This window comes from Amia ocellicauda, chromosome 12 (genome assembly GCF_036373705.1).
Source record: "Amia ocellicauda isolate fAmiCal2 chromosome 12, fAmiCal2.hap1, whole genome shotgun sequence".
Taxonomy (NCBI): Eukaryota; Metazoa; Chordata; class Actinopteri; order Amiiformes; family Amiidae; genus Amia; species Amia ocellicauda.
In genome coordinates this window covers 39,669,549-39,804,230 of record NC_089861.1, presented here as the reverse complement: position 1 = coordinate 39,804,230, position 134,682 = coordinate 39,669,549, and the positions used below count along the sequence as shown (strand labels likewise).

Sequence of the window (134,682 nt, the reverse complement as noted above, 5' to 3'; positions counted from 1 at the left end):
TTACATCTCCACACCAGCAGGGTGAGGTGCACTTGGACACTCACCATGATGGATGTCACCCTAACAAAATGGCTACCATCTTACCAGATGACCTATGACCTTACAAATGGCCGATATCATCCAAGATGGCTGACAAGGGAGGGTCAAATGGTAACCCAAGGGGGGTGCTGGGAAGGAGAGAGGAGTTCCCGTTCAAAGGTTCATAGGGAGGGCGGGACTTCCAGCTGTCAAAATAAGTCATGCCGCCATCTATACTACTTCTGTGGCTGTCTGTGGCTGGACCGGAGGGTTGGACCTGGGTTTCTCTTCATTACGAATACATCTTTCGCTGCCCAGGTGCCCACATGCCTGACCTGCTTTTCAGCTGGATCACAGCTCCGCCCCAGCAGGGTAGAGCATCCAAAAATGGTACAAACTCATCCACGTATTGCAGTGTTTCCGGGAGAGCTGGCATACTGAGCGAGAAAGTCAACACTGACAGTGTGGCGAGAGACATAATGTATGTGCTCTGTAATGTCATTGCTGTCAGGTGAGAGATTTCTATGATGTCATCGCTGATATAGCAGTGAAGTGAGAGGAAGAGGAAGGGATAGCACGTGTGTGGGCTCACTGGCTGCCTCAGCTAGAATGGGTGAATGAGAGAGTGCAGGAACGGAACGCAGGAAATATACAATTGTATGTGACAGGCCGCTGTCTGTCACGGCACGGCTGCTGCTGACGTCTGCTGATGAGGTGCTCATGTGCCACAGCTGTGTTGTCACTCCCTCGCTAACAGGCTGTGGACTCACGGTTGCGGGCAATGAGCACCGAGGCGATTGTGACGTCAGTGGCAGCTGTGCCTTCTCTATTTAATCCCTCTCCTTCCCAGATGGAGGCAGCTAACCCGCTGAGAAGGAGGACTGACACTCCCAACCCTGACTGCCCGGAGCACCCTGTTTTGTGTGGATGTTTCGTTTTGGTTGTTTTTACCCCTTGTATTTTGTCCCGTTTACCCTGTGAACCACAATAAAGCCCGGACACCAACGGAACCAGAGATTCTCTCCATCCCTGTGTCTGGCTTTTACATTGTATTATGCATATTCTGAATCGATTTGTAATGTATATTCATGATTTATTGATTGAAAGAGTTCTGTTTCTTCTGGCTAAACTTGTTTGCACATTGAATATTGAATTGTAGTGTCTGTGTGTGTGTGTGTGTGTGTGTGTGTGTGTGTCACTAGAAGTCCAGCACACTATCCATTGTGGCACAGAACCACAAAACTGTACGACGAAGATACTCTTCTGCATGCCTGCAGATGACTGGGCGTCTCAGCGTGATTTGACAAGTAGCATTTACAGTTGTGTTTTTTAAATCCCTGTCTCGCTGATTTTGAGACGGATGGAAATGATGGGTTCTTCTATTTGGTAAAATGGCTTTGCTCACTCGAGAGGCAGCCAGGTTAAGCGGGCAATAATGCACAAGTAGCTCTGTCTTGCGAATCTTGGAACTGTCCATTGGACGTACACGGCGTCAGTCGTCAAGAAATGTCAAACAAGGAATGCCCACAACGATGGTGGGATAGAAAGCCACGGGTGCAAAATACAACGGCTTAGTAGTCCATGGCCTTAAGTACAAGGCCACCTGATCCAGCTGTTCCCGGAGATGCAACTGACACGTTGCATGACTGACAGTGGCTAGGAAAAGAAGCAGCGTATGAGGTCTTGATAGTCAAGCAAGGATTTGGGACAAAGTTGGCATTCCAGAAAAGTAAGAAGTGAAGGCATCAGCGAGGCACTTGACTGCAAGATACCTCTGGCTGTCACGAGGAAGCCCAGCAAGCTCTAAGTTTCATGAAGTGAGCACTGACTCTGGTGGGACTCGAACCCACAACCTTTGAATGACCACTGCCCTTTTCACTAGAAGTCCAACGCGCTATCCATTGCGCCACAGAGTTGTCACCATACTGTTCTGCACACCTACTGATGACGGGGCATCTCAGCGTGCTTGTACAAGTAGCATTTTCAGATGTGTTTTTTAATCCCTGTCTCGCTGATATTGACACAAAAGGAAATGATGGGTTCTTCTTTTAGATAATGCGGCTCATGTTGACTTGACTGTGAGGGGAAGTATTTGTCAAGCACACTGTCTGTGTCTGTCTGGCTGTCTGTGTGTGTCTGTGCTTGTGTGTGTGTGTCTCTGTGTGTGATGTGGGACAGTGCCCTGTCTGAGTGCCAAATATATTATATTCCCACCATTGTTGCAGCAAGATTGTGTAACCCATATATGAATTTAAGCTTTGTGTATGGCTCCGGAGAGGACAGGTACAGTAGTTCTGTGCAGGTGATTTTTAGAAAAACATTTTCATCCAAGGACATAGAAAGAACATAATGTAAGACACAGGAGACGTGTGTGTTAAAGTTTGAGGTACCTCATTACCATCATCTAGTTGCCCAGAAACCAAAGGGAGTCCTCTTGTATATGATAGCAAGTTCTTTAGAAAAACTTTAGATGTGTCTTGCCCAGTGACCATCTCCGGAGCGCTTCGTTGTAGCTCAATAAACTTTTTTGGTATTATTTCAGTTAAATCAGGTCCTGATTATTCCTTGTCCGCCTGTTTATTGAGGGAGTAAAATTTGTCCCTATTAGTGCGTCTGTGTCTGTGTCTCTGTGTGTGTGTGTCTGTGGAGGGTTGACATTTTTGATATCCATAACATCAGAGCAGATGAGCTGAACATGTTTCTCATTATGCACACTGGGCACACTATATTGAATAGCGATAACACTACACACATATGAACACCAAATTATTGCTGAATCTATAGTTATGTTAACTCTGAAAATGATAAAATGATCATCTGAAACACACAACAATAAAGCAACGAACATCATTCCACAAAGCAAAGCGAGCACATACAAGGATACTGTAAATTGTAACTGTACGCATACACTAATGTACAAGCACAATGACCATGAACTCAGACCCAATTCTTGGTGGGGGGGGTTTAAGACTAGAAAAGTCACTGGTGCCATCACTGGTATACATTGATTACAGATCGGGCCCTGTGTTCAGTGTGGCCACTGCTACCTACCTACATACCAGAGGAGGCTGGTGCATAGAGGTGCGAGAGAGCAGTTCTGGATCAAACACACCTGCTGCTGCGCTCTGCTCTCCAATGCGCACTGCAGGTCAGTCTCAGGACCAGACAGTGCGCAGTAAGTTGACCATTGAAATACTCTTGCTGTGCTGGATTTTATTTCTGCTATGACACTGACAATTTGATGAATGGTGATAGCTAGTTTAGGGTTACCATACATCAGAGGAGGCTGGTCCACAGAGGCAGAGGAGGTTGCTCCTCCTCTATCTTTGAGTGTTTAGCTGTTACTGTTTCTTCAGTTATATTTGTACTATATTACCTTGTTATAGTGTTAAAATGTATTTTCATTTAATAGTGTGGTTTTTCAAAGTAAATATTTTTTATATACATTAATCATATTAACTAAAACAAATATGATTTTCTTTTTAGTAAAAATAATACTAATCGTTAATGTTATTTATTGTTTGTTATTGATTGTTAAAAAAATATGTTTTAGCTCACAAGTTTTTGTGTTCTTTTCTTGGTAAATCATTTTAGCACCTTTTTGCCATGTATTGAACAAATAAGTGCTGTTTTTTATTTGACCTATTTGTATATATTTGCACAGTATATAATGTTACATAAGGGTCCAGGGATTGAATGTTACACTCATAACTTATTGTTCAGACATTAATACATAGATTTTGTTTTGCATGTAAATACTTGTTTGACGTCATAACACTTTGTTGTAAAAGGTACTTCTTAACATACAGTGTTAAAGATGCATTCTAGTGATGTTGGGGGGAGTTGTGTACCCATTCTCTCCAGTCAGGCATTTTCTTTATTTTTGCATATTAAGGGGACCCTATTTTGTTCACTAATACCATTCCCTCTTGCACTGAACACATGCTCAAGGAATGTGTCCATATTGAAGCACTTTTGGGGGTGAGGCAGGTGGAAAAGTTGTCTGTATTGTCTTGTGTTCATGGCAAGAAGGCATCACCGTTGTCTATTGTGTTCATTTTAAAATACATTTGTCACTAGCAAATGGTAGCAAATATGGTGGTACATTAATGCTGGATTGTTATGAATAGCCCAGCTTATCCTTGTAATTTGCTTCAATCTTGACTTACAAACTGAGTTTTTAAAACCAATTTTAAAAGCATGCCCCCAGACCCCCCTAGCAGACCTCTCTGTAATAATCATGGCCTCCTTATGGCCCCCGCCCCATTTTCAAAATCCTAGAATCAGTGAAATGATTTTTGTCCTGTTTTTCATGTTGTACAGAATTGATTTCTTATTATCATGGTTGTACAGTAAACTGTCCAATTTATTAATTCGGGACCGTTTAGCCTGGAGCTTAGGCTCACTCATATCTTCCTCTTGAAAGTGGCGACTGCAGACGATAGTATGAGGGGTTATGCTGAACTGCTCACACCAAATATTTTGTATCCACTTTTTGAGAGTATCTTCCATGGTAGGGAAAGTATGAAAAGAAAGCTCAACACGCAGTTGAACTAGAGGAAGCCTCACGCAGTGGGACATCTGATACCCCACTCCCCCGCTGTTATTGTGAAAATGGTGCGGTCGAAACACTTGGCCAGTCAGATGTGCGGAACACACTGATGTGCATTTTGCAGCTCAGCAAAGCGGAAACTGACTAGCGAGTCAAAATGCCTCACCAAAGGCAAAAATCAGGGGACAGAGAGGAAAAGGAATCGAAAGAAGCAGAGAGGCAATGGCCACATTTCTTGCAAGGCATGAACACCAGGTATGATAGGCGAAGCTGAACATGGCAAAAGTGAGGAGCTGGTAGACTCGCAAATAAAACGTCAGCTAGAAAGCTTAACCTTTAAGTAACGTTAGCACATTCACTTCACTAGATAAGAAAAAAAAACACTGCTTCACTGGCCATGAGAAGGGCTGTGTACCAACCCGGTATTAAACGGGCCCCGGTGCTAAATGATTAAAGACTGTAGTATTGATGAGCTCCGACGTTACGGTTCTTTTGAATGTGTCGGTGTCATTGGAAATCACGCAGCTGCAGCCGCTGCTCTGCTCTGTCGGACTGACACACACACACACACACACACACACACACACACACACTATGGCAGGGATGGCGAACCCGTAATGCAACGTCTGAATTTCAGTGTGAATACATACACAATAAAATAGCACCCTTCCCAGTAGCTAGAAATACCACGCATTAGGCTGCTATGGGTTAGATCATGGGTTTTCAAACCGGTCCTGGAGTACCCCCTGCCCTGCTGGTTTTTGTTCCAATTTAGGTTTTAATTACTTAATTGAATGGTATATTGCTTTGTTAGGTCAATTAAGGATTCAATTAAGCAATTTAAGACCTCAGTTGCAGTGAACATTTTGTCAGGGTTCACATCGCAAAATGTGAGACAAATTCACCTCCATTTGCGATGTATTTTCTTCATCGATTCGCTGATTCTGCGATGCATTAAAATACGTTTTTCCGTCCCAAATCAAGCATCGAAAATGCGTATAAGCAATGCTGAGGTACCTCCCCTTTAAGATACGCGTATTTTTTTTATTTTATTGTGACGCCCGAGAGGCGGCCCGCACTCCGTGCCCTGTTACCCGAATCCCGTCCCTCATTGGCCAGCGGGTCTGTCACTCATACAGGGCAGGGCTGTAGCTTTCCAATTACACCAGACACGCCCATATCCGAGTACTTGGCTGCGCTGCGGGTTTGTGTGAGAACAAATAATCACCACTTTTGATAATTGGTAGACCAATTTAAGTTGCTAATCAAGCAACTCGTGTTGCTAAGCAAAATTATATTTGATTAGCATAACTACTATGCAAATTTGAGACAACAAAATGTACGCTGCAGTTGGAACAAAAACCAGCAGGGCAGGGGGTACTCCAGGACCGGTTTGAAAACCACTGGGTTAGACGATTGCACTGACTCCTTTTTTCACACGCAAAATTACATCGAGAGCAACAGACATGGACGGTCACTACTACTGAGTTCAGGCAATAATTATTATGCATGCTATTTAAAGTCGTTCACATTGTCTGGCAAACCCAGCGGATTGTACATCACGCATCACACTCCCCTCACACAGACGCACACAAAGAAAGATATAGAGAGACACAGAGAGAGACAGATAGAGAGAGAGAGAGCGCTACAGTAATTAACGGAGCACAAGAGGTGGCCGCCGAGGCCACACAAAACACGACAAAGTCAGCACAGTTTCCAAATCGACCCTATTATTTAAAATATATTCAAACTCGGCATTTACGTTTTCAAAGGAGCACAATCTGCCGGTTGTCGTGGTTGGATCGATCCATAATAATGCTAACAATGTTCCAATTTACCAACTTACATAGCTAGCTAGCGTTAACTAATTTTACTCAGATCAGTGTAATGTGTGATGCGCTGCATCACTACACTGCATGCTAACGTCCGCAGTTTCACGCAGCAATGACGCAGTGACACAAATGGAACTGGCTGGCACTTATTCTGCTCGGTGATATTCTTGGTTGTTCCATGGTGGTGCTAAAGTGGGGCTGTAGCCTAACCAAGCCATACCCCGCCGCCACCCCTGACGCTGTGCAAGATTTCTATGAGGGCAATTATTGCTGTGAGTGACCTAGACAGATGTCATCATGGGCAGACTCTCTCTATATATTTTTTTTTTCACAATAATTCATATTGTCTTGTGCATCATAATAATTGTAACCAGGTGGCTGATGTGTACACTCTACCCTTGGCTAAATTACTGACCATGCCACTCGTTTCGCCCAAATAGTTTTAGATATAATGCGCACAACTCAGGTTTCCCCCTACAAGATCTTTTTAATCAAATAAAAGTAAGCAGAGACCGGAATAAATTGTACAAAATGTTTAACAGTTTATTACAAGCAAAAATCCAAGAATAAAAGCAGGATATGCAATAAACGATTCAATAATTATTCATCTTAAATGCCACAGGCGAACTGGGGTTAGTGAAGTAAAATAAACAAATAAACCACACTACAAACCAAACTCTAAATGTGAAAACAAATCGTGATCATTGTAACAACTCAACTCCAAAAAAGAAACCATTCAAATAAGAAACCCCAACTACCCGTTCACCAAGTGGCAATTAGACAGATGACTTTTAAAACTATTGTACGTTACAAATCATAATATAACAATAGTTTAAAGATGGATAAAAACAAAGAAAAAAATACATAAAATCCATTGTCAGCATGATTAAACAAAAGTTACCTAAAATGCAGTTTAAATCCAGTTACCTCGGGGAGGACAGGTATGCAGAGCAGCTTCCTTCATCCAAATCCTGTCACAGAAAGTTAGATGAGTTGGGAGCTGTGAACACAGGTGGGACTTGATAGGGGTGGGACACTTTCCTGGTTTTCTTCTATTTTTACCCCTGTCAGAGATCCCAGTTTAATACTAATGTCTAATCAGATTAATCTGTGTCCCAGTCTCCCTCTTTCATATGATATGCAAGTATTACTGATGTAACAAATATCATTTTATTTTCTAGAAAGGGGTGAGGTGACACATTAGCTGACTAAAGTAGGTAGAAACTTTTTTTTTTTAATCTATGTACTATTTGTCAATAGTGAAGTCATGCTGGATTCCAAGACGTGTCTCAGGCTGCCCTCTGACAGAGAAGGAGCTTATTAAGGGCATGTGTTGTGTGCAGGGTATTGTTATTGTTGTATTGCTATGACCAGCAGTACATATTGTGATATTGTGGAGCAGTGTAGCACAGTCACTCAGAGATGGCTCACACTCTGGGCCCTCATTCACCACAGCCCAACACTATAATGGGGATCCCAGACTGACGGGTAGTGGCAAAATAAATCAGTTTTCTGTTGGTCTCAGTGTAGGATGTTGTTAATATACACTGCACTGCTGGGTTTACAGGTCACAGTGAATGTCTCTCCTGGCTGAACAGATTTCACTGATGGAGTCTGAGTCACAGTATACTGTCCGCTGGATTCTGGAAACGAAGAATAAAAATAATGCTTACATATATATGTAATATACATGAAAACAATCTGATTTGGTCTATGAGTTTGATGTGTGCCTGTTTAGATATTACAAAGAAATACATACAAAATGGAAATAATAAAATCAAAATAATTCCCACCCTGAGTGCATAGTGTCCAGATGAACATGGTGATGAAAGTCATTGTTGATGTGTATTGTGTTGGCATGAAGGGCAGCTGTCGGTCATGAAGTGTTAAACTCACAGGCTGTAAACACTCCCAGAGCACTAAAGCATGTGCTGCCAGTGCCAAGTGTCTCGTTGTCGGACCTGCTGCATGGATTCCCCAGATCACCGCTACCTGTCACCCCTGTCTCAAGTTTTGTGGTTTCCCTTCTAATAATTTCATTCTTTTCTTTCTTCAAATGTACTTAAACCAAGGAGTACAGTTTTTGAACCATTCAAGACGATTTTATTAATTTTCCTTTTTAAAAAAAAACTGGTGGTTCAGTTAATTTGCTACAGAAATTCGATACCCTCTCAGTAATGTTGTGTAGATTGCTAAATGGAGAGTCTTTGACAGCATAAACATATTAACTGTGTAGTGGTGCACCTCAACAGCTTAACAAGCTTTCCATTTCCATTTTCAAAATAAGAAGCAGAATGTGCTCACAGGGCTCCCCAATTATTGACATTTGAGGCCAGAGGAGTAAATTGATGCACATTGAATGTCATATTTTTTTCTCCATAAAGGATCTGAACACGAATTACAAATTCTACAAGGATAAGGGCAGCAAAATGAGTATCCCGCGTATCAATTTCACTTTCTAACAATATATGCATTGGTTGCACAAGCAGAGCAAATTGAGCATTATTTAAGAAGCATCTTTCAATCACAAAGGCAACATGTTCCCTATGACCCACTGGGCTTTGGAAAGCTGTTCCTCTGCTCTATATCGGACCTCCGGATCATTTGTTTGTTGCTAATTGATTGGTATAAGCCCCAGGTGTGTACAATCCCCCAGGAAATTATATACTAGGCTGCAATTTAGTGCGTATCCTGCACTTGTGTTGCAATCTGACCCAAAGGGCAACACCTTTGAGTTACTAACTTAATCCTGTACCAATGTTTACATATTAGATAACTTTCACCATCTGCTGTCAGAGAAACAATGCACTATGTTTGGCAAAGCACTACGCTATGTACAGAACACACTTATTCCTGGGTAGCTGCTGCCATGCTGGAACAGGCTGGCACACAAAATCAGGCGCCTGCAAAACAGTTTATATGTTATTGCTCAACTGTCATAAATTGTAGAATACATGATCTCGATAAAAGCTCAGACATTTATCACACAGGGCAAGCCAGCTAAGCGATGAAAGGAACCATAACCATTTAATGTGCCTTTTCACAATTGCTGGCGCTCTGTGCCACGATCAGCCGTGTTCAGCCAGCATTAATGACACAGGCCGCTTGTCTAGAACGGCAACATGAATTGAGCACCATCAGAGTAAACAGACAGTCGCAGTGCGGGGGCTTCTGTAGACTTTCACAATTATCCGAATTTACTTTTCTCACTTGAATTCTGTGCTCTCTATATTATCGCTGGATCCAGGGGACTGGGGACAGTGCTGGCTCAGTACCGGTACACTGTGTGTGTGTGTGTGTGTGTGTGTGTGTATGTGTGTGTGTGGGGTGGCGGGGGGGGCGTGCTGGGCATCCCAGGTGCTGCTGTCTTAGACCGAGGTGGAGCCCGAGTGGTAGTCTGACGTCACCTTCTCTGTGGCACTCGTCACTTCCTTAGTTATTGTCATCATCGCCGCTGCTGGGGAAACTCTCCACTTTAAAAGTGTCATTGTCCTCACCATACCTGGAGAAATAAAATAAAACGGTTCAGAATGGTTACTGGAAATCAGGGTGTGTGCCCTGCGCTGAAACCAAACACAAGAAAGGACGAGAGTGAAAAGGAAGAAAGGGAAATAAGGAGAGAGAAACGCTCACCTGCACCACAGCTCTCCAGGGTCGACCCATAGTGAGCGCCCAACAAACCAAATGGCCCATCCCTAGCTCCATAATATCACTATCTATATCATATATGTTTGCTTATATATTGACTTAAATACGGTGTTGCTTATTTATGGTGTATGCAACTGTGTTAAAGGATTTATGTACAAGGTTTCTTCAGTTTAATCCAGTACCCCCCCCCCAATACCAAATGGCCCATCCCTAACTGCACAATATCACTCTATACGTTTACTTGTATTTTAACGTAGCTTATTTATGGTCTATGCAACTGTATTTAAGGATTGATACACACGTTTTCTTGTCTTTTGGCTTTGTTTTAGGGTTATACTCACGTTTAATGATGCTCTGGTCACTCCACAGACTGCCTCTGTTGTCTGCTGCAAGTGGTACATTCGATTACATCTTGACGTGCGCTAGTAGCGATCGTTTCCAGTACATTTCTATATAAAATACTACCGGAGTTAGGCTGGAGGACACAAACCGAACGCAACCGCTGGCACATTGTCAGTTGCACGCATTCGTGAAACTAGCGCACCGAATAGCGCACCGAGGAAAAATCTGAGGATTTAAATCGTAACAGCTGTAAAACGTAAGATAATATGCACTAGCCACACGGACTAGTTCTAGAGAATCTGTACTGGCCCGCAGCGAGCTGCACTAGCCATTGGCAAGCGGGCTCGCGTTAAGATCGACCCCTGTAGTAGAACAGTGTGTCTCTATGGTTACCTATGTAGAAGCCCCAGTATAGACCAGTGTGTCTCTGGTCTATTAGATGGACTGTATTATAGAGTTAGACTTATAATTGTCACATTGTGCCAAATGTTGTGTCAAACGTAGTGAGAAGTCTGTTAATTATACAGTAGTCAAGCTGGCTTGCATTAGTCAGTCACTAGTCAGTGGGAACTGTTTCTCTTTGGGTCTAGTCCAGTATGGTCCTGCCTATGACTTTTGATTTTAAAATTTACTTTTCACGTTGTGCCTCAGAATGCTCAGGAGTATATGAATCAGATGTGAATTGATAATGAAACAATGATTGGTAAAAATCGATGAAGATCGATGGTTCCATGTTTATGAAATGTTTTGATTCTTGAAGGCAATGTCACTCAATGTGTGTGACTTCTTAATAATGAGTATTACAGTTCAGGCCAAATGGCAGCTGGAATTTGAATACTCTGTATTTCATGTGTTTTAAGTGGTATTGTTCAAATACAGCACATTTAGAAGCCTGAATGATGCAGCAAATTGACAAAACATTGAGTGACAGTGAGTGCAAATTAAATAAGAAATAACAAAGTTTGTTACAGTTTTAAATAATACAAATTGACAATATTTTCAACAATTTTCTTTTCCTGACACACTGGTCTATACTGGGTCTACTACATAGGTAACCATGGAGACACACTGGTCTATACTGGGGCTACTACATAGGTAAACATAGAGACACACTGGTCTATACTGGGGCTACTACATAGGTAACTATAGAGACACACTAGTCTATACTGGGGCTACTACATAGGTAACCATGGAGACACACTGGTCTATACTGGGGCCACTACATAGGTAACCATAGAGACACACTGGTCTATATGGGGCTACTACATAGGTAACCCAGGGCTCTACAGTGTGAGCGTTATGCTCGAATTTGTGAGTGAAAATAATGTTGTGCGAGTGTGAAATACAATTTGGGCGCACAGTGCATATACAATATTTGAACTCTATAAGTAAACACTACATTGACAGGATTTTGATAATAATTATATTTTACACTAATCATTATTACGTTAGAAAATGTGGGAAATGTAGTTCGGTTGTGGATTGTCGCAATTAACCGAGAAGGCAATGAAAACTACAAGAACCGTGAATGACGTTCATGACCCAGTGCTGCAGCGGTACATTTGGTACGACATCCAATCACCTACCATCTGGCGTTAGCCGCCTCGTCATTAAAACACACTTACAGATACAGTAGTACTCAGCGACAGCGGGGCTGCCAACGACTTAGCGATAAAGTTGATTAAAATCGAATAAAATCTTAAAATGTAATTAATCGTCGATTACTTGGGTCTACCTGGGGCGCAGCTACTAGAAAAAACCTTGAGAGAGGCAACAGCTTCACCCGTGGAAAGTAAAGGAGCACTTTACATTGAATTTACACTGGAGAGTTTGCTGCAACATGTGCACGGGTGAACTCACACGGTGCGGGCACAATGACACAGAAAACTGAAGAGACGCACTGGAGCCGATGGCAGGATGGAGACATTCAGCTGGTACATTTCTGGACCGAAAACTTGTCCATTAAGGATGGCACAGTGGACCCGTTTAAACCATACAAGTACTCAACCTTTCTGTTACTTGAGTTACACCTAGTTTCTTTCTTACGGTGGCCCTGAAGTGCAACTGCTGAAAAAATAAAACAGCAGCTGCGAGATTTGCAGTGGCTGTGAGATTTGGAAGTGCTGAAAAATTTATTTTGTAATAATTATCTGAATCTCAGCCAATGAGTTCCTCATCCACCTAACAGACACTCATACAAGACAGTGTCCTAGTCCTGCGCTCTTGTTGGGAAGGATATATCACAAGAACCATCTTAAATTACCCACTGTTCTAAAACTTACTATATAAGGACCTACCTCGCTCTCCTTGTTTGTTGGGTAGAAAGATTGTGGTGGTTTTGACTGTGTTAATATATATATATATATTTTAAGGATTGCTTGCGTTTTTGATTTGGACTCTTACTGAGAACCCTAATTTTGTGATTGAACCTGGACTGGCTGAGGACCCACTGCCTACTGATTTGGACAAACACTTTCACAATGTCAGAGAAGCCTTTGTGTTTGATCACTTTGTAAACTTAAGTGATGGTAACAAAGAAGGAAACCTGGACCCCACCGGACCTCACTTTCGCAGCCCCCCAGCTCCCCCGGACCTCACTTCATCAGCATCAGGTCTATACTGGGGCTTCTACATAGGTAACCATATGTAACGAGGAGTTAGTAAATGTCCTGCTGTTGTAGGGGTTCTAAGCTAGATATCTTGGATGGATGAGAAACTAAAGGATCTAAGTCCGCGCCCCCAACACAGTTTGTCCCTATACCCCCCAAATTTGAGGTATGTGCCCATCCTGCGTTATATATTTTTTTACATACCGAAGTATAGCTGTGACCTAATTTGGCAAAGTAGGGTTCAAGATTTAAATTCACAATGGCTACCTGAACTAACAGTAATGGGGCACACAAAAAGTAAACAGAGAGGATAACTAAACTATTCCTACCCTCCTGAATCTTACAGGACAGGCGAGACACCCCTACACCAAGATACTTATACAATAGAAAAACTATGGTCATGCTATGCTTCAAAGAAAGAAAATGCTATTGCTGCTTACTTGCGTTTTTCCCTTTTTACCTTCTCTGATCACAATGCTTTTTGACAAAAACTCAGGTGCAGGTGCACCCTGCGCTATCCTTTGCCCGAGCTTTGTCCAGGAAATCTCACTGTAGTCATCTTAGTTCAACGCGGGCTCTCCTTAACTGCGTGTCACACGGGTCCCGTTCACTTTGCACCTAGAACAGTCTCTTCTAAAAAAAAACTTGAAAAGATACACAATTCCAGGCCAGTGTTCAAAAACAAAGTTCATTGTTTTCATATAAAAAACATGTTTATTTCCTCTGCACACTACACAGCTCCAATTTGCACACTCAACTAATCATGGCGACTACTCTTCCCGAACTACAGCCCACCCTTTTTCTCGAGAAAGCTACATTCCGATTGGACAGCAGGTTAGGCGATTCAGTAATTCAGTTGGTTTGCGAAGCCATCCATTACATTAGACCTCTCTGGTGTTCTTAATGTAACAATACCGTATTCTGAACAAAGTAGTATCCCTTACAGTATCCCCCCTGTTGAAAACCTGCTGAATTAATACAGGTTATATATCAAAACATTCAAGGCAATTTCAGGATACCTTTTAAGGGGTCTGTGATCTATAATGACAATACACTGCATATTTTTTGTAAATACCCTTCTATTAAGCTTACTGGAAGTGTACCCTTGTTATATCTCTAGGAGCGTCTCACAACAGGGGAATCCTCCCTCTCTTGCTCTAGATCATCCAAGGGTTCTGGTTCCTGCCCATCTAGAATTCCCTCTGTGTGTTTGTGACTCTACACACAGAGACGCACTGTTCTGTACTGGGGCTTCTATATAGCTAACCATAGAGACACACTGGTCTATACTGGGATTAGGTAACCATAGAGACACACTGTTCTATACTGGGGCTTCTACATAGGTAACCATTAGTAATATTACGTATTAGTCCTTTTATTCCCTGGAAGATAGCACTTCACAGCATTTGATCATGCTTCTTGTGTTACTAATACTTGTATTATTGATTGATTTCCCCCTTGCTCCCTTTCCCGTAACCCTTGACTGTGACCTTACATCTTGACAGCACTTAGCTTTTACGTTCCAGGATGTATGACCTAACTTACTGTACTTACCTGTGTAAATTGGAAGTTGTAAAATGTATTATATTTTGAATTGCTTTGTACAATGTAAATTTGTATTTGTAATATTTGATGCCTTAACTGTATTCTTGCAATTTGTATAGCACTGGATAAGGGCATCTGCCAAGAAATAATAATAATAATAATAATAATAATAATAATAATAATAATAATAATAATAATAATAATAATAATAGCCATAGAGACACACTTGTCTGTACTGGGACAAGGTAACCATAGAGACACTGGTCTATACTGAACTGATGCTGGTCATGAAATGTACCCTGTGATGAGGTGTGCGTGATGGTAAAGCAGTAGCTCTTTTGGAGTATCAGGGCTCATAGTGTTGCATTTTTGCGGAGTTCTTCAACACAGGTTTGTATTTCACTATCATGTTTACTTTAAATAGCTCAGAGAAATGTCCTTTATTTAGAGCTTCTCTGAGACCCCTGATTGGAATTCACTGCTTTGTGCAGTACATCAGAATGTCAGTCACAGCTTTAATCACAATTCCTCTCAAATAAGCCTTCCTGGAATCCCGATTTAACCGATTAAAAATGTTTCTGTGTGGCTTTGTCTGTAACCTTCGGATGGACAGTACCAATTGCTTGCTTCATGTTTTGAACGGCTCTGATTCAAATGCTTAAAATCTTTAAAACCATTTTTAGTGAATGTTTCTTCGGTGTGGGAATCAGAACAAATGCCTGCATATCTACAGATAATTGCATTTCTGGCTATGCTGTATTCCATCCAGCGATACTTCTCATACCACCGCTGTGATGAAAAACTTTGGGATTTAACACAAATTAAAGCAAATGCCTGCAATTTTGGCCGTGTAGGTGACTCATCTATTCCTTATAAATCCGAGGGACAGTAAAATGTTTCCTTACCGAATTCAACACTGGCCTGTGGATGCAAAGCAGTGCTTATATTGGTTTCTTCCGATGCAGTTGGTGATTTATCAGGTTGTGTAATGTGCTGTTCTGATAGTTCTCTTCTCGTCTTTTGAAATAATTCAACAAATAATTTTGTTTCACCATTTGTAGGAACTCCGTTCACAACTACATTTGTTCAGTTGTCATGGTGTGATGCACTACGTAAAAAAACATTTACCACAGCCAGTTATAACCTGCTTGTGCATAACTTAGCCAAAATGTAACCATTAGACTTGAAAAGAACCAGCCCCCATGCTTTGGAATAAAGCCTGTGATTTTCCGAAACACGTTATTGCTTCAGAATCTTGTATTTATAATGTTTTTTTAACACGCGGGAGAAATTTTACACTCTCTGATTGGGTGGACCTGAGAGGTAAGTAGGTGGGCCATGGCCCAACCAGGCCCACCCAGGCCCACCCATGGCTACGCTCCTGTTGTGGCCCAGGTGCTTATTTGACACCCAGACTTACGGCCCACTGATTAATTTAGGTTGCCTTTATTAAAGAGTCTAAAGACGGCTGTCCGGTTCTGAACTTGGACCTGAAGTATTGTGTAGTATAAGTATCGCGTGTCTTCAAAGCATGCAGGGAAAATGTACAATGACTCGAGATCGTCACCCTTGAACTCCCTCACTACTTTTGTTCTCTGAAAGTAGCTGATAGAAACTTGCACACAACTAGTTATTCAGAGATAACATTACCACTTTAAACGATTTTTCAATTGGGCTATAGTGGCTGTTATAATGGGGTTTTAGATTTCCTAACATTGACTGGGAAAGCCCAGTTGAGACTACAGAAGCAGTAGTAGAAATGTTTTAGAGGGCAAACGACTGCTTTCTACCTCAATTAGTCAGGGAACCAACCAGAGAGAGCACATGCTATTTGATATTTTCAAACGACCAATGGTGAACTGCAGTCACAATATGGTTAGCTTTGAGGCATACTTTCACAAAACAAGGACCTACACTCAGTTGAGCCTCTTACTAAAAATGAAGCCACATTTCTTAAAATCATAAATGTAACCGCTACACTGTAAAAATTATTTGTTGACGCAACGTGACTTAGTCAAGTCATCTTGTTGCTTTGACTCAGTTTAGCAAACATGAAGTGTTAAGTTCACTCACTGTTGAAATAACATGCAGTAAATTGAGCCAACGTACTCTATCAATTAATAAGCATTTAGAATTTTTAGTTAAGTCAACTGAAAAACATATTAATTGAACTTAATTTTTCAAGTTTTCACAACTATAAACCAAGTCTAATTGACAAAATAGTCATTCTTCCTCAACTTTCATTACTTACAGTGAGGGAAAAAAGTATTTGATCCCCTGCTGATTTTGTACGTTTGCCCACTGACAAAGAAATGATCAGTCTATAATTTTAATGGTAGGTGTATTTTAACAGTGAGAGACAGAATAACAACAAAAAAATCCAGAAAAACTCATTTCAAAAAAGTTATAAATTGATTTGCATGTTAATTAGGGAAAGAAGTATTTGATCTCCTATCAATCAGCAAGATTTCTGGCTCCCAGGTGTCTTTTATACAGGTAATGAGCTGACATTAGGAGCGCTCCTAAATCTCAGCTCGTTACCTGTATAAAAGACACCTGTCCACAGAAGCAATCAATCAATCAGATTCCAAACTCTCCACCATGGCAAAGACCAAAGAGCTGTCCAAGGATGTCAGGGACAAGATTGTAGACCTACACAAGGCTGGAATGGGCTACAAGACCATCGCCAAGCAGCTTGGTGAGAAGGTGACAACAGTTGGTGCGATTATTCGCAAATGGAAGAAACACAAAATAACTGTCAGTCTTCCTCGGTCTGGGGCTCCATGCAAGATCTCACCTCGTGGAGTTTCAATGATAATGAGAACGGTGAGGAATCAGCCCAGAACTACACGGGAGGATCTTGTTAATGATCTCAAGGCAGCTGGGACCATAGTCACCAAGAAAACAATTGGTAACACACTACGCCATGAAGGACTGAAATCCTGCAGCGCCCGCAAGATCCCCCTTCTCAAGAAAGCACATGTACAGGCCCATCTAAAGTTTGCCAATGAACATCTGAATGATTCAGAGGAGAACTGGGTGAAAGTGTTGTGGTCAGATGAGACCAAAATCGAGCTCTTTGGCATCAACTCAACTCGCCGTGTTTGGAGGAGGAGCAATGCTGCCTATGACCTCAAGAACACCATCCCCACCATCAAACATGGAGGTGGAAACATTATGCTTTGGGGGTGTTTTTCTGCTAAGGGGACAGGACAACTGCACCGCATCAAAGGGATAATGGACGGGGCCATGTACCGTCAAATCTTGGGTGAGAACCTCCTTCCCTCAGCCAGGGCATTGAAAATGGGTCGTGGATGGGTATTCCAGCATGACAATGACCCAAAACACACAGGAGTGGCTCAAAAAGAAGCACATTAAGGTCAAGGAGTGGCCTAGCCAGTCTCCAGACCTTAATCCCATAGAAAATCTGTGGAGGGAGCTGAAGGTTTGAGTTGCCAAACGTCAGCCTCGAAACCTTAATGACTTGGAGAGGATCTGCAAAGAGGAGTGGGACAAAATCCCTCCTGAGATGTGTGCAAACCTGGTGGCCAACTACAAGAAACGTCTGACCTCTGTGATTGCCAACAAGGGTTTTGCCACCAAGTACTAAGTCGAAGGGGTCAAATACTTATTTCCCTCATTAACATGCAAATCAATTTATAACTTTTGAAATGCATTTTTCTGGATTTTTTTGTTGTTATTCTGTCTCTCACTGCTAAAATACACCTACCATTAAAACTATAGACTGATCATTTATTTGTCAGTGGGCAAACGTACAAAATCAGCAGGGGATCAAATACTTTTTTCCCCCACTGTAAGTAATGAAAGTTGAGGAAGAATGACTATTAATTTCATTATTTGCAATCCACAAAGTCCATCTATAATCATTCAAACGCGGGCTACTTCATCTTTTCTTGCATGATCAGCAACTTTATCCCATGCTAATTAATACAAAAAAATGTTCAACTCCGGTAAAGTAGTATGTCATCATGACGTGATGGTTTTGGCACATGCGCATTACACAAAACGTTCATAGAACATATGTTTTGTGGTTACCTGAGCACGTTATTTAAAGTTTTACGATTCTGTTCAAGTTGAGGTTGTTGTAACTCATCTTATTGTGTGGTGAGACACTGCAATTTCACAGAACATGATTTTACTTGTCCAATTTCCAAAACGAGCTCTCTTCAATCTCCGTTTCAAATCCATGTTGATTTGCGGGTAATCACTGTATCCACTCAATCTTACTACAGTTATAAGAAAACACCTGTAATGCTGTACAAATGCATGTGTTTTTCAAGCACATGAAAGATTGTAGACAGGTAGAGATCGCCACTTGAGTGCCAGACTGACTCTATTGTAAAGGGAAGGCAGGATTATGTGTTATATTTGAGTTATTATGTATTTAAATGACCAGTCAAAATAACCCGATTTTGGCTATTCTAGGTAAATGTGTTTATAACTTATTTATTTTCATGTTTATGCAGCTAAAACGCTGTAGGCATGTTTAATACATATAGTTAGGAATAGTCACGAATGGGTATATGCGCAGTGTATTTTGGAACACAGTATAATTCAAATTTGAATAACCAAAACGGTCAAATTGACCGGCTCTGCGCTTGTAGTGTTAAATGTGGGTGTCATATCGTGTGCCGCACTTCCATGTGTGACGGGCCGCAGGTCGAGAACCACTGCCCTATTCAGAACAGGTTGGTCAGATAGGACCAGAACCAGTGCAGACCCAAAGAACAGAGGACGAGCGTTCGGCAGACAAACCCCAGGGCCCCAGGGCCACAGGTTAGTGCTTTCCTGGAGGTGTTTAGCTCCCCTGTATAATGGACCATTCCAGAGAGATTCCCCTTTGCAGTCAATATCATCAGCTCAGCAGTTTGCCAATACAGATCCCTGGGGAGGTGGGGGCTCAAATCCAGGACCAGGGTTAGCCACCCCTAGCATAAAGCAAAACATTACATGTGTTTAAATGGTTGAAGTCAATACAGTGATTAATGAATTGATGTATTTATTGAGGTGGCTGTGACAGAGTGGCTATAGAGACTATTGCGCTCCTTCACAGCAGCGTCTCTGTTGCTTATATTAAGTTATACTAAGGTATGCTGAGCTGACGATATTGAGGTTTTTACTAAAGAAAAAACAGATAACATGCCACAGGTTAACAACCAGTCCAGTCAAACCCTAAGAGAGATCAGGATAAATGAGGAGGAGGTAGTAAAGGGACTAGCAGAATTAAAAACAAACAAATCACCTGGGCCAGATGGTATATTTCCAACAGTACGTAAAGAAATTATGGAAATGATTGTATTAATTATTTCTAAATAGCACTGGTTTCACTGTTTTTGAATGTTTTGATGTTTTTTTTATTTGTCAAATGCATTGACCGTTATTGTTCTTTTAAATGCCTCAGATTGTTTTGATAGTTTTTTTTGTTTGTTGTTTTTTACATTTCAGTTAATTTGACAATTTTTTCACCATTGCATAAATTAAATAATCTAAAATGTGCTTTTTATTATTTTGTCTTCCTTTTCAAAGACAAAATCAATTACAAAACTACAATTAAAAAATATGTATTTAAGACTGAACATTAAACACTGTGCCAACAAAGCACAATAAATAAAATAAAATAAAATAGATAAATTTATATCTGGCCATCTTTGAGCCCCCCTTCTTGAATAGCCTACTGTGAAAGCCGGACACAAATAACGGGGAGAGAGAGGGAGAGTCTCCGGTTTCGGTTGTGTCCGGGCTTTATTTTGTTCAGGTATGTCAAAAAAGGGCGGAGATACAAAACAAAAACAAAATCAAAAGCAAAAGCAAAAAGTGTCCACAATCGGGGTGCTCCGGGCAGACAGGGGTAATAGATTCAGTCCACCTTCTTGTCGGTTAGCTGCTTCCGTCGGGGAGGGAGAGGGATTAAATAAACAGGGCACAGCCCACTTTATAGCGAGACACTTCTTTTCAATGGTGCTATATTTACGCTCCTGGGCGATAATTGTTTGCTTAGATAGAGGACGGGGTGTTCCTGACCCCCAACACTCTGGGACAGGACCGTGCCCACTCCAACTTCTCAGGCGTCGGTCTGTAGAATGAAAGGGAGAGAGAAGTCAAGGCATTTAAAAAAAGGGTGTTGGCAGAGGCGGTCCTTAATTGCCTGGAAAGCCACCTGGCACTGCTCCGTCCACTGGACCGTATCTGGAGCACCTTTTCGCATCAGTTCGGTCAGGGGGTAAGCCAGGGTGGCAAAGTCCGGCAGAAACTGGCGATAATACCCGGAAAACCCCAAAAACTGCCGAACTTCCTTTTTGGACTTAGGAGGCGGACAGGAGGCAATAGCGGTCACCTTGTCAACGACTGGCCGTACCTGCCCCCCTCCTAAGAGGTACCCCAGATACTTGGTCTCCCTCCTCCCAACTGTTCACTTGCCCGGGTTTTCCGTGAGCAGCGCCCAGCCGATCCAGCAACTCATCCACACGGGGCATCGGATAGGCATCAAACCTAGACACTGCATTGAGCTCCCTATAATCAATGCAGAATCTAGTGCTGCCGTCAGGCTTTGGCACCAAGACTATAGGGCTACACCATTCCGATTGTGACTTTTCAATGACTCCCAGCTCCAACATCTTCTGCACCTCTTCATTGACAGCCTACTTTTTGTAATAGGGGGTGCGATAGGGTTTGACACGCACGCAGTGGTCCAGTGCTGTGTGGATGTGGTGTTCAATGAGAGGTGTGAGCACGGGTCGGTGAGAAAAGACATGCTGGAAGCGGCACAATAAAGAGCAAACGTGCTGTTTCTGGGCGTTTGTTAAATGGGCGTTTGTTAAATTGAGTTCAGTGCGAATCTCAGAAACAGCGGCTTCAGACTCTTTATTGTGGGGGGAACTAAAAGCACCCAATGCTTCCTGCTCTCGCCACTTCTTCAGGATGTTCAGATGATAGATCTGCTTTTACCTCCGACGATCTGGGCGACACACCTCATAATCAACATCCCCTAAGCGGCGTGTGACCAAAAAGGGTCCCTGCCACTTAGCCAGCAGTTTAGATGTTGAATTTGGGAATAACACCAGTACCTTGTCCTTGGGTGAACGATCGTAACCGGGCTCTCCTGTTGTACATGCGCTGTTGTCGCTCCTGGGCCTGTAAGAGATGCAACTGTGCAAGTTTCCCCAGTGCCGATAGCCGATCTCTCAGGTCCAGGATGTGCTGTACCATAGAGGTCTGGGAGGGGGCGGTCGCCTCCCAGTCCTCCTTTATTAAGTCGAGGATGCCCCTCAGCCGCCTCCCGTACAGCAGCTCGAAGGGAGAGAAGCCAGTGGACGTCTGGGGCACCTCGCGTACAGCGAACAGCAGGGGTGGCAATAACTTGTCCCAGTCCCAAGCGTCTGTGCTCACAAACTTACAGATCATGTTCTTTAGGGTTTTATTAAAGAGCTCCACTAGGGCGTCTGTCTGGGGATGATAGATTGAGGTCCTGATGGACTTTATCCCCAGCAGCCTACAGAGGTCTCGCATCACGCGTGACATGAATGGAGAGCCCTGATCTGTCAGGATTTCCTTTGGGATCCCCACCCGAGTGAAGACCTTAAACAGCTCCTCGGCGATCCTAGTCGCTGACATTGTCCGTAGACGAATTGCCTCCAGGTACCGAGTGGCATAGTCTACTATGACCAGCACAAATTGATACCCCGCGGAGCTTTTCTCCAACGGACCGATCAAATCCATCCCAATGCGCTCAAATGGTATCTCCATGAGAGGCAGCGGTACCAGCGGAGCCCACGGTACTGCACTGGCATTGGTCTTCTGGCACTCCGGACAGGCAGCACACCATCTTTCTACCTCCTTTTTGATGCCTGGCCAGAAGAATCGGTCCATTATCCAGCTTAAGGTCTTGTCATGACACAGGTGACCTGCCCCAGCCAAATCAGATGAGAGCCTATGATCCTTAATATTAGATAGATAGTTTTCACTAGCGAGCACCCGGCCGGGCGATGTCCAGGCTGCCCGCAACGTCACCGTGGTTTTTCCAGGGGACCACACACTGCCGGGGGAGAGAGAAAAAGAAGGAGCTAAGGAGGCAGATTTGTTTTTGGGACAGGCAAGGCGAGAAGGGGAAGTGGGTCGGGGAGAAACATGTTTAGGTGTGGTGTTTGGCAACATGCTGGTATCCAGGACAGTCAGGTCAGAGGGGGTCTTGGGAATGGAAGGGAGGGTGCCCGCCGTCGGGCATCAGAAGGTGGCATCGTCCCGGGCAATGATGGTTCTCTGCCAGCCTGGTGCCAGCCTTCAGGTTGGACGTGGGAGATGGCAGATGAACTGCTCCAAGGCCACCAGGTCGGCAACTTCCGTGGCTTGAGCCAGCGGTGGCAGGCACCGGGAGCCAGGTTCGAACCGGAGGCTTCTGAGCTTTCGGCGCTGGCCGTCCGACGTCAGACCGACCCGGTCCAGGACACTGTCCCTCAGACTTTTGTAGTCTAGGGCACTCGGGTGGCAGGGGAGCCAGGCGTACCGCCCACTCCGACTCCGGCCAGTCGCAACACCGGGCAGTGCGCTTGAAGATGGCAAGAAAAGCCTCCGGGTCATGAAGTGAGCACTGACTCCGGTGGTACTCGATCCCACAACCATTGAATGACCACTGCCCTTTTCACTAAAAGTCCAACGCGCTATCCATTGCGCCACAGAGCATGCCTACTGATGATGGGGCATCTCAGCGTGCTTGTACAAGTAGCATTTACAGATGTGTTTTTTTAATCGCTCTCTCTGATATAGAGATGAAAGGAAATGATGGGTTCTTCTTTTAGATAATACGACTCATGTTGACTTGACTGTGAGGGAAAGTTTTTGTCAGGCACACTGTCTGTGTGTTTGTCTGTCTATCTGTGGCTGTCTGTGTGTTTGTGGCAGTCTGTGCTTGTGGCTGTCTGTGTGTGTGTCTGTGGCTGGACCGATGGGGCTGATTGGAAACATCTTCGACCTGGGTTTCTCTTCATCACAGATACATCTTTCGCTGCCCACATGCCCGAATTGCTTTTCAGCTGGATCACAGCCTCGCCCCAGGTGGGCAAAACCTCCAAAAGTGGTACAAACTCATCCACGTATTCCAGTGTTTCCGAGAAAGCTTGGCATAGTGAGTGAGAAAGTCAACCCTGACAGTGTGGCGACAGATGAGAAGCCACGGAATTGATGCACTCTGTGATGTCATAGAAGTCAGCTGTGAGAGAGTTCTGAGATGTCATCGCTGAACTGGCAGTGAAGGGAGAGGGAGAGGAAGGCAAAGCATGTACATGGCTTCTCTCGCTGACTGGGCAAGATTGGATTAATGAGAGAGTGCAAGGACGGAAATGCAGTTGTTTTCTCGAAGAGTGTAGAAGAGTTTTCTGGTCTCCTGATGGAGGCGTAGGTTCAAATACCACTTCTGACAGACTGATTTATAGCATGACCAATGCTAGGAATTGCAAAAGTGATCTTTTATTTTCTGACACTAAGCTGTTGGTCACCTCGACTCGGTTGCATAAGTGTGGAAAGTCACGGATTCCCGCAATTCTGTGGCCTCATTCTCAAGGCTATCTTCTATAATACACCTCTCAAAAAAATAAGGGAACACGTAATCATCACAGCATAACACCAAGTCAATTACACTTCAGGCATATCAATCTGTACAGTTAAGAATCCAAAGCGGTGGTGAATCACTCTCTCCTTTTTTGGTGCAAATTAAAGTGACAGCAGGTGCACCGGAGAGAGGCAACTGCAAGACAACCCCAAAAAGGGAATGGTTTTGCAGGTGGTGGCCACAGACGATTGCTCTCTCCTTATCCTTCCTGACTGATTCTTCTCTAGTTTTGCCTTTTGCTAGTGTCCTTGTCACTACTGGTATTATGAGGCGCTCCCTGCAGCCCATTCAGGTTGCACAGGTAGTCCAGCTCCTCCAGTATGGCACATCCATACGTGCCGTCTGAAGAAAGTTTACTGTGTCTCCCAGTACAGTCTCAAAAGCATGGAGGTGGGAGAGTTACGAATTATGCAATGTACGGTGAAGATCTTGAGGTTTCCTAGACTTCGATCACGGAGATCCGATGTGTGATTTAAGAGTTCCCGCAGTTTTCTTGATCAGTATATAATCTCCCGGTGGACGTATACATCCTCTAAGAATGGCCGAGTGGTCTAATTTGCCAGACTTAAGGTGTTGTTCCCTTGAAGAGTGTAGAAGGGTTTTCTGGTCTCCTGATGGAGGTGTGTGTTCAAATCCCACTTCTGACAGATTGATTTATAGCATCACCAATGCTAGGAATTGCAAAAGTGTTCTTTTCACACTTGTGTGTAATGCATTTTGCAGCCAAATTACATAAACATGAGGAAATGCCTGGCAGAGAGACTCCTTCTGATGGCCGGTTAGCTCAGTTGGTTAGAGCGTGGTGCTAATAACGCCAAGGTCTTGGGTTCGATCCCCACATTGGCCAAGACCGATCGTAGGTGCTCATCTGTCTAGTTCGAGTCCTGTTTTTTGAATGTTTGACATGAAACTCCCTGAAGGCAAGCGTAGTAGTGCACTTAAGCAGTGGTAGGATCCACAAGACTTCATCAAGCCGTGTCAAAGTCGGCCATCTACATGCACACGGGAAAATGTCCTTTCGCCGCTTTGCTTTTCTCAGAACACTTCATTTGCATTCTGTCCTCTGATAGTTTCACCTCGTGGGCTCCTGCCAATTCCTTATTACACAGACTTGGAGAGGGAAGCAATGCCAGTGGCTTCAAGAATCAACGCAAGTTTCATGAATGGCACATCTAAGCCATGGTGCCAACCAGACATTGAGCTGTTGGTCACCTCGACTCGGTTGCATAAGTGTTGAAAGTCACGGATTCCCGCAATTCTGTGGCCGCATTCTCAAGGCTATCTTCTATAATACACCTCTCAAAAAAATAAGGGAACAAGTAATCATCACAGCATAATACCAAGTCAGTTACAGTTCAGGCATATTAATCTGTACAGTTAGGAAGCCTAAGCGGTTGTGAATCACTGTCTCTTGTTTTGGTGCAAATGAAAGTGACAGCAGGTGCACCGGAGATAGGCAACAGCAAGACAACCCCAAAAAGGGAATGGTTTTGCAGGTGGTGGCCACAGACGATTGCTCTCTCCTTATCCTTCCTGACTGATTCTTCTCTAGTTTTGCCTTTTGCTAGTGTCCTTGTCACTACTGGAATTATGAGGTGCTCCCTGCAGCCCATTCAGGTTGCACAGGTAGTCCAGCTCCTCCAGTATGGCACATCCATACGTGCCGTCTGAAGAAAGTTTGCTGTGTCTCCCAGTACAGTCTCAAAAGCATGGAGGTGGGAGAGTTACGAATTATGCAATGTACGGTGAAGATCTTGAGGTTTCCTAGATTTTGATCACGGAGATCCGATGTGTGATTTAAGTGTTCCCGCAGTTTTCTTGATCAGTATATAATCTCGCGGTGGACGTATACATCCTCTCAGAATGGCAGAGTCGTCTAATTTGCCAGACTTAAGGTGTTGTTCCCTTGAAGAGTGTAGAAGGGTTTTCTGGTCTCCTGATGGAGGCGTGGGTTCAAATCCCACTCCTGACAGATTGATTTATAGCATCACCAATGCTAGGAATTGCAAAAGTGTTCTTTTCACACTTGTGTGTAATGCATTTTGCAGCCAAATTACATAAACATGAGGAAATGCCAGTCAGAGAGACTCCTTCTGATGGCCGGTTAGCTCAGTTGGTTAGAGCGTGGTGCTAATAACGGCAAGGTCTTGGGTTCGATCCCCACATCGGCCAAGACCGATCGTAGGTGCTCATCTGTCTAGTTCGAGTCCTGTTTTTTGAATGTTTGACATGAAACTCCATGAAGGCAAGCGTAGTAGTGCACTTAAGCAGTGGTAGGATCCACAAGACTTCATCAAGCCGTGTCAAAGTCGGCAATCTACATGCACACGGGAAAATGTCCTTTCGCCGCTTTGCTTTTCTCAGAACACTTCATTTGCATTCTGTCCTCTGATAGTTTCACCTCGTGGGCTCCTGCCAATTCCTTATTACACAGACTTGGAGAGGGAAGCAATGCCAGTGGCTTCAAGAATCAACGCAAGTTTCATGAATGGCACATCTAAGCCATGGTGCCAACCAGACATTGAGCTGTTGGTCACCTCGACTCGGTTGCATAAGTGTTGAAAGTCACGGATTCCCGCAATTCTGTGGCCGCATTCTCAAGGCTATCTTCTATAATACACCTCTCAAAAAAATAAGGGAACAAGTAATCATCACAGCATAATACCAAGTCAGTTACAGTTCAGGCATATTAATCTGTACAGTTAGGAAGCCTAAGCGGTTGTGAATCACTGTCTCTTGTTTTGGTGCAAATGAAAGTGACAGCAGGTGCACCGGAGATAGGCAACAGCAAGACAACCCCAAAAAGGGAATGGTTTTGCAGGTGGTGGCCACAGACGATTGCTCTCTCCTTATCCTTCCTGACTGATTCTTCTCTAGTTTTGCCTTTTGCTAGTGTCCTTGTCACTACTGGAATTATGAGGTGCTCCCTGCAGCCCATTCAGGTTGCACAGGTAGTCCAGCTCCTCCAGTATGGCACATCCATACGTGCCGTCTGAAGAAAGTTTGCTGTGTCTCCCAGTACAGTCTCAAAAGCATGGAGGTGGGAGAGTTACGAATTATGCAATGTACGGTGAAGATCTTGAGGTTTCCTAGATTTTGATCACGGAGATCCGATGTGTGATTTAAGTGTTCCCGCAGTTTTCTTGATCAGTATATAATCTCGCGGTGGATGTATACATCCTCTCAGAATGGCCGAGTGGTCTAATTTGCCAGACTTAAGGTGTTGTTCCCTTGAAGAGTGTAGAAGGGTTTTCTGGTCTCCTGATGGAGGCGTGGGTTCAAATCCCACTCCTGACAGATTGATTTATAGCATCACCAATGCTAGGAATTGCAAAAGTGTTCTTTTCACACTTGTGTGTAATGCATTTTGTTTTTTGAATGTTTGACATGAAACTCCCTGAAGGCAAGCGTAGTAGTGCACTTAAGCAGTGGTAGGATCCACAAGACTTCATCAAGCCGTGTCAAAGTCGGCCATCTACATGCACACGGGAAAATGTCCTTTCGCCGCTTTGCTTTTCTCAGAACACTTCATTTGCATTCTGTCCTCTGATAGTTTCACCTCGTGGGCTCCTGCCAATTCCTTATTACACAGACTTGGAGAGGGAAGCAATGCCAGTGGCTTCAAGAATCAACGCAAGTTTCATGAATGGCACATCTAAGCCATGGTGCCAACCAGACATTGAGCTGTTGGTCACCTCGACTCGGTTGCATAAGTGTTGAAAGTCACGGATTCCCGCAATTCTGTGGCCGCATTCTCAAGGCTATCTTCTATAATACACCTCTCAAAAAAATAAGGGAACAAGTAATCATCACAGCATAATACCAAGTCAGTTACAGTTCAGGCATATTAATCTGTACAGTTAGGAAGCCTAAGCGGTTGTGAATCACTGTCTCTTGTTTTGGTGCAAATGAAAGTGACAGCAGGTGCACCGGAGATAGGCAACAGCAAGACAACCCCAAAAAGGGAATGGTTTTGCAGGTGGTGGCCACAGACGATTGCTCTCTCCTTATCCTTCCTGACTGATTCTTCTCTAGTTTTGCCTTTTGCTAGTGTCCTTGTCACTACTGGAATTATGAGGTGCTCCCTGCAGCCCATTCAGGTTGCACAGGTAGTCCAGCTCCTCCAGTATGGCACATCCATACGTGCCGTCTGAAGAAAGTTTGCTGTGTCTCCCAGTACAGTCTCAAAAGCATGGAGGTGGGAGAGTTACGAATTATGCAATGTACGGTGAAGATCTTGAGGTTTCCTAGATTTTGATCACGGAGATCCGATGTGTGATTTAAGTGTTCCCGCAGTTTTCTTGATCAGTATATAATCTCGCGGTGGACGTATACATCCTCTCAGAATGGCCGAGTGGTCTAATTTGCCAGACTTAAGGTGTTGTTCCCTTGAAGAGTGTAGAAGGGTTTTCTGGTCTCCTGATGGAGGCGTGGGTTCAAATCCCACTCCTGACAGATTGATTTATAGCATCACCAATGCTAGGAATTGCAAAAGTGTTCTTTTCACACTTGTGTGTAATGCATTTTGCAGCCAAATTACATAAACATGAGGAAATGCCAGTCAGAGAGACTCCTTCTGATGGCCGGTTAGCTCAGTTGGTTAGAGCGTGGTGCTAATAACGCCAAGGTCTTGGGTTCGATCCCCACATCGGCCAAGACCGATCGTAGGTGCTCATCTGTCTAGTTCGAGTCCTGTTTTTTGAATGTTTGACATGAAACTCCATGAAGGCAAGCGTAGTAGTGCACTTAAGCAGTGGTAGGATCCACAAGACTTCATCAAGCCGTGTCAAAGTCGGCCATCTACATGCACACGGGAAAATGTCCTTTCGCCGCTTTGCTTTTCTCAGAACACTTCATTTGCATTCTGTCCTCTGATAGTTTCACCTCGTGGGCTCCTGCCAATTCCTTATTACACAGACTTGGAGAGGGAAGCAATGCCAGTGGCTTCAAGAATCAACGCAAGTTTCATGAATGGCACATCTAAGCCATGGTGCCAACCAGACATTGAGCTGTTGGTCACCTCGACTCGGTTGCATAAGTGTTGAAAGTCACGGATTCCCGCAATTCTGTGGCCGCATTCTCAAGGCTATCTTCTATAATACACCTCTCAAAAAAATAAGGGAACAAGTAATCATCACAGCATAATACCAAGTCAGTTACAGTTCAGGCATATTAATCTGTACAGTTAGGAAGCCTAAGCGGTTGTGAATCACTGTCTCTTGTTTTGGTGCAAATGAAAGTGACAGCAGGTGCACCGGAGATAGGCAACAGCAAGACAACCCCAAAAAGGGAATGGTTTTGCAGGTGGTGGCCACAGACGATTGCTCTCTCCTTATCCTTCCTGACTGATTCTTCTCTAGTTTTGCCTTTTGCTAGTGTCCTTGTCACTACTGGAATTATGAGGTGCTCCCTGCAGCCCATTCAGGTTGCACAGGTAGTCCAGCTCCTCCAGTATGGCACATCCATACGTGCCGTCTGAAGAAAGTTTGCTGTGTCTCCCAGTACAGTCTCAAAAGCATGGAGGTGGGAGAGTTACGAATTATGCAATGTACGGTGAAGATCTTGAGGTTTCCTAGATTTTGATCACGGAGATCCGATGTGTGATTTAAGTGTTCCCGCAGTTTTCTTGATCAGTATATAATCTCGCGGTGGACGTATACATCCTCTCAGAATGGCCGAGTGGTCTAATTTGCCAGACTTAAGGTGTTGTTCCCTTGAAGAGTGTAGAAGGGTTTTCTGGTCTCCTGATGGAGGCGTGGGTTCAAATCCCACTCCTGACAGATTCATTTATAGCATCACCAATGCTAGGAATTGCAAAAGTGTTCTTTTCACACTTGTGTGTAATGCATTTTGCAGCCAAATTACATAAACATGAGGAAATGCCTGGCAGAGAGACTCCTTTTGATGGCCGGTTAGCTCAGTTGGTTAGAGCGTGGTGCTAATAACGCCAAGGTCTTGGGTTCGATCCCCACATCGGCCAAGACCGATCTTAGGTGCTCATCCGTCTAGTTGGAGTCCTGTTTTTTGAATGTTTGACATGAAACTCCCTGAAGGCAAGCGTAGTAGTGCACTTAAGCAGTGGTAGGATCCACAAGACTTCATCAAGCCGTGTCAAAGTCGGCCATCTACATGGACACGGGAAAATGTCCTTTCGCCGCTTTGCTTTTCTCAGAACACTTCATTTGCATTCTGTCCTCTGATAGTTTCAACTCGTGGGCTCCTGCCAATTCCTTATTACACAGACTTGGAGAGGGAAGCAATGCCAGTGGCTTCAAGAATCAACGCAAGTTTCATGAATGGCACATCTAAGCCATGGTGCCAACCAGACATTGAGCTGTTGGTCACCTCGACTCGGTTGCATAAGTGTTGAAAGTCACGGATTCCCGCAATTCTGTGGCCGCATTCTCAAGGCTATCTTCTATAATACACCTCTCAAAAAAATAAGGGAACAAGTAATCATCACAGCATAATACCAAGTCAGTTACAGTTCAGGCATATTAATCTGTACAGTTCGGAAGCCTAAGCGGTTGTGAATCACTGTCTCTTGTTTTGGTGCAAATGAAAGTGACAGCAGGTGCACCGGAGATAGGCAACAGCAAGACAACCCCAAAAAGGGAATGGTTTTGCAGGTGGTGGCCACAGACGATTGCTCTCTCCTTATCCTTCCTGACTGATTCTTCTCTAGTTTTGCCTTTTGCTAGTGTCCTTGTCACTACTGGAATTATGAGGTGCTCCCTGCAGCCCATTCAGGTTGCACAGGTAGTCCAGCTCCTCCAGTATGGCACATCCATACGTGCCGTCTGAAGAAAGTTTGCTGTGTCTCCCAGTACAGTCTCAAAAGCATGGAGGTGGGAGAGTTACGAATTATGCAATGTACGGTGAAGATCTTGAGGTTTCCTAGATTTTGATCACGGAGATCCGATGTGTGATTTAAGTGTTCCCGCAGTTTTCTTGATCAGTATATAATCTCGCGGTGGACGTATACATCCTCTCAGAATGGCCGAGTGGTCTAATTTGCCAGACTTAAGGTGTTGTTCCCTTGAAGAGTGTAGAAGGGTTTTCTGGTCTCCTGATGGAGGCGTGGGTTCAAATCCCACTCCTGACAGATTCATTTATAGCATCACCAATGCTAGGAATTGCAAAAGTGTTCTTTTCACACTTGTGTGTAATGCATTTTGCAGCCAAATTACATAAACATGAGGAAATGCCTGGCAGAGAGACTCCTTTTGATGGCCGGTTAGCTCAGTTGGTTAGAGCGTGGTGCTAATAACACCAAGGTCTTGGGTTCGATCCCCACATCGGCCAAGACCGATCTTAGGTGCTCATCCGTCTAGTTGGAGTCCTGTTTTTTGAATGTTTGACATGAAACTCCCTGAAGGCAAGCGTAGTAGTGCACTTAAGCAGTGGTAGGATCCACAAGACTTCATCAAGCCGTGTCAAAGTCGGCCATCTACATGGACACGGGAAAATGTCCTTTCGCCGCTTTGCTTTTCTCAGAACACTTCATTTGCATTCTGTCCTCTGATAGTTTCAACTCGTGGGCTCCTGCCAATTCCTTATTACACAGACTTGGAGAGGGAAGCAATGCCAGTGGCTTCAAGAATCAACGCAAGTTTCATGAATGGCACATCTAAGCCATGGTGCCAACCAGACATTGAGCTGTTGGTCACCTCGACTCGGTTGCATAAGTGTTGAAAGTCACGGATTCCCGCAATTCTGTGGCCGCATTCTCAAGGCTATCTTCTATAATACACCTCTCAAAAAAATAAGGGAACAAGTAATCATCACAGCATAATACCAAGTCAGTTACAGTTCAGGCATATTAATCTGTACAGTTCGGAAGCCTAAGCGGTTGTGAATCACTGTCTCTTGTTTTGGTGCAAATGAAAGTGACAGCAGGTGCACCGGAGATAGGCAACAGCAAGACAACCCCAAAAAGGGAATGGTTTTGCAGGTGGTGGCCACAGACGATTGCTCTCTCCTTATCCTTCCTGACTGATTCTTCTCTAGTTTTGCCTTTTGCTAGTGTCCTTGTCACTACTGGAATTATGAGGTGCTCCCTGCAGCCCATTCAGGTTGCACAGGTAGTCCAGCTCCTCCAGTATGGCACATCCATACGTGCCGTCTGAAGAAAGTTTGCTGTGTCTCCCAGTACAGTCTCAAAAGCATGGAGGTGGGAGAGTTACGAATTATGCAATGTACGGTGAAGATCTTGAGGTTTCCTAGATTTTGATCACGGAGATCCGATGTGTGATTTAAGTGTTCCCGCAGTTTTCTTGATCAGTATATAATCTCGCGGTGGACGTATACATCCTCTCAGAATGGCCGAGTGGTCTAATTTGCCAGACTTAAGGTGTTGTTCCCTTGAAGAGTGTAGAAGGGTTTTCTGGTCTCCTGATGGAGGCGTGGGTTCAAATCCCACTCCTGACAGATTCATTTATAGCATCACCAATGCTAGGAATTGCAAAAGTGTTCTTTTCACACTTGTGTGTAATGCATTTTGCAGCCAAATTACATAAACATGAGGAAATGCCTGGCAGAGAGACTCCTTTTGATGGCCGGTTAGCTCAGTTGGTTAGAGCGTGGTGCTAATAACGCCAAGGTCTTGGGTTCGATCCCCACATCGGCTAAGACCGATCGTAGGTGCTCATCCGTCTAGTTCGAGTCCTGTTTTTTGAATGTTTGACATGAAACTCCCTGAAGGCAAGCGTAGTAGTGCACTTAAGCAGTGGTAGGATCCACAAGACTTCATCAAGCCGTGTCAAAGTCGGCCATCTACATGCACACGGGAAAATGTCCTTTCGCCGCTTTGCTTTTCTCAGAACACTTCATTTGCATTCTGTCCTCTGATAGTTTCAACTCGTGGGCTCCTGCCAATTCCTTATTACACAGACTTGGAGAGGGAAGCAATGCCAGTGGCTTCAAGAATCAACGCAAGTTTCATGAATGGCACATCTAAGCCATGGTGCCAACCAGACATTGAGCTGTTGGTCACCTCGACTCGGTTGCATAAGTGTTGAAAGTCACGGATTCCCGCAATTCTGTGGCCGCATTCTCAAGGCTATCTTCTATAATACACCTCTCAAAAAAATAAGGGAACAAGTAATCATCACAGCATAATACCAAGTCAGTTACAGTTCAGGCATATTAATCTGTACAGTTCGGAAGCCTAAGCGGTTGTGAATCACTGTCTCTTGTTTTGGTGCAAATGAAAGTGACAGCAGGTGCACCGGAGATAGGCAACAGCAAGACAACCCCAAAAAGGGAATGGTTTTGCAGGTGGTGGCCACAGACGATTGCTCTCTCCTTATCCTTCCTGACTGATTCTTCTCTAGTTTTGCCTTTTGCTAGTGTCCTTGTCACTACTGGAATTATGAGGTGCTCCCTGCAGCCCATTCAGGTTGCACAGGTAGTCCAGCTCCTCCAGTATGGCACATCCATACGTGCCGTCTGAAGAAAGTTTGCTGTGTCTCCCAGTACAGTCTCAAAAGCATGGAGGTGGGAGAGTTACGAATTATGCAATGTACGGTGAAGATCTTGAGGTTTCCTAGATTTTGATCACGGAGATCCGATGTGTGATTTAAGTGTTCCCGCAGTTTTCTTGATCAGTATATAATCTCGCGGTGGACGTATACATCCTCTCAGAATGGCCGAGTGGTCTAATTTGCCAGACTTAAGGTGTTGTTCCCTTGAAGAGTGTAGAAGGGTTTTCTGGTCTCCTGATGGAGGCGTGGGTTCAAATCCCACTCCTGACAGATTCATTTATAGCATCACCAATGCTAGGAATTGCAAAAGTGTTCTTTTCACACTTGTGTGTAATGCATTTTGCAGCCAAATTACATAAACATGAGGAAATGCCTGGCAGAGAGACTCCTTTTGATGGCCGGTTAGCTCAGTTGGTTAGAGCGTGGTGCTAATAACGCCAAGGTCTTGGGTTCGATCCCCACATCGGCTAAGACCGATCGTAGGTGCTCATCCGTCTAGTTCGAGTCCTGTTTTTTGAATGTTTGACATGAAACTCCCTGAAGGCAAGCGTAGTAGTGCACTTAAGCAGTGGTAGGATCCACAAGACTTCATCAAGCCGTGTCAAAGTCGGCCATCTACATGCACACGGGAAAATGTCCTTTCGCCGCTTTGCTTTTCTCAGAACACTTCATTTGCATTCTGTCCTCTGATAGTTTCAACTCGTGGGCTCCTGCCAATTCCTTATTACACAGACTTGGAGAGGGAAGCAATGCCAGTGGCTTCAAGAATCAACGCAAGTTTCATGAATGGCACATCTAAGCCATGGTGCCAACCAGACATTGAGCTGTTGGTCACCTCGACTCGGTTGCATAAGTGTTGAAAGTCACGGATTCCCGCAATTCTGTGGCCGCATTCTCAAGGCTATCTTCTATAATACACCTCTCAAAAAAATAAGGGAACAAGTAATCATCACAGCATAATACCAAGTCAGTTACAGTTCAGGCATATTAATCTGTACAGTTCGGAAGCCTAAGCGGTTGTGAATCACTGTCTCTTGTTTTGGTGCAAATGAAAGTGACAGCAGGTGCACCGGAGATAGGCAACAGCAAGACAACCCCAAAAAGGGAATGGTTTTGCAGGTGGTGGCCACAGATGATTGCTCTCTCCTTATCCTTCCTGACTGATTCTTCTCTAGTTTTGCCTTTTGCTAGTGTCCTTGTCACTACTGGAATTATGAGGTGCTCCCTGCAGCCCATTCAGGTTGCACAGGTAGTCCAGCTCCTCCAGTATGGCACATCCATACGTGCCGTCTGAAGAAAGTTTGCTGTGTCTCCCAGTACAGTCTCAAAAGCATGGAGGTGGGAGAGTTACGAATTATGCAATGTACGGTGAAGATCTTGAGGTTTCCTAGATTTTGATCACGGAGATCCGATGTGTGATTTAAGTGTTCCCGCAGTTTTCTTGATCAGTATATAATCTCGCGGTGGACGTATACATCCTCTCAGAATGGCCGAGTGGTCTAATTTGCCAGACTTAAGGTGTTGTTCCCTTGAAGAGTGTAGAAGGGTTTTCTGGTCTCCTGATGGAGGCGTGGGTTCAAATCCCACTCCTGACAGATTGATTTATAGCATCACCAATGCTAGGAATTGCAAAAGTGTTCTTTTCACACTTGTGTGTAATGCATTTTGCAGCCAAATTACATAAACATGAGGAAATGCCTGGCAGAGAGACTACTTTTGATGGCCGGTTAGCTCAGTTGGTTAGAGCGTGGTGCTAATAACGCCAAGGTCTTGGGTTCGATCCCCACATCGGCCAAGACCGATCGTAGGTGCTCATCCGTCTAGTTCGAGTCCTTTTTTTTGAATGTTTGACATGAAACTCCCTGAAGGCAAGCGTAGTAGTGCACTTAAGCAGTGGTAGGATCCACAAGACTTCATCAAGCCGTGTCAAAGTCGGCCATCTACATGCACACGGGAAAATGTCCTTTCGCCGCTTTGCTTTTCTCAGAACACTTCATTTGCATTCTGTCCTCTGATAGTTTCACCTCGTGGGCTCCTGCCAATTCCTTATTACACAGACTTGGAGAGGGAAGCAATGCCAGTGGCTTCAAGAATCAACGCAAGTTTCATGAATGGCACATCTAAGCCATGGTGCCAACCAGACATTGAGCTGTTGGTCACCTCGACTCGGTTGCATAAGTGTTGAAAGTCACGGATTCCCGCAATTCTGTGGCCGCATTCTCAAGGCTATCTTCTATAATACACCTCTCAAAAAAATAAGGGAACAAGTAATCATCACAGCATAATACCAAGTCAGTTACAGTTCAGGCATATTAATCTGTACAGTTAGGAAGCCTAAGCGGTTGTGAATCACTGTCTCTTGTTTTGGTGCAAATGAAAGTGACAGCAGGTGCACCGGAGATAGGCAACAGCAAGACAACCCCAAAAAGGGAATGGTTTTGCAGGTGGTGGCCACAGACGATTGCTCTCTCCTTATCCTTCCTGACTGATTCTTCTCTAGTTTTGCCTTTTGCTAGTGTCCTTGTCACTACTGGAATTATGAGGTGCTCCCTGCAGCCCATTCAGGTTGCACAGGTAGTCCAGCTCCTCCAGTATGGCACATCCATACGTGCCGTCTGAAGAAAGTTTGCTGTGTCTCCCAGTACAGTCTCAAAAGCATGGAGGTGGGAGAGTTACGAATTATGCAATGTACGGTGAAGATCTTGAGGTTTCCTAGATTTTGATCACGGAGATCCGATGTGTGATTTAAGTGTTCCCGCAGTTTTCTTGATCAGTATATAATCTCGCGGTGGATGTATACATCCTCTCAGAATGGCCGAGTGGTCTAATTTGCCAGACTTAAGGTGTTGTTCCCTTGAAGAGTGTAGAAGGGTTTTCTGGTCTCCTGATGGAGGCGTGGGTTCAAATCCCACTCCTGACAGATTGATTTATAGCATCACCAATGCTAGGAATTGCAAAAGTGTTCTTTTCACACTTGTGTGTAATGCATTTTGTTTTTTGAATGTTTGACATGAAACTCCCTGAAGGCAAGCGTAGTAGTGCACTTAAGCAGTGGTAGGATCCACAAGACTTCATCAAGCCGTGTCAAAGTCGGCCATCTACATGCACACGGGAAAATGTCCTTTCGCCGCTTTGCTTTTCTCAGAACACTTCATTTGCATTCTGTCCTCTGATAGTTTCACCTCGTGGGCTCCTGCCAATTCCTTATTACACAGACTTGGAGAGGGAAGCAATGCCAGTGGCTTCAAGAATCAACGCAAGTTTCATGAATGGCACATCTAAGCCATGGTGCCAACCAGACATTGAGCTGTTGGTCACCTCGACTCGGTTGCATAAGTGTTGAAAGTCACGGATTCCCGCAATTCTGTGGCCGCATTCTCAAGGCTATCTTCTATAATACACCTCTCAAAAAAATAAGGGAACAAGTAATCATCACAGCATAATACCAAGTCAGTTACAGTTCAGGCATATTAATCTGTACAGTTAGGAAGCCTAAGCGGTTGTGAATCACTGTCTCTTGTTTTGGTGCAAATGAAAGTGACAGCAGGTGCACCGGAGATAGGCAACAGCAAGACAACCCCAAAAAGGGAATGGTTTTGCAGGTGGTGGCCACAGACGATTGCTCTCTCCTTATCCTTCCTGACTGATTTGAACTTCTAGTTTTGCCTTTTGCTAGTGTCCTTGTCACTACTGGAATTATGAGGTGCTCCCTGCAGCCCATTCAGGTTGCACAGGTAGTCCAGCTCCTCCAGTATGGCACATCCATACGTGCCGTCTGAAGAAAGTTTGCTGTGTCTCCCAGTACAGTCTCAAAAGCATGGAGGTGGGAGAGTTACGAATTATGCAATGTACGGTGAAGATCTTGAGGTTTCCTAGATTTTGATCACGGAGATCCGATGTGTGATTTAAGTGTTCCCGCAGTTTTCTTGATCAGTATATAATCTCGCGGTGGACGTATACATCCTCTCAGAATGGCCGAGTGGTCTAATTTGCCAGACTTAAGGTGTTGTTCCCTTGAAGAGTGTAGAAGGGTTTTCTGGTCTCCTGATGGAGGCGTGGGTTCAAATCCCACTCCTGACAGATTGATTTATAGCATCACCAATGCTAGGAATTGCAAAAGTGTTCTTTTCACACTTGTGTGTAATGCATTTTGCAGCCAAATTACATAAACATGAGGAAATGCCAGTCAGAGAGACTCCTTCTGATGGCCGGTTAGCTCAGTTGGTTAGAGCGTGGTGCTAATAACGCCAAGGTCTTGGGTTCGATCCCCACATCGGCCAAGACCGATCGTAGGTGCTCATCTCTCTAGTTCGAGTCCTGTTTTTTGAATGTTTGACATGAAACTCCATGAAGGCAAGCGTAGTAGTGCACTTAAGCAGTGGTAGGATCCACAAGACTTCATCAAGCCGTGTCAAAGTTGGCCATCTACATGCACACGGGAAAATGTCCTTTCGCCGCTTTGCTTTTCTCAGAACACTTCATTTGCATTCTGTCCTCTGATAGTTTCACCTCGTGGGCTCCTGCCAATTCCTTATTACACAGACTTGGAGAGGGAAGCAATGCCAGTGGCTTCAAGAATCAACGCAAGTTTCATGAATGGCACATCTAAGCCATGGTGCCAACCAGACATTGAGCTGTTGGTCACCTCGACTCGGTTGCATAAGTGTTGAAAGTCACGGATTCCCGCAATTCTGTGGCCGCATTCTCAAGGCTATCTTCTATAATACACCTCTCAAAAAAATAAGGGAACAAGTAATCATCACAGCATAATACCAAGTCAGTTACAGTTCAGGCATATTAATCTGTACAGTTAGGAAGCCTAAGCGGTTGTGAATCACTGTCTCTTGTTTTGGTGCAAATGAAAGTGACAGCAGGTGCACCGGAGATAGGCAACAGCAAGACAACCCCAAAAAGGGAATGGTTTTGCAGGTGGTGGCCACAGACGATTGCTCTCTCCTTATCCTTCCTGACTGATTCTTCTCTAGTTTTGCCTTTTGCTAGTGTCCTTGTCACTACTGGAATTATGAGGTGCTCCCTGCAGCCCATTCAGGTTGCACAGGTAGTCCAGCTCCTCCAGTATGGCACATCCATACGTGCCGTCTGAAGAAAGTTTGCTGTGTCTCCCAGTACAGTCTCAAAAGCATGGAGGTGGGAGAGTTATGAATTATGCAATGTACGGTGAAGATCTTGAGGTTTCCTAGATTTTGATCACGGAGATCCGATGTGTGATTTAAGTGTTCCCGCAGTTTTCTTGATCAGTATATAATCTCGCGGTGGACGTATACATCCTCTCAGAATGGCCGAGTGGTCTAATTTGCCAGACTTAAGGTGTTGTTCCCTTGAAGAGTGTAGAAGGGTTTTCTGGTCTCCTGATGGAGGCGTGGGTTCAAATCCCACTCCTGACAGATTGATTTATAGCATCACCAATGCTAGGAATTGCAAAAGTGTTCTTTTCACACTTGTGTGTAATGCATTTTGCAGCCAAATTACATAAACATGAGGAAATGCCAGTCAGAGAGACTCCTTCTGATGGCCGGTTAGCTCAGTTGGTTAGAGCGTGGTGCTAATAACGCCAAGGTCTTGGGTTCGATCCCCACATCGGCCAAGACCGATCGTAGGTGCTCATCTGTCTAGTTCGAGTCCTGTTTTTTGAATGTTTGACATGAAACTCCATGAAGGCAAGCGTAGTAGTGCACTTAAGCAGTGGTAGGATCCACAAGACTTCATCAAGCCGTGTCAAAGTCGGCCATCTACATGCACACGGGAAAATGTCCTTTCGCCGCTTTGCTTTTCTCAGAACACTTCATTTGCATTCTGTCCTCTGATAGTTTCACCTCGTGGGCTCCTGCCAATTCCTTATTACACAGACTTGGAGAGGGAAGCAATGCCAGTGGCTTCAAGAATCAACGCAAGTTTCATGAATGGCACATCTAAGCCATGGTGCCAACCAGACATTGAGCTGTTGGTCACCTCGACTCGGTTGCATAAGTGTTGAAAGTCACGGATTCCCGCAATTCTGTGGCCGCATTCTCAAGGCTATCTTCTATAATACACCTCTCAAAAAAATAAGGGAACAAGTAATCATCACAGCATAATACCAAGTCAGTTACAGTTCAGGCATATTAATCTGTACAGTTAGGAAGCCTAAGCGGTTGTGAATCACTGTCTCTTGTTTTGGTGCAAATGAAAGTGACAGCAGGTGCACCGGAGATAGGCAACAGCAAGACAACCCCAAAAAGGGAATGGTTTTGCAGGTGGTGGCCACAGACGATTGCTCTCTCCTTATCCTTCCTGACTGATTCTTCTCTAGTTTTGCCTTTTGCTAGTGTCCTTGTCACTACTGGAATTATGAGGTGCTCCCTGCAGCCCATTCAGGTTGCACAGGTAGTCCAGCTCCTCCAGTATGGCACATCCATACGTGCCGTCTGAAGAAAGTTTGCTGTGTCTCCCAGTACAGTCTCAAAAGCATGGAGGTGGGAGAGTTACGAATTATGCAATGTACGGTGAAGATCTTGAGGTTTCCTAGATTTTGATCACGGAGATCCGATGTGTGATTTAAGTGTTCCCGCAGTTTTCTTGATCAGTATATAATCTCGCGGTGGACGTATACATCCTCTCAGAATGGCCGAGTGGTCTAATTTGCCAGACTTAAGGTGTTGTTCCCTTGAAGAGTGTAGAAGGGTTTTCTGGTCTCCTGATGGAGGCGTGGGTTCAAATCCCACTCCTGACAGATTGATTTATAGCATCACCAATGCTAGGAATTGCAAAAGTGTTCTTTTCACACTTGTGTGTAATGCATTTTGCAGCCAAATTACATAAACATGAGGAAATGCCAGTCAGAGAGACTCCTTCTGATGGCCGGTTAGCTCAGTTGGTTAGAGCGTGGTGCTAATAACGCCAAGGTCTTGGGTTCGATCCCCACATCGGCCAAGACCGATCGTAGGTGCTCATCTGTCTAGTTCGAGTCCTGTTTTTTGAATGTTTGACATGAAACTCCCTGAAGGCAAGCGTAGTAGTGCACTTAAGCAGTGGTAGGATCCACAAGACTTCATCAAGCCGTGTCAAAGTCGGCCATCTACATGCACACGGGAAAATGTCCTTTCGCCGCTTTGCTTTTCTCAGAACACTTCATTTGCATTCTGTCCTCTGATAGTTTCACCTCGTGGGCTCCTGCCAATTCCTTATTACACAGACTTGGAGAGGGAAGCAATGCCAGTGGCTTCAAGAATCAACGCAAGTTTCATGAATGGCACATCTAAGCCATGGTGCCAACCAGACATTGAGCTGTTGGTCACCTCGACTCGGTTGCATAAGTGTTGAAAGTCACGGATTCCCGCAATTCTGTGGCCGCATTCTCAAGGCTATCTTCTATAATACACCTCTCAAAAAAATAAGGGAACAAGTAATCATCACAGCATAATACCAAGTCAGTTACAGTTCAGGCATATTAATCTGTACAGTTAGGAAGCCTAAGCGGTTGTGAATCACTGTCTCTTGTTTTGGTGCAAATGAAAGTGACAGCAGGTGCACCGGAGATAGGCAACAGCAAGACAACCCCAAAAAGGGAATGGTTTTGCAGGTGGTGGCCACAGACGATTGCTCTCTCCTTATCCTTCCTGACTGATTCTTCTCTAGTTTTGCCTTTTGCTAGTGTCCTTGTCACTACTGGAATTATGAGGTGCTCCCTGCAGCCCATTCAGGTTGCACAGGTAGTCCAGCTCCTCCAGTATGGCACATCCATACGTGCCGTCTGAAGAAAGTTTGCTGTGTCTCCCAGTACAGTCTCAAAAGCATGGAGGTGGGAGAGTTACGAATTATGCAATGTACGGTGAAGATCTTGAGGTTTCCTAGATTTTGATCACGGAGATCCGATGTGTGATTTAAGTGTTCCCGCAGTTTTCTTGATCAGTATATAATCTCGCGGTGGACGTATACATCCTCTCAGAATGGCCGAGTGGTCTAATTTGCCAGACTTAAGGTGTTGTTCCCTTGAAGAGTGTAGAAGGGTTTTCTGGTCTCCTGATGGAGGCGTGGGTTCAAATCCCACTCCTGACAGATTGATTTATAGCATCACCAATGCTAGGAATTGCAAAAGTGTTCTTTTCACACTTGTTTGTAATGCATTTTGCAGCCAAATTACATAAACATGAGGAAATGCCTGTCAGAGAGACTCCTTCTGATGGCCGGTTAGCTCAGTTGGTTAGAGCGTGTTGCTAATAACGCCAAGGTCTTGGGTTCGATCCCCACATCGGCCAAGACCGATTGTAGGTGCTCATCTGTCTAGTTCGAGTCCTGTTTTTTGAATGTTTGACATGAAACTCCCTGAAGGCAAGCGTAGTAGTGCACTTAAGCAGTGGTAGGATCCACAAGACTTCATCAAGCCGTGTCAAAGTCGGCCATCTACATGCACACGGGAAAATGTCCTTTCGCCGCTTTGCTTTTCTCAGAACACTTCATTTGCATTCTGTCCTCTGATAGTTTCACCTCGTGGGCTCCTGCCAATTCCTTATTACACAGACTTGGAGAGGGAAGCAATGCCAGTGGCTTCAAGAATCAACGCAAGTTTCATGAATGGCACATCTAAGCCATGGTGCCAACCAGACATTGAGCTGTTGGTCACCTCGACTCGGTTGCATAAGTGTTGAAAGTCACGGATTCCCGCAATTCTGTGGCCGCATTCTCAAGGCTATCTTCTATAATACACCTCTCAAAAAAATAAGGGAACAAGTAATCATCACAGCATAATACCAAGTCAGTTACAGTTCAGGCATATTAATCTGTACAGTTAGGAAGCCTAAGCGGTTGTGAATCACTGTCTCTTGTTTTGGTGCAAATGAAAGTGACAGCAGGTGCACCGGAGATAGGCAACAGCAAGACAACCCCAAAAAGGGAATGGTTTTGCAGGTGGTGGCCACAGACGATTGCTCTCTCCTTATCCTTCCTGACTGATTCTTCTCTAGTTTTGCCTTTTGCTAGTGTCCTTGTCACTACTGGAATTATGAGGTGCTCCCTGCAGCCCATTCAGGTTGCACAGGTAGTCCAGCTCCTCCAGTATGGCACATCCATACGTGCCGTCTGAAGAAAGTTTGCTGTGTCTCCCAGTACAGTCTCAAAAGCATGGAGGTGGGAGAGTTACGAATTATGCAATGTACGGTGAAGATCTTGAGGTTTCCTAGATTTTGATCACGGAGATCCGATGTGTGATTTAAGTGTTCCCGCAGTTTTCTTGATCAGTATATAATCTCGCGGTGGACGTATACATCCTCTCAGAATGGCCGAGTGGTCTAATTTGCCAGACTTAAGGTGTTGTTCCCTTGAAGAGTGTAGAAGGGTTTTCTGGTCTCCTGATGGAGGCGTGGGTTCAAATCCCACTCCTGACAGATTCATTTATAGCATCACCAATGCTAGGAATTGCAAAAGTGTTCTTTTCACACTTGTTTGTAATGCATTTTGCAGCCAAATTACATAAACATGAGGAAATGCCTGTCAGAGAGACTCCTTCTGATGGCCGGTTAGCTCAGTTGGTTAGAGCGTGTTGCTAATAACGCCAAGGTCTTGGGTTCGATCCCCACATCGGCCAAGACCGATCGTAGGTGCTCATCTGTCTAGTTCGAGTCCTGTTTTTTGAATGTTTGACATGAAACTCCCTGAAGGCAAGCGTAGTAGTGCACTTAAGCAGTGGTAGGATCCACAAGACTTCATCAAGCCGTGTCAAAGTCGGCCATCTACATGCACACGGGAAAATGTCCTTTCGCCGCTTTGCTTTTCTCAGAACACTTCATTTGCATTCTGTCCTCTGATAGTTTCAACTCGTGGGCTCCTGCCAATTCCTTATTACACAGACTTGGAGAGGGAAGCAATGCCAGTGGCTTCAAGAATCAACGCAAGTTTCATGAATGGCACATCTAAGCCATGGTGCCAACCAGACATTGAGCTGTTGGTCACCTCGACTCGGTTGCATAAGTGTTGAAAGTCACGGATTCCCGCAATTCTGTGGCCGCATTCTCAAGGCTATCTTCTATAATACACCTCTCAAAAAAATAAGGGAACAAGTAATCATCACAGCATAATACCAAGTCAGTTACAGTTCAGGCATATTAATCTGTACAGTTCGGAAGCCTAAGCGGTTGTGAATCACTGTCTCTTGTTTTGGTGCAAATGAAAGTGACAGCAGGTGCACCGGAGATAGGCAACAGCAAGACAACCCCAAAAAGGGAATGGTTTTGCAGGTGGTGGCCACAGACGATTGCTCTCTCCTTATCCTTCCTGACTGATTCTTCTCTAGTTTTGCCTTTTGCTAGTGTCCTTGTCACTACTGGAATTATGAGGTGCTCCCTGCAGCCCATTCAGGTTGCACAGGTAGTCCAGCTCCTCCAGTATGGCACATCCATACGTGCCGTCTGAAGAAAGTTTGCTGTGTCTCCCAGTACAGTCTCAAAAGCATGGAGGTGGGAGAGTTACGAATTATGCAATGTACGGTGAAGATCTTGAGGTTTCCTAGATTTTGATCACGGAGATCCGATGTGTGATTTAAGTGTTCCCGCAGTTTTCTTGATCAGTATATAATCTCGCGGTGGACGTATACATCCTCTCAGAATGGCCGAGTGGTCTAATTTGCCAGACTTAAGGTGTTGTTCCCTTGAAGAGTGTAGAAGGGTTTTCTGGTCTCCTGATGGAGGCGTGGGTTCAAATCCCACTCCTGACAGATTGATTTATAGCATCACCAATGCTAGGAATTGCAAAAGTGTTCTTTTCACACTTGTGTGTAATGCATTTTGCAGCCAAATTACATAAACATGAGGAAATGCCTGGCAGAGAGACTACTTTTGATGGCCGGTTAGCTCAGTTGGTTAGAGCGTGGTGCTAATAACGCCAAGGTCTTGGGTTCGATCCCCACATCGGCCAAGACCGATCGTAGGTGCTCATCTGTCTAGTTCGAGTCCTGTTTTTTGAATGTTTGACATGAAACTCCATGAAGGCAAGCGTAGTAGTGCACTTAAGCAGTGGTAGGATCCACAAGACTTCATCAAGCCGTGTCAAAGTCGGCCATCTACATGCACACGGGAAAATGTCCTTTCGCCGCTTTGCTTTTCTCAGAACACTTCATTTGCATTCTGTCCTCTGATAGTTTCACCTCGTGGGCTCCTGCCAATTCCTTATTACACAGACTTGGAGAGGGAAGCAATGCCAGTGGCTTCAAGAATCAACGCAAGTTTCATGAATGGCACATCTAAGCCATGGTGCCAACCAGACATTGAGCTGTTGGTCACCTCGACTCGGTTGCATAAGTGTTGAAAGTCACGGATTCCCGCAATTCTGTGGCCGCATTCTCAAGGCTATCTTCTATAATACACCTCTCAAAAAAATAAGGGAACAAGTAATCATCACAGCATAATACCAAGTCAGTTACAGTTCAGGCATATTAATCTGTACAGTTAGGAAGCCTAAGCGGTTGTGAATCACTGTCTCTTGTTTTGGTGCAAATGAAAGTGACAGCAGGTGCACCGGAGATAGGCAACAGCAAGACAACCCCAAAAAGGGAATGGTTTTGCAGGTGGTGGCCACAGACGATTGCTCTCTCCTTATCCTTCCTGACTGATTCTTCTCTAGTTTTGCCTTTTGCTAGTGTCCTTGTCACTACTGGAATTATGAGGTGCTCCCTGCAGCCCATTCAGGTTGCACAGGTAGTCCAGCTCCTCCAGTATGGCACATCCATACGTGCCGTCTGAAGAAAGTTTGCTGTGTCTCCCAGTACAGTCTCAAAAGCATGGAGGTGGGAGAGTTACGAATTATGCAATGTACGGTGAAGATCTTGAGGTTTCCTAGATTTTGATCACGGAGATCCGATGTGTGATTTAAGTGTTCCCGCAGTTTTCTTGATCAGTATATAATCTCGCGGTGGACGTATACATCCTCTCAGAATGGCCGAGTGGTCTAATTTGCCAGACTTAAGGTGTTGTTCCCTTGAAGAGTGTAGAAGGGTTTTCTGGTCTCCTGATGGAGGCGTGGGTTCAAATCCCACTCCTGACAGATTGATTTATAGCATCACCAATGCTAGGAATTGCAAAAGTGTTCTTTTCACACTTGTTTGTAATGCATTTTGCAGCCAAATTACATAAACATGAGGAAATGCCTGTCAGAGAGACTCCTTCTGATGGCCGGTTAGCTCAGTTGGTTAGAGCGTGTTGCTAATAACGCCAAGGTCTTGGGTTCGATCCCCACATCGGCCAAGACCGATCGTAGGTGCTCATCTGTCTAGTTCGAGTCCTGTTTTTTGAATGTTTGACATGAAACTCCCTGAAGGCAAGCGTAGTAGTGCACTTAAGCAGTGGTAGGATCCACAAGACTTCATCAAGCCGTGTCAAAGTCGGCCATCTACATGCACACGGGAAAATGTCCTTTCGCCGCTTTGCTTTTCTCAGAACACTTCATTTGCATTCTGTCCTCTGATAGTTTCACCTCGTGGGCTCCTGCCAATTCCTTATTACACAGACTTGGAGAGGGAAGCAATGCCAGTGGCTTCAAGAATCAACGCAAGTTTCATGAATGGCACATCTAAGCCATGGTGCCAACCAGACATTGAGCTGTTGGTCACCTCGACTCGGTTGCATAAGTGTTGAAAGTCACGGATTCCCGCAATTCTGTGGCCGCATTCTCAAGGCTATCTTCTATAATACACCTCTCAAAAAAATAAGGGAACAAGTAATCATCACAGCATAATACCAAGTCAGTTACAGTTCAGGCATATTAATCTGTACAGTTAGGAAGCCTAAGCGGTTGTGAATCACTGTCTCTTGTTTTGGTGCAAATGAAAGTGACAGCAGGTGCACCGGAGATAGGCAACAGCAAGACAACCCCAAAAAGGGAATGGTTTTGCAGGTGGTGGCCACAGACGATTGCTCTCTCCTTATCCTTCCTGACTGATTCTTCTCTAGTTTTGCCTTTTGCTAGTGTCCTTGTCACTACTGGAATTATGAGGTGCTCCCTGCAGCCCATTCAGGTTGCACAGGTAGTCCAGCTCCTCCAGTATGGCACATCCATACGTGCCGTCTGAAGAAAGTTTGCTGTGTCTCCCAGTACAGTCTCAAAAGCATGGAGGTGGGAGAGTTACGAATTATGCAATGTACGGTGAAGATCTTGAGGTTTCCTAGATTTTGATCACGGAGATCCGATGTGTGATTTAAGTGTTCCCGCAGTTTTCTTGATCAGTATATAATCTCGCGGTGGACGTATACATCCTCTCAGAATGGCCGAGTGGTCTAATTTGCCAGACTTAAGGTGTTGTTCCCTTGAAGAGTGTAGAAGGGTTTTCTGGTCTCCTGATGGAGGCGTGGGTTCAAATCCCACTCCTGACAGATTGATTTATAGCATCACCAATGCTAGGAATTGCAAAAGTGTTCTTTTCACACTTGTGTGTAATGCATTTTGCAGCCAAATTACATAAACATGAGGAAATGCCTGGCAGAGAGACTCCTTTTGATGGCCGGTTAGCTCAGTTGGTTAGAGCGTGGTGCTAATAACGCCAAGGTCTTGGGTTCGATCCCCACATCGGCCAAGACCGATCTTAGGTGCTCATCCGTCTAGTTGGAGTCCTGTTTTTTGAATGTTTGACATGAAACTCCCTGAAGGCAAGCGTAGTAGTGCACTTAAGCAGTGGTAGGATCCACAAGACTTCATCAAGCCGTGTCAAAGTCGGCCATCTACATGGACACGGGAAAATGTCCTTTCGCCGCTTTGCTTTTCTCAGAACACTTCATTTGCATTCTGTCCTCTGATAGTTTCAACTCGTGGGCTCCTGCCAATTCCTTATTACACAGACTTGGAGAGGGAAGCAATGCCAGTGGCTTCAAGAATCAACGCAAGTTTCATGAATGGCACATCTAAGCCATGGTGCCAACCAGACATTGAGCTGTTGGTCACCTCGACTCGGTTGCATAAGTGTTGAAAGTCACGGATTCCCGCAATTCTGTGGCCGCATTCTCAAGGCTATCTTCTATAATACACCTCTCAAAAAAATAAGGGAACAAGTAATCATCACAGCATAATACCAAGTCAGTTACAGTTCAGGCATATTAATCTGTACAGTTCGGAAGCCTAAGCGGTTGTGAATCACTGTCTCTTGTTTTGGTGCAAATGAAAGTGACAGCAGGTGCACCGGAGATAGGCAACAGCAAGACAACCCCAAAAAGGGAATGGTTTTGCAGGTGGTGGCCACAGACGATTGCTCTCTCCTTATCCTTCCTGACTGATTCTTCTCTAGTTTTGCCTTTTGCTAGTGTCCTTGTCACTACTGGAATTATGAGGTGCTCCCTGCAGCCCATTCAGGTTGCACAGGTAGTCCAGCTCCTCCAGTATGGCACATCCATACGTGCCGTCTGAAGAAAGTTTGCTGTGTCTCCCAGTACAGTCTCAAAAGCATGGAGGTGGGAGAGTTACGAATTATGCAATGTACGGTGAAGATCTTGAGGTTTCCTAGATTTTGATCACGGAGATCCGATGTGTGATTTAAGTGTTCCCGCAGTTTTCTTGATCAGTATATAATCTCGCGGTGGACGTATACATCCTCTCAGAATGGCCGAGTGGTCTAATTTGCCAGACTTAAGGTGTTGTTCCCTTGAAGAGTGTAGAAGGGTTTTCTGGTCTCCTGATGGAGGCGTGGGTTCAAATCCCACTCCTGACAGATTCATTTATAGCATCACCAATGCTAGGAATTGCAAAAGTGTTCTTTTCACACTTGTGTGTAATGCATTTTGCAGCCAAATTACATAAACATGAGGAAATGCCTGGCAGAGAGACTCCTTTTGATGGCCGGTTAGCTCAGTTGGTTAGAGCGTGGTGCTAATAACGCCAAGGTCTTGGGTTCGATCCCCACATCGGCCAAGACCGATCTTAGGTGCTCATCCGTCTAGTTGGAGTCCTGTTTTTTGAATGTTTGACATGAAACTCCCTGAAGGCAAGCGTAGTAGTGCACTTAAGCAGTGGTAGGATCCACAAGACTTCATCAAGCCGTGTCAAAGTCGGCCATCTACATGGACACGGGAAAATGTCCTTTCGCCGCTTTGCTTTTCTCAGAACACTTCATTTGCATTCTGTCCTCTGATAGTTTCAACTCGTGGGCTCCTGCCAATTCCTTATTACACAGACTTGGAGAGGGAAGCAATGCCAGTGGCTTCAAGAATCAACGCAAGTTTCATGAATGGCACATCTAAGCCATGGTGCCAACCAGACATTGAGCTGTTGGTCACCTCGACTCGGTTGCATAAGTGTTGAAAGTCACGGATTCCCGCAATTCTGTGGCCGCATTCTCAAGGCTATCTTCTATAATACACCTCTCAAAAAAATAAGGGAACAAGTAATCATCACAGCATAATACCAAGTCAGTTACAGTTCAGGCATATTAATCTGTACAGTTCGGAAGCCTAAGCGGTTGTGAATCACTGTCTCTTGTTTTGGTGCAAATGAAAGTGACAGCAGGTGCACCGGAGATAGGCAACAGCAAGACAACCCCAAAAAGGGAATGGTTTTGCAGGTGGTGGCCACAGATGATTGCTCTCTCCTTATCCTTCCTGACTGATTCTTCTCTAGTTTTGCCTTTTGCTAGTGTCCTTGTCACTACTGGAATTATGAGGTGCTCCCTGCAGCCCATTCAGGTTGCACAGGTAGTCCAGCTCCTCCAGTATGGCACATCCATACGTGCCGTCTGAAGAAAGTTTGCTGTGTCTCCCAGTACAGTCTCAAAAGCATGGAGGTGGGAGAGTTACGAATTATGCAATGTACGGTGAAGATCTTGAGGTTTCCTAGATTTTGATCACGGAGATCCGATGTGTGATTTAAGTGTTCCCGCAGTTTTCTTGATCAGTATATAATCTCGCGGTGGACGTATACATCCTCTCAGAATGGCCGAGTGGTCTAATTTGCCAGACTTAAGGTGTTGTTCCCTTGAAGAGTGTAGAAGGGTTTTCTGGTCTCCTGATGGAGGCGTGGGTTCAAATCCCACTCCTGACAGATTGATTTATAGCATCACCAATGCTAGGAATTGCAAAAGTGTTCTTTTCACACTTGTGTGTAATGCATTTTGCAGCCAAATTACATAAACATGAGGAAATGCCTGGCAGAGAGACTACTTTTGATGGCCGGTTAGCTCAGTTGGTTAGAGCGTGGTGCTAATAACGCCAAGGTCTTGGGTTCGATCCCCACATCGGCCAAGACCGATCGTAGGTGCTCATCCGTCTAGTTCGAGTCCTGTTTTTTGAATGTTTGACATGAAACTCCCTGAAGGCAAGCGTAGTAGTGCACTTAAGCAGTGGTAGGATCCACAAGACTTCATCAAGCCGTGTCAAAGTCGGCCATCTACATGCACACGGGAAAATGTCCTTTCGCCGCTTTGCTTTTCTCAGAACACTTCATTTGCATTCTGTCCTCTGATAGTTTCACCTCGTGGGCTCCTGCCAATTCCTTATTACACAGACTTGGAGAGGGAAGCAATGCCAGTGGCTTCAAGAATCAACGCAAGTTTCATGAATGGCACATCTAAGCCATGGTGCCAACCAGACATTGAGCTGTTGGTCACCTCGACTCGGTTGCATAAGTGTTGAAAGTCACGGATTCCCGCAATTCTGTGGCCGCATTCTCAAGGCTATCTTCTATAATACACCTCTCAAAAAAATAAGGGAACAAGTAATCATCACAGCATAATACCAAGTCAGTTACAGTTCAGGCATATTAATCTGTACAGTTAGGAAGCCTAAGCGGTTGTGAATCACTGTCTCTTGTTTTGGTGCAAATGAAAGTGACAGCAGGTGCACCGGAGATAGGCAACAGCAAGACAACCCCAAAAAGGGAATGGTTTTGCAGGTGGTGGCCACAGACGATTGCTCTCTCCTTATCCTTCCTGACTGATTCTTCTCTAGTTTTGCCTTTTGCTAGTGTCCTTGTCACTACTGGAATTATGAGGTGCTCCCTGCAGCCCATTCAGGTTGCACAGGTAGTCCAGCTCCTCCAGTATGGCACATCCATACGTGCCGTCTGAAGAAAGTTTGCTGTGTCTCCCAGTACAGTCTCAAAAGCATGGAGGTGGGAGAGTTACGAATTATGCAATGTACGGTGAAGATCTTGAGGTTTCCTAGATTTTGATCACGGAGATCCGATGTGTGATTTAAGTGTTCCCGCAGTTTTCTTGATCAGTATATAATCTCGCGGTGGATGTATACATCATCTCAGAATGGCCGAGTGGTCTAATTTGCCAGACTTAAGGTGTTGTTCCCTTGAAGAGTGTAGAAGGGTTTTCTGGTCTCCTGATGGAGGCGTGGGTTCAAATCCCACTCCTGACAGATTGATTTATAGCATCACCAATGCTAGGAATTGCAAAAGTGTTCCTTTCACACTTGTGTGTAATGCATTTTGTTTTTTGAATGTTTGACATGAAACTCCCTGAAGGCAAGCGTAGTAGTGCACTTAAGCAGTGGTAGGATCCACAAGACTTCATCAAGCCGTGTCAAAGTCGGCCATCTACATGCACACGGGAAAATGTCCTTTCGCCGCTTTGCTTTTCTCAGAACACTTCATTTGCATTCTGTCCTCTGATAGTTTCACCTCGTGGGCTCCTGCCAATTCCTTATTACACAGACTTGGAGAGGGAAGCAATGCCAGTGGCTTCAAGAATCAACGCAAGTTTCATGAATGGCACATCTAAGCCATGGTGCCAACCAGACATTGAGCTGTTGGTCACCTCGACTCGGTTGCATAAGTGTTGAAAGTCACGGATTCCCGCAATTCTGTGGCCGCATTCTCAAGGCTATCTTCTATAATACACCTCTCAAAAAAATAAGGGAACAAGTAATCATCACAGCATAATACCAAGTCAGTTACAGTTCAGGCATATTAATCTGTACAGTTAGGAAGCCTAAGCGGTTGTGAATCACTGTCTCTTGTTTTGGTGCAAATGAAAGTGACAGCAGGTGCACCGGAGATAGGCAACAGCAAGACAACCCCAAAAAGGGAATGGTTTTGCAGGTGGTGGCCACAGACGATTGCTCTCTCCTTATCCTTCCTGACTGATTCTTCTCTAGTTTTGCCTTTTGCTAGTGTCCTTGTCACTACTGGAATTATGAGGTGCTCCCTGCAGCCCATTCAGGTTGCACAGGTAGTCCAGCTCCTCCAGTATGGCACATCCATACGTGCCGTCTGAAGAAAGTTTGCTGTGTCTCCCAGTACAGTCTCAAAAGCATGGAGGTGGGAGAGTTACGAATTATGCAATGTACGGTGAAGATCTTGAGGTTTCCTAGATTTTGATCACGGAGATCCGATGTGTGATTTAAGTGTTCCCGCAGTTTTCTTGATCAGTATATAATCTCGCGGTGGACGTATACATCCTCTCAGAATGGCCGAGTGGTCTAATTTGCCAGACTTAAGGTGTTGTTCCCTTGAAGAGTGTAGAAGGGTTTTCTGGTCTCCTGATGGAGGCGTGGGTTCAAATCCCACTCCTGACAGATTGATTTATAGCATCACCAATGCTAGGAATTGCAAAAGTGTTCTTTTCACACTTGTTTGTAATGCATTTTGTTTTTTGAATGTTTGACATGAAACTCCCTGAAGGCAAGCGTAGTAGTGCACTTAAGCAGTGGTAGGATCCACAAGACTTCATCAAGCCGTGTCAAAGTCGGCCATCTACATGCACACGGGAAAATGTCCTTTCGCCGCTTTGCTTTTCTCAGAACACTTCATTTGCATTCTGTCCTCTGATAGTTTCACCTCGTGGGCTCCTGCCAATTCCTTATTACACAGACTTGGAGAGGGAAGCAATGCCAGTGGCTTCAAGAATCAACGCAAGTTTCATGAATGGCACATCTAAGCCATGGTGCCAACCAGACATTGAGCTGTTGGTCACCTCGACTCGGTTGCATAAGTGTTGAAAGTCACGGATTCCCGCAATTCTGTGGCCGCATTCTCAAGGCTATCTTCTATAATACACCTCTCAAAAAAATAAGGGAACAAGTAATCATCACAGCATAATACCAAGTCAGTTACAGTTCAGGCATATTAATCTGTACAGTTAGGAAGCCTAAGCGGTTGTGAATCACTGTCTCTTGTTTTGGTGCAAATGAAAGTGACAGCAGGTGCACCGGAGATAGGCAACAGCAAGACAACCCCAAAAAGGGAATGGTTTTGCAGGTGGTGGCCACAGACGATTGCTCTCTCATTATCCTTCCTGACTGATTCTTCTCTAGTTTTGCCTTTTGCTAGTGTCCTTGTCACTACTGGAATTATGAGGTGCTCCCTGCAGCCCATTCAGGTTGCACAGGTAGTCCAGCTCCTCCAGTATGGCACATCCATACGTGCCGTCTGAAGAAAGTTTGCTGTGTCTCCCAGTACAGTCTCAAAAGCATGGAGGTGGGAGAGTTACGAATTATGCAATGTACGGTGAAGATCTTGAGGTTTCCTAGATTTTGATCACGGAGATCCGATGTGTGATTTAAGTGTTCCCGCAGTTTTCTTGATCAGTATATAATCTCGCGGTGGACGTATACATCCTCTCAGAATGGCCGAGTGGTCTAATTTGCCAGACTTGAGGTGTTGTTCCCTTGAAGAGTGTAGAAGGGTTTTCTGGTCTCCTGATGGAGGCGTGGGTTCAAATCCCACTCCTGACAGATTGATTTATAGCATCACCAATGCTAGGAATTGCAAAAGTGTTCTTTTCACACTTGTGTGTAATGCATTTTGCAGCCAAATTACATAAACATGAGGAAATGCCAGTCAGAGAGACTCCTTCTGATGGCCGGTTAGCTCAGTTGGTTAGAGCGTGGTGCTAATAACGCCAAGGTCTTGGGTTCGATCCCCACATCGGCCAAGACCGATCGTAGGTGCTCATCTCTCTAGTTCGAGTCCTGTTTTTTGAATGTTTGACATGAAACTCCATGAAGGCAAGCGTAGTAGTGCACTTAAGCAGTGGTAGGATCCACAAGACTTCATCAAGCCGTGTCAAAGTTGGCCATCTACATGCACACGGGAAAATGTCCTTTCGCCGCTTTGCTTTTCTCAGAACACTTCATTTGCATTCTGTCCTCTGATAGTTTCACCTCGTGGGCTCCTGCCAATTCCTTATTACACAGACTTGGAGAGGGAAGCAATGCCAGTGGCTTCAAGAATCAACGCAAGTTTCATGAATGGCACATCTAAGCCATGGTGCCAACCAGACATTGAGCTGTTGGTCACCTCGACTCGGTTGCATAAGTGTTGAAAGTCACGGATTCCCGCAATTCTGTGGCCGCATTCTCAAGGCTATCTTCTATAATACACCTCTCAAAAAAATAAGGGAACAAGTAATCATCACAGCATAATACCAAGTCAGTTACAGTTCAGGCATATTAATCTGTACAGTTAGGAAGCCTAAGCGGTTGTGAATCACTGTCTCTTGTTTTGGTGCAAATGAAAGTGACAGCAGGTGCACCGGAGATAGGCAACAGCAAGACAACCCCAAAAAGGGAATGGTTTTGCAGGTGGTGGCCACAGACGATTGCTCTCTCCTTATCCTTCCTGACTGATTCTTCTCTAGTTTTGCCTTTTGCTAGTGTCCTTGTCACTACTGGAATTATGAGGTGCTCCCTGCAGCCCATTCAGGTTGCACAGGTAGTCCAGCTCCTCCAGTATGGCACATCCATACGTGCCGTCTGAAGAAAGTTTGCTGTGTCTCCCAGTACAGTCTCAAAAGCATGGAGGTGGGAGAGTTATGAATTATGCAATGTACGGTGAAGATCTTGAGGTTTCCTAGATTTTGATCACGGAGATCCGATGTGTGATTTAAGTGTTCCCGCAGTTTTCTTGATCAGTATATAATCTCGCGGTGGACGTATACATCCTCTCAGAATGGCCGAGTGGTCTAATTTGCCAGACTTAAGGTGTTGTTCCCTTGAAGAGTGTAGAAGGGTTTTCTGGTCTCCTGATGGAGGCGTGGGTTCAAATCCCACTCCTGACAGATTGATTTATAGCATCACCAATGCTAGGAATTGCAAAAGTGTTCTTTTCACACTTGTGTGTAATGCATTTTGCAGCCAAATTACATAAACATGAGGAAATGCCAGTCAGAGAGACTCCTTCTGATGGCCGGTTAGCTCAGTTGGTTAGAGCGTGGTGCTAATAACGCCAAGGTCTTGGGTTCGATCCCCACATCGGCCAAGACCGATCGTAGGTGCTCATCTGTCTAGTTCGAGTCCTGTTTTTTGAATGTTTGACATGAAACTCCATGAAGGCAAGCGTAGTAGTGCACTTAAGCAGTGGTAGGATCCACAAGACTTCATCAAGCCGTGTCAAAGTCGGCCATCTACATGCACACGGGAAAATGTCCTTTCGCCGCTTTGCTTTTCTCAGAACACTTCATTTGCATTCTGTCCTCTGATAGTTTCACCTCGTGGGCTCCTGCCAATTCCTTATTACACAGACTTGGAGAGGGAAGCAATGCCAGTGGCTTCAAGAATCAACGCAAGTTTCATGAATGGCACATCTAAGCCATGGTGCCAACCAGACATTGAGCTGTTGGTCACCTCGACTCGGTTGCATAAGTGTTGAAAGTCACGGATTCCCGCAATTCTGTGGCCGCATTCTCAAGGCTATCTTCTATAATACACCTCTCAAAAAAATAAGGGAACAAGTAATCATCACAGCATAATACCAAGTCAGTTACAGTTCAGGCATATTAATCTGTACAGTTAGGAAGCCTAAGCGGTTGTGAATCACTGTCTCTTGTTTTGGTGCAAATGAAAGTGACAGCAGGTGCACCGGAGATAGGCAACAGCAAGACAACCCCAAAAAGGGAATGGTTTTGCAGGTGGTGGCCACAGACGATTGCTCTCTCCTTATCCTTCCTGACTGATTCTTCTCTAGTTTTGCCTTTTGCTAGTGTCCTTGTCACTACTGGAATTATGAGGTGCTCCCTGCAGCCCATTCAGGTTGCACAGGTAGTCCAGCTCCTCCAGTATGGCACATCCATACGTGCCGTCTGAAGAAAGTTTGCTGTGTCTCCCAGTACAGTCTCAAAAGCATGGAGGTGGGAGAGTTACGAATTATGCAATGTACGGTGAAGATCTTGAGGTTTCCTAGATTTTGATCACGGAGATCCGATGTGTGATTTAAGTGTTCCCGCAGTTTTCTTGATCAGTATATAATCTCGCGGTGGACGTATACATCCTCTCAGAATGGCCGAGTGGTCTAATTTGCCAGACTTAAGGTGTTGTTCCCTTGAAGAGTGTAGAAGGGTTTTCTGGTCTCCTGATGGAGGCGTGGGTTCAAATCCCACTCCTGACAGATTGATTTATAGCATCACCAATGCTAGGAATTGCAAAAGTGTTCTTTTCACACTTGTGTGTAATGCATTTTGCAGCCAAATTACATAAACATGAGGAAATGCCAGTCAGAGAGACTCCTTCTGATGGCCGGTTAGCTCAGTTGGTTAGAGCGTGGTGCTAATAACGCCAAGGTCTTGGGTTCGATCCCCACATCGGCCAAGACCGATCGTAGGTGCTCATCTGTCTAGTTCGAGTCCTGTTTTTTGAATGTTTGACATGAAACTCCCTGAAGGCAAGCGTAGTAGTGCACTTAAGCAGTGGTAGGATCCACAAGACTTCATCAAGCCGTGTCAAAGTCGGCCATCTACATGCACACGGGAAAATGTCCTTTCGCCGCTTTGCTTTTCTCAGAACACTTCATTTGCATTCTGTCCTCTGATAGTTTCACCTCGTGGGCTCCTGCCAATTCCTTATTACACAGACTTGGAGAGGGAAGCAATGCCAGTGGCTTCAAGAATCAACGCAAGTTTCATGAATGGCACATCTAAGCCATGGTGCCAACCAGACATTGAGCTGTTGGTCACCTCGACTCGGTTGCATAAGTGTTGAAAGTCACGGATTCCCGCAATTCTGTGGCCGCATTCTCAAGGCTATCTTCTATAATACACCTCTCAAAAAAATAAGGGAACAAGTAATCATCACAGCATAATACCAAGTCAGTTACAGTTCAGGCATATTAATCTGTACAGTTAGGAAGCCTAAGCGGTTGTGAATCACTGTCTCTTGTTTTGGTGCAAATGAAAGTGACAGCAGGTGCACCGGAGATAGGCAACAGCAAGACAACCCCAAAAAGGGAATGGTTTTGCAGGTGGTGGCCACAGACGATTGCTCTCTCCTTATCCTTCCTGACTGATTCTTCTCTAGTTTTGCCTTTTGCTAGTGTCCTTGTCACTACTGGAATTATGAGGTGCTCCCTGCAGCCCATTCAGGTTGCACAGGTAGTCCAGCTCCTCCAGTATGGCACATCCATACGTGCCGTCTGAAGAAAGTTTGCTGTGTCTCCCAGTACAGTCTCAAAAGCATGGAGGTGGGAGAGTTACGAATTATGCAATGTACGGTGAAGATCTTGAGGTTTCCTAGATTTTGATCACGGAGATCCGATGTGTGATTTAAGTGTTCCCGCAGTTTTCTTGATCAGTATATAATCTCGCGGTGGACGTATACATCCTCTCAGAATGGCCGAGTGGTCTAATTTGCCAGACTTAAGGTGTTGTTCCCTTGAAGAGTGTAGAAGGGTTTTCTGGTCTCCTGATGGAGGCGTGGGTTCAAATCCCACTCCTGACAGATTGATTTATAGCATCACCAATGCTAGGAATTGCAAAAGTGTTCTTTTCACACTTGTTTGTAATGCATTTTGCAGCCAAATTACATAAACATGAGGAAATGCCTGTCAGAGAGACTCCTTCTGATGGCCGGTTAGCTCAGTTGGTTAGAGCGTGTTGCTAATAACGCCAAGGTCTTGGGTTCGATCCCCACATCGGCCAAGACCGATTGTAGGTGCTCATCTGTCTAGTTCGAGTCCTGTTTTTTGAATGTTTGACATGAAACTCCCTGAAGGCAAGCGTAGTAGTGCACTTAAGCAGTGGTAGGATCCACAAGACTTCATCAAGCCGTGTCAAAGTCGGCCATCTACATGCACACGGGAAAATGTCCTTTCGCCGCTTTGCTTTTCTCAGAACACTTCATTTGCATTCTGTCCTCTGATAGTTTCACCTCGTGGGCTCCTGCCAATTCCTTATTACACAGACTTGGAGAGGGAAGCAATGCCAGTGGCTTCAAGAATCAACGCAAGTTTCATGAATGGCACATCTAAGCCATGGTGCCAACCAGACATTGAGCTGTTGGTCACCTCGACTCGGTTGCATAAGTGTTGAAAGTCACGGATTCCCGCAATTCTGTGGCCGCATTCTCAAGGCTATCTTCTATAATACACCTCTCAAAAAAATAAGGGAACAAGTAATCATCACAGCATAATACCAAGTCAGTTACAGTTCAGGCATATTAATCTGTACAGTTAGGAAGCCTAAGCGGTTGTGAATCACTGTCTCTTGTTTTGGTGCAAATGAAAGTGACAGCAGGTGCACCGGAGATAGGCAACAGCAAGACAACCCCAAAAAGGGAATGGTTTTGCAGGTGGTGGCCACAGACGATTGCTCTCTCCTTATCCTTCCTGACTGATTCTTCTCTAGTTTTGCCTTTTGCTAGTGTCCTTGTCACTACTGGAATTATGAGGTGCTCCCTGCAGCCCATTCAGGTTGCACAGGTAGTCCAGCTCCTCCAGTATGGCACATCCATACGTGCCGTCTGAAGAAAGTTTGCTGTGTCTCCCAGTACAGTCTCAAAAGCATGGAGGTGGGAGAGTTACGAATTATGCAATGTACGGTGAAGATCTTGAGGTTTCCTAGATTTTGATCACGGAGATCCGATGTGTGATTTAAGTGTTCCCGCAGTTTTCTTGATCAGTATATAATCTCGCGGTGGACGTATACATCCTCTCAGAATGGCCGAGTGGTCTAATTTACCAGACTTAAGGTGTTGTTCCCTTGAAGAGTGTAGAAGGGTTTTCTGGTCTCCTGATGGAGGCGTGGGTTCAAATCCCACTCCTGACAGATTCATTTATAGCATCACCAATGCTAGGAATTGCAAAAGTGTTCTTTTCACACTTGTTTGTAATGCATTTTGCAGCCAAATTACATAAACATGAGGAAATGCCTGTCAGAGAGACTCCTTCTGATGGCCGGTTAGCTCAGTTGGTTAGAGCGTGTTGCTAATAACGCCAAGGTCTTGGGTTCGATCCCCACATCGGCCAAGACCGATCGTAGGTGCTCATCTGTCTAGTTCGAGTCCTGTTTTTTGAATGTTTGACATGAAACTCCCTGAAGGCAAGCGTAGTAGTGCACTTAAGCAGTGGTAGGATCCACAAGACTTCATCAAGCCGTGTCAAAGTCGGCCATCTACATGCACACGGGAAAATGTCCTTTCGCCGCTTTGCTTTTCTCAGAACACTTCATTTGCATTCTGTCCTCTGATAGTTTCAACTCGTGGGCTCCTGCCAATTCCTTATTACACAGACTTGGAGAGGGAAGCAATGCCAGTGGCTTCAAGAATCAACGCAAGTTTCATGAATGGCACATCTAAGCCATGGTGCCAACCAGACATTGAGCTGTTGGTCACCTCGACTCGGTTGCATAAGTGTTGAAAGTCACGGATTCCCGCAATTCTGTGGCCGCATTCTCAAGGCTATCTTCTATAATACACCTCTCAAAAAAATAAGGGAACAAGTAATCATCACAGCATAATACCAAGTCAGTTACAGTTCAGGCATATTAATCTGTACAGTTCGGAAGCCTAAGCGGTTGTGAATCACTGTCTCTTGTTTTGGTGCAAATGAAAGTGACAGCAGGTGCACCGGAGATAGGCAACAGCAAGACAACCCCAAAAAGGGAATGGTTTTGCAGGTGGTGGCCACAGACGATTGCTCTCTCCTTATCCTTCCTGACTGATTCTTCTCTAGTTTTGCCTTTTGCTAGTGTCCTTGTCACTACTGGAATTATGAGGTGCTCCCTGCAGCCCATTCAGGTTGCACAGGTAGTCCAGCTCCTCCAGTATGGCACATCCATACGTGCCGTCTGAAGAAAGTTTGCTGTGTCTCCCAGTACAGTCTCAAAAGCATGGAGGTGGGAGAGTTACGAATTATGCAATGTACGGTGAAGATCTTGAGGTTTCCTAGATTTTGATCACGGAGATCCGATGTGTGATTTAAGTGTTCCCGCAGTTTTCTTGATCAGTATATAATCTCGCGGTGGACGTATACATCCTCTCAGAATGGCCGAGTGGTCTAATTTGCCAGACTTAAGGTGTTGTTCCCTTGAAGAGTGTAGAAGGGTTTTCTGGTCTCCTGATGGAGGCGTGGGTTCAAATCCCACTCCTGACAGATTGATTTATAGCATCACCAATGCTAGGAATTGCAAAAGTGTTCTTTTCACACTTGTGTGTAATGCATTTTGCAGCCAAATTACATAAACATGAGGAAATGCCTGGCAGAGAGACTACTTTTGATGGCCGGTTAGCTCAGTTGGTTAGAGCGTGGTGCTAATAACGCCAAGGTCTTGGGTTCGATCCCCACATCGGCCAAGACCGATCGTAGGTGCTCATCTGTCTAGTTCGAGTCCTGTTTTTTGAATGTTTGACATGAAACTCCATGAAGGCAAGCGTAGTAGTGCACTTAAGCAGTGGTAGGATCCACAAGACTTCATCAAGCCGTGTCAAAGTCGGCCATCTACATGCACACGGGAAAATGTCCTTTCGCCGCTTTGCTTTTCTCAGAACACTTCATTTGCATTCTGTCCTCTGATAGTTTCACCTCGTGGGCTCCTGCCAATTCCTTATTACACAGACTTGGAGAGGGAAGCAATGCCAGTGGCTTCAAGAATCAACGCAAGTTTCATGAATGGCACATCTAAGCCATGGTGCCAACCAGACATTGAGCTGTTGGTCACCTCGACTCGGTTGCATAAGTGTTGAAAGTCACGGATTCCCGCAATTCTGTGGCCGCATTCTCAAGGCTATCTTCTATAATACACCTCTCAAAAAAATAAGGGAACAAGTAATCATCACAGCATAATACCAAGTCAGTTACAGTTCAGGCATATTAATCTGTACAGTTAGGAAGCCTAAGCGGTTGTGAATCACTGTCTCTTGTTTTGGTGCAAATGAAAGTGACAGCAGGTGCACCGGAGATAGGCAACAGCAAGACAACCCCAAAAAGGGAATGGTTTTGCAGGTGGTGGCCACAGACGATTGCTCTCTCCTTATCCTTCCTGACTGATTCTTCTCTAGTTTTGCCTTTTGCTAGTGTCCTTGTCACTACTGGAATTATGAGGTGCTCCCTGCAGCCCATTCAGGTTGCACAGGTAGTCCAGCTCCTCCAGTATGGCACATCCATACGTGCCGTCTGAAGAAAGTTTGCTGTGTCTCCCAGTACAGTCTCAAAAGCATGGAGGTGGGAGAGTTACGAATTATGCAATGTACGGTGAAGATCTTGAGGTTTCCTAGATTTTGATCACGGAGATCCGATGTGTGATTTAAGTGTTCCCGCAGTTTTCTTGATCAGTATATAATCTCGCGGTGGACGTATACATCCTCTCAGAATGGCCGAGTGGTCTAATTTGCCAGACTTAAGGTGTTGTTCCCTTGAAGAGTGTAGAAGGGTTTTCTGGTCTCCTGATGGAGGCGTGGGTTCAAATCCCACTCCTGACAGATTGATTTATAGCATCACCAATGCTAGGAATTGCAAAAGTGTTCTTTTCACACTTGTTTGTAATGCATTTTGCAGCCAAATTACATAAACATGAGGAAATGCCTGTCAGAGAGACTCCTTCTGATGGCCGGTTAGCTCAGTTGGTTAGAGCGTGTTGCTAATAACGCCAAGGTCTTGGGTTCGATCCCCACATCGGCCAAGACCGATCGTAGGTGCTCATCTGTCTAGTTCGAGTCCTGTTTTTTGAATGTTTGACATGAAACTCCCTGAAGGCAAGCGTAGTAGTGCACTTAAGCAGTGGTAGGATCCACAAGACTTCATCAAGCCGTGTCAAAGTCGGCCATCTACATGCACACGGGAAAATGTCCTTTCGCCGCTTTGCTTTTCTCAGAACACTTCATTTGCATTCTGTCCTCTGATAGTTTCACCTCGTGGGCTCCTGCCAATTCCTTATTACACAGACTTGGAGAGGGAAGCAATGCCAGTGGCTTCAAGAATCAACGCAAGTTTCATGAATGGCACATCTAAGCCATGGTGCCAACCAGACATTGAGCTGTTGGTCACCTCGACTCGGTTGCATAAGTGTTGAAAGTCACGGATTCCCGCAATTCTGTGGCCGCATTCTCAAGGCTATCTTCTATAATACACCTCTCAAAAAAATAAGGGAACAAGTAATCATCACAGCATAATACCAAGTCAGTTACAGTTCAGGCATATTAATCTGTACAGTTAGGAAGCCTAAGCGGTTGTGAATCACTGTCTCTTGTTTTGGTGCAAATGAAAGTGACAGCAGGTGCACCGGAGATAGGCAACAGCAAGACAACCCCAAAAAGGGAATGGTTTTGCAGGTGGTGGCCACAGACGATTGCTCTCTCCTTATCCTTCCTGACTGATTCTTCTCTAGTTTTGCCTTTTGCTAGTGTCCTTGTCACTACTGGAATTATGAGGTGCTCCCTGCAGCCCATTCAGGTTGCACAGGTAGTCCAGCTCCTCCAGTATGGCACATCCATACGTGCCGTCTGAAGAAAGTTTGCTGTGTCTCCCAGTACAGTCTCAAAAGCATGGAGGTGGGAGAGTTACGAATTATGCAATGTACGGTGAAGATCTTGAGGTTTCCTAGATTTTGATCACGGAGATCCGATGTGTGATTTAAGTGTTCCCGCAGTTTTCTTGATCAGTATATAATCTCGCGGTGGACGTATACATCCTCTCAGAATGGCCGAGTGGTCTAATTTGCCAGACTTAAGGTGTTGTTCCCTTGAAGAGTGTAGAAGGGTTTTCTGGTCTCCTGATGGAGGCGTGGGTTCAAATCCCACTCCTGACAGATTGATTTATAGCATCACCAATGCTAGGAATTGCAAAAGTGTTCTTTTCACACTTGTGTGTAATGCATTTTGCAGCCAAATTACATAAACATGAGGAAATGCCTGGCAGAGAGACTCCTTTTGATGGCCGGTTAGCTCAGTTGGTTAGAGCGTGGTGCTAATAACGCCAAGGTCTTGGGTTCGATCCCCACATCGGCCAAGACCGATCTTAGGTGCTCATCCGTCTAGTTGGAGTCCTGTTTTTTGAATGTTTGACATGAAACTCCCTGAAGGCAAGCGTAGTAGTGCACTTAAGCAGTGGTAGGATCCACAAGACTTCATCAAGCCGTGTCAAAGTCGGCCATCTACATGGACACGGGAAAATGTCCTTTCGCCGCTTTGCTTTTCTCAGAACACTTCATTTGCATTCTGTCCTCTGATAGTTTCAACTCGTGGGCTCCTGCCAATTCCTTATTACACAGACTTGGAGAGGGAAGCAATGCCAGTGGCTTCAAGAATCAACGCAAGTTTCATGAATGGCACATCTAAGCCATGGTGCCAACCAGACATTGAGCTGTTGGTCACCTCGACTCGGTTGCATAAGTGTTGAAAGTCACGGATTCCCGCAATTCTGTGGCCGCATTCTCAAGGCTATCTTCTATAATACACCTCTCAAAAAAATAAGGGAACAAGTAATCATCACAGCATAATACCAAGTCAGTTACAGTTCAGGCATATTAATCTGTACAGTTCGGAAGCCTAAGCGGTTGTGAATCACTGTCTCTTGTTTTGGTGCAAATGAAAGTGACAGCAGGTGCACCGGAGATAGGCAACAGCAAGACAACCCCAAAAAGGGAATGGTTTTGCAGGTGGTGGCCACAGACGATTGCTCTCTCCTTATCCTTCCTGACTGATTCTTCTCTAGTTTTGCCTTTTGCTAGTGTCCTTGTCACTACTGGAATTATGAGGTGCTCCCTGCAGCCCATTCAGGTTGCACAGGTAGTCCAGCTCCTCCAGTATGGCACATCCATACGTGCCGTCTGAAGAAAGTTTGCTGTGTCTCCCAGTACAGTCTCAAAAGCATGGAGGTGGGAGAGTTACGAATTATGCAATGTACGGTGAAGATCTTGAGGTTTCCTAGATTTTGATCACGGAGATCCGATGTGTGATTTAAGTGTTCCCGCAGTTTTCTTGATCAGTATATAATCTCGCGGTGGACGTATACATCCTCTCAGAATGGCCGAGTGGTCTAATTTGCCAGACTTAAGGTGTTGTTCCCTTGAAGAGTGTAGAAGGGTTTTCTGGTCTCCTGATGGAGGCGTGGGTTCAAATCCCACTCCTGACAGATTCATTTATAGCATCACCAATGCTAGGAATTGCAAAAGTGTTCTTTTCACACTTGTGTGTAATGCATTTTGCAGCCAAATTACATAAACATGAGGAAATGCCTGGCAGAGAGACTCCTTTTGATGGCCGGTTAGCTCAGTTGGTTAGAGCGTGGTGCTAATAACGCCAAGGTCTTGGGTTCGATCCCCACATCGGCCAAGACCGATCTTAGGTGCTCATCCGTCTAGTTGGAGTCCTGTTTTTTGAATGTTTGACATGAAACTCCCTGAAGGCAAGCGTAGTAGTGCACTTAAGCAGTGGTAGGATCCACAAGACTTCATCAAGCCGTGTCAAAGTCGGCCATCTACATGGACACGGGAAAATGTCCTTTCGCCGCTTTGCTTTTCTCAGAACACTTCATTTGCATTCTGTCCTCTGATAGTTTCAACTCGTGGGCTCCTGCCAATTCCTTATTACACAGACTTGGAGAGGGAAGCAATGCCAGTGGCTTCAAGAATCAACGCAAGTTTCATGAATGGCACATCTAAGCCATGGTGCCAACCAGACATTGAGCTGTTGGTCACCTCGACTCGGTTGCATAAGTGTTGAAAGTCACGGATTCCCGCAATTCTGTGGCCGCATTCTCAAGGCTATCTTCTATAATACACCTCTCAAAAAAATAAGGGAACAAGTAATCATCACAGCATAATACCAAGTCAGTTACAGTTCAGGCATATTAATCTGTACAGTTCGGAAGCCTAAGCGGTTGTGAATCACTGTCTCTTGTTTTGGTGCAAATGAAAGTGACAGCAGGTGCACCGGAGATAGGCAACAGCAAGACAACCCCAAAAAGGGAATGGTTTTGCAGGTGGTGGCCACAGATGATTGCTCTCTCCTTATCCTTCCTGACTGATTCTTCTCTAGTTTTGCCTTTTGCTAGTGTCCTTGTCACTACTGGAATTATGAGGTGCTCCCTGCAGCCCATTCAGGTTGCACAGGTAGTCCAGCTCCTCCAGTATGGCACATCCATACGTGCCGTCTGAAGAAAGTTTGCTGTGTCTCCCAGTACAGTCTCAAAAGCATGGAGGTGGGAGAGTTACGAATTATGCAATGTACGGTGAAGATCTTGAGGTTTCCTAGATTTTGATCACGGAGATCCGATGTGTGATTTAAGTGTTCCCGCAGTTTTCTTGATCAGTATATAATCTCGCGGTGGACGTATACATCCTCTCAGAATGGCCGAGTGGTCTAATTTGCCAGACTTAAGGTGTTGTTCCCTTGAAGAGTGTAGAAGGGTTTTCTGGTCTCCTGATGGAGGCGTGGGTTCAAATCCCACTCCTGACAGATTGATTTATAGCATCACCAATGCTAGGAATTGCAAAAGTGTTCTTTTCACACTTGTGTGTAATGCATTTTGCAGCCAAATTACATAAACATGAGGAAATGCCTGGCAGAGAGACTACTTTTGATGGCCGGTTAGCTCAGTTGGTTAGAGCGTGGTGCTAATAACGCCAAGGTCTTGGGTTCGATCCCCACATCGGCCAAGACCGATCGTAGGTGCTCATCCGTCTAGTTCGAGTCCTGTTTTTTGAATGTTTGACATGAAACTCCCTGAAGGCAAGCGTAGTAGTGCACTTAAGCAGTGGTAGGATCCACAAGACTTCATCAAGCCGTGTCAAAGTCGGCCATCTACATGCACACGGGAAAATGTCCTTTCGCCGCTTTGCTTTTCTCAGAACACTTCATTTGCATTCTGTCCTCTGATAGTTTCACCTCGTGGGCTCCTGCCAATTCCTTATTACACAGACTTGGAGAGGGAAGCAATGCCAGTGGCTTCAAGAATCAACGCAAGTTTCATGAATGGCACATCTAAGCCATGGTGCCAACCAGACATTGAGCTGTTGGTCACCTCGACTCGGTTGCATAAGTGTTGAAAGTCACGGATTCCCGCAATTCTGTGGCCGCATTCTCAAGGCTATCTTCTATAATACACCTCTCAAAAAAATAAGGGAACAAGTAATCATCACAGCATAATACCAAGTCAGTTACAGTTCAGGCATATTAATCTGTACAGTTAGGAAGCCTAAGCGGTTGTGAATCACTGTCTCTTGTTTTGGTGCAAATGAAAGTGACAGCAGGTGCACCGGAGATAGGCAACAGCAAGACAACCCCAAAAAGGGAATGGTTTTGCAGGTGGTGGCCACAGACGATTGCTCTCTCCTTATCCTTCCTGACTGATTCTTCTCTAGTTTTGCCTTTTGCTAGTGTCCTTGTCACTACTGGAATTATGAGGTGCTCCCTGCAGCCCATTCAGGTTGCACAGGTAGTCCAGCTCCTCCAGTATGGCACATCCATACGTGCCGTCTGAAGAAAGTTTGCTGTGTCTCCCAGTACAGTCTCAAAAGCATGGAGGTGGGAGAGTTACGAATTATGCAATGTACGGTGAAGATCTTGAGGTTTCCTAGATTTTGATCACGGAGATCCGATGTGTGATTTAAGTGTTCCCGCAGTTTTCTTGATCAGTATATAATCTCGCGGTGGATGTATACATCATCTCAGAATGGCCGAGTGGTCTAATTTGCCAGACTTAAGGTGTTGTTCCCTTGAAGAGTGTAGAAGGGTTTTCTGGTCTCCTGATGGAGGCGTGGGTTCAAATCCCACTCCTGACAGATTGATTTATAGCATCACCAATGCTAGGAATTGCAAAAGTGTTCCTTTCACACTTGTGTGTAATGCATTTTGTTTTTTGAATGTTTGACATGAAACTCCCTGAAGGCAAGCGTAGTAGTGCACTTAAGCAGTGGTAGGATCCACAAGACTTCATCAAGCCGTGTCAAAGTCGGCCATCTACATGCACACGGGAAAATGTCCTTTCGCCGCTTTGCTTTTCTCAGAACACTTCATTTGCATTCTGTCCTCTGATAGTTTCACCTCGTGGGCTCCTGCCAATTCCTTATTACACAGACTTGGAGAGGGAAGCAATGCCAGTGGCTTCAAGAATCAACGCAAGTTTCATGAATGGCACATCTAAGCCATGGTGCCAACCAGACATTGAGCTGTTGGTCACCTCGACTCGGTTGCATAAGTGTTGAAAGTCACGGATTCCCGCAATTCTGTGGCCGCATTCTCAAGGCTATCTTCTATAATACACCTCTCAAAAAAATAAGGGAACAAGTAATCATCACAGCATAATACCAAGTCAGTTACAGTTCAGGCATATTAATCTGTACAGTTAGGAAGCCTAAGCGGTTGTGAATCACTGTCTCTTGTTTTGGTGCAAATGAAAGTGACAGCAGGTGCACCGGAGATAGGCAACAGCAAGACAACCCCAAAAAGGGAATGGTTTTGCAGGTGGTGGCCACAGACGATTGCTCTCTCCTTATCCTTCCTGACTGATTCTTCTCTAGTTTTGCCTTTTGCTAGTGTCCTTGTCACTACTGGAATTATGAGGTGCTCCCTGCAGCCCATTCAGGTTGCACAGGTAGTCCAGCTCCTCCAGTATGGCACATCCATACGTGCCGTCTGAAGAAAGTTTGCTGTGTCTCCCAGTACAGTCTCAAAAGCATGGAGGTGGGAGAGTTACGAATTATGCAATGTACGGTGAAGATCTTGAGGTTTCCTAGATTTTGATCACGGAGATCCGATGTGTGATTTAAGTGTTCCCGCAGTTTTCTTGATCAGTATATAATCTCGCGGTGGACGTATACATCCTCTCAGAATGGCCGAGTGGTCTAATTTGCCAGACTTAAGGTGTTGTTCCCTTGAAGAGTGTAGAAGGGTTTTCTGGTCTCCTGATGGAGGCGTGGGTTCAAATCCCACTCCTGACAGATTGATTTATAGCATCACCAATGCTAGGAATTGCAAAAGTGTTCTTTTCACACTTGTTTGTAATGCATTTTGTTTTTTGAATGTTTGACATGAAACTCCCTGAAGGCAAGCGTAGTAGTGCACTTAAGCAGTGGTAGGATCCACAAGACTTCATCAAGCCGTGTCAAAGTCGGCCATCTACATGCACACGGGAAAATGTCCTTTCGCCGCTTTGCTTTTCTCAGAACACTTCATTTGCATTCTGTCCTCTGATAGTTTCACCTCGTGGGCTCCTGCCAATTCCTTATTACACAGACTTGGAGAGGGAAGCAATGCCAGTGGCTTCAAGAATCAACGCAAGTTTCATGAATGGCACATCTAAGCCATGGTGCCAACCAGACATTGAGCTGTTGGTCACCTCGACTCGGTTGCATAAGTGTTGAAAGTCACGGATTCCCGCAATTCTGTGGCCGCATTCTCAAGGCTATCTTCTATAATACACCTCTCAAAAAAATAAGGGAACAAGTAATCATCACAGCATAATACCAAGTCAGTTACAGTTCAGGCATATTAATCTGTACAGTTAGGAAGCCTAAGCGGTTGTGAATCACTGTCTCTTGTTTTGGTGCAAATGAAAGTGACAGCAGGTGCACCGGAGATAGGCAACAGCAAGACAACCCCAAAAAGGGAATGGTTTTGCAGGTGGTGGCCACAGACGATTGCTCTCTCATTATCCTTCCTGACTGATTCTTCTCTAGTTTTGCCTTTTGCTAGTGTCCTTGTCACTACTGGAATTATGAGGTGCTCCCTGCAGCCCATTCAGGTTGCACAGGTAGTCCAGCTCCTCCAGTATGGCACATCCATACGTGCCGTCTGAAGAAAGTTTGCTGTGTCTCCCAGTACAGTCTCAAAAGCATGGAGGTGGGAGAGTTACGAATTATGCAATGTACGGTGAAGATCTTGAGGTTTCCTAGATTTTGATCACGGAGATCCGATGTGTGATTTAAGTGTTCCCGCAGTTTTCTTGATCAGTATATAATCTCGCGGTGGACGTATACATCCTCTCAGAATGGCCGAGTGGTCTAATTTGCCAGACTTGAGGTGTTGTTCCCTTGAAGAGTGTAGAAGGGTTTTCTGGTCTCCTGATGGAGGCGTGGGTTCAAATCCCACTCCTGACAGATTGATTTATAGCATCACCAATGCTAGGAATTGCAAAAGTGTTCTTTTCACACTTGTGTGTAATGCATTTTGCAGCCAAATTACATAAACATGAGGAAATGCCAGTCAGAGAGACTCCTTCTGATGGCCGGTTAGCTCAGTTGGTTAGAGCGTGGTGCTAATAACGCCAAGGTCTTGGGTTCGATCCCCACATCGGCCAAGACCGATCGTAGGTGCTCATCTGTCTAGTTCGAGTCCTGTTTTTTGAATGTTTGACATGAAACTCCATGAAGGCAAGCGTAGTAGTGCACTTAAGCAGTGGTAGGATCCACAAGACTTCATCAAGCCGTGTCAAAGTCGGCCATCTACATGCACACGGGAAAATGTCCTTTCGCCGCTTTGCTTTTCTCAGAACACTTCATTTGCATTCTGTCCTCTGATAGTTTCACCTCGTGGGCTCCTGCCAATTCCTTATTACACAGACTTGGAGAGGGAAGCAATGCCAGTGGCTTCAAGAATCAACGCAAGTTTCATGAATGGCACATCTAAGCCATGGTGCCAACCAGACATTGAGCTGTTGGTCACCTCGACTCGGTTGCATAAGTGTTGAAAGTCACGGATTCCCGCAATTCTGTGGCCGCATTCTCAAGGCTATCTTCTATAATACACCTCTCAAAAAAATAAGGGAACAAGTAATCATCACAGCATAATACCAAGTCAGTTACAGTTCAGGCATATTAATCTGTACAGTTCGGAAGCCTAAGCGGTTGTGAATCACTGTCTCTTGTTTTGGTGCAAATGAAAGTGACAGCAGGTGCACCGGAGATAGGCAACAGCAAGACAACCCCAAAAAGGGAATGGTTTTGCAGGTGGTGGCCACAGACGATTGCTCTCTCCTTATCCTTCCTGACTGATTCTTCTCTAGTTTTGCCTTTTGCTAGTGTCCTTGTCACTACTGGAATTATGAGGTGCTCCCTGCAGCCCATTCAGGTTGCACAGGTAGTCCAGCTCCTCCAGTATGGCACATCCATACGTGCCGTCTGAAGAAAGTTTGCTGTGTCTCCCAGTACAGTCTCAAAAGCATGGAGGTGGGAGAGTTATGAATTATGCAATGTACGGTGAAGATCTTGAGGTTTCCTAGATTTTGATCACGGAGATCCGATGTGTGATTTAAGTGTTCCCGCAGTTTTCTTGATCAGTATATAATCTCGCGGTGGACGTATACATCCTCTCAGAATGGCCGAGTGGTCTAATTTGCCAGACTTAAGGTGTTGTTCCCTTGAAGAGTGTAGAAGGGTTTTCTGGTCTCCTGATGGAGGCGTGGGTTCAAATCCCACTCCTGACAGATTCATTTATAGCATCACCAATGCTAGGAATTGCAAAAGTGTTCTTTTCACACTTGTGTGTAATGCATTTTGCAGCCAAATTACATAAACATGAGGAAATGCCTGGCAGAGAGACTCCTTTTGATGGCCGGTTAGCTCAGTTGGTTAGAGCGTGGTGCTAATAACGCCAAGGTCTTGGGTTCGATCCCCACATCGGCCAAGACCGATCTTAGGTGCTCATCCGTCTAGTTGGAGTCCTGTTTTTTGAATGTTTGACATGAAACTCCCTGAAGGCAAGCGTAGTAGTGCACTTAAGCAGTGGTAGGATCCACAAGACTTCATCAAGCCGTGTCAAAGTCGGCCATCTACATGGACACGGGAAAATGTCCTTTCGCCGCTTTGCTTTTCTCAGAACACTTCATTTGCATTCTGTCCTCTGATAGTTTCAACTCGTGGGCTCCTGCCAATTCCTTATTACACAGACTTGGAGAGGGAAGCAATGCCAGTGGCTTCAAGAATCAACGCAAGTTTCATGAATGGCACATCTAAGCCATGGTGCCAACCAGACATTGAGCTGTTGGTCACCTCGACTCGGTTGCATAAGTGTTGAAAGTCACGGATTCCCGCAATTCTGTGGCCGCATTCTCAAGGCTATCTTCTATAATACACCTCTCAAAAAAATAAGGGAACAAGTAATCATCACAGCATAATACCAAGTCAGTTACAGTTCAGGCATATTAATCTGTACAGTTCGGAAGCCTAAGCGGTTGTGAATCACTGTCTCTTGTTTTGGTGCAAATGAAAGTGACAGCAGGTGCACCGGAGATAGGCAACAGCAAGACAACCCCAAAAAGGGAATGGTTTTGCAGGTGGTGGCCACAGACGATTGCTCTCTCCTTATCCTTCCTGACTGATTCTTCTCTAGTTTTGCCTTTTGCTAGTGTCCTTGTCACTACTGGAATTATGAGGTGCTCCCTGCAGCCCATTCAGGTTGCACAGGTAGTCCAGCTCCTCCAGTATGGCACATCCATACGTGCCGTCTGAAGAAAGTTTGCTGTGTCTCCCAGTACAGTCTCAAAAGCATGGAGGTGGGAGAGTTACGAATTATGCAATGTACGGTGAAGATCTTGAGGTTTCCTAGATTTTGATCACGGAGATCCGATGTGTGATTTAAGTGTTCCCGCAGTTTTCTTGATCAGTATATAATCTCGCGGTGGACGTATACATCCTCTCAGAATGGCCGAGTGGTCTAATTTGCCAGACTTAAGGTGTTGTTCCCTTGAAGAGTGTAGAAGGGTTTTCTGGTCTCCTGATGGAGGCGTGGGTTCAAATCCCACTCCTGACAGATTCATTTATAGCATCACCAATGCTAGGAATTGCAAAAGTGTTCTTTTCACACTTGTGTGTAATGCATTTTGCAGCCAAATTACATAAACATGAGGAAATGCCTGGCAGAGAGACTCCTTTTGATGGCCGGTTAGCTCAGTTGGTTAGAGCGTGGTGCTAATAACGCCAAGGTCTTGGGTTCGATCCCCACATCGGCTAAGACCGATCGTAGGTGCTCATCCGTCTAGTTCGAGTCCTGTTTTTTGAATGTTTGACATGAAACTCCCTGAAGGCAAGCGTAGTAGTGCACTTAAGCAGTGGTAGGATCCACAAGACTTCATCAAGCCGTGTCAAAGTCGGCCATCTACATGCACACGGGAAAATGTCCTTTCGCCGCTTTGCTTTTCTCAGAACACTTCATTTGCATTCTGTCCTCTGATAGTTTCAACTCGTGGGCTCCTGCCAATTCCTTATTACACAGACTTGGAGAGGGAAGCAATGCCAGTGGCTTCAAGAATCAACGCAAGTTTCATGAATGGCACATCTAAGCCATGGTGCCAACCAGACATTGAGCTGTTGGTCACCTCGACTCGGTTGCATAAGTGTTGAAAGTCACGGATTCCCGCAATTCTGTGGCCGCATTCTCAAGGCTATCTTCTATAATACACCTCTCAAAAAAATAAGGGAACAAGTAATCATCACAGCATAATACCAAGTCAGTTACAGTTCAGGCATATTAATCTGTACAGTTCGGAAGCCTAAGCGGTTGTGAATCACTGTCTCTTGTTTTGGTGCAAATGAAAGTGACAGCAGGTGCACCGGAGATAGGCAACAGCAAGACAACCCCAAAAAGGGAATGGTTTTGCAGGTGGTGGCCACAGATGATTGCTCTCTCCTTATCCTTCCTGACTGATTCTTCTCTAGTTTTGCCTTTTGCTAGTGTCCTTGTCACTACTGGAATTATGAGGTGCTCCCTGCAGCCCATTCAGGTTGCACAGGTAGTCCAGCTCCTCCAGTATGGCACATCCATACGTGCCGTCTGAAGAAAGTTTGCTGTGTCTCCCAGTACAGTCTCAAAAGCATGGAGGTGGGAGAGTTACGAATTATGCAATGTACGGTGAAGATCTTGAGGTTTCCTAGATTTTGATCACGGAGATCCGATGTGTGATTTAAGTGTTCCCGCAGTTTTCTTGATCAGTATATAATCTCGCGGTGGACGTATACATCCTCTCAGAATGGCCGAGTGGTCTAATTTGCCAGACTTAAGGTGTTGTTCCCTTGAAGAGTGTAGAAGGGTTTTCTGGTCTCCTGATGGAGGCGTGGGTTCAAATCCCACTCCTGACAGATTGATTTATAGCATCACCAATGCTAGGAATTGCAAAAGTGTTCTTTTCACACTTGTGTGTAATGCATTTTGCAGCCAAATTACATAAACATGAGGAAATGCCTGGCAGAGAGACTACTTTTGATGGCCGGTTAGCTCAGTTGGTTAGAGCGTGGTGCTAATAACGCCAAGGTCTTGGGTTCGATCCCCACATCGGCCAAGACCGATCGTAGGTGCTCATCTGTCTAGTTCGAGTCCTGTTTTTTGAATGTTTGACATGAAACTCCATGAAGGCAAGCGTAGTAGTGCACTTAAGCAGTGGTAGGATCCACAAGACTTCATCAAGCCGTGTCAAAGTCGGCCATCTACATGCACACGGGAAAATGTCCTTTCGCCGCTTTGCTTTTCTCAGAACACTTCATTTGCATTCTGTCCTCTGATAGTTTCACCTCGTGGGCTCCTGCCAATTCCTTATTACACAGACTTGGAGAGGGAAGCAATGCCAGTGGCTTCAAGAATCAACGCAAGTTTCATGAATGGCACATCTAAGCCATGGTGCCAACCAGACATTGAGCTGTTGGTCACCTCGACTCGGTTGCATAAGTGTTGAAAGTCACGGATTCCCGCAATTCTGTGGCCGCATTCTCAAGGCTATCTTCTATAATACACCTCTCAAAAAAATAAGGGAACAAGTAATCATCACAGCATAATACCAAGTCAGTTACAGTTCAGGCATATTAATCTGTACAGTTAGGAAGCCTAAGCGGTTGTGAATCACTGTCTCTTGTTTTGGTGCAAATGAAAGTGACAGCAGGTGCACCGGAGATAGGCAACAGCAAGACAACCCCAAAAAGGGAATGGTTTTGCAGGTGGTGGCCACAGACGATTGCTCTCTCCTTATCCTTCCTGACTGATTCTTCTCTAGTTTTGCCTTTTGCTAGTGTCCTTGTCACTACTGGAATTATGAGGTGCTCCCTGCAGCCCATTCAGGTTGCACAGGTAGTCCAGCTCCTCCAGTATGGCACATCCATACGTGCCGTCTGAAGAAAGTTTGCTGTGTCTCCCAGTACAGTCTCAAAAGCATGGAGGTGGGAGAGTTACGAATTATGCAATGTACGGTGAAGATCTTGAGGTTTCCTAGATTTTGATCACGGAGATCCGATGTGTGATTTAAGTGTTCCCGCAGTTTTCTTGATCAGTATATAATCTCGCGGTGGACGTATACATCCTCTCAGAATGGCCGAGTGGTCTAATTTGCCAGACTTAAGGTGTTGTTCCCTTGAAGAGTGTAGAAGGGTTTTCTGGTCTCCTGATGGAGGCGTGGGTTCAAATCCCACTCCTGACAGATTCATTTATAGCATCACCAATGCTAGGAATTGCAAAAGTGTTCTTTTCACACTTGTTTGTAATGCATTTTGCAGCCAAATTACATAAACATGAGGAAATGCCTGTCAGAGAGACTCCTTCTGATGGCCGGTTAGCTCAGTTGGTTAGAGCGTGTTGCTAATAACGCCAAGGTCTTGGGTTCGATCCCCACATCGGCCAAGACCGATCGTAGGTGCTCATCTGTCTAGTTCGAGTCCTGTTTTTTGAATGTTTGACATGAAACTCCCTGAAGGCAAGCGTAGTAGTGCACTTAAGCAGTGGTAGGATCCACAAGACTTCATCAAGCCGTGTCAAAGTCGGCCATCTACATGCACACGGGAAAATGTCCTTTCGCCGCTTTGCTTTTCTCAGAACACTTCATTTGCATTCTGTCCTCTGATAGTTTCACCTCGTGGGCTCCTGCCAATTCCTTATTACACAGACTTGGAGAGGGAAGCAATGCCAGTGGCTTCAAGAATCAACGCAAGTTTCATGAATGGCACATCTAAGCCATGGTGCCAACCAGACATTGAGCTGTTGGTCACCTCGACTCGGTTGCATAAGTGTTGAAAGTCACGGATTCCCGCAATTCTGTGGCCGCATTCTCAAGGCTATCTTCTATAATACACCTCTCAAAAAAATAAGGGAACAAGTAATCATCACAGCATAATACCAAGTCAGTTACAGTTCAGGCATATTAATCTGTACAGTTAGGAAGCCTAAGCGGTTGTGAATCACTGTCTCTTGTTTTGGTGCAAATGAAAGTGACAGCAGGTGCACCGGAGATAGGCAACAGCAAGACAACCCCAAAAAGGGAATGGTTTTGCAGGTGGTGGCCACAGACGATTGCTCTCTCCTTATCCTTCCTGACTGATTCTTCTCTAGTTTTGCCTTTTGCTAGTGTCCTTGTCACTACTGGAATTATGAGGTGCTCCCTGCAGCCCATTCAGGTTGCACAGGTAGTCCAGCTCCTCCAGTATGGCACATCCATACGTGCCGTCTGAAGAAAGTTTGCTGTGTCTCCCAGTACAGTCTCAAAAGCATGGAGGTGGGAGAGTTACGAATTATGCAATGTACGGTGAAGATCTTGAGGTTTCCTAGATTTTGATCACGGAGATCCGATGTGTGATTTAAGTGTTCCCGCAGTTTTCTTGATCAGTATATAATCTCGCGGTGGACGTATACATCCTCTCAGAATGGCCGAGTGGTCTAATTTGCCAGACTTAAGGTGTTGTTCCCTTGAAGAGTGTAGAAGGGTTTTCTGGTCTCCTGATGGAGGCGTGGGTTCAAATCCCACTCCTGACAGATTCATTTATAGCATCACCAATGCTAGGAATTGCAAAAGTGTTCTTTTCACACTTGTGTGTAATGCATTTTGCAGCCAAATTACATAAACATGAGGAAATGCCTGGCAGAGAGACTCCTTTTGATGGCCGGTTAGCTCAGTTGGTTAGAGCGTGGTGCTAATAACGCCAAGGTCTTGGGTTCGATCCCCACATCGGCCAAGACCGATCTTAGGTGCTCATCCGTCTAGTTGGAGTCCTGTTTTTTGAATGTTTGACATGAAACTCCCTGAAGGCAAGCGTAGTAGTGCACTTAAGCAGTGGTAGGATCCACAAGACTTCATCAAGCCGTGTCAAAGTCGGCCATCTACATGGACACGGGAAAATGTCCTTTCGCCGCTTTGCTTTTCTCAGAACACTTCATTTGCATTCTGTCCTCTGATAGTTTCAACTCGTGGGCTCCTGCCAATTCCTTATTACACAGACTTGGAGAGGGAAGCAATGCCAGTGGCTTCAAGAATCAACGCAAGTTTCATGAATGGCACATCTAAGCCATGGTGCCAACCAGACATTGAGCTGTTGGTCACCTCGACTCGGTTGCATAAGTGTTGAAAGTCACGGATTCCCGCAATTCTGTGGCCGCATTCTCAAGGCTATCTTCTATAATACACCTCTCAAAAAAATAAGGGAACAAGTAATCATCACAGCATAATACCAAGTCAGTTACAGTTCAGGCATATTAATCTGTACAGTTCGGAAGCCTAAGCGGTTGTGAATCACTGTCTCTTGTTTTGGTGCAAATGAAAGTGACAGCAGGTGCACCGGAGATAGGCAACAGCAAGACAACCCCAAAAAGGGAATGGTTTTGCAGGTGGTGGCCACAGACGATTGCTCTCTCCTTATCCTTCCTGACTGATTCTTCTCTAGTTTTGCCTTTTGCTAGTGTCCTTGTCACTACTGGAATTATGAGGTGCTCCCTGCAGCCCATTCAGGTTGCACAGGTAGTCCAGCTCCTCCAGTATGGCACATCCATACGTGCCGTCTGAAGAAAGTTTGCTGTGTCTCCCAGTACAGTCTCAAAAGCATGGAGGTGGGAGAGTTACGAATTATGCAATGTACGGTGAAGATCTTGAGGTTTCCTAGATTTTGATCACGGAGATCCGATGTGTGATTTAAGTGTTCCCGCAGTTTTCTTGATCAGTATATAATCTCGCGGTGGACGTATACATCCTCTCAGAATGGCCGAGTGGTCTAATTTGCCAGACTTAAGGTGTTGTTCCCTTGAAGAGTGTAGAAGGGTTTTCTGGTCTCCTGATGGAGGCGTGGGTTCAAATCCCACTCCTGACAGATTCATTTATAGCATCACCAATGCTAGGAATTGCAAAAGTGTTCTTTTCACACTTGTGTGTAATGCATTTTGCAGCCAAATTACATAAACATGAGGAAATGCCTGGCAGAGAGACTCCTTTTGATGGCCGGTTAGCTCAGTTGGTTAGAGCGTGGTGCTAATAACGCCAAGGTCTTGGGTTCGATCCCCACATCGGCCAAGACCGATCTTAGGTGCTCATCCGTCTAGTTGGAGTCCTGTTTTTTGAATGTTTGACATGAAACTCCCTGAAGGCAAGCGTAGTAGTGCACTTAAGCAGTGGTAGGATCCACAAGACTTCATCAAGCCGTGTCAAAGTCGGCCATCTACATGGACACGGGAAAATGTCCTTTCGCCGCTTTGCTTTTCTCAGAACACTTCATTTGCATTCTGTCCTCTGATAGTTTCAACTCGTGGGCTCCTGCCAATTCCTTATTACACAGACTTGGAGAGGGAAGCAATGCCAGTGGCTTCAAGAATCAACGCAAGTTTCATGAATGGCACATCTAAGCCATGGTGCCAACCAGACATTGAGCTGTTGGTCACCTCGACTCGGTTGCATAAGTGTTGAAAGTCACGGATTCCCGCAATTCTGTGGCCGCATTCTCAAGGCTATCTTCTATAATACACCTCTCAAAAAAATAAGGGAACAAGTAATCATCACAGCATAATACCAAGTCAGTTACAGTTCAGGCATATTAATCTGTACAGTTCGGAAGCCTAAGCGGTTGTGAATCACTGTCTCTTGTTTTGGTGCAAATGAAAGTGACAGCAGGTGCACCGGAGATAGGCAACAGCAAGACAACCCCAAAAAGGGAATGGTTTTGCAGGTGGTGGCCACAGATGATTGCTCTCTCCTTATCCTTCCTGACTGATTCTTCTCTAGTTTTGCCTTTTGCTAGTGTCCTTGTCACTACTGGAATTATGAGGTGCTCCCTGCAGCCCATTCAGGTTGCACAGGTAGTCCAGCTCCTCCAGTATGGCACATCCATACGTGCCGTCTGAAGAAAGTTTGCTGTGTCTCCCAGTACAGTCTCAAAAGCATGGAGGTGGGAGAGTTACGAATTATGCAATGTACGGTGAAGATCTTGAGGTTTCCTAGATTTTGATCACGGAGATCCGATGTGTGATTTAAGTGTTCCCGCAGTTTTCTTGATCAGTATATAATCTCGCGGTGGACGTATACATCCTCTCAGAATGGCCGAGTGGTCTAATTTGCCAGACTTAAGGTGTTGTTCCCTTGAAGAGTGTAGAAGGGTTTTCTGGTCTCCTGATGGAGGCGTGGGTTCAAATCCCACTCCTGACAGATTGATTTATAGCATCACCAATGCTAGGAATTGCAAAAGTGTTCTTTTCACACTTGTGTGTAATGCATTTTGCAGCCAAATTACATAAACATGAGGAAATGCCTGGCAGAGAGACTACTTTTGATGGCCGGTTAGCTCAGTTGGTTAGAGCGTGGTGCTAATAACGCCAAGGTCTTGGGTTCGATCCCCACATCGGCCAAGACCGATCGTAGGTGCTCATCCGTCTAGTTCGAGTCCTGTTTTTTGAATGTTTGACATGAAACTCCCTGAAGGCAAGCGTAGTAGTGCACTTAAGCAGTGGTAGGATCCACAAGACTTCATCAAGCCGTGTCAAAGTCGGCCATCTACATGCACACGGGAAAATGTCCTTTCGCCGCTTTGCTTTTCTCAGAACACTTCATTTGCATTCTGTCCTCTGATAGTTTCACCTCGTGGGCTCCTGCCAATTCCTTATTACACAGACTTGGAGAGGGAAGCAATGCCAGTGGCTTCAAGAATCAACGCAAGTTTCATGAATGGCACATCTAAGCCATGGTGCCAACCAGACATTGAGCTGTTGGTCACCTCGACTCGGTTGCATAAGTGTTGAAAGTCACGGATTCCCGCAATTCTGTGGCCGCATTCTCAAGGCTATCTTCTATAATACACCTCTCAAAAAAATAAGGGAACAAGTAATCATCACAGCATAATACCAAGTCAGTTACAGTTCAGGCATATTAATCTGTACAGTTAGGAAGCCTAAGCGGTTGTGAATCACTGTCTCTTGTTTTGGTGCAAATGAAAGTGACAGCAGGTGCACCGGAGATAGGCAACAGCAAGACAACCCCAAAAAGGGAATGGTTTTGCAGGTGGTGGCCACAGACGATTGCTCTCTCCTTATCCTTCCTGACTGATTCTTCTCTAGTTTTGCCTTTTGCTAGTGTCCTTGTCACTACTGGAATTATGAGGTGCTCCCTGCAGCCCATTCAGGTTGCACAGGTAGTCCAGCTCCTCCAGTATGGCACATCCATACGTGCCGTCTGAAGAAAGTTTGCTGTGTCTCCCAGTACAGTCTCAAAAGCATGGAGGTGGGAGAGTTACGAATTATGCAATGTACGGTGAAGATCTTGAGGTTTCCTAGATTTTGATCACGGAGATCCGATGTGTGATTTAAGTGTTCCCGCAGTTTTCTTGATCAGTATATAATCTCGCGGTGGATGTATACATCATCTCAGAATGGCCGAGTGGTCTAATTTGCCAGACTTAAGGTGTTGTTCCCTTGAAGAGTGTAGAAGGGTTTTCTGGTCTCCTGATGGAGGCGTGGGTTCAAATCCCACTCCTGACAGATTGATTTATAGCATCACCAATGCTAGGAATTGCAAAAGTGTTCCTTTCACACTTGTGTGTAATGCATTTTGTTTTTTGAATGTTTGACATGAAACTCCCTGAAGGCAAGCGTAGTAGTGCACTTAAGCAGTGGTAGGATCCACAAGACTTCATCAAGCCGTGTCAAAGTCGGCCATCTACATGCACACGGGAAAATGTCCTTTCGCCGCTTTGCTTTTCTCAGAACACTTCATTTGCATTCTGTCCTCTGATAGTTTCACCTCGTGGGCTCCTGCCAATTCCTTATTACACAGACTTGGAGAGGGAAGCAATGCCAGTGGCTTCAAGAATCAACGCAAGTTTCATGAATGGCACATCTAAGCCATGGTGCCAACCAGACATTGAGCTGTTGGTCACCTCGACTCGGTTGCATAAGTGTTGAAAGTCACGGATTCCCGCAATTCTGTGGCCGCATTCTCAAGGCTATCTTCTATAATACACCTCTCAAAAAAATAAGGGAACAAGTAATCATCACAGCATAATACCAAGTCAGTTACAGTTCAGGCATATTAATCTGTACAGTTAGGAAGCCTAAGCGGTTGTGAATCACTGTCTCTTGTTTTGGTGCAAATGAAAGTGACAGCAGGTGCACCGGAGATAGGCAACAGCAAGACAACCCCAAAAAGGGAATGGTTTTGCAGGTGGTGGCCACAGACGATTGCTCTCTCCTTATCCTTCCTGACTGATTCTTCTCTAGTTTTGCCTTTTGCTAGTGTCCTTGTCACTACTGGAATTATGAGGTGCTCCCTGCAGCCCATTCAGGTTGCACAGGTAGTCCAGCTCCTCCAGTATGGCACATCCATACGTGCCGTCTGAAGAAAGTTTGCTGTGTCTCCCAGTACAGTCTCAAAAGCATGGAGGTGGGAGAGTTACGAATTATGCAATGTACGGTGAAGATCTTGAGGTTTCCTAGATTTTGATCACGGAGATCCGATGTGTGATTTAAGTGTTCCCGCAGTTTTCTTGATCAGTATATAATCTCGCGGTGGACGTATACATCCTCTCAGAATGGCCGAGTGGTCTAATTTGCCAGACTTAAGGTGTTGTTCCCTTGAAGAGTGTAGAAGGGTTTTCTGGTCTCCTGATGGAGGCGTGGGTTCAAATCCCACTCCTGACAGATTGATTTATAGCATCACCAATGCTAGGAATTGCAAAAGTGTTCTTTTCACACTTGTGTGTAATGCATTTTGTTTTTTGAATGTTTGACATGAAACTCCCTGAAGGCAAGCGTAGTAGTGCACTTAAGCAGTGGTAGGATCCACAAGACTTCATCAAGCCGTGTCAAAGTCGGCCATCTACATGCACACGGGAAAATGTCCTTTCGCCGCTTTGCTTTTCTCAGAACACTTCATTTGCATTCTGTCCTCTGATAGTTTCACCTCGTGGGCTCCTGCCAATTCCTTATTACACAGACTTGGAGAGGGAAGCAATGCCAGTGGCTTCAAGAATCAACGCAAGTTTCATGAATGGCACATCTAAGCCATGGTGCCAACCAGACATTGAGCTGTTGGTCACCTCGACTCGGTTGCATAAGTGTTGAAAGTCACGGATTCCCGCAATTCTGTGGCCGCATTCTCAAGGCTATCTTCTATAATACACCTCTCAAAAAAATAAGGGAACAAGTAATCATCACAGCATAATACCAAGTCAGTTACAGTTCAGGCATATTAATCTGTACAGTTAGGAAGCCTAAGCGGTTGTGAATCACTGTCTCTTGTTTTGGTGCAAATGAAAGTGACAGCAGGTGCACCGGAGATAGGCAACAGCAAGACAACCCCAAAAAGGGAATGGTTTTGCAGGTGGTGGCCACAGACGATTGCTCTCTCATTATCCTTCCTGACTGATTCTTCTCTAGTTTTGCCTTTTGCTAGTGTCCTTGTCACTACTGGAATTATGAGGTGCTCCCTGCAGCCCATTCAGGTTGCACAGGTAGTCCAGCTCCTCCAGTATGGCACATCCATACGTGCCGTCTGAAGAAAGTTTGCTGTGTCTCCCAGTACAGTCTCAAAAGCATGGAGGTGGGAGAGTTACGAATTATGCAATGTACGGTGAAGATCTTGAGGTTTCCTAGATTTTGATCACGGAGATCCGATGTGTGATTTAAGTGTTCCCGCAGTTTTCTTGATCAGTATATAATCTCGCGGTGGACGTATACATCCTCTCAGAATGGCCGAGTGGTCTAATTTGCCAGACTTGAGGTGTTGTTCCCTTGAAGAGTGTAGAAGGGTTTTCTGGTCTCCTGATGGAGGCGTGGGTTCAAATCCCACTCCTGACAGATTGATTTATAGCATCACCAATGCTAGGAATTGCAAAAGTGTTCTTTTCACACTTGTGTGTAATGCATTTTGCAGCCAAATTACATAAACATGAGGAAATGCCAGTCAGAGAGACTCCTTCTGATGGCCGGTTAGCTCAGTTGGTTAGAGCGTGGTGCTAATAACGCCAAGGTCTTGGGTTCGATCCCCACATCGGCCAAGACCGATCGTAGGTGCTCATCTGTCTAGTTCGAGTCCTGTTTTTTGAATGTTTGACATGAAACTCCATGAAGGCAAGCGTAGTAGTGCACTTAAGCAGTGGTAGGATCCACAAGACTTCATCAAGCCGTGTCAAAGTCGGCCATCTACATGCACACGGGAAAATGTCCTTTCGCCGCTTTGCTTTTCTCAGAACACTTCATTTGCATTCTGTCCTCTGATAGTTTCACCTCGTGGGCTCCTGCCAATTCCTTATTACACAGACTTGGAGAGGGAAGCAATGCCAGTGGCTTCAAGAATCAACGCAAGTTTCATGAATGGCACATCTAAGCCATGGTGCCAACCAGACATTGAGCTGTTGGTCACCTCGACTCGGTTGCATAAGTGTTGAAAGTCACGGATTCCCGCAATTCTGTGGCCGCATTCTCAAGGCTATCTTCTATAATACACCTCTCAAAAAAATAAGGGAACAAGTAATCATCACAGCATAATACCAAGTCAGTTACAGTTCAGGCATATTAATCTGTACAGTTAGGAAGCCTAAGCGGTTGTGAATCACTGTCTCTTGTTTTGGTGCAAATGAAAGTGACAGCAGGTGCACCGGAGATAGGCAACAGCAAGACAACCCCAAAAAGGGAATGGTTTTGCAGGTGGTGGCCACAGACGATTGCTCTCTCCTTATCCTTCCTGACTGATTCTTCTCTAGTTTTGCCTTTTGCTAGTGTCCTTGTCACTACTGGAATTATGAGGTGCTCCCTGCAGCCCATTCAGGTTGCACAGGTAGTCCAGCTCCTCCAGTATGGCACATCCATACGTGCCGTCTGAAGAAAGTTTGCTGTGTCTCCCAGTACAGTCTCAAAAGCATGGAGGTGGGAGAGTTACGAATTATGCAATGTACGGTGAAGATCTTGAGGTTTCCTAGATTTTGATCACGGAGATCCGATGTGTGATTTAAGTGTTCCCGCAGTTTTCTTGATCAGTATATAATCTCGCGGTGGACGTATACATCCTCTCAGAATGGCCGAGTGGTCTAATTTGCCAGACTTAAGGTGTTGTTCCCTTGAAGAGTGTAGAAGGGTTTTCTGGTCTCCTGATGGAGGCGTGGGTTCAAATCCCACTCCTGACAGATTGATTTATAGCATCACCAATGCTAGGAATTGCAAAAGTGTTCTTTTCACACTTGTTTGTAATGCATTTTGCAGCCAAATTACATAAACATGAGGAAATGCCTGTCAGAGAGACTCCTTCTGATGGCCGGTTAGCTCAGTTGGTTAGAGCGTGTTGCTAATAACGCCAAGGTCTTGGGTTCGATCCCCACATCGGCCAAGACCGATCGTAGGTGCTCATCTGTCTAGTTCGAGTCCTGTTTTTTGAATGTTTGACATGAAACTCCCTGAAGGCAAGCGTAGTAGTGCACTTAAGCAGTGGTAGGATCCACAAGACTTCATCAAGCCGTGTCAAAGTCGGCCATCTACATGCACACGGGAAAATGTCCTTTCGCCGCTTTGCTTTTCTCAGAACACTTCATTTGCATTCTGTCCTCTGATAGTTTCACCTCGTGGGCTCCTGCCAATTCCTTATTACACAGACTTGGAGAGGGAAGCAATGCCAGTGGCTTCAAGAATCAACGCAAGTTTCATGAATGGCACATCTAAGCCATGGTGCCAACCAGACATTGAGCTGTTGGTCACCTCGACTCGGTTGCATAAGTGTTGAAAGTCACGGATTCCCGCAATTCTGTGGCCGCATTCTCAAGGCTATCTTCTATAATACACCTCTCAAAAAAATAAGGGAACAAGTAATCATCACAGCATAATACCAAGTCAGTTACAGTTCAGGCATATTAATCTGTACAGTTCGGAAGCCTAAGCGGTTGTGAATCACTGTCTCTTGTTTTGGTGCAAATGAAAGTGACAGCAGGTGCACCGGAGATAGGCAACAGCAAGACAACCCCAAAAAGGGAATGGTTTTGCAGGTGGTGGCCACAGACGATTGCTCTCTCCTTATCCTTCCTGACTGATTCTTCTCTAGTTTTGCCTTTTGCTAGTGTCCTTGTCACTACTGGAATTATGAGGTGCTCCCTGCAGCCCATTCAGGTTGCACAGGTAGTCCAGCTCCTCCAGTATGGCACATCCATACGTGCCGTCTGAAGAAAGTTTGCTGTGTCTCCCAGTACAGTCTCAAAAGCATGGAGGTGGGAGAGTTACGAATTATGCAATGTACGGTGAAGATCTTGAGGTTTCCTAGATTTTGATCACGGAGATCCGATGTGTGATTTAAGTGTTCCCGCAGTTTTCTTGATCAGTATATAATCTCGCGGTGGACGTATACATCCTCTCAGAATGGCCGAGTGGTCTAATTTGCCAGACTTAAGGTGTTGTTCCCTTGAAGAGTGTAGAAGGGTTTTCTGGTCTCCTGATGGAGGCGTGGGTTCAAATCCCACTCCTGACAGATTCATTTATAGCATCACCAATGCTAGGAATTGCAAAAGTGTTCTTTTCACACTTGTGTGTAATGCATTTTGCAGCCAAATTACATAAACATGAGGAAATGCCTGGCAGAGAGACTCCTTTTGATGGCCGGTTAGCTCAGTTGGTTAGAGCGTGGTGCTAATAACGCCAAGGTCTTGGGTTCGATCCCCACATCGGCCAAGACCGATCTTAGGTGCTCATCCGTCTAGTTGGAGTCCTGTTTTTTGAATGTTTGACATGAAACTCCCTGAAGGCAAGCGTAGTAGTGCACTTAAGCAGTGGTAGGATCCACAAGACTTCATCAAGCCGTGTCAAAGTCGGCCATCTACATGGACACGGGAAAATGTCCTTTCGCCGCTTTGCTTTTCTCAGAACACTTCATTTGCATTCTGTCCTCTGATAGTTTCAACTCGTGGGCTCCTGCCAATTCCTTATTACACAGACTTGGAGAGGGAAGCAATGCCAGTGGCTTCAAGAATCAACGCAAGTTTCATGAATGGCACATCTAAGCCATGGTGCCAACCAGACATTGAGCTGTTGGTCACCTCGACTCGGTTGCATAAGTGTTGAAAGTCACGGATTCCCGCAATTCTGTGGCCGCATTCTCAAGGCTATCTTCTATAATACACCTCTCAAAAAAATAAGGGAACAAGTAATCATCACAGCATAATACCAAGTCAGTTACAGTTCAGGCATATTAATCTGTACAGTTCGGAAGCCTAAGCGGTTGTGAATCACTGTCTCTTGTTTTGGTGCAAATGAAAGTGACAGCAGGTGCACCGGAGATAGGCAACAGCAAGACAACCCCAAAAAGGGAATGGTTTTGCAGGTGGTGGCCACAGACGATTGCTCTCTCCTTATCCTTCCTGACTGATTCTTCTCTAGTTTTGCCTTTTGCTAGTGTCCTTGTCACTACTGGAATTATGAGGTGCTCCCTGCAGCCCATTCAGGTTGCACAGGTAGTCCAGCTCCTCCAGTATGGCACATCCATACGTGCCGTCTGAAGAAAGTTTGCTGTGTCTCCCAGTACAGTCTCAAAAGCATGGAGGTGGGAGAGTTACGAATTATGCAATGTACGGTGAAGATCTTGAGGTTTCCTAGATTTTGATCACGGAGATCCGATGTGTGATTTAAGTGTTCCCGCAGTTTTCTTGATCAGTATATAATCTCGCGGTGGACGTATACATCCTCTCAGAATGGCCGAGTGGTCTAATTTGCCAGACTTAAGGTGTTGTTCCCTTGAAGAGTGTAGAAGGGTTTTCTGGTCTCCTGATGGAGGCGTGGGTTCAAATCCCACTCCTGACAGATTCATTTATAGCATCACCAATGCTAGGAATTGCAAAAGTGTTCTTTTCACACTTGTGTGTAATGCATTTTGCAGCCAAATTACATAAACATGAGGAAATGCCTGGCAGAGAGACTCCTTTTGATGGCCGGTTAGCTCAGTTGGTTAGAGCGTGGTGCTAATAACGCCAAGGTCTTGGGTTCGATCCCCACATCGGCCAAGACCGATCTTAGGTGCTCATCCGTCTAGTTGGAGTCCTGTTTTTTGAATGTTTGACACGAAACTCCCTGAAGGCAAGCGTAGTAGTGCACTTAAGCAGTGGTAGGATCCACAAGACTTCATCAAGCCGTGTCAAAGTCGGCCATCTACATGGACACGGGAAAATGTCCTTTCGCCGCTTTGCTTTTCTCAGAACACTTCATTTGCATTCTGTCCTCTGATAGTTTCAACTCGTGGGCTCCTGCCAATTCCTTATTACACAGACTTGGAGAGGGAAGCAATGCCAGTGGCTTCAAGAATCAACGCAAGTTTCATGAATGGCACATCTAAGCCATGGTGCCAACCAGACATTGAGCTGTTGGTCACCTCGACTCGGTTGCATAAGTGTTGAAAGTCACGGATTCCCGCAATTCTGTGGCCGCATTCTCAAGGCTATCTTCTATAATACACCTCTCAAAAAAATAAGGGAACAAGTAATCATCACAGCATAATACCAAGTCAGTTACAGTTCAGGCATATTAATCTGTACAGTTCGGAAGCCTAAGCGGTTGTGAATCACTGTCTCTTGTTTTGGTGCAAATGAAAGTGACAGCAGGTGCACCGGAGATAGGCAACAGCAAGACAACCCCAAAAAGGGAATGGTTTTGCAGGTGGTGGCCACAGATGATTGCTCTCTCCTTATCCTTCCTGACTGATTCTTCTCTAGTTTTGCCTTTTGCTAGTGTCCTTGTCACTACTGGAATTATGAGGTGCTCCCTGCAGCCCATTCAGGTTGCACAGGTAGTCCAGCTCCTCCAGTATGGCACATCCATACGTGCCGTCTGAAGAAAGTTTGCTGTGTCTCCCAGTACAGTCTCAAAAGCATGGAGGTGGGAGAGTTACGAATTATGCAATGTACGGTGAAGATCTTGAGGTTTCCTAGATTTTGATCACGGAGATCCGATGTGTGATTTAAGTGTTCCCGCAGTTTTCTTGATCAGTATATAATCTCGCGGTGGACGTATACATCCTCTCAGAATGGCCGAGTGGTCTAATTTGCCAGACTTAAGGTGTTGTTCCCTTGAAGAGTGTAGAAGGGTTTTCTGGTCTCCTGATGGAGGCGTGGGTTCAAATCCCACTCCTGACAGATTCATTTATAGCATCACCAATGCTAGGAATTGCAAAAGTGTTCTTTTCACACTTGTGTGTAATGCATTTTGCAGCCAAATTACATAAACATGAGGAAATGCCTGGCAGAGAGACTCCTTTTGATGGCCGGTTAGCTCAGTTGGTTAGAGCGTGGTGCTAATAACGCCAAGGTCTTGGGTTCGATCCCCACATCGGCCAAGACCGATCGTAGGTGCTCATCCGTCTAGTTCGAGTCCTGTTTTTTGAATGTTTGACACGAAACTCCCTGAAGGCAAGCGTAGTAGTGCACTTAAGCAGTGGTAGGATCCACAAGACTTCATCAAGCCGTGTCAAAGTCGGCCATCTACATGCACACGGGAAAATGTCCTTTCGCCGCTTTGCTTTTCTCAGAACACTTCATTTGCATTCTGTCCTCTGATAGTTTCAACTCGTGGGCTCCTGCCAATTCCTTATTACACAGACTTGGAGAGGGAAGCAATGCCAGTGGCTTCAAGAATCAACGCAAGTTTCATGAATGGCACATCTAAGCCATGGTGCCAACCAGACATTGAGCTGTTGGTCACCTCGACTCGGTTGCATAAGTGTTGAAAGTCACGGATTCCCGCAATTCTGTGGCCGCATTCTCAAGGCTATCTTCTATAATACACCTCTCAAAAAAATAAGGGAACAAGTAATCATCACAGCATAATACCAAGTCAGTTACAGTTCAGGCATATTAATCTGTACAGTTAGGAAGCCTAAGCGGTTGTGAATCACTGTCTCTTGTTTTGGTGCAAATGAAAGTGACAGCAGGTGCACCGGAGATAGGCAACAGCAAGACAACCCCAAAAAGGGAATGGTTTTGCAGGTGGTGGCCACAGACGATTGCTCTCTCCTTATCCTTCCTGACTGATTCTTCTCTAGTTTTGCCTTTTGCTAGTGTCCTTGTCACTACTGGAATTATGAGGTGCTCCCTGCAGCCCATTCAGGTTGCACAGGTAGTCCAGCTCCTCCAGTATGGCACATCCATACGTGCCGTCTGAAGAAAGTTTGCTGTGTCTCCCAGTACAGTCTCAAAAGCATGGAGGTGGGAGAGTTACGAATTATGCAATGTACGGTGAAGATCTTGAGGTTTCCTAGATTTTGATCACGGAGATCCGATGTGTGATTTAAGTGTTCCCGCAGTTTTCTTGATCAGTATATAATCTCGCGGTGGACGTATACATCCTCTCAGAATGGCCGAGTGGTCTAATTTGCCAGACTTAAGGTGTTGTTCCCTTGAAGAGTGTAGAAGGGTTTTCTGGTCTCCTGATGGAGGCGTGGGTTCAAATCCCAATCCTGACAGATTGATTTATAGCATCACCAATGCTAGGAATTGCAAAAGTGTTCTTTTCACACTTGTGTGTAATGCATTTTGCAGCCAAATTACATAAACATGAGGAAATGCCTGGCAGAGAGACTCCTTTTGATGGCCGGTTAGCTCAGTTGGTTAGAGCGTGGTGCTAATAACGCCAAGGTCTTGGGTTCGATCCCCACATCGGCCAAGACCGATCTTAGGTGCTCATCCGTCTAGTTCGAGTCCTGTTTTTTGAATGTTTGACATGAAACTCCCTGAAGGCAAGCGTAGTAGTGCACTTAAGCAGTGGTAGGATCCACAAGACTTCATCAAGCCGTGTCAAAGTCGGCCATCTACATGCACACGGGAAAATGTCCTTTCGCCGCTTTGCTTTTCTCAGAACACTTCATTTGCATTCTGTCCTCTGATAGTTTCAACTCGTGGGCTCCTGCCAATTCCTTATTACACAGACTTGGAGAGGGAAGCAATGCCAGTGGCTTCAAGAATCAACGCAAGTTTCATGAATGGCACATCTAAGCCATGGTGCCAACCAGACATTGAGCTGTTGGTCACCTCGACTCGGTTGCATAAGTGTTGAAAGTCACGGATTCCCGCAATTCTGTGGCCGCATTCTCAAGGCTATCTTCTATAATACACCTCTCAAAAAAATAAGGGAACAAGTAATCATCACAGCATAATACCAAGTCAGTTACAGTTCAGGCATATTAATCTGTACAGTTAGGAAGCCTAAGCGGTTGTGAATCACTGTCTCTTGTTTTGGTGCAAATGAAAGTGACAGCAGGTGCACCGGAGATAGGCAACAGCAAGACAACCCCAAAAAGGGAATGGTTTTGCAGGTGGTGGCCACAGACGATTGCTCTCTCCTTATCCTTCCTGACTGATTCTTCTCTAGTTTTGCCTTTTGCTAGTGTCCTTGTCACTACTGGAATTATGAGGTGCTCCCTGCAGCCCATTCAGGTTGCACAGGTAGTCCAGCTCCTCCAGTATGGCACATTCATCCGTGCTATCAGAAGAACCAGAAGGACCAGTATCTGCTTTTTTTTGCGAGGAGGAACAGGAGGAGCATTGCCTGAGCCCTCCAAAATGACCTCCAGCGGTCTACTGGTGTGCATGTTTCTGACTAAACTGTCAGAAACAGACTCTATGAGGGTGGCACGAGGGCCCGTCATCCTCTAGTGGGACCTGTGCTCACAGCCCAGCACCGTGCAGCTCGATTGGTATTCGTGAAAAAGTCTGGAGGCACCGTGGTGAACGTTATTCTGTCTGCAACATCATCCAGCATGATCGGTTTGGCTGCTGGTTTGGAGAGAAACACAAAGTGCCCTCTGTGTATTCACTATGCAACCATCAACAACTCTGACCTGGTCATATATATGTCCCAGGGCATCATCCTGTGTCTGGTCCATAGCGAAATCGGATACCCGGTTGAAGGCGGGATCCAGTGTCGGGCCTTCCACTGGAAGAAGGAGAGAGGAGGTGAGTCCCAGAACTCGTTCCTTCCCCTGGGTCCAACAGGGTACTGTTGGCTGCTACACGACTGGAGTCAGAGGGAAGGCTGTCCCTGCCCCTCTCATCACCTGCAGTCACTAATGGTGATCGGTCCCCAGAGACATGTCCCAATTGTGCCCCAGCCAAATCAGACAATGAGAGCCTAGGATCTTTAATATTGGACAGAAATTCAGAGCCTCTGGGTTGTCCTCCGGTCCCATCTTTGGAATCTGCAGACCTGCCCAAGCCGGGTTTGCTGCGGCCACAGCAGGGTTAGGTGCAGGAGCTGGTACTTGAAGTTGCTGGACAAGCGTCTCGAGAGTTTGTTGTTTTTGAGCCTGCAGCTTCACCACTGGGGCCAACAACTGTTCCACTGGAGACGCCTCCATAGCTGTCCTTCCGGGTACAGAGTTCAGGGTAAGTATGTCACAAAGCTTCCCCACATTGGCCACCAAATGTAAATGCCGGACACAATAAACGGAGAGAGTCTCGGGTTCCGGCGGTGTCCGAGCTTTATTGGGGTTCACAATAGTCCAACAGAAAAAAACACAAAAAGGGGAAAACAAGGCAAAACCAGCACACAAAGACATCCACACAAACAGGGTGCTCCGGGCAGTCACAATAAAGTCTCCCTCGGGGAAGGAGAGGGATTAAATAGATGAAGCACACCTGCCAATGACGTCACAGTCGCCTCAGTGATCATTGCCTGCAGCCGTGAGCTCACAAGCTGTCTGCGAAGCAGCGGACAACACGGCTGCAACACATGAGCACCTAATTAGTGTGCGTCAGCAGCAGCCATGCCGTGACAGACAGTGTCCTGCCAAAATCACAATAAGATGTATAAAAGTACAGAAAAACAAAATGTAATAAACTATAAATGATCTTTAATACATAGAACTAAAGAAAATAGGTTTAGTGTTTACAGATTCCTTTTTGGAAATACAATGACATGCATTACAAATGAGTATTTACATTTTATTTACAGCTGGTGCTCATGTGTCACTGTGCCCCTCAGGCTGTGGCAGGCGGTGACATATTGGGCAGCCAGGGAGGTTGTGTGTCCCTCCTCCAGGAGGACTGACCATTTTTATTTTTTCTCAGTTTTGTCAAAGGTAGGGTGGCATTCATTATTTTGTTAAGGAATGTGTCCCTTATTTTGGGCATATTTATTGCATTGCAGGAGGAAGTGCAACTCTCTCTCTCTGTCTCTTTCTCTCTCTGTGTGCGTCCGTCTGTCACTGGAGGCGTTTGTCGTCCCCGTCCAGTGACACCCTCTTAACTCCCCCGGCCCCCTGGAGCGTGACCTACAGCCGAAGGGAGCGCCTGAGGGCTGGTTGGAAGCATCTTGGACTCGGGTTCCTCTTCATCACCAGAAGGGGGAGCCGGAGTAGATTCCTGCAGAGATTGACACTTGTTTTTTTGTTTCAGCAGAAACAGTGCGGAGGCGACCCAAATCCTGCTGGGGGGAGGTGTTTAAAAAAAAAAAGTTTTATCTTCTTCATAATGACATTATCCTTCAAGAAAAGACAAAGGGCATCAGATGATCAATACGTTAATACATCTCTTATAATCTCTCTTTAAAATACCAACTATTACAATGTTAACCATACATAAACAAAACAACCTATGCTTTTGTTTTTAATGTTGCTAGATCTCACAGTGATAAAATAAGGAAGATATGGTTTAACCAAAAAAGTTGATAAAACATTTCTTGGCAGAGCGCAAACAGAGGACATGTAAATAGGCTGACATTAAATTAAAGATAAGATTCTAAATAAGCTATCTTTTCTCTTCAGTCATGATGAGGAAAAATTGATAACTTGAATAATTTCATTCAGAATGACAAAGTTGCTCAATGTAAGCGCATTTTTCAGAGTAACGTTAGCACAGCTTCCTACAAATTGTCTGATAGATAAGATTAAAAAAGAAATCAGCTATCGGCTATGTTACAAATGAGAATTATACTATTAATATTGTACATTTATGATCATTATGTTTGTAGTTTGGATATGTCGATAATATATTTGACAGTAAATGGGTTTTATACGGTGTGTCCAAAAAAACTAAACAAAAACCCATCCCAATTTGCGTTACGTGATCGGGACCACTCCGTGGACCACAGTGCCGAGGTCCGGACCACTCAGTCGCTGTGGTCCAGACCTTGGACCAAAAAATGTTACAACCCCTACTGCTCCGCTGTGTCAGTTGTTTCTGTAACTGAATCACAAAACTGGGTTTTGATGTGCTCCCCACGTGCATGTTTACAACGTCACTGAAGAAAAAAAACATCGAATCTGGAACACTGACGAGAATTGGAAGAAGCCGTGGCTGTGGCTAACTGTGTCTGTGAGTAGTATAGATGGCAGCATCACTTATTTTGACAGCCGGAAATCCCGCCCTCCCTATGTACCTTTGAACTGGAACTCCTCTCTCCTTCCCAGCACCCCCCTGGGTTACTCTTTGACCCTCCCTCCTTATGTACCATTGAACCGGAACTCCTCTCTCCTTCCCAGCACCCCCCTGGGTTACCATTTGACCCTCCCTTGTCAGCCATCTTGGATGATATCGGCCATTTTGACTGATATCGGCCATTTGTAAGGTCATAGGTCATCTGGTAAGATGGTAGCCATTTTGTTAGGGTGACATCCATCATGGTGAATGTCCAAGGGCACCTCACACTGCTGGTGTGGAGGTGTAATGTTTAATAGCATAAACTGTGTTTTTAAGGTTATATTGTTTTATGATACTGTTTAAGTAAATAAAAAGAGAATAAGAAAAGTTTTAAATACATATATATATTTAAAGTTATATTGTTTTATGATACTATTTTAGTAAATAAAAAGAGAATAAAAGTTTTAAATACAGATATATATATATAATCAATAGGTTATATTGTTTTATGATACTGTTTTAGTAAATAAAAAGAGTATAAGAAAAGAAAAGTTTTATATTTTATTTTAGGTTATAATGTTTTATGATTTGTTTTAGTAAATTAAAAAATAAGAAAAATAAAAGTTGTATATACACATATATATTTTATTTTAGATTATGTTTGATTATACTGTTTTAGTAAATTAAAAAATAAGAAAAATAAACGTTTTATATATATTTAAGGTTACACTGTTTTATGATACTGTTTTAGTAAATTAAAAAGAAAAATTAATATTTACCCAGAGTGGGATTTGAACCCACATGTGTTTTTAGTTTATATGTTTTATGATTAGGGTTAGGATGATACTGTGTTTGCAAAATAAAAAGGTAAGAAAAAATCGATTAAGAAATGTATAGACTTACATATATTGCATGTCATTACATATATATTTAAGCAAACACAGATAAACACACATACCTATATCTCTTTAGTTTATATTTATCAATAGACAATAGAGAACAACAGTGAAATATATAGAATTATATCTGTTCATTTTGACCAGCACTGTACTTATTATATTTGTTACATTAGTGAATGCTCAAACGTAGCCTTAACATGTATCATATTTAAGAATATACTGCATTTCATTCCATTACACACACACACACAAACATATATATATCTTGTTAGGTTTTATTTATCAATAGACACTAAAGACATGCACACCACTTTTCTTAGAGAGACACAGTGAAGCACTATTTGTGAATACTCATATGTAATAAATAATATATGTATATATGATTTGTTTGTGCTCAAATGTATAGAATTAATAAAATACACACAAACACACACAATGGTGACTTTTATTGTGGCAAACAAGCATTTTACAACATGGAACATAGTCAGAAGTAGAAAAAGATACTCCATGAAATGTTGTATAGATACTTGTAATCATTAATTTCTGGTTCACAACACCAACATTGGACAGAAAGAAACACTGACCTGTACGGAGTAATGTCATTTCCAGCATATTCCATATATATTCTATTCAGTCTTTCACTCTTGGCTTCTTTTTCAAAGTTATACCAGGTTCTGGCGACAAAGTACATCAGGTATCTATTGTAAATAAAGTGAGAAACTCTTAAGTTTCTATTCCTTTGGAAATACCTTATTTTTCAAACCTACAAATACATGGTGACAACTGCAAGCATGACACACATACAAAACACAGAAATAGGGACCACACTGCAAGGATATAATAAGCACAAATGGTATTTTACTGCAAATTTTAAGTTTTGTAAAATTATTTATGTAACTTCTAGGAGTAATCTGCAAACTACATAGTGAAAATGCAGTCAGTCTTCAGGAAACACACACAGCAGACTGAAATAAGCACAACGTCATATTTATATGAACCAAAACTGCATTCTACTAAACCCTGAAACTCTGAAAAATCACTACAAACTCTATGTTTTGTAAAATGGCTTATTTCACAGACACAGAAACAAATATGCTCACCCTCAACATATTCCAACACTTACAAAAATTATGATGTAAACTTAAAGGTTTACCAGTAGTACAGGGGTATTATTAATCTATTCATGCAACTTTTAGACACTTGTCTAATACAGAGCTAACAACTGCATTGATAGCGGGTAGCAGGGCTTTGACAATGCTGTGCGGTGGGGTTTAAAATGACTTTGTAGGCCAGGGCTTTAAAACCTTACCCCATTGTAACATTTTCAAATTAGCCTCCAACCCCTAAAATACTAAGACATGTTTTTTGTATCATATGTATCATGTTGTTATACTATGTACATTAATGTGGTTTATAATTTTGATTTAATTTGACATAATTTTATCATATTTTTAATTACAAATTCATATATATAAATAACAAATACTATATAATAATAGTAATAATAATGCAAAAACATATTAAGCAATCATATTTTTACTTACAGAATAATATATTTAAAATAACAATATAATAATTTAATAATAATAATAATAATAATAATAATAATAATAATAATAATAATAATTTAAAAACATATTAAACAAAACTCACCCTGACTTTGTCACAACCTCAGGATGGGGAACCTCTGCTGTAGACCCTCATCCACTCTGTCAACAGTTTGTAGGTGACATGTGCAGAAACATGAAAACTCAGTCTTGGTGGGGTGTTTCTGTCCAGTGGTCTGATCTGATACAACTTTCTACTACATTTCATATTCTATTAAAATATAACAAATTAGTAGTTCATAAAAAAGTGCTCCTGCTACTCTTATGAGTGTCTCTACAGCCCCTCATTGCTCCCTTGCATTACAGAGCATGACACGTGCTCTTCACATTGAAATTCACATTCATGTTGATGTAGGACTCGTCAACACAAAACTGTACAAAAATACATGAAATACATAAACAATACAAACATTAAGAACAGAAACCACTTTCAATCTGACATTTCACAGTATAGAAATTAAATAAGTTTGAATTACCTCATGGTTTTCCTCAGGCTCGGAGCCAGGCCCCATGTTGCCATCAGTGTCAGAAGCTGAGCGCTCTGTGTAAGATTCAGAATAACGTTCAGCTGTGTGCGGTGGAGAGGGGAAATGGAGATGCAGAGCAGGCAGAGTGTCTGTGAGACGGGTTTCTGTCCTGCTTGTCCTGCAGAGCCTCTCTTATCTGAAATGGCACTGGACACAACCAAAGCAGCAACGTCCCACAGGCAACAGGTCCTTAAGAGAGAACACTGTCAAATTTAACATTCAATAAAAGTCCACAGTTTTGACCATTTTCAGTTGAATTAATCCTCCGCATCAAATGCATTGAGACCATACACAGCTTTCAGATGCCTTGTACTTTAAGATATGTTGTATATTTAGGCTACCCTGTTATTGCTTGAATAAAATGTTATTTTATGAGAGCAGTAAGAAAAAGGGGGAACAAAGATATATAATTCAATTAATAATTTTAAGCACTCTTGCTATTAGAAATAACTAAGATGAAGGCCTAAACTGGCTATCTAGTAACTGTTTAAAAATAAATGGTTTTCCGTGAGTGTGCTAAAGAAATGAACTTCTCATTTCTGTCATTACAGTGAACTAACTGGAATACGTACAGCATACACCTAACAATTGCTAAGAATTAAATGCTTTTCTTTATGAAATGTAAGATTAGTGCTCAAAATAATTAGACATCTATATTTCTAACTGGGCTTGATTATGTTGACTGTTTATGGCTGTGCTTTGCCATTAATTCCAGTTTTCACCTTGTTCTCTATGGGTTGGTTTCAGAGCATGATTAGCACTAGTTTAAGTACATTACTCAGAATATGTCACTCACCATTGTTTGGTATACAAAATGATTTAGCCTGAAGGACAATAAAGCATTGGTATATAGTACTATACTAGGCTAGCAAAAGTAATTTACCCATGTACATAAACAACCTACAGTCTGAATTCAACCTTCTTGGCTCTGACTCACATGTACCAACTTTAAAAATCTCAATTTGACTTACTAGTAAAAGTTACAAAGTGAGAGGGATTTAACCATAGACAAAGAACGATAGGTTGCATATGCAACCCCGGTTATCTGAGAAAAGAAGGACTGCCCAAGGGGGAGGGGTTTTCAGCGTGCATCGCTGGAACGCATCGAAGACTTTTGTCTATCAAAGCTGCCATTGGCCCTTGTGCCCGTCACTCAAACAGGACCCTTCCACTTCCTGTTTGTATAAAAGGTGACGTCTGCACAAGGACTTCCTCTTTTTGCCGGGAGCTTGAACTCCCGCGCGAGCTTGCAACCCTTGGGCAGTGCTTGTTTTCTCAGATAACCGGGGTTTCATACGCAACCTATCGTTATCTTTCGAGTCAGAAGCACTGCCCAAGGGGGAGGTGTTACAGTATAACCAAACCGTCGCAAGGGAGGAGGCAGCGAGCTGGTAAGAGAGCCTGCCCCGAGGCGAACCTACTAGGAGCCGTACCAACTCTATGATAGAACCACAGGGGCCCCTTGGGCCACATCTGGGCTGCTCAGACGCGAAGACCACAGTCACGCTGAACTGGGAAGAAATAAGCAATGGTGTATCCACAGGCAACAAGACCTTGTGCCTACCATGAAGCCTAGTAATAGCAGTCTCCTGCTCTACTAGCAGGGCTAGGAGCAGGGCCAATACCCAGACCACACCATATAAGCACAGGTCGCAGTCCGTTGAGCCCGTGCTCAACATACAGCGGGCTACCCAGACTAGATAGCCACTGCTGGATAGTTCAATTACGAATAATGGAACTATATACACAGTGGACCAACAAGAACCAACTCAAGTGCCTTCCGCTGGACACCGCAGCAGTGGCCTCAGCACTAGCATAGCTAGGGCGGGGCCACAGACTGCTGGCAAAGGAACTATATACATAGCGAAGCACGAGTGCCCTCGCTAACAACAGGAGCAGTTGTCCATTCTAAACTTAATAAGGAGCGGACAAGCTCAACTGTATATTCTAAAGAACTATATACACTGCGGGGCGCAGGAGCCAGTTCATGCACCACACACATGACACAGGAGCAGGATACCCACTGCGGAAGCTAGCGGCAACAGATGCTCTACTGATGTCAATAAATGAACTATATACACAGCGGGGCACAAGAGCAAACTCAAAGCCTACTGCTGAATACAGCAGCAGTGGCCCTCAGCACAGCTAGTATAGCTAGGGAGGGGCCAAGGCCTGCTGACAAAGGAACTATGTACAATGGCGGGGTACACGTGTAAAAAACACATGCACTCCCACCTATAGAATGAACTGTATACAAGTCACAGTCCGGTAGGAAGGGATAACGGTTCTGCATTGCTTTTCCCAAGCATGCTCAACAGGGGCAGACAGGGATAGAAAAGCCAGGAGCCAGTGCCTAACAGGCTACTGCGACTCAGCTGAAGCCAACACCGGATTCCCAATAGAAGGAACTGGGAATATATATGGAATATGCTGGAAATGACATTACTCTGTACAGGTCAGTGTTTCTTTCTGTCCAATGTTGGTGTTGTTAACAAGAAATTAATGATTTCAAGTATCTATAAAACATTTCATGGAGTATCTTTTTCTACTTCTGACTATGTTCCATGTTGTAAAATGCTTGTTTGTCACAATAAAAGTCACCATTGTGTGTGTGTGTGTGTGTGTGTGTGTGTATTTTATTAATTCTATACATTAAAGCACAAACAAATCATATATACATATATTATTTATTACATATGAGTATTCACAAATAGTGCTTCACTGTGTCTCTCTAAGAAAAGTGGTGTGCATGTCTTTAGTGTCTTTTGATAAATAAAACCTAACAAGATATATATATATATATATATATATGTTTGTGTGTGTGTGTGTGTGTGTGTGTGTAATGGAATGAAATGCAGAATATTCTTAAATATGATACATGTTAAGGCTACGTTTGAGCATTCACTAATGTAACAAATATAATAAGTACAGTGCTGGTCAAAATGTACAGATATAATTCTATACATTTCACTGTTGTTCTCTATTGTCTATTGATAAATATAAACTAAAGAGATATAGGTATGTGTGTTTATCTGTGTTTGCTTAAATATATATGTAATGACATGCAATATATGTAAGTCTATACATTTCTTAATTGATTTTTTCTTACCTTTTTATTTTGCAAACACAGTATCATCCTAAGCCTAATCATAAAACATATAAACTAAAAACACATGTGGGTTCAAATCCCACTCTGAGTAAATATTCATATTTCTTTTTAATTTACTAAAACAGTATCATAAAACATTGTAACCTTAAATATATATAAAACGTTTATTTTTCTTATTTTTTAATTTACTAAAACAGTATAATCAAACATAATCTAAAATAAAATATAAATGTGTATTTACAACTTTTATTTTTCTTAAATGTATACAATATAATCTTGTATATATATAAAACTTTTATTTTTCTTATTTTTTAATTTACTAAAACAAATCATAAAACATTTTAACCTAAAATAAAATATAAAACTTTTATTATCTTATTCTCTATATAACCTTAAATATATATATATATATATATTTAAAACTTTTCTTATTTTTTAATTTACTAAAACAGTTTCATAAAACAATATAACCTATATATATATATATATATATATATATATATATATATATATATATATATATATATATATATATATATATATAACTTTTCTTATTCTTTTTATTTACTTAAACAGTATCATAAAACAATATAATCTTATATATATATATATATATATATATATATATATATATATATATATATGTATTTAAAACTTCTATTTTCTTATTCTCTATATAACCTTAAATATATATATATATTTAAAACTTTTCTTATTTTTTAATTTACTAAAACAGTTTCATAAAACAATATAACCTATATATATATATATATATATATATATAACTTTTCTTATTCTTTTTATTTACTTAAACAGTATCATAAAACATTATAACCTAAAATATATAAAACTTTTATTTTCTTATTTCTTAATTTTCCAACACAGTATCATGAAAACAATATAACCTTAAAAACACAGTTTACGCTATTAAACGTTACATCTCCACACCAGCAGGGTGAGGTGCACTTGGACACTCACCATGATGGATGTCACCCTAACAAAATGGCTACCATCTTACCAGATGACCTATGACCTTACAAATGGCCGATATCAGCCAAGATGGCTGACATCCAAAATAGCCGATATCATCCAAGATGGCTGACAAGGGAGGGTCAAATGGTAACCCAAGGGGGGTGCTGGGAAGGAGAGAGGAGTTCCCGTTCAAAGGTTCATAGGGAGGGCGGGACTTCCAGCTGTCAAAATAAGTGATGCCGCCATCTATACTACTTCTGTGGCTGTCTGTGGCTGAACCGGAGGGTTGGACCTGGGTTTCTCTTCATTACGAATACATCTTTCGCTGCCCAGGTGCCCACATGCCTGACCTGCTTTTCAGCTGGATCACAGCTCCGCCCCAGCAGGGTAGAGCATCCAAAAATGGTACAAACTCATCCACGTATTGCAGTGTTTCCGGGAGAGCTGGCATACTGAGCGAGAAAGTCAACACTGACAGTGTGGCGAGAGACATAATGTATGTGCTCTGTAATGTCATTGCTGTCAGGTGAGAGATTTCTATGATGTCATCGCTGATATAGCAGTGAAGTGAGAGGAAGAGGAAGGGATAGCACGTGTGTGGGCTCACTGGCTGCCTCAGCTAGAATGGGTGAATGAGAGAGTGCAGGAACGGAACGCAGGAAATATACAATTGTATGTGACAGGCCGCTGTCTGTCACGGCACGGCTGCTGCTGACGTCTGCTGATGAGGTGCTCATGTGCCACAGCTGTGTTGTCGCTCCCTCGCTAACAGGCTGTGGACTCACGGTTGCGGGCAATGAGCACCGAGGCGATTGTGACGTCAGTGGCAGCTGTGCCTTCTCTATTTAATCCCTCTCCTTCCCAGATGGAGGCAGCTAACCCGCTGAGAAGGAGGACTGACACTCCCAACCCTGACTGCCCGGAGCACCCTGTTTTGTGTGGATGTTTCGTTTTGGTTGTTTTTACCCCTTGTATTTTGTCCCGTTTACCCTGTGAACCACAATAAAGCCCGGACACCAACGGAACCAGAGATTCTCTCCATCCCTGTGTCTGGCTTTTACATTGTATTATGCATATTCTGAATCGATTTGTAATGTATATTCATGATTTATTGATTGAAAGAGTTCTGTTTCTTCTGGCTAAACTTGTTTGCACATTGAATATTGAATTGTAGTGTCTGTGTGTGTGTGTGTGTGTGTGTGTGTGTGTGTGTGTCACTAGAAGTCCAGCACACTATCCATTGTGGCACAGAACCACAAAACTGTACGACGAAGATACTCTTCTGCATGCCTGCAGATGACCGGGCGTCTCAGCGTGATTTGACAAGTAGCATTTACAGTTGTGTTTTTTAAATCCCTGTCTCGCTGATTTTGAGACGGATGGAAATGATGGGTTCTTCTATTTGGTAAAATGGCTTTGCTCACTCGAGAGGCAGCCAGGTTAAGCGGGCAATAATGCACAAGTAGCTCTGTCTTGCGAATCTTGGAACTGTCCATTGGACGTACACGGCGTCAGTCGTCAAGAAATGTCAAACAAGGAATGCCCACAACGATGGTGGGATAGAAAGCCACGGGTGCAAAACACAACGGCTTAGTAGTCCATGGCCTTAAGTACAAGGCCACCTGATCCAGCTGTTCCCGGAGATGCAACTGACACGGAGGGGGACTGGTACAGTGACAGTGGCTAGGAAAAGAAGCAGCGTATGAGGTCTTGATAGTCAAGCAAGGATTTGGGACAAAGTTGGCATTCCAGAAAAGTAAGAAGTGAAGGCATCAGCAAGGCACTTGACTGCAAGATACCTCTGGCTGTCACGAGGAAGCCCAGCAAGCTCTAAGTTTCATGAAGTGAGCACTGACTCTGGTGGGACTCGAACCCACAACCTTTGATTGACCACTGCCCTTTTCACTAGAAGTCCAACGCGCTATCCATTAAGCCACAGAGCCACACAAGACATTTGTCACCATACTGTTCTGCACGCCTACTGATGACGGGGCATCTCAGCGTGCTTGTAGAAGTAGCATTTTCAGATGTGTTTTTTAATCCCTGTCTCGCTGATATTGACACAAAAGGAAATGATGGGTTCTTCTTTTAGATAATGCGGCTCATGTTGACTTGACTGTGAGGGGAAGTATTTGTCAAGCACACTGTCTGTGTCTGTCTGGCTGTCTGTGTGTGTCTGTGCTTGTGTGTGTGTGTCTCTGTGTGTGATGTGGGACAGTGCCCTGTCTGAGTGCCAAATATATTATATTCCCACCATTGTTGCAGCAAGATTGTGTAACCCATATATGAATTTAAGCTTTGTGTATGGCTCCGGAGAGGACAGGTACAGTAGTTCTGTGCAGGTGATTTTTAGAAAAACATTTTCATCCAAGGACATAGAAAGAACATAATGTAAGACACAGGAGACGTGTGTGTTAAAGTTTGAGGTACCTCATTACCATCATCTAGTTGCCCAGAAACCAAAGGGAGTCCTCTTGTATATGATAGCAAGTTCTTTAGAAAAACTTTAGATGTGTCTTGCCCAGTGACCATCTCCGGAGCGCTCAATAAACTTTTTTGGTATTATTTCAGTTAAATCAGGTCCTGATTATTCCTTGTCCGCCTGTTTATTGAGGGAGTAAAATTTGTCCCTATTAGTGCGTCTGTGTCTGTGTCTCTGTGTGTGTGTGTCTGTGGAGGGTTGACATTTTTGATATCCATAACATCAGAGCAGATGAGCTGAACATGTTTCTCATTATGCACACTGGGCACACTATATTGAATAGCGATAACACTACACACATATGAACACCAAATTATTGCTGAATCTTTAGTTATGCTAACTCTGAAAATGATAAAATGATCATCTGAAACACACAACAATAAAGCAACGAACATCATTCCACAAAGCAAAGCGAGCACATACAAGGATACTGTAAATTGTAACTGTACGCATACACTAATGTACAAGCACAATGACCATGAACTCAGACCCAATTCTTGGTGGGGGGGGTTTAAGACTAGAAAAGTCACTGGTGCCATCACTGGTATACATTGATTACAGATCGGGCCCTTTGTTCAGTGTGGCCACTGCTACCTACCTACATACCAGAGGAGGCTGGTGCATAGAGGTGCGAGAGAGCAGTTCTGGATCAAACACACCTGCTGCTGCGCTCTGCTCTCCAATGCGCACTGCAGGTCAGTCTCAGGACCAGACAGTGCGCAGTAAGTTGACCATTGAAATACTCTTGCTGTGCTGGATTTTATTTCTGCTATGACACTGACAATTTGATGAATGGTGATAGCTAGTTTAGGGTTACCATACATCAGAGGAGGCTGGTCCACAGAGGCAGAGGAGGTTGCTCCTCCTCTATCTTTGAGTGTTTAGCTGTTACTGTTTCTTCAGTTATATTTGTACTATATTACCTTGTTATAGTGTTAAAATGTATTTTCATTTAATAGTGTGGTTTTTCAAAGTAAATACTTTTTATATACATTAATCATATTAACTAAAACAAATATGATATTCTTTTTAGTAAAAATAATACTAATCGTTAATGTTATTTATTGTTTGTTATTGATTGTTAAAAAAATATGTTTTAGCTCACAAGTTTTTGTGTTCTTTTCTTGGTAAAGCATTTTAGCACCTTTTTGCCATGTATTGAACAAATAAGTGCTGTTTTTTATTTGACCTATTTGTATATATTTGCACAGTATATAATGTTACATAAGGGTCCAGGGATTGAATGTTACACTCTTAACATACAGTGTTAAAGATGCATTCTAGTGATGTTGGGGGGAGTTGTGTACCCATTCTCTCCAGTCAGGCATTTTCTTTATTTTTGCATATTAAGGGGACCCTATTTTGTTCACTAATACCATTCCCTCTTGCACTGAACACATGCTCAAGGAATGTGTCCATATTGAAGCACTTTTGGGGGTGAGGCGGGTGGAAAAGTTGTCTGTATTGTCTTGTGTTCATGGCAAGAAGGCATCACCGTTGTCTATTGTGTTCATTTTAAAATACATTTGTCACTAGCAAATGGTAGCAAATATGGTGGTACATTAATGCTGGATTGTTATGAATAGTCCAGCTTATCCTTGTAATTTGCTTCAATCTTGACTTACAAACTGAGTTTTTAAAACCAATTTTAAAAGCATGCCCCCAGACCCCCCTAGCAGACCTCTCTGTAATAATCATGGCCTCCTTATGGCCCCCGCCCCATTTTCAAAATCCTAGAATCAGTGAAATGATTTTTGTCCTGTTTTTCATGTTGTACAGAATTGATTTCTTATTATCATGGTTGTACAGTAAACTGTCCAATTTATTAATTCGGGACCGTTTAGCCTGGAGCTTAGGCTTACTCAAATCTTCCTCTTGAAAGTGGCGACTGCAGACGATAGTATGAGGGGTTATGCTGAACTGCTCACACCAAATATTTTGTATCCACTTTTTGAGAGTATCTTCCATGGTAGGAAAAGTATGAAAAGAAAGCTCAACACGCAGTTGAACTAGAGGAAGCCTCACGCAGCGGGACATCTGATACCCCACTCCCCCGCTGTTATTGTGAAAATGGTGCGGTCGAAACACTTGGCCAGTCAGATGTGCGGAACACACTGATGTGCATTTTGCAGCTCAGCAAAGCGGAAACTGACTAGCGAGTCAAAATGCCTCACCAAAGGCAAAAATCAGGGGACAGAGAGGAAAAGGAATCAAAAGAAGCAGAGAGGCAATGGCCACATTTCTTGCAAAGCATGAACACCAGGTATGATAGGCGAAGCTGAACATGGCAAAAGTGAGGAGCTGGTAGACTCGCAAATAAAACGTCAGCTAGAAAGCTTAACCTTTAAATAACGTTAGCACATTCACTTCACTAGATAAGACAAAAAAACACTGCTTCACTGGCCATGAGAAGGGCTGTGTACTAACCCGGTATTAAACGGGCCCCGGTGCTAAATGATTAAAGACTGTAGTATTGATGAGCTCCGACGTTACGGTTCTTTTGAACGTGTCGGTGTCATTGGAAATCACGCAGCTGCAGCCGCTGCTCTGCTCTGTCGGACTGACACACACACACACACACACACACACACACACACACACACACTATGGCAGGGATGGCGAACCCGTAATGCAACGTCTGAATTTCAGTGTGAATACATACACAATAAAATAGCACCCTTCCCAGTAACTAGAAATACCACGCATTAGGCTGCTATGGGTTAGATCATGGGTTTTCAAACCGGTCCTGGAGTACCCCCTGCCCTGCTGGTTTTTGTTCCAATTTAGGTTTTAATTACTTAATTGAATGGTATATTGCTTTGTTAGGTCAATTAAGGATTCAATTAAGCAATTTAAGACCTCAGTTGCTGTGAACATTTTGTCAGGGTTCACATCGCAAAAAGTGAGACAAATTCACCTCCATTTGCGATGTATTTTCTTCATCGATTCGCTGATTCTGCGATGCATTAAAATACGTTTTTCCGTCCCAAATCAAGCATCGAAAATGCGTATAAGCAATGCTGAGGTACCTCCCCTTTAAGATACGCGTATTTTTTTTTTTTTATTGTGACGCCCGAGAGGCGGCCCGCACTCCGTGCCCTGTTACCCGAATCCCGTCCCTCATTGGCCAGCGGGTCTGTCACTCATACAGGGCAGGGCTGTAGCTTTCCAATTACACCAGACACGCCCATATCCGAGTACTTGGCTGCGCTGCGGGTTTGTGTGAGAACAAATAATCACCACTTTTGATAATTGGTAGACCAATTTAAGTTGCTAATCAAGCAACTCGTGTTGCTAAGCAAAATTATATTTGATTAGCATAACTACTATGCAAATTTGAGACAACAAAATGTACGCTGCAGTTGGAACAAAAACCAGCAGGGCAGGGGGTACTCCAGGACCGGTTTGAAAACCACTGGGTTAGACGATTGCACTGACTCCTTTTTTCACACGCAAAATTACATCGAGAGCAACAGACATGGACGGTCACTACTACTGAGTTCAGGCAATAATTACTATGCATGCTATTTAAAGTCGTTCACATTGTCTGGCAAACCCAGCGGATTGTACATCACGCATCACACTCCCCTCACACAGACGCACACAAAGAAAGATATAGAGAGACACAGAGAGAGACAGATAGAGAGAGAGAGCGCTACAGTAATTAACGGAGCACAAGAGGTGGCCGCCGAGGCCACACAAAACACGACAAAGTCAGCACAGTTTCCAAATCGACCCTATTATTTAAAATATATTCAAACTCGGCATTTACGTTTTCAAAGGAAAACAATCTGCCGGTTGTCGTGGTTGGATCGATCCATAATAATGCTAACAATGTTCCAATTTCCCAACTTACATAGCTAGCTAGCGTTAACTAATTTGACTCAGATCAGTGTAATGTGTGATGCGCTGCATCACTACACTGCATGCTCACGCAGCAATGACGCAGTGACACAAATGGAACTGGCTGGCACTTATTCTGCTCGGTGATATTCTTGGTTGTTCCATGGTGGTGCTAAAGTGGGGCTGTAGCCTAACCAAGCCATACCCCGCCGCCACCCCTGACGCTGTGCAAGATTTCTATGAGGGCAATTATTGCTGTGAGTGACCTAGACAGATGTCATCATGGGCAGACTCTCTATATATATATTTTTTTTCACAATAATTCATATTGTCTTGTGCATCATAATAATTGTAACCACGTGGCTGATGTGTACACTCTACCCTTGGCTAAATTACTGACCATGCCACTCGTTTCGCCCAAATAGTTTTAGATATAATGCGCACAACTCAGGTTTCCCCCTACAAGATCTTTTTAATCAAATAAAAGTAAGCAGAGACCGGAATAAATTGTACAAAATGTTTAACAGTTTATTACAAGCAAAAATCCAAGAATAAAAGCAGGATATGCAATAAACGATTCAATAATTATTCATCTTAAATGCCACAGGCGAACTGGGGTTAGTGAAGTAAAATAAACAAATAAACCACACTACAAACCAAACTCTAAATGTGAAAACAAATCGTGATCATTGTAACAACTCAACTCCAAAAAAGAAACCATTCAAATAAGAAACCCCAACTACCCGTTCACCAAGTGGCAATTAGACAGATGACTTTTAAAACTATTGTACGTTACAAATCATAATATAACAATAGTTTAAAGATGGATAAAAACAAAGAAAAAAATACATAAAATCCATTGTCAGCATGATTAAACAAAAGTTACCTAAAATGCAGTTTAAATCCAGTTACCTCGGGGAGGACAGGTATGCAGAGCAGCTTCCTTCATCCAAATCCTGTCACAGAAAGTTAGATGAGTTGGGAGCTGTGAACACAGGTGGGACTTGATAGGGGTGGGACACTTTCCTGGTTTTCTTCTATTTTTACCCCTGTCAGAGATCCCAGTTTAATACTAATGTCTAATCAGATTAATCTGTGTCCCAGTCTCCCTCTTTCATATGATATGCAAGTATTACTGATGTAACAAATATCATTTTATTTTCTAGAAAGGGGTGAGGTGACACATTAGCTGACTAAAGTAGGTAGAAACTTTTTTTTTTTAATCTATGTACTATTTGTCAATAGTGAAGTCATGCTGGATTCCAAGACGTGTCTCAGGCTGCCCTCTGACAGAGAAGGAGCTTATTAAGGGCATGTGTTGTGTGCAGGGTATTGTTATTGTTGTATTGCTATGACCAGCAGTACATATTGTGATATTGTGGAGCAGTGTAGCACAGTCACTCAGAGATGGCTCACACTCTGGGCCCTCATTCACCACAGCCCAACACTATAATGGGGATCCCAGACTGACGGGTAGTGGCAAAATAAATCAGTTTTCTGTTGGTCTCAGTGTAGGATGTTGTTAATATACACTGCACTGCTGGGTTTACAGGTCACAGTGAGTGTCTCTCCTGGCTGAACAGATTTCACTGATGGAGTCTGAGTCACAGTATACTGTCCGCTGGATTCTGGAAACGAAGAATAAAAATAATGCTTACATATATATGTAATATACATGAAAACAATCTGATTTGATCTGTGAGTTTGATGTGTGCCTGTTTAGATATTACAAAGAAATACATACAAAATGGAAATAATAAAATCAAAATAATTCCCACCCTGAGTGCAGAGTGTCCAGATGAACATGGTGATGAAAGTCATTGTTGATGTGTATTGTGTTGGCATGAAGGGCAGCTGTCGGTCATGAAGTGTTAAACTCACAGGCTGTAAACACTCCCAGAGCACTGAAGCATGTGCTGCCGGTGCCAAGTGTCTCGTTGTCGGACCTGCTGCATGGATTCCCCAGATCACCGCTACCTGTCACCCCTGTCTCAAGTTTTGTGGTTTCCCTTCTAATAATTTCATTCTTTTCTTTCTTCAAATGTACTTAAACCAAGGAGTACAGTTTTTGAACCATTCAAGACGATTTTATTAATTTTCCTTTTTAAAAAAAAACTGGTGGTTCAGTTAATTTGCTACAGAAATTCGATACCCTCTCAGTAATGTTGTGTAGATTGCTAAATGGAGAGTCTTTGACAGCATAAACATATTAACTGTGTAGTGGTGCACCTCAACAGCTTAACAAGCTTTCCATTTCCATTTTCAAAATAAGAAGCAGAATGTGCTCACAGGGCTCCCCAATTATTGACATTTGAGGCCAGAGGAGTAAATTGATGCACATTGAATGTCATATTTTTTTCTCCATAAAGGATCTGAACACAAATTACAAATTCTACAAGGATAAGGGCAGCAAAATGAGTATCCCGCGTATCAATTTCACTTTCTAACAATATATGCATTGGTTGCACAAGCAGAGCAAATTGAGCATTATTTAAGAAGCATCTTTCAATCACAAAGGCAACATGTTCCCTATGACCCACTGGGCTTTGGAAAGCTGTTCCTCTGCTCTATATCGGACCTCCGGATCATTTGTTTGTTGCTAATTGATTGGTTTAAGCCCCAGGTGTGTACAATCCCCCAGGAAATGATATACTAGGCTGCAATTTAGTGCGTATCCTGCACTTGTGTTGCAATCTGACCCAAAGGGCAACACCTTTGAGTTACTAACTTAATCCTGTACCAATGTTTACATATTAGATAACTTTCACCATCTGCTGTCAGAGAAACAATGCACTATGTTTGGCAAAGCACTACGCTATGTACAGAACACACTTATTCCTGGGTAGCTGCTGCCATGCTGGAACAGGCTGGCACACAAAATCAGACGCCTGCAAAACAGTTTATATGTTATTGCTCAACTGTCATAAATTGTAGAATACATGATCTCGATAAAAGCTCAGACATTTATCACACAGGGCAAGCCAGCTAAGCGATGAAAGGAACCATAACCATTTAATGTGCCTTTTCACAATTGCTGGCGCTCTGTGCCACGATCAGCCGTGTTCAGCCAGCATTAATGACACAGGCCGCTTGTCTAGAACGGCAACATGAATTGAGCACCATCAGAGTAAACAGACAGTCGCAGTGCGGGGGCTTCTGTAGACTTTCACAATTATCCGAATTTACTTTTCTCACTTGAATTCTGTGCTCTCTATATTATCGCTGGATCCAGGGGACTGGGGACAGTGCTGGCTCAGTACCGGTACACTGTGTGTGTGTGTGTGTGTGTGTGTGTGTGTGTGTGTGTGTGTGTGTGTGTGTGTGTGTGTGTGTGTGTGTGTGTGTGTGTGTGGGGTGGCGGGGGGGGCGTGCTGGGCATCCCAGGTGCTGCTGTCTTAGACCGAGGTGGAGCCCGAGTGGTAGTCTGACGTCACCTTCTCTGTGGCACTCGTCACTTCCTTAGTTATTGTCATCATCGCCGCTGCTGGGGAAACTCTCCACTTTAAAAGTGTCATTGTCCTCACCATACCTGGAGAAATAAAATAAAACGGTTCAGAATGGTTACTGGAAATCAGGGTGTGTGCCCTGCGCTGAAACCAAACACAAGAAAGGACGAGAGTGAAAAGGAAGAAAGGGAAATAAGGAGAGAGAAACGCTCACCTGCACCACAGCTCTCCAGGGTCGACCCATAGTGAGCGCCCAACAAACCAAATGGCCCATCCCTAGCTCCATAATATCACTATCTATATCATATATGTTTGCTTATATATTGACTTAAATACGGTGTTGCTTATTTATGGTGTATGCAACTGTGTTAAAGGATTTATGTACAAGGTTTCTTCAGTTTAATCCAGTACCCCCCCCCCTATACCAAATGGCCCGTCCCTAACTGCACAATATCACTCTATACGTTTACTTGTATTTTAACGTAGCTTATTTATGGTCTATGCAACTGTATTTAAGGATTGATACACACGTTTTCTTGTCTTTTGGCTTTGTTTTAGGATTATACTCACGTTTAATGATGCTCTGGTCACTCCACAGACTGCCTCTGTTGTCTGCTGCAAGTGGTACATTCGATTACATCTTGACGTGCGCTAGTAGCGATCGTTTCCAGTACATTTCTATATAAAATACTACCGGAGTTAGGCTGGAGGACACAAACCGAACGCAACCGCTGGCACATTGTCAGTTGCACGCATTCGTGAAACTAGCGCACCGAATAGCGCACCGAGGAAAAATCTGAGGATTTAAATCGTAACAGCTGTAAAACGTAAGATAATATGCACTAGCCACACGGACTAGTTCTAGAGAATCTGTACTGGTCCGCAGCGAGCTGCACTAGCCATTGGCAAGCGGGCTCGTGTTAAGATCGACCCCTGTAGTAGAACAGTGTGTCTCTATGGTTACCTATGTAGAAGTCCCAGTATAGACCAGTGTGTCTCTGGTCTATTAGATGGACTGTATTATAGAGTTAGACTTATAATTGTCACATTGTGCCAAATGTTGTGTCAAACGTAGTGAGAAGTCTGTTAATTATACAGTAGTCAAGCTGGCTTGCATTAGTCAGTCACTAGTCAGTGGGAACTGTTTCTCTTTGGGTCTAGTCCAGTATGGTCCTGCCTATGACTAGTCTATTGTTGAATGGATTGTTGTTTTAATGAGGGCTGAGATTCTAGTCCAGTTGATGTTCTACTCTCAGACTTTTGATTTTAAAATTTACTTTTCACGTTGTGCCTCAGAATGCTCAGGAGTATATGAATCAGATGTGAATTGATAATGAAACAATGATTGGTAAAAATCGATGAAGATCGATGGTTCCATGTTTATGAAATGTTTTGATTCTTGAAGGCAATGTCACTCAATGTGTGTGACTTCTTAATAATGAGTATTACAGTTCATGCCAAATGGCAGCTGGAATTTGAATACTCTGTATTTCATGTGTTTTAAGTGGTATTGTTCAAATACAGCACATTTAGAAGCCTGAATGATGCAGCAAATTGACAAAACATTGAGTGACAGTGAGTGCAAATTAAATAAGAAATAACAAAGTTTGTTACAGTTTTAAATAATACAAATTGACAATATTTTCAACAATTTTCTTTTCCTGACACACTGGTCTATACTGGGTCTACTACATAGGTAACCATGGAGACACACTGGTCTATACTGGGGCTACTACATAGGTAAACATAGAGACACACTGGTCTATACTGGGGCTACTACATAGGTAACTATAGAGACACACTAGTCTATACTGGGGCTACTACATAGGTAACCATGGAGACACACTGCTCTATACTGGGGCCACTACATAGGTAACCATAGAGACACACTGGTCTATATGGGGCTACTACATAGGTAACCCAGGGCTCTACAGTGTGAGCGTTATGCTCGAATTTGTGAGTGAAAATAATGTTGTGCGAGTGTGAAATACAATTTGGGCGCACAGTGCGTATACAATATTTGAACTCTATAAGTAAATACTACATTGACAGGATTTTGATAATAATTATATCTTACACTAATCATTATTACGTTAGAAAATGTGGGAAATGTAGTTCGGTTGTGGATTGTCGCAATTAACCGAGAAGGCAATGAAAACTACAAGAACCGTGAATGACGTTCATGACCCAGTGCTGCAGCGGTACATTTGGTACGACATCCAATCACCTACCATCTGGCGTTAGCCGCCTCGTCATTAAAACACACTTACAGATACAGTAGTACTCAGCGACAGCGGGGCTGCCAATGAATTAGCGATAAAGTTGATTAAAATCGAATAAAATCTTAAAATGTAATTAATCGTCGATTACTTGGGTCTACCTGGGGCGCAGCTACTAGAAAAAACCACCTTGAGAGAGGCAACAGCTTCACCCGTGGAAAGTAAAGGAGCACTTTACATTGAATTTACACTGGAGAGTTTGCTGCAACATGTGCACGGGTGAACTCACACGGTGCGGGCACAATGACACAGAAAACTGAAGAGACGCACTGGAGCCGATGGCAGGATGGAGACATTCAGCTGGTACATTTCTGGACCGAAAACTTGTCCATTAAGGATGGCACAGTGGACCTGTTTAAACCATACAAGTACTCAACCTTTCTGTTACTTGAGTTACACCTAGTTTCTTTCTTACGGTGGCCCTGAAGTGCAACTGCTGAAAAAATAAAACAGCAGCTGCGAGATTTGCAGTGGCTGTGAGATTTGGAAGTGCTGAAAAATTTATTTTGTAATAATTATCTGAATCTCAGCCAATGAGTTCCTCATCCACCTAACAGACACTCATACAAGACAGTGTCCTAGTCCTGCGCTCTTGTTGGGAAGGATATATCACAAGAACCATCTTAAATTACCCACTGTTCTAAAACTTACTATATAAGGACCTACCTCGCTCTCCTTGTTTCTTGGGTAGAAAGATTGTGGTGGTTTTGACTGTGTTAATATATATATATATATATATATTTTAAGGATTGCTTGCGTTTTTGATTTGGACTCTTACTGAGAACCCTAATTTTGTGATTGAACCTGGACTGGCTGAGGACCCACTGCCTACTGATTTGGACAAACACTTTCACAATGTCAGAGAAGCCTTTGTGTTTGATCACTTTGTAAACTTAAGTGATGGTAACAAAGAAGGAAACCTGGACCCCACCGGACCTCACTTTCGCAGCCCCCCAGCTCCCCCGGACCTCACTTCATCAGCATCAGGTCTATACTGGGGCTTCTACATAGGTAACCATATGTAACGAGGAGTTAGTAAATGTCCTGCTGTTGTAGGGGTTCTAAGCTAGATATCTTGGATGGATGAGAAACTAAAGGATCTAAGTTCGTGCCCCCAACACAGTTTGTCCCTATACCCCCCAAATTTGAGGTATGTGCCCATCCTGCGTTATATATTTTTTTACATACCGAAGTATAGCTGTGACCTAATTTGGCAAAGTAGGGTTCAAGATTTAAATTCACAATGGCTACCTGAACTAACAGTAATGGGGCACACAAAAAGTAAACAGAGAGGATAACTAAACTATTCCTACCCTCCCGAATCTTACAGGACAGGCGAGACACCCCTACACCAAGATACTTATACAATAGAAAAACTATGGTCATGCTATGCTTCAAAGAAAGAAAATGCTATTGCTGCTTACTTGCGTTTTTCCCTTTTTACCTTCTCTGATCACAATGCTTTTTGACAAAAACTCAGGTGCAGGTGCACCCTGCGCTATCCTTTGCCCGAGCTTTGTCCAGGAAATCTCACTGTAGTCATCTTAGTTCAACGCGGGCTCTCCTTAACTGCGTGTCACACGGGTCCCGTTCACTTTGCACCTAGAACAGTCTCTTCTAAAAAAAAACTTGAAAAGAAACACAATTCCAGGCCAGTGTTCAAAAACAAAGTTCATTGTTTTCATATAAAAAACATGTTTATTTCCTCTGCACACTACACAGCTCCATTTTGCACACTCAACTAATCATGGCGACTACTCTTCCCGAACTACAGCCCACCCTTTTTCTCGAGAAAGCTACATTCCGATTGGACAGCAGGTTAGGCGATTCAGTAATTCAGTTGGTTTGCGAAGCCATCCATTACATTAGACCTCTCTGGTGTTCTTAATGTAACAATACCGTATTCTGAACAAAGTAGTATCCCTTACAGTATCCCCCCTGTTGAAAACCTGCTGAATTAATACAGGTTATATATCAAAACATTCAAGGCAATTTCAGGATACCTTTTAAGGGGTCTGTGATCTATAATGACAATACACTGCATATTTTTTGTAAATACCCTTCTATTAAGCTTACTGGAAGTGTACCCTTGTTATATCTCTAGGAGCGTCTCACAACAGGGGAATCCTCCCTCTCTAGCTCTAGATCATCCAAGGGTTCTGGTTCCTGCCCATCTAGAATTCCCTCTGTGTGTTTGTGACTCTACACACAGAGACGCACTGTTCTGTACTGGGGCTTCTATATAGCTAACCATAGAGACACACTGGTCTATACTGGGATTAGGTAACCATAGAGACACACTGTTCTATACTGGGGCTTCTACATAGGTAACCATAGAGACACTGTTCTATACTGGGGCTTCTACATAGGTAACCATTAGTAATATTACGTATTAGTCCTTTTATTCCCTGGAAGATAGCACTTCACAGCATTTGATCATGCTTCTTGTGTTACTAATACTTGTATTATTGATTGATTTCCCCCTTGCTCCCTTTCCTGTGACCTTACATCTTGACAGCACTTAGCTTTTACGTTCCAGGATGTATGACCTCACTTACTGTACTTACCTGTGTAAATTGGAAGTTGTAAAATGTATTATATTTTGAATTGCTTTGTACAATGTAAATTTGTATTTGTAATATTTGATGCCTTAACTGTATTCTTGCAATTTGTATAGCACTGGATAAGGGCATCTGCCAAGAAATAATAATAATAATAATAATAATAATAATAATAATAATAATAATAATAATAATAATAACAATAATAATAATAGCCATAGAGACACACTGGTCTGTACTGGGACAAGGTAACCATAGAGACACTGGTCTATACTGAACTGATGCTGGTCATGAAATGTACCCTGTGATGAGGTGTGCGTGATGGTAAAGCAGTAGCTCTTTTGGAGTATCAGGGCTCATAGTGTTGCATTTTTGCGGAGTTCTTCAACACAGGTTTGTATTTCACTATCATGTTTACTTTAAATAGCTCAGAGAAATGTCCTTTATTTAGAGCTTCTCTGAGACCCCTGATTGGAATTCACTGCTTTGTGCAGTACATCAGAATGTCAGTCACAGCTTTAATCACAATTCCTCTCAAATAAGCCTTCCTGGAATCCCGATTTAACCAATTAAAAATGTTTCTGTGTGGCTTTGTCTGTAACCTTCGGATGGACAGTACCAGTTGCTTGCTTCATGTTTTGAACGGCTCTGATTCAAATGCTTAAAATCTTTAAAACCATTTTTAGTGAATGTTTCTTCGGTGTGGGAATCAGAACAAATGCCTGCATATCTACAGATAATTGCATTTCTGGCTATGCTGTATTCCATCCAGCGATACTTCTCATACCACCGCTGTGATGAAAAACTTTGGGATTTAACACAAATTAAAGCAAATGCCTGCAATTTTGGCCGTGTAGGTGACTCATCTATTCCTTATAAATCCGAGGGACAGTAAAATGTTTCCTTACCGAATTCAACACTGGCCTGTGGATGCAAAGCAGTGCTTATATTGGTTTCTTCCGATGCAGTTGGTGATTTATCAGGTTGTGTAATGTGCTGTTCTGATAGTTCTCTTCTCGTCTTTTGAAATAATTCAACAAATAATTTTGTTTCACCATTTGTAGGAACTCCGTTCACAACTACATTTGTTCAGTTGTCATGGTGTGATGCACTACGTAAAAAAACATTTACCACAGCCAGTTATAACCTGCTTGTGCATAACTTAGCCAAAATGTAACCATTAGACTTGAAAAGAACCAGCCCCCATGCTTTGGAATAAAGCCTGTGATTTTCCGAAACACGTTATTGCTTCAGAATCTTGTATTTATAATGTTTTTTTAACACGCGGGAGAAATTTTACACTCTCTGATTGGGTGGACCTGAGAGGTAAGTAGGTGGGCCATGGCCCACCCAGGCCCACCCAGGCCCACCCATGGCTACGCTCCTGTTGTGGCCCAGTTGCTTATTTGACACCCAGACTTACGGCCCACTGATTAATTTAGGTTGCCTTTATTAAAGAGTCTAAAGACGGCTGTCCGGTTCTGAACTTGGACCTGAAGTATTGTGTATTATGAGTATCGCGTGTCTTCAAAGCATGCAGGGAAAATGTACAATGACTCGAGATCGTCACCCTTGAACTCCCTCACTACTTTTGTTCTCTGAAAGTAGCTGATAGAAACTTGCACACAACTAGTTATTCAGAGATAACATTACCACTTTAAACGATTTTTCAATTGGGCTATAGTGGCTGTTATAATGGGGTTTTAGATTTCCTAACATTGACTGGGAAAGCCCAGTTGAGACTACAGAAGCAGTAGTAGAAATGTTTTAGAGGGCAAACGACTGCTTTCTACCTCAATTAGTCAGGGAACCAACCAGAGAGAGCACATGCTATTTGATATTTTCAAACGACCAATGGTGAACTGCGGTCACAATATGGTTAGCTTTGAGGCATACTTTCACAAAACAAGGACCTACACTCAGTAGAGCCTATTACTAAAAATGAAGCCACATTTCTTAAAATCATAAATGTAACCGCTACACTGTAAAAATTATTTGTTGACGCAACGTGACTTAGTCAAGTCATCTTGTTGCTTTGACTCAGTTTAGCAAACATGAAGTGTTAAGTTCACTCACTGTTGAAATAACATGCAGTAAATTGAGCCAACGTACTCTATCAATTAATAAGCATTTAGAATTTTTAGTTAAGTCAACTGAAAAACATATTAATTGAACTTAATTTTTCAAGTTTTCACAACTATAAACCAAGTCTAATTGACAAAATAGTCATTCTTCCTCAACTTTCATTACTTACAGTGAGGGAAAAAAGTATTTGATCCCCTGCTGATTTTGTACGTTTGCCCACTGACAAAGAAATGATCAGTCTATAATTTTAATGGTAGGTGTATTTTAACAGTGAGAGACAGAATAACAACAAAAAAATCCAGAAAAACTCATTTCAAAAAAGTTATAAATTGATTTGCATGTTAATTAGGGAAAGAAGTATTTGATCTCCTATCAATCAGCAAGATTTCTGGCTCCCAGGTGTCTTTTATACAGGTAATGAGCTGACATTAGGAGCGCTCCTAAATCTCAGCTCGTTACCTGTATAAAAGACACCTGTCCACAGAAGCAATCAATCAATCAGATTCCAAACTCTCCACCATGGCCAAGACCAAAGAGCTGTCCAAGGATGTCAGGGACAAGATTGTAGACCTACACAAGGCTGGAATGGGCTACAAGACCATCGCCAAGCAGCTTGGTGAGAAGGTGACAACAGTTGGTGCGATTATTCGCAAATGGAAGAAACACAAAATAACTGTCAGTCTTCCTCGGTCTGGGGCTCCATGCAAGATCTCACCTCGTGGAGTTTCAATGATCATGAGAACGGTGAGGAATCAGCCCAGAACTACACGGGAGGATCTTGTTAATGATCTCAAGGCAGCTGGGACCATAGTCACCAAGAAAACAATTGGTAACACACTACGCCATGAAGGACTGAAATCCTGCAGCGCCCGCAAGGTCCCCCTTCTCAAGAAAGCACATGTACAGGCCCGTCTAAAGTTTGCCAATGAACATCTGAATGATTCAGAGGAGAACTGGGTGAAAGTGTTGTGGTCAGATGAGACCAAAATCGAGCTCTTTGGCATCAACTCAACTCGCCGTGTTTGGAGGAGGAGCAGTGCTGCCTATGACCTCAAGAACACCATCCCCACCATCAAACATGAAGGTGGAAACATTATGCTTTGGGGGTGTTTTTCTGCTAAGGGGACAGGACAACTGCACCGCATCAAAGGGATAATGGACGGGGCCATGTACCGTCAAATCTTGGGTGAGAACCTCCTTCCCTCAGCCAGGGCATTGAAAATGGGTTGTGGATGGGTATTCCAGCATGACAATGACCCAAAACACACAGGAGTGGCTCAAAAAGAAGCACATTAAGGTCAAGGAGTGGCCTAGCCAGTCTCCAGACCTTAATCCCATAGAAAATCTGTGGAGGGAGCTGAAGGTTCGAGTTGCCAAACGTCAGCCTCGAAACCTTAATGACTTGGAGAGGATCTGCAAAGAGGAGTGGGACAAAATCCCTCCTGAGATGTGTGCAAACCTGGTGGCCAACTACAAGAAACGTCTGACCTCTGTGATTGCCAACAAGGGTTTTGCCACCAAGTACTAAGTCGAAGGGGTCAAATACTTATTTCCCTCATTAACATGCAAATCAATTTATAACTTTTGAAATGCATTTTTCTGGATTTTTTTGTTGTTATTCTGTCTCTCACTGCTAAAATACACCTACCATTAAAACTATAGACTGATCATTTATTTGTCAGTGGGCAAACGTACAAAATCAGCAGGGGATCAAATACTTTTTTCCCCCACTGTAAGTAATGAAAGTTGAGGAAGAATGACTATTAATTTCATTATTTGCAATCCACAAAGTCCATCTATAATCATTCAAACGCGGGCTACTTCATCTTTTCTTGCATGATCAGCAACTTTATCCCATGCTAATTAATACAAAAAAATTCTCAACTCCGGTAAAGTAGTATGTCATCATGACGTGATGGTTTTGGCACATGCGCATTACACAAAACGTTCATAGAACATATGTTTTGTGGTTACCTGAGCACGTTATTTAAAGTTTTACAATTCTGTTCAAGTTGAGGTTGTTGTAACTCATCTTATTGTGTGGTGAGACACTGCAATTTCACAGAACATGATTTTACTTGTCCAATTTCCAAAACGAGCTCTCTTCAATCTCCGTTTCAAATCCATGTTGATTTGCGGGTAATCACTGTATCCACTCAATCTTACTACAGTTGTAAGAAAACACCTGTAATGCTGTACAAATGCATGTGTTTTTCAAGCACATGAAAGATTGTAGACAGGTAGAGATCGCCACTTGAGTGCCAGACTGACTCTATTGTAAAGGGAAGGCAGGATTATGTGTTATATTTGAGTTATTATGTATTTAAATGACCAGTCAAAATAACCCGATTTTGGCTATTCTAGGTAAATGTGTTTATAACTTATTTATTTTCATGTTTATGCAGCTAAAACGCTGTAGGCATGTTTAATACATATAGTTAGGAATAGTCACGAATGGGTATATGCGCAGTGTATTTTGGAACACAGTATAATTCAAATTTGAATAACCAAAACGGTCAAATTGACCGGCTCTGCGCTTGTAGTGTTAAATGTGGGTGTCATATCGTGGGCCGCACTTCCATGTGTGACGGGCCGCAGGTCGAGAACCACTGCCCTATTCAGAACAGGTTGGTCAGATAGGACCAGAACCAGTGCAGACCCAAAGAACAGAGGACGAGCGTTAGGCAGACAAACCCCAGGGCCCCAGGGCCACAGGTTAGTGCTTTCCTGGAGGTCTTTAGCTCCCCTGTATAATGGACCATTCCAGAGAGATTCCCCTTTGCAGTCAATATCATCAGCTCAGCAGTTTGCCAATACAGATCCCTGGGGAGGTGGGGGCTCAAATCCAGGACCAGGGTTAGCCACCCCTAGCATAAAGCAAAACATTACATGTGTTTAAATGGTTGAAGTCAATACAGTGATTAATGAATTGATGTATTTATTGAGGTGGCTGTGACAGAGTGGCTATAGAGACTATTGCGCTCCTTCACAGCAGCGTCTCTGTTGCTTATATTAAGTTATACTAAGGTATGCTGAGCTGACGATATTGAGGTTTTTACTAAAGAAAAAACAGATAACATACCACAGGTTAACAACCAGTCCAGTCAAACCCTAAGAGAGATCAGGATAAATGAGGAGGAGGTAGTAAAGGGACTAGCAGAATTAAAAACAAACAAATCACCTGGGCCAGATGGTATATTTCCAACAGTACGTAAAGAAATTATGGAAATGATTGTATTAATTATTTCTAAATAGCACTGGTTTCACTGTTTTTGAATGTTTTGATGTTTTTTTTATTTGTCAAATGCATTGACCGTTATTGTTCTTTTAAATGCATCAGATTGTTTTGATAGTTTTTTTTTGTTTGTTGTTTTTTACATTTCAGTTATTTTGACAATTTTTTCACCATTGCATAAATTAAATTGTCTAAAATGTGCTTTTTATTATTTTGTCTTGCTTTTCAAAGACAAAATCAATTACAAAACTACAATTAAAAAATATGTATTTAAGACTGAACATTAAACACTGTGCCAACAAAGCACAATAAATAAAATAAAATAAAATAGATAAATTTATATCTGGCCATCTTTGAGCCCCCCTTCTTGAATAGCCTACTGTGAAAGCCGGACACAAATAACGGGGAGAGAGAGAGGGAGAGTCTCCGGTTTCGGTTGTGTCCGGGCTTTATTTTGTTCAGGTATGTCAAAAAAGGGCGGAGATACAAAACAAAAACAAAATCAAAAGCAAAAGCAAAAAGTGTCCACAATCGGGGTGCTCCGGGCAGACAGGGGTAATAGACTCAGTCCACCTTCTTGTCGGTTAGCTGCTTCCGTCGGGGAGGGAGAGGGATTAAATAAACAGGGCACAGCCCACTTTATAGCGAGACACTCCTTTTCAATGGTGCTATATTTACGCTCCTGGGCGATAATTGTTTGCTTAGATAGAGGACGGGGTGTTCCTGACCCCCAACACTCTGGGACAGGACCGTGCCCACTCCAACTTCTCAGGCGTCGGTCTGTAGAATGAAAGGGAGAGAGAAGTCAAGGCATTTAAAAAAAGGGTGTTGGCAGAGGCGGTCCTTAATCGCCTGGAAAGCCACCTGGCACTGCTCCGTCCACTGGACCGTATCTGGAGCACCTTTTCGCGTCAGTTCGGTCAGGGGGTAAGCCAGGGTGGCAAAGTCCGGCAGAAACTGGCGATAATACCCGGAAAACCCCAAAAACTGCCGAACTTCCTTTTTGGACTTAGGAGGCGGACAGGAGGCAATAGCGGTCACCTTGTCAACGACTGGCCGTACCTGCCCCCCTCCTAAGAGGTACCCCAGATACTTGGTCTCCCTCCTCCCAACTGTTCACTTGCCCGGGTTTTCCGTGAGCAGCGCCCAGCCGATCCAGCAACTCATCCACACGGGGCATCGGATAGGCATCAAACCTAGACACTGCATTGAGCTCCCTATAATCAACGCAGAATCTAGTGCTGCCGTCAGGCTTTGGCACCAAGACTATAGGGCTACACCATTCCGATTGTGACTTTTCAATGACTCCCAGCTCCAACATCTTCTGCACCTCTTCATTGACAGCCTACTTTTTGTAATAGGGGGTGCGATAGGGTTTGACACGCACGCAGTGGTCCAGTGCTGTGTGGATGTGGTGTTCAATGAGAAGTGTGAGCACGGGTCGGTGAGAAAAGACATGCTGGAAGCGGCACAATAAAGAGCGAACCTGCTGTTTCTGTGCGTTTGTTAAATTGAGTTCAGTGCGAACCTCAGAAACAGCGGCTTCAGACTCTTTATTGTGGGGGGAACTAAAAGCACCCAATGCTTCCTGCTCTCGCCACTTCTTCAGCATGTTCAGATGATAGATCTGCTTTTACCTCCGACGATCTGGGCGACACACCTCATAATCAACATCCCCTAAGCGGCGTGTGACCAAAAAGGGTCCCTGCCACTTAGCCAGCAGTTTAGATGTTGAATTTGGGAATAACACCAGTACCTTGTCCTTGGGTGAACGATCGTAACCGGGCTCTCCTGTTGTACATGCGCTGTTGTCGCTCCTGGGCCTGTAAGAGATGCAACTGTGCAAGTTTCCCCAGTGCCGATAGCCGATCTCTCAGGTCCAGGATGTGCTGTACCATAGAGGTCTGGGAGGGGGCGGTCGCCTCCCAGTCCTCCTTTATTAAGTCGAGGATGCCCCTCAGCCGCCTCCCGTACAGCAGCTCGAAGGGAGAGAAGCCAGTGGACGTCTGGGGCACCTCGCGTACAGCGAACAGCAGGGGTGGCAATAACTTGTCCCAGTCCCAAGCGTCTGTGCTCACAAACTTACAGATCATGTTCTTTAGGGTTTTATTAAAGAGCTCCACTAGGGCGTCTGTCTGGGGATGATAGATTGAGGTCCTGATGGACTTTATCCCCAGCAGCCTACAGAGGTCTCGCATCACGCGTGACATGAATGGAGAGCCCTGATCTGTCAGGATTTCCTTTGGGATCCCCACCCGAGTGAAGACCTTAAACAGCTCCTCGGCGATCCTAGTCGCTAACATTGTCCGTAGACGAATTGCCTCCAGGTACCGAGTGGCATAGTCTACTATGACCAGCACAAATTGATACCCCGCGGAGCTTTTCTCCAACGGACCGATCAAATCCATCCCAATGCGCTCAAATGGTATCTCCATGAGAGGCAGCGGTACCAGCGGAGCCCACGGTACTGCACTGGCATTGGTCTTCTGGCACTCCGGACAGGCAGCACACCATCTTTCTACCTCCTTTTTGATGCCTGGCCAGAAGAATCGGTCCATTATCCGGCTTAAGGTCTTGTCACGACACAGGTGACCTGCCCCAGCCAAATCAGATGAGAGCCTATGATCCTTAATATTAGATAGATAGTTTTCACTAGCGAGCACCCGGCCGGGCGATGTCCAGGCTGCCCGCAACGTCACCGTGGTTTTTCCAGGGGACCACACACTGCCGGGGGAGAGAGAAAAAGAAGGAGCTAAGGAGGCAGATTTGTTTTTGGGACAGGCAAGGCGAGAAGGGGAAGTGGGTCGGGGAGAAACATGTTTAGGTGTGGTGTTTGGCAACATGCTGGTATCCAGGACAGTCGGGTCAGAGGGGGTCTTGGGAATGGAAGGGAGGGTGCCCGCCGTCGGGCATCAGAAGGTGGCATCGTCCCGGGCAATGATGGTTCTCTGCCAGCCTGGTGCCAGCCTTCAGGTTGGACGTGGGAGATGGCAGATGAACTGCTCCAAGGCCACCAGGTCGGCAACTTCCGTGGCTTGAGCCAGCGGTGGCAGGCACCGGGAGCCAGGTTCGAACCGGAGGCTTCTGAGCTTTCGGCGCTGGCCGTCCGACGTCAGACCGACCCGGTCCAGGACACTGTCCCTCAGACTTTTGTAGTCTAGGGCATCCTCGGGACGAAGCACTCGGGTGGCAGGGGAGCCAGGCGTACCGCCCACTCCGACTCCGGCCAGTCGCAACACCGGGCAGTGCGCTTGAAGATGGTAAGAAAAGCCTCCGGGTCATGAAGTGAGCACTGACTCCGGTGGTACTCGATCCCACAACCTTTGAATGACCACTGCCCTTTTCACTAAAAGTCCAACGCGCTATCCATTGCGCCACAGAGCATGCCTACTGATGATGGGGCATCTCAGCGTGCTTGTACAAGTAGCATTTACAGATGTGTTTTTTTAATCGCTCTCTCTGATATAGAGACAAAAGGAAATGATGGGTTCTTCTTTTAGATAATACGACTCATGTTGACTTGACTGTGAGGGAAAGTTTTTGTCAGGCACACTGTCTGTGTGTTTGTCTGTCTATCTGTGGCTGTCTGTGTGTCTGTGGCAGTCTGTGCTTGTGGCTGTCTGTGTGTGTGTCTGTGGCTGGACCGATGGGGCTGATTGGAAACATCATCGACCTGGGTTTCTCTTCATCACAGATACATCTTTCGCTGCCCACATGCCCGAATTGCTTTTCAGCTGGATCACAGCCTCGCCCCAGGTGGGCAAAACCTCCAAAAGTGGTACAAACTCATCCACGTATTCCAGTGTTTCCGAGAAAGCTTGGCATAGTGAGTGAGAAAGTCAACCCTGACAGTGTGGCGACAGATGAGAAGCCACGGAATTGATGCACTCTGTGAGGTCATAGAAGTCAGCTGTGAGAGAGTTCTGAGATGTCATCGCTGAACTGGCAGTGAAGGGAGAGGGAGAGGAAGGCAAAGCATGTACATGGCTTCTCTCGCTGACTGGGCAAGATTGGATTAATGAGAGAGTGCAAGGACGGAAATGCAGTTGTTTTCTCGAAGAGTGTAGAAGAGTTTTCTGGTCTCCTGATGGAGGTGTGGGTTCAAATACCACTTCTGACAGACTGATTTATAGCATGACCAATGCTAGGAATTGCAAAAGTGTTCTTTTATTTTCTGACATTAAGCTGTTGGTCACCTCGACTCGGTTGCATAAGTGTTGAAAGTCACGGATTCCCGCAATTCTGTGGCCTCATTCTCAAGGCTATCTTCTATAATACACCTCTCAAAAAAATAAGGGAACACGTAATCATCACAGCATAACACCAAGTCAATTACACTTCAGGCATATCAATCTGTACAGTTAAGAATCCAAAGCGGTGGTGAATCACTCTCTCCTTTTTTGGTGCAAATTAAAGTGACAGCAGGTGCACCGGAGAGAGGCAACAGCAAGACAACCCCAAAAAGGGAATGGTTTTGCAGGTGGTGGCCACAGACGATTGCTCTCTCCTTATCCTTCCTGACTGATTCTTCTCTAGTTTTGCCTTTTGCTAGTGTCCTTGTCACTACTGGTATTATGAGGCGCTCCCTGCAGCCCATTCAGGTTGCACAGGTAGTCCAGCTCCTCCAGTATGGCACATCCATACGTGCCGTCTGAAGAAAGTTTGCTGTGTCTCCCAGTACAGTCTCAAAAGCATGGAGGTGGGAGAGTTACGAATTATGCAATGTACGGTGAAGATCTTGAGGTTTCCTAGACTTCGATCACGGAGATCCGATGTGTGATTTAAGAGTTCCCGCAGTTTTCTTGATCAGTATATAATCTCCCGGTGGACGTATACATCCTCTCAGAATGGCCGAGTGGTCTAATTTGCCAGACTTAAGGTGTTGTTCCCTTGAAGAGTGTAGAAGGGTTTTCTGGTCTCCTGATGGAGGCGTGGGTTCAAATCCCACTCCTGACAGATTGATTTATAGCATCACCAATGCTAGGAATTGCAAAAGTGTTCTTTTCACACTTGTGTGTAATGCATTTTGCAGCCAAATTACATAAACATGAGGAAATGCCTGGCAGAGAGACTCCTTTTGATGGCCGGTTAGCTCAGTTGGTTAGAGCGTGGTGCTAATAACGCCAAGGTCTTGGGTTCGATCCCCACATCGGCCAAGACCGATTGTAGGTGCTCATCCGTCTAGTTCGAGTCCTGTTTTTTGAATGTTTGACATGAAACTCCCTGAAGGCAAGCGTAGTAGTGCACTTAAGCAGTGGTAGGATCCACAAGACTTCATCAAGCACTGTCAAAGTCGGCCATCTACATGCACACGGGAAAATGTCCTTTCGCCGCTTTGCTTTTCTCAGAACACTTCATTTGCATTCTGTCCTCTGATAGTTTCAACTCGTGGGCTCCTGCCAATTCCTTATTACACAGACTTGGAGAGGGAAGCAATGCCAGTGGCTTCAAGAATCAACGCAAGTTTCATGAATGGCACATCTAAGCCATGGTGCCAACCAGACATTGAGCTGTTGGTCACCTCGACTCGGTTGCATAATGTTGAAAGTCACGGATTCCCGCAATTCTGTGGCCGCATTCTCAAGGCTATCTTCTATAATACACCTCTCAAAAAAATAAGGGAACAAGTAATCATCACAGCATAATACCAAGTCAGTTACAGTTCAGGCATATTAATCTGTACAGTTAGGAAGCCTAAGCGGTTGTGAATCACTGTCTCTTGTTTTGGTGCAAATGAAAGTGACAGCAGGTGCACCGGAGATAGGCAACAGCAAGACAACCCCAAAAAGGGAATGGTTTTGCAGGTGGTGGCCACAGACGATTGCTCTCTCCTTATCCTTCCTGACTGATTCTTCTCTAGTTTTGCCTTTTGCTAGTGTCCTTGTCACTACTGGAATTATGAGGTGCTCCCTGCAGCCCATTCAGGTTGCACAGGTAGTCCAGCTCCTCCAGTATGGCACATTCATCCGTGCTATCAGAAGAACCAGAAGGACCAGTATCTGCTTTTTTGTGCGAGGAGGAACAGGAGGAGCATTGCCTGAGCCCTCCAAAATGACCTCCAGCAGTCTACTGGTGTGCATGTTTCTGACTAAACTGTCAGAAACAGACTCTATGAGGGTGGCACGAGGGCCCGTCATCCTCTAGTGGGACCTGTGCTCACAGCCCAGCACCGTGCAGCTCGATTGGTATTCGTGAAAGAGTGTGGAGGCACCGTGGTGAACGTTATTCTGTCTGCAACATCATCCAGCATGATCGGTTTGGCTGCTGGTTTGGAGAGAAACACAAAGTGCCCTCTGTGTATTCACTATGCAACCATCAACAACTCTGACCTGGTCATATATATGTCCCAGGGCATCATCCTGTGTCTGGTCCATAGCGAAATCGGAAACCCGGTTGAAGGCGGGATCCAGTGTCGGGCCTTCCACTGGAAGAAGGAGAGAGGAGGTGAGTCCCAGAACTCGTTCCTTCCCCTGGGTCCAACAGGGTACTGTTGGCTGCTACACGACTGGAGTCAGAGGGAAGGCTGTCCCTGCCCCTCTCATCACCTGCAGTCACTAATGGTGATCGGTCCCCAGAGACATGTCCCAATTGTGCCCCAGCCAAATCAGACAATGAGAGCCTAGGATCTTTAATATTGGACAGAAATTCAGAGCCTCTGGGTCGTCCTCCGGTCCCATCTTTGGAATCTGCAGACCTCCCCAAGCCGGGTTTGCTGCGGTAAACAGCAGGGTTAGGTGCAGGAGCTGGTACTTGAAGTTGCTGGACAAGCGTCTCGAGAGTTTGTTGTTTTTGAGCCTGCAGCTTCACCACTGGGGCCAACAACTGTTCCACTGGAGACGCCTCCATAGCTGTCCTTCCGGGTACAGAGTTCAGGGTAAGTATGTCACAAAGCTTCCCCACATTGGCCACCAAATGTAAATGCCGGACACAATAAACGGAGAGAGTCTCGGGTTCCGGCGGTGTCCGAGCTTTATTGGGGTTCACAATAGTCCAACAGAAAAAAACACAAAAAGGGGAAAACAAGGCAAAACCAGCACACAAAACATCCACACAAACAGGGTGCTCCGGGCAGTCACAATAAAGTCTCCCTCGGGGAAGGAGAGGGATTAAATAGATGAAGCACACCTGCCAATGACGTCACAGTCGCCTCAGTGATCATTGCCTGCAGCCGTGAGCTCACAAGCTGTCTGCGAAGCAGCGGACAACACGGCTGCAACACATGAGCACCTAATTAGTGTGCGTCAGCAGCAGCCATGCCGTGACAGACAGCGTCCTGCCAAAATCACAATAAGATGTATAAAAGTACAGAAAAACAAAATGTAATAAACTAAAAATGATCTTTAATACATAGAACTAAAGAAAATAGGTTTAGTGTTTACAGATTCCTTTTTGGAAATACAATGACATGCATTACAAATGAGTATTTACATTTTATTTACAGCTGGTGCTCATGTGTCACTGTGCCCCTCAGGCTGTGGCAGGCGGTGACATATTGGGCAGCCAGGGAGGCTGTGTGTCCCTCCTCCAGGAGGACTGACCATTTTTATTTTTTCTCAGTTTTGTCAAAGGTAGGGTGGCATTCATTATTTTGTTAAGGAATGTGTCCCTTATTTTGGGCATATTTATTGCATTGCAGGAGGAAGTGCAACTCTCTCTCTGTCTCTTTCTCTCTCTGTGTGCGTCCGTCTGTCACTGGAGGCGTTTGTCGTCCCCGTCCAGTGACACCCTCTTAACTCCCCCGGCCCCCTGGAGCGTGACCTACAGCCGAAGGGAGCGCCTGAGGGCTGGTTGGAAGCATCTTGGACTCGGGTTCCTCTTCATCACCAGAAGGGGGAGCCGGAGTAGATTCCTGCAGAGATTGACACTTGTTTTTTTGTTTCAGCAGAAACAGTGCGGAGGCGACCCAAATCCTGCTGGGGGGAGGTGTTTAAAAAAAAAAAGTTTTATCTTCTTCATAATGACATTATCCTTCAAGAAAAGACAAAGGGCATCAGATGATCAATACGTTAATACATCTCTTATAATCTCTCTTTAAAATACCAACTATTACAATGTTAACCATACATAAACAAAACAACCTATGCTTTTGTTTTTAATGTTGCTAGATCTCACAGTGATAAAATAAGGAAGATATGGTTTAACCAAAAAAGTTGATAAAACATTTCTTGGCAGAGCGCAAACAGAGGACATGTAAATAGGCTGACATTAAATTAAAGATAAGATTCTAAATAAGCTATCTTTTCTCTTCAGTCATGATGAGGAAAAATTGATAACTTGAATAATTTCATTCAGAATGACAAAGTTGCTCAATGTAAGCGCATTTTTCAGAGTAACGTTAGCACAGCTTCCTACAAATTGTCTGATAGATAAGATTAAAAAAGAAATCAGCTATCGGCTATGTTACAAATGAGAATTATACTATTAATATTGTACATTTATGATCATTATGTTTGTAGTTTGGATATGTAGATAATATATTTGACAGTAAATGGGTTTTATACGGTGTGTCCAAAAAAACTAAACAAAAACCCATCCCAATTTGCGTTACGTGATCGGGACCACTCCGTGGACCACAGTGCCGAGGTCCGGACCACTCAGTCGCTGTGGTCCAGACCTTGGACCAAAAAATGTTACAACCCCTACTGCTCCGCTGTGTCAGTTGTTTCTGTAACTGAATCACAAAACTGGGTTTTGATGTGCTCCCCACGTGCGTGTTTACAACGTCACTGAAGAAAAAAAACATCGAATCTGGAACACTGACGAGAATTGGAAGAAGCCGTGGCTGTGGCTAACTGTGTCTGTGAGTAGTATAGATGGCAGCATCACTTATTTTGACAGCCGGAAGTCCCGCCCTCCCTATGTACTTTTGAACTGGAACTCCTCTCTCCTTCCCAGCACCCCCCTGGGTTACTCTTTGACCCTCCCTCCTTATGTACCATTGAACCTGAACTCCTCTCTCCTTCCCAGCACCCCCCTGGGTTACCATTTGACCCTCCCTTGTCAGCCATCTTGGATGATATCGGCCATTTTGACTGATATCGGCCATTTGTAAGGTCATAGGTCATCTGGTAAGATGGTAGCCATTTTGTTAGGGTGACATCCATCATGGTGAATGTCCAAGGGCACCTCACACTGCTGGTGTGGAGGTGTAATGTTTAATAGCATAAACTGTGTTTTTAAGGTTATATTGTTTTATGATACTGTTTAAGTAAATAAAAAGAGAATAAGAAAAGTTTTAAATACATATATATATTTAAAGTTATATTGTTTTATGCTACTATTTTAGTAAATAAAAAGAGAATAAAAGTTTTAAATACAGATATATATATAATCAATAGGTTATATTGTTTTATGATACTGTTTTAGTAAATAAAAAGAGTATAAGAAAAGAAAAGTTTTATATTTTATTTTAGGTTATAATGTTTTATGATTTGTTTTAGTAAATTAAAAAATAAGAAAAATAAAAGTTGTATATACACTCACCTAAAGGATTATTAGGAACACCATACTAATACTGTGTTTGACTCCCTTTCGCCTTCAGAACTGCCTTAATTCTATGTGGCATTGATTCAACAAGGTGCTGAAAGCATTCATTAGAAATGTTGGCCCATATTGATAGGATAGCATCTTGCAGTTGATGGAGATTTGTGGGATGCACATCCAGGGCACGAAGCTCCCGTTCCACCATATCCCAAAGATGCTCTATTGGGTTGAGATCTGGTGACTGTGGGGGCCAGTTTAGTAGTGAACTCATTGTCATGTTCAAGAAACCAATTTGAAATGATTCGACCTTTGTGACATGGTGCATTATCCTGCTGGAAGTAGCCATCAGAGGATGGGTACATGGTGGTCATAAAGGGATGGACATGGTCAGAAACAATGCTCAGGTAGGCCGTGGCATTTAAACGATGCCCAATTGGCACTAAGGGGCCTAAAGTGTGCCAAGAAAACATCCCCCACACCATTACACCACCACCATCAGCCTGCACAGTGGTAACAAGGCATGATGGATCCATGTTCTCATTCTGTTTACGCCAAATTCTGACTCTACCATCTGAATGTCTCAACAGAAATCGAGACTCATCAGACCAGGCAACATTTTTCCAGTCTTCAACTGTCCAATTTTGGTGAGCTTGTGCAAATTGTAGCCTCTTTTTCCTATTTGTAGTGGAGATGAGTGGTACCCGGTGGGGTCTTCTGCTGTTGTAGCCCATCCGCCTCAAGGTTGTACGTGTTGTGGCTTCACAAATGCTTTGCTGCATACCTCGGTTGTAACGAGTGGTTATTTCAGTCAAAGTTGCTCTTCTATCAGCTTGAATCAGCCCATTCTCCTCTGACCTCTAGCATCAACTAGGCATTTTCGCCCCCACAGGACTGCCGCATACTGGATGTTTTTCCCTTTTCACACCATTCTTTGTAAACCCTAGAAATGGTTGTGCGTGAAAATCCCAGTAACTGAGCAGATTGTGAAATACTCAGACCGGCCCGTCTGGCACCAACAACCATGCCACGCTCAAAATTGCTTAAATCACCTTTCTTTCCCATTCAGACATTCAGTTTGGAGTTCAGGAGATTGTCTTGACCAGGACCACACCCCTAAATGCATTGAAGCAACTGCCATGTGATTGGTTGGTTAGATAATTGCATTAATGAGAAATTGAACAGGTGTTCCTAATAATCCTTTAGGTGAGTGTATATATATATATATATATATATATACAAGGTTATATTGTATACATTTGAGAAAAATAAAAGTTGTAAATACACATATATATTTCATTTTAGATTATGTTTGATTATACTGTTTTAGTAAATTAAAAAATAAGAAAAATAAACGTTTTATATATATTTAAGGTTACACTGTTTTATGATACTGTTTTAGTAAATTAAAAAGAAAAATTAATATTTACCCAGAGTGGGATTTGAACCCACATGTGTTTTTAGTTTATATGTTTTATGATTAGGGTTAGGATGATACTGTGTTTGCAAAATAAAAAGGTAAGAAAAAATTGATTAAGAAATGTATAGACTTACATATATTGCATGTCATTACATATATATTTAAGCAAACACAGATAAACACACATACCTATATCTCTTTAGTTTATATTTATCAATAGACAATAGAGAACAACAGTGAAATATATAGAATTATATCTGTTCATTTTGACCAGCACTGTACTTATTATATTTGTTACATTAGTGAATGCTCAAACGTAGCCTTAACATGTATCATATTTAAGAATATACTGCATTTCATTCCATTACACACACACACACACACAAACATATATATATCTTGTTAGGTTTTATTTATCAATAGACACTAAAGACATGCACACCACTTTTCTTAGAGAGACACAGTGAAGCACTATTTGTGAATACTCATATGTAATAAATAATATATGTATTATGATTTGTTTGTGCTCAAATGTATAGAATTAATAAAATACACACACACACACACACAATGGTGACTTTTATTGTGGCAAACAAGCATTTTACAACATGGAACATAGTCAGAAGTAGAAAAAGATACTCCATGAAATGTTGTATAGATACTTGTAATCATTAATTTCTGGTTCACAACACCAACATTGGACAGAAACAAACACTGACCTGTACGGAGTAATGTCATTTCCAGCATATTCCATATATATTCTATTCAGTCTTTCACTCTTGGCTTCTTTTTCAAAGTTATACCAGGTTCTGGCGACAAAGTACATCAGGTATCTATTGTAAATAAAGTGAGAAACACTTAAGTTTCTATTCCTTTGGAAATACCTTATTTTTCAAACCTACAAATACATGGTGACAACTGCAAGCATGACACACATACAAAACACAGAAATAGGGACCACACTGCAAGGATATAATAAGCACAAATGGTATTTTACTGCAAATTTTAAGTTTTGTAAAATTATTTATGTAACTTCTAGGAGTAATCTGCAAACTACATAGTGAAAATGCAGTCAGTCTTCAGGAAACACACACAGCAGACTGAAATAAGCACAACGTCATATTTATATGAACCAAAACTGCATTCTACTAAACCCTGAAACTCTGAAAAATCACTACAAACTCTATGTTTTGTAAAATGGCTTATTTCACAGACACAGAAACAAATAGGCTCACCCTCAACATATTCCAACACTTACAAAAATTATGATGTAAACTTAAAGGTTTACCAGTAGTACAGGGGTATTATTAATCTATTCATGCAACTTTTAGACACTTGTCTAATACAGAGCTAACAACTGCATTGATAGCGGGTAGCAGGGCTTTGACAATGCTGTGCGGTGGGGTTTAAAATGACTTTGTAGGCCAGGGCTTTAAAACCTTACCCCATTGTAACATTTTCAAATTAGCCTCCAACCCCTAAAATACTAAGACATGTTTTTTGTATCATATGTATCATGTTGTTATACTATGTACATTAATGTGGTTTATAATTTTGATTTAATTTGACATAATTTTATCATATTTTTAATTACAAATTCATATATATAAATAACAAATACTATATAATAATAGTAATAATAATGCAAAAACATATTAAGCAATCATATTTTTACTTACAGAATAATATATTTAAAATAACAATATAATAATTTAATAATAATAATAATAATAATAATAATAATAATAATTTAAAAACATATTAAACAAAACTCACCCTGACTTTGTCACAACCTCAGGATGGGGAACCTCTGCTGTAGACCCTCATCCACTCTGTCAACAGTTTGTAGGTGACATGTGCAGAAACATGAAAACTCAGTCTTGGTGGGGTGTTTCTGTCCAGTGGTCTGATCTGATACAACTTTCTACTACATTTCATATTCTATTAAAATATAACAAATTAGTAGTTCATAAAAAAGTGCTCCTGCTACTCTTATGAGTGTCTCTACAGCCCCTCATTGCTCCCTTGCATTACAGAGCATGACACGTGCTCTTCACATTGAAATTCACATTCATGTTGATGTAGGACTCGTCAACACAAAACTGTACAAAAATACATGAAATACATAAACAATACAAACATTAAGAACAGAAACCACTTTCAATCTGACATTTCACAGTATAGAAATTAAATAAGTTTGAATTACCTCATGGTTTTCCTCAGGCTCGGAGCCAGGCCCCATGTTGCCATCAGTGTCAGAAGCTGAGCGCTCTGTGTAAGATTCAGAATAACGTTCAGCTGTGTGCGGTGGAGAGGGGAAATGGAGATGCAGAGCAGGCAGAGTGTCTGTGAGACGGGTTTCTGTCCTGCTTGTCCTGCAGAGCCTCTCTTATCTGAAATGGCACTGGACACAACCAAAGCAGCAACGTCCCACAGGCAACAGGTCCTTAAGAGAGAACACTGTCAAATTTAACATTCAATAAAAGTCCACAGTTTTGACCATTTTCAGTTGAATTAATCCTCCGCATCAAATGCATTGAGACCATACACAGCTTTCAGATGCCTTGTACTTTAAGATATGTTGTATATTTAGGCTACCCTGTTATTGCTTGAATAAAATGTTATTTTATGAGAGCAGTAAGAAAAAGGGGGAACAAAGATATATAATTCAATTAATAATTTTAAGCACTCTTGCTATTAGAAATAACTAAGATGAAGGCCTAAACTGGCTATCTAGTAACTGTTTAAAAATAAATGGTTTTCCGTGAGTGTGCTAAAGAAATGAACTTCTCATTTCTGTCATTACAGTGAACTAACTGGAATACGTACAGCATACACCTAACAATTGCTAAGAATTAAATGCTTTTCTTTATGAAATGTAAGATTAGTGCTCAAAATAATTAGACATCTATATTTCTAACTGGGCTTGATTATGTTGACTGTTTATGGCTGTGCTTTGCCATTAATTCCAGTTTTCACCTTGTTCTCTATGGGTTGGTTTCAGAGCATGATTAGCACTAGTTTAAGTACATTACTCAGAATATGTCACTCACCATTGTTTGGTATACAAAATGATTTAGCCTGAAGGACAATAAAGCATTGGTATATAGTTCTATACTAGGCTAGCAAAAGTAATTTACCCATGTACATAAACAACCTACAGTCTGAATTCAACCTTCTTGGCTCTGACTCACATGTACCAACTTTTAAAATCTCAATTTGACTTACTAGTAAAAGTTACAAAGTGAGAGGGATTTAACCATAGACAAAGAACGATAGGTTGCATATGCAACCCCGGTTAACTGAGAAAAGAAGGACTGCCCAAGGGGGAGGGGTTTTCAGCGTGCATCGCTGGAACGCATCGAAGACTTTTGTCTATCAAAGCTGCCATTGGCCCTTGTGCCCGTCACTCAAACAGGACCCTTCCACTTCCTGTTTGTATAAAAGGTGACGTCTGCACAAGGACTTCCTCTTTTTGCCGGGAGCTTGAACTCCTGCGCGAGCTTGCAACCCTTGGGCAGTGCTTGTTTTCTCAGATAACCGGGGTTTCATACGCAACCTATCGTTATCTTTCGAGTCAGAAGCACTGCCCAAGGGGGAGGTGTTACAGTATAACCAAACCGTCGCAAGGGAGGAGGCAGCGAGCTGGTAAGAGAGCCTGCCCCGAGGCGAACCTACTAGGAGCCGTACCAACTCTATGATAGAACCACAGGGGCCCCTTGGGCCACATCTGGGCTGCTCAGACGCGAAGACCACAGTCACGCTGAACTGGGAAGAAATAAGCAATGGTGTATCCACAGGCAACAAGACCTTGTGCCTACCATGAAGCCTAGTAATAGCAGTCTCCTGCTCTACTAGCAGGGCTAGGAGCAGGGCCAATACCCAGACCACACCATATAAGCACAGGTCGCAGTCCGTTGAGCCCGTGCTCAACATACAGCGGGCTACCCAGACTAGATAGCCACTGCTGGATAGTTCAATTACGAATAATGGAACTATATACACAGTGGACCAACAAGAACCAACTCAAGTGCCTTCCGCTGGACACCGCAGCAGTGGCCTCAGCACTAGCATAGCTAGGGCGGGGCCACAGACTGCTGGCAAAGGAACTATATACATAGCGAAGCACGAGTGCCCTCGCTAACAACAGGAGCAGTTGTCCATTCTAAACTTAATAAGGAGCGGACAAGCTCAACTGTATATTCTAAAGAACTATATACACTGCGGGGCGCAGGAGCCAGTTCATGCACCACACACATGACACAGGAGCAGGATACCCACTGCGGAAGCTAGCGGCAACAGATGCTCTAATGATGTCAATAAATGAACTATATACACAGCGGGGCACAAGAGCAAACTCAAAGCCTACTGCTGAATACAGCAGCAGCGGCCCTCAGCACAGCTAGTATAGCTAGGGAACTATGTACAATGGCGGGGTA

General features: G+C 43.9%; 44 non-coding genes across 44 annotated transcripts; 43 read left to right on the top strand and 1 right to left on the bottom strand.

The window, feature by feature from the left end:
* Positions 1-1,843: 1,843 nt before the first annotated feature.
* Positions 1,844-1,934, bottom strand: trnar-ucu (transfer RNA arginine (anticodon UCU)). Its single transcript is given in 2 exon segments — positions 1,844-1,879; positions 1,898-1,934. It is a non-coding gene; the product is annotated as a tRNA-Arg (tRNA).
* Positions 1,935-24,941: 23,007 nt separating this feature from the next.
* Positions 24,942-25,015, top strand: trnai-aau (transfer RNA isoleucine (anticodon AAU)). Its single transcript has one exon. It is a non-coding gene; the product is annotated as a tRNA-Ile (tRNA).
* Positions 25,016-26,266: 1,251 nt separating this feature from the next.
* Positions 26,267-26,340, top strand: trnai-aau (transfer RNA isoleucine (anticodon AAU)). The gene has a single exon. It is a non-coding gene; the product is annotated as a tRNA-Ile (tRNA).
* A 2,409-nt stretch (positions 26,341-28,749) lies between these two features.
* On the top strand, positions 28,750-28,823 carry trnai-aau (transfer RNA isoleucine (anticodon AAU)). The gene has a single exon. It is a non-coding gene; the product is annotated as a tRNA-Ile (tRNA).
* A 1,251-nt stretch (positions 28,824-30,074) lies between these two features.
* Positions 30,075-30,148, top strand: trnai-aau (transfer RNA isoleucine (anticodon AAU)). Its single transcript has one exon. It is a non-coding gene; the product is annotated as a tRNA-Ile (tRNA).
* Positions 30,149-31,399: 1,251 nt separating this feature from the next.
* On the top strand, positions 31,400-31,473 carry trnai-aau (transfer RNA isoleucine (anticodon AAU)). The gene has a single exon. It is a non-coding gene; the product is annotated as a tRNA-Ile (tRNA).
* Positions 31,474-32,724: 1,251 nt separating this feature from the next.
* trnai-aau (transfer RNA isoleucine (anticodon AAU)) lies at positions 32,725-32,798 on the top strand. The gene has a single exon. It is a non-coding gene; the product is annotated as a tRNA-Ile (tRNA).
* Positions 32,799-34,049: 1,251 nt separating this feature from the next.
* trnai-aau (transfer RNA isoleucine (anticodon AAU)) lies at positions 34,050-34,123 on the top strand. The gene has a single exon. It is a non-coding gene; the product is annotated as a tRNA-Ile (tRNA).
* A 1,251-nt stretch (positions 34,124-35,374) lies between these two features.
* trnai-aau (transfer RNA isoleucine (anticodon AAU)) lies at positions 35,375-35,448 on the top strand. Its single transcript has one exon. It is a non-coding gene; the product is annotated as a tRNA-Ile (tRNA).
* Positions 35,449-37,859: 2,411 nt separating this feature from the next.
* On the top strand, positions 37,860-37,933 carry trnai-aau (transfer RNA isoleucine (anticodon AAU)). The gene has a single exon. It is a non-coding gene; the product is annotated as a tRNA-Ile (tRNA).
* Positions 37,934-39,184: 1,251 nt separating this feature from the next.
* trnai-aau (transfer RNA isoleucine (anticodon AAU)) lies at positions 39,185-39,258 on the top strand. The gene has a single exon. It is a non-coding gene; the product is annotated as a tRNA-Ile (tRNA).
* Positions 39,259-40,509: 1,251 nt separating this feature from the next.
* trnai-aau (transfer RNA isoleucine (anticodon AAU)) lies at positions 40,510-40,583 on the top strand. The gene has a single exon. It is a non-coding gene; the product is annotated as a tRNA-Ile (tRNA).
* A 1,251-nt stretch (positions 40,584-41,834) lies between these two features.
* On the top strand, positions 41,835-41,908 carry trnai-aau (transfer RNA isoleucine (anticodon AAU)). Its single transcript has one exon. It is a non-coding gene; the product is annotated as a tRNA-Ile (tRNA).
* Positions 41,909-43,159: 1,251 nt separating this feature from the next.
* Positions 43,160-43,233, top strand: trnai-aau (transfer RNA isoleucine (anticodon AAU)). The gene has a single exon. It is a non-coding gene; the product is annotated as a tRNA-Ile (tRNA).
* A 1,251-nt stretch (positions 43,234-44,484) lies between these two features.
* On the top strand, positions 44,485-44,558 carry trnai-aau (transfer RNA isoleucine (anticodon AAU)). Its single transcript has one exon. It is a non-coding gene; the product is annotated as a tRNA-Ile (tRNA).
* A 1,251-nt stretch (positions 44,559-45,809) lies between these two features.
* trnai-aau (transfer RNA isoleucine (anticodon AAU)) lies at positions 45,810-45,883 on the top strand. Its single transcript has one exon. It is a non-coding gene; the product is annotated as a tRNA-Ile (tRNA).
* A 1,251-nt stretch (positions 45,884-47,134) lies between these two features.
* On the top strand, positions 47,135-47,208 carry trnai-aau (transfer RNA isoleucine (anticodon AAU)). Its single transcript has one exon. It is a non-coding gene; the product is annotated as a tRNA-Ile (tRNA).
* Positions 47,209-48,459: 1,251 nt separating this feature from the next.
* Positions 48,460-48,533, top strand: trnai-aau (transfer RNA isoleucine (anticodon AAU)). The gene has a single exon. It is a non-coding gene; the product is annotated as a tRNA-Ile (tRNA).
* A 1,251-nt stretch (positions 48,534-49,784) lies between these two features.
* trnai-aau (transfer RNA isoleucine (anticodon AAU)) lies at positions 49,785-49,858 on the top strand. The gene has a single exon. It is a non-coding gene; the product is annotated as a tRNA-Ile (tRNA).
* A 3,567-nt stretch (positions 49,859-53,425) lies between these two features.
* Positions 53,426-53,499, top strand: trnai-aau (transfer RNA isoleucine (anticodon AAU)). The gene has a single exon. It is a non-coding gene; the product is annotated as a tRNA-Ile (tRNA).
* Positions 53,500-54,750: 1,251 nt separating this feature from the next.
* trnai-aau (transfer RNA isoleucine (anticodon AAU)) lies at positions 54,751-54,824 on the top strand. The gene has a single exon. It is a non-coding gene; the product is annotated as a tRNA-Ile (tRNA).
* Positions 54,825-56,075: 1,251 nt separating this feature from the next.
* On the top strand, positions 56,076-56,149 carry trnai-aau (transfer RNA isoleucine (anticodon AAU)). Its single transcript has one exon. It is a non-coding gene; the product is annotated as a tRNA-Ile (tRNA).
* A 1,251-nt stretch (positions 56,150-57,400) lies between these two features.
* On the top strand, positions 57,401-57,474 carry trnai-aau (transfer RNA isoleucine (anticodon AAU)). The gene has a single exon. It is a non-coding gene; the product is annotated as a tRNA-Ile (tRNA).
* Positions 57,475-58,725: 1,251 nt separating this feature from the next.
* trnai-aau (transfer RNA isoleucine (anticodon AAU)) lies at positions 58,726-58,799 on the top strand. Its single transcript has one exon. It is a non-coding gene; the product is annotated as a tRNA-Ile (tRNA).
* A 1,251-nt stretch (positions 58,800-60,050) lies between these two features.
* trnai-aau (transfer RNA isoleucine (anticodon AAU)) lies at positions 60,051-60,124 on the top strand. The gene has a single exon. It is a non-coding gene; the product is annotated as a tRNA-Ile (tRNA).
* A 1,251-nt stretch (positions 60,125-61,375) lies between these two features.
* trnai-aau (transfer RNA isoleucine (anticodon AAU)) lies at positions 61,376-61,449 on the top strand. Its single transcript has one exon. It is a non-coding gene; the product is annotated as a tRNA-Ile (tRNA).
* Positions 61,450-62,700: 1,251 nt separating this feature from the next.
* On the top strand, positions 62,701-62,774 carry trnai-aau (transfer RNA isoleucine (anticodon AAU)). Its single transcript has one exon. It is a non-coding gene; the product is annotated as a tRNA-Ile (tRNA).
* A 1,251-nt stretch (positions 62,775-64,025) lies between these two features.
* trnai-aau (transfer RNA isoleucine (anticodon AAU)) lies at positions 64,026-64,099 on the top strand. Its single transcript has one exon. It is a non-coding gene; the product is annotated as a tRNA-Ile (tRNA).
* A 1,251-nt stretch (positions 64,100-65,350) lies between these two features.
* On the top strand, positions 65,351-65,424 carry trnai-aau (transfer RNA isoleucine (anticodon AAU)). Its single transcript has one exon. It is a non-coding gene; the product is annotated as a tRNA-Ile (tRNA).
* Positions 65,425-68,991: 3,567 nt separating this feature from the next.
* On the top strand, positions 68,992-69,065 carry trnai-aau (transfer RNA isoleucine (anticodon AAU)). The gene has a single exon. It is a non-coding gene; the product is annotated as a tRNA-Ile (tRNA).
* Positions 69,066-70,316: 1,251 nt separating this feature from the next.
* Positions 70,317-70,390, top strand: trnai-aau (transfer RNA isoleucine (anticodon AAU)). Its single transcript has one exon. It is a non-coding gene; the product is annotated as a tRNA-Ile (tRNA).
* A 1,251-nt stretch (positions 70,391-71,641) lies between these two features.
* On the top strand, positions 71,642-71,715 carry trnai-aau (transfer RNA isoleucine (anticodon AAU)). Its single transcript has one exon. It is a non-coding gene; the product is annotated as a tRNA-Ile (tRNA).
* A 1,251-nt stretch (positions 71,716-72,966) lies between these two features.
* On the top strand, positions 72,967-73,040 carry trnai-aau (transfer RNA isoleucine (anticodon AAU)). The gene has a single exon. It is a non-coding gene; the product is annotated as a tRNA-Ile (tRNA).
* A 1,251-nt stretch (positions 73,041-74,291) lies between these two features.
* On the top strand, positions 74,292-74,365 carry trnai-aau (transfer RNA isoleucine (anticodon AAU)). The gene has a single exon. It is a non-coding gene; the product is annotated as a tRNA-Ile (tRNA).
* A 1,251-nt stretch (positions 74,366-75,616) lies between these two features.
* On the top strand, positions 75,617-75,690 carry trnai-aau (transfer RNA isoleucine (anticodon AAU)). The gene has a single exon. It is a non-coding gene; the product is annotated as a tRNA-Ile (tRNA).
* A 1,251-nt stretch (positions 75,691-76,941) lies between these two features.
* trnai-aau (transfer RNA isoleucine (anticodon AAU)) lies at positions 76,942-77,015 on the top strand. The gene has a single exon. It is a non-coding gene; the product is annotated as a tRNA-Ile (tRNA).
* Positions 77,016-78,266: 1,251 nt separating this feature from the next.
* trnai-aau (transfer RNA isoleucine (anticodon AAU)) lies at positions 78,267-78,340 on the top strand. The gene has a single exon. It is a non-coding gene; the product is annotated as a tRNA-Ile (tRNA).
* Positions 78,341-81,907: 3,567 nt separating this feature from the next.
* On the top strand, positions 81,908-81,981 carry trnai-aau (transfer RNA isoleucine (anticodon AAU)). Its single transcript has one exon. It is a non-coding gene; the product is annotated as a tRNA-Ile (tRNA).
* Positions 81,982-83,232: 1,251 nt separating this feature from the next.
* On the top strand, positions 83,233-83,306 carry trnai-aau (transfer RNA isoleucine (anticodon AAU)). The gene has a single exon. It is a non-coding gene; the product is annotated as a tRNA-Ile (tRNA).
* Positions 83,307-84,557: 1,251 nt separating this feature from the next.
* Positions 84,558-84,631, top strand: trnai-aau (transfer RNA isoleucine (anticodon AAU)). Its single transcript has one exon. It is a non-coding gene; the product is annotated as a tRNA-Ile (tRNA).
* Positions 84,632-85,882: 1,251 nt separating this feature from the next.
* On the top strand, positions 85,883-85,956 carry trnai-aau (transfer RNA isoleucine (anticodon AAU)). Its single transcript has one exon. It is a non-coding gene; the product is annotated as a tRNA-Ile (tRNA).
* A 1,251-nt stretch (positions 85,957-87,207) lies between these two features.
* trnai-aau (transfer RNA isoleucine (anticodon AAU)) lies at positions 87,208-87,281 on the top strand. Its single transcript has one exon. It is a non-coding gene; the product is annotated as a tRNA-Ile (tRNA).
* Positions 87,282-88,532: 1,251 nt separating this feature from the next.
* On the top strand, positions 88,533-88,606 carry trnai-aau (transfer RNA isoleucine (anticodon AAU)). Its single transcript has one exon. It is a non-coding gene; the product is annotated as a tRNA-Ile (tRNA).
* A 35,819-nt stretch (positions 88,607-124,425) lies between these two features.
* On the top strand, positions 124,426-124,499 carry trnai-aau (transfer RNA isoleucine (anticodon AAU)). The gene has a single exon. It is a non-coding gene; the product is annotated as a tRNA-Ile (tRNA).
* Positions 124,500-134,682: the final 10,183 nt, after the last annotated feature.